Source organism: Paramormyrops kingsleyae, chromosome 17 (genome assembly GCF_048594095.1).
Source record: "Paramormyrops kingsleyae isolate MSU_618 chromosome 17, PKINGS_0.4, whole genome shotgun sequence".
NCBI classification, from domain to species: Eukaryota; Metazoa; Chordata; class Actinopteri; order Osteoglossiformes; family Mormyridae; genus Paramormyrops; species Paramormyrops kingsleyae.
Genome location: NC_132813.1, coordinates 24,097,318 through 24,217,440, shown reverse-complemented (window position 1 = coordinate 24,217,440; position 120,123 = coordinate 24,097,318). Strand labels below are relative to the sequence as shown.

The 120,123-nt window shown below is 41.1% G+C and overlaps 3 protein-coding genes and 2 long non-coding RNA genes across 9 annotated transcripts; 2 read left to right on the top strand and 3 right to left on the bottom strand.

Annotated features, from left to right (window-relative positions):
• Positions 1 to 3,428: 3,428 nt before the first annotated feature.
• LOC140579090 (uncharacterized) lies at positions 3,429 to 38,388 on the bottom strand. Its single transcript, XR_011983302.1, has 3 exons — positions 38,251 to 38,388; positions 12,993 to 13,084; positions 3,429 to 3,764 (listed from the first exon to the last, which is right to left on the bottom strand). It is a non-coding gene; the product is annotated as an uncharacterized lncRNA (long non-coding RNA).
• On the top strand, positions 38,088 to 51,707 carry LOC111859705 (zinc finger and BTB domain-containing protein 21-like). Its single transcript, XM_072701430.1, has 2 exons — positions 38,088 to 38,362; positions 48,559 to 51,707. The coding sequence occupies exons 1-2, from the start codon at positions 38,263 to 38,265 to the stop codon at positions 51,171 to 51,173; spliced, it is 2,715 nt and encodes a 904-aa protein (XP_072557531.1). The 5' UTR covers positions 38,088 to 38,262; the 3' UTR covers positions 51,174 to 51,707.
• Positions 51,708 to 59,819: 8,112 nt separating this feature from the next.
• On the bottom strand, positions 59,820 to 74,441 carry LOC111859718 (histone H4 transcription factor). Of its 4 annotated transcripts, none has more exons than XM_023842675.2 (10): positions 74,332 to 74,441; positions 73,729 to 73,944; positions 71,894 to 72,120; positions 71,642 to 71,753; positions 70,716 to 70,868; positions 68,724 to 68,798; positions 68,303 to 68,423; positions 68,024 to 68,162; positions 66,897 to 67,021; positions 59,820 to 60,749 (listed from the first exon to the last, which is right to left on the bottom strand). In XM_023842675.2, the coding sequence occupies exons 2-10, from the start codon at positions 73,877 to 73,879 to the stop codon at positions 60,353 to 60,355; spliced, it is 1,500 nt and encodes a 499-aa protein (XP_023698443.1). In that variant the 5' UTR covers positions 73,880 to 73,944; positions 74,332 to 74,441; the 3' UTR covers positions 59,820 to 60,352. The 4 variants fall into 4 exon arrangements, with proteins under 4 accessions (XP_023698443.1, XP_023698444.1, XP_023698445.1 ...); XM_023842676.2 differs by having other exon boundaries at positions 74,257 to 74,381; XM_023842677.2 differs by having other exon boundaries at positions 74,296 to 74,371.
• Positions 74,442 to 74,992: 551 nt separating this feature from the next.
• Positions 74,993 to 77,089, bottom strand: LOC111859711 (uncharacterized). Its single transcript, XR_011983347.1, has 2 exons — positions 76,406 to 77,089; positions 74,993 to 76,108 (listed from the first exon to the last, which is right to left on the bottom strand). It is a non-coding gene; the product is annotated as an uncharacterized lncRNA (long non-coding RNA).
• A 74-nt stretch (positions 77,090 to 77,163) lies between these two features.
• Positions 77,164 to 94,807, top strand: tubd1 (tubulin, delta 1). Of its 2 annotated transcripts, XM_023842673.2 has the most exons (9): positions 77,164 to 77,311; positions 77,622 to 77,808; positions 81,908 to 82,055; positions 82,663 to 82,879; positions 89,992 to 90,223; positions 90,318 to 90,482; positions 92,153 to 92,290; positions 92,443 to 92,626; positions 93,895 to 94,807. In XM_023842673.2, exons 2-9 carry the CDS (start codon positions 77,637 to 77,639, stop codon positions 93,995 to 93,997), a joined length of 1,359 nt encoding a protein of 452 aa, XP_023698441.1. In that variant the 5' UTR covers positions 77,164 to 77,311; positions 77,622 to 77,636; the 3' UTR covers positions 93,998 to 94,807. The 2 variants fall into 2 exon arrangements, with proteins under 2 accessions (XP_023698441.1, XP_023698442.1); XM_023842674.2 differs by lacking the exons at positions 77,164 to 77,311; positions 77,622 to 77,808 and having other exon boundaries at positions 81,993 to 82,055; positions 82,663 to 82,737.
• Positions 94,808 to 120,123: the final 25,316 nt, after the last annotated feature.

The following is a 120,123-nucleotide window of genomic DNA, read 5'->3' as shown; positions in this document are numbered from 1 at the left end:
TTAAGACGATACCTCTATTAGCTTAAAAACGCTGGAAAGGACCAAGGACAAAGGAGGACTAGATCTGCCTAACTTTCACCACTACCTCTTAGCCAACAGGCTTCAAAACATCTCAGGGTGGCTAAAACATACCCTCCTAGATGAACCTTGGCTAGACGTAGAACAGGCACTATGCAATAACATAGACATTTCGGATCTACCATTCATTAGCTCAAACATTAAACGACACGAATGCTTCAAAAGCATCAATATCAGCTCTTCTCTGACAGCATGGTGGGAGTTTCTAAAAACGACTGAGTCTTCATTAATCCCATGCAAACGTACTCCCATCTGGAACAACCCTGACATACTACTAAACAATAATATGATATATTTCCCGGATTGGAGTTGTAAAGGTATTAAATACTTGGAACATATATTCGAAGAAATAGACTTTATCCCCTTTGACTTACTAGTTAAAAGACATGGGATTAACAAGAATACATTTTTAGAATATCAACAAGTTAAATCTATAGTAAAAAGGAAATTCAAGTCTAATCAAATCAAATTACAAATACCACCAAGTGTGGCAGAATTCCTTAATCTCAAAACCCTCAAATTACTGTCTAAAATATACAGGACACTTTCGAAAATGGATGAATCAATATCCCTTCCTATTGCAAAATGGGAGGCAGATTTATCAATCAGCTGGGACCACAATTTCTGGTCTAAGACATATTTAAAAACCTTTGAACTGATTAGAAGTCCCAATTTACAATTAATACAATACAAAATCCTGCATAGAGTGCACTATAAAGGGCATCGGATGTTCAGGAAAAATAAAAATAACCTTAATATCAACCAATATAGAGAGAGTTTGCTGGACCATATTAGTCTTGATACAGCTTCTGCCGCCACATTAGACCAATCTCTCTGGGCTCCTTTGATCAGCTCCATCACCTAGTGGCGGTGGGGGGTCGCAGGTTTGTCCCGCTTCGGTCTTTGTTGTTGGTGTGGGGGGGGGCATATGAGCTTGGGGCGTCTGGGGGTTCCCTGGGGGGGGGGGTTTCTGGGGGGGTTCGGCACTGGGACTGCGGTCCTGGCCTGGATGGGGCTTTGGTGGCTCTTGGGTGGCGCCTTTCTGGCAGCTGCATGCAGTGCTGCTGGGGTAGCCTGTGCCGGCGGACGTAGCTTACCGGCCTGGCGGCCGTGCTGCTCCTGGGTGGGTCCGGGGCAGGCTTGGGGTTCTGGGGGTGCTCTGCCTCCAGGCTGGGGTTCCGGCTGGGCCGGAGGGGCTTGGGTGCTGGTGGGTGTGTCGCCGGGATGTGGGTTGGCGCGGGGGCCTTCGGCGCGTCGGTGGGGCTGGGGGCCTCTTTAGCTGGCGGGGAGGTTGTTACCATCTGTCCGCAGGTGGTCCCTGCCTTAGGGGTATCCACTCTGTGGGGGGGGGGGGGATCCAATAAAGGAGGAAAATGGACTCAACTTTGGTATCTATTGTCTTATGTAGTCTGGGAGTTGACTGAATGGTGGGGTGGGTGTAGCTTTTCCTCTGTGGTGGGGTCTGGTTGGCCGCCCCGGGCTCTGTGGTGCCCGGTGGTGCCGCTGCTCTGGGCCCCGGTCTGGATGGGCCTGGGCCCCCCACCCTGGGTGGATTTCGGGGAACGGGGGTGCTTATGGGGGTCAGCGGGGGAGCTGGCTCCAGAGGGGGGGTACTTTGCCCCTCCCCCCCCGATCCTTTCCTCCCCATCCATAAATACTTCCCTCCATCACACCAACATGCATGTAGGGCTTTGAGGTGCAGGTGCATCACTGGGATGCAGGGGAGGTATTCCTCCTCTGTCTCCTCGTGACCACCTGTGTCTCAATCATACATCACAACTTAGACACTCTCATTACTTACTCTCTCATGACACATACATTTAGGGCCTTGGGGGTGGGCACACAAAATGGCATCCGGAGGGCGGTCTGTTTACTCAGCCTTACCTCTGTTGCCAGTGCCCACTTCTCAATTTTAAGTCGCACATAGCCATTGAGGGTTCTGGGTAGGGGTCGAGCTGACACCAGCTGCTGATTGGCAGAGGGTGGTTAGCGCCATGCCCTTCCCCTGTTTTAAAGCACTTTAGAACAACACGCACAAACAGCACATCTGAGCGGGCGAAGGGAAGAATGGGGTCTTTTCACACCCCCGTTCTCTGTTTGCCATCTGGAGCCGGAGGCTGAGAAGAAGAGCTGGCTGCCCGGTCGGATTGCTCCTCTGGGGGTGGTGGTGCCTGGATCTCGGAGTATAGAGTATATATGGGGAGTGTGAGTGTGTGTACGGCGTTCATTTCTGTGTGTTTCCAGGTTGGGTGAATGGGTCAATCGCCGCCCCCTGGGGCTCCTGCGATGTGGCTGCCGGATGGCCACCCTCCGGAGCGCTCCTCTGCCCTTTTCTGGGTGGGGGCTGCAATTGTCCCTGCAGTGGTCCTCCTGGGGTTCCCGTGCCCTGGGGGGCCTCTGGATGTCTGGGGCCCGGGTCTCCTCCATGTCAGCTTCATGTCCTGGGGGGGCGGGGCTGAGGCTCCCCACACACACTACTAGACATTTACATGGAGAAACCTTATGAACACCAGCGCGCTCACACACACAGGTGTGGGGACAGGTGCTCACGGACACACACTGTCTTGATCGGCTGTAGCTTCTGGGCATGTGTTGTAATGCTTGGTTGTGTGTGCTGTTCAACAACATTTAACGTTTGATGTTCGTTGTGATTCATACAGATGTTGGTTGTTGTTTTCTCTCTTCAGCAGACATTGAAGCAGATTATCTGTTTTTTTTTTCTCTCTCTCCCCCTCTCTCTCTATCCCCCTTCTCCTTTTTCCTCCCTCTCTCTCCCTCTCCTTCTCTTGAGGAAGTCAAATAAAAATAAATTAATAAATAAATGAATAAAAATAAAGCAGTCCTCCGCAGAGGGGGGTGGTGGAGGGAATATATATATAAAAAAATTAAAAATAGTACTGTCGAGATTTGCTATAGATGCATGGTGAAAAGTTAGCGGTGGAAAGGCACTGACAAAGTTATTTTTGCGACTGGCCATATTGCATATGCATTTGTAGGAGTTCCCTTTCAAAGCAGGAGAGTATTTTAATGAATTATACAGCATGATTAACTATGGTTTGTGGTAGGCAGTTTACTTCAAATTGCACCATTATTTAACATGGAAAAAAGCATGTCATTTTGTGCTTGACATGGCTAAAAAAGTTACCACTAGGAGGAGGTGCCACTGAGGGTACATGAGCATATGTTCACCCATACCATGGCAGCAACATTTATACCAAAAAAATACATTTCCGGATGTTTTTAACAAAATTTGTTTTTATTACTTATTATAAAAATCGCTTACATATACCTATGTAGAATAACCAACATGTATTATTAGATCATGAATGAATAATCAGCTCAATAGCTACATGTTTTATTGACTATAACCAAGTAGTTAACTCAATTCAATTCAATTCAATTTTATTTATATGGCGCTTTTAACAACAGTCATTGTCACAAAGCACTTTACATATAACCAGCCCGAACCCCCACCAAGCAAGCCAGAGGCGACAGTGGCAAAGGAAAAACTCCCTCTAGCAGGAAGAAACCTTGAGAGGACCCCATCCTCCTCTGAGTGACCGGAGAGCATGAAATTGTATTGACCCTGACATTAATTCCAGTCCATATAGTTTTAGAAGTTCCAGTTGGTTCCATGTAATTATCTCCAAGGAGTCCAGGTGAGGGTTCAAGTAGTGTAGTATCAGCTTGGAAAAGAGAAGATGGAGAAGAGAGTTATTTCCCAACACCTAACCTAACCTCCGGCGATACTAAAGTAACTATGGCAGCCTGGCTAAAAGAGAGACCTGGAAGGAAGCACAGACATGAGGGTTTCCAGGGGTTTTGGCATATAGCCAAACTACTGTCAACAACTTAAGTGATCGGTGAGAGTAGCAGGGCAACAGCACCAACCCCCCCTTCCATCTTTAATTTCAAATGACCATGAACCTCCAGATCTCCCATTCACCTTAGAAAAGGAGATTTTAATATCCAAAAGACTGACTAAAGATGATTAGATAGATAGATAGATTAGATAGATAGATAGATAGATAGATAGATGGATGGATGATATATACATACATACATACATACTTTATTTATCCTCAAGGGGGAAATTTGGATATTCAGTAGCTCCTTTAAAAAAAGAAGTAAAGTCTTAAGCCTTGACTTAAAAGCAGAGATTGTTTCTGAGTTCCAAACACTAATAGGAAGTGTTCTATAGCTTTATAAGTTAAGAGTAGTATTTTGTAGTCAACATGAAATCTAACTGGCAGCCAGTGGAGTGAAGGTAAAATTGGGGTAATATGATAATATTTTTTTAGTTTTGTTAGGGACTCTTGCTGCTGCATTCTGGACTAGCTGGAGTTTATTTACTGACCTATTTGGACAACCAGAGATTAAGACATTACAGTAATCAAGCCTGGAGGTAATAAACGTATGAACCAATTTCTCTGCATCTTGAAAGAATAGCATGTTTCTTAATTTGGCAATATTATGCAGGTGAAGGAAGGCAGTACGGCTAATGTTAGAAGCATGTACATCAATCGAAAGATCTGAATCTAGAATAACACCAAGGTGTCAGGGTCAGCTCCTGTTGTCCCACTCTGTCCCTTCCCCGTTTGGCCAGCAGGCATTGCTGGTCATCCAGTCTCTCGTGTTGTCAGTCTTTGTGTTTTCCCCTGCTCCCTATTGGCCGCCTAGCTCAACTTGTTGAGCATGTGGTTGCCTGGGATCCTTGTGCTGTGTTCAAATCCTGCCTCCTCTGTAGTTTGCTGCCTAGAGTTTTATTTGAGTTTTTCTAGTTCTTGTGTCTGGTGATTTTGTATTTCGCTTTGGTTTCGTTCCTTGTGCCCCTGCTTGTGTTTTTACCTGTCTGTAATGCCCCAGTGTTAGATTCTGTTTCCCTGTTTCTTGTTTAGTTCTTAGTTTCCCAGTTTTAGTTCCTTTTGAGTTAACTAAGAACATAAGAACATAAGAACTATACAAACGAGAGGAGGCCATTCGGCCCATCGAGCTCGCTTGGGGAGAACTTAACTAATAGCTCAGAGTTGTTAAAATCTTATCTAGCTCTGATTTAAAGGAACCCAAGGATTCAGCTTGCACTACGTTATCAGGAAGACTATTCCATACTCTGACTACACGCTGTGTAAAGAAGTGCTTCCTTAAATCCAGTTTGAAATGTTCTCCCGCTAATTTCCACCTATGGCCACGAGTTCTTGTATTTGAACTAATGCTGAAGTAACTATTCGGTTGAACAGCATCCAAACCTGTTAGAATCTTATAGACCTGGATCATGTCCCCCCTCAGTCTCCTTTGCTTGAGGCTGAACAGATTTAGCTCAATTAACCTTTCCTCGTAGGACATTCCTCTAAGACCAGGAATCATTCTTGTGGCCCTACGCTGCACCTTTTCTAAGGCCACTATGTCCTTTTTAAGATATGGTGACCAAACCTGTACACAATATTCTAGGTGAGGTCTCACCAAGGAATTGTATAATCTTAGCATTACCTCCCTTGACTTAAACTCCACACACCTGGAGATATACCCCAACATCCTATTGGCCTTTTTTATTGCTTCCCCGCACTGGCGAGAATGAGACATGGAAGCATCAACATACACACCAAGGTCTTTCTCATAATCAGCTACCTTTAATTCAGTAGCTCCCATAAAATACCTGTACTTTATATTTCTGCTCCCTACATGGAGTACCTTAGATTTGTCTATGTTAAATTTCATCTGCCAGGTTTCATCTGCTAGTTTCATCTGTGCCCTGTCTTTGTTAATTAGCCTCACCTGCCTAGTGTTAGTCTTGTTACCCCTTAGTATTTTAGTCCCTGCTTCTGTTCAGTTCCCCAGTGGTTCATTGTTTGAGATGATTGTGAATGTTCTGTTTGATGTTTGAGATAGTTTGAGATAGTTGGAGATAGATAGTTGGATGTAGTGTAGTTTTGGATATTCTGTTTGTTGCATCCTGCCTAATTGCCTGATCCCCTTTGTGCATTAGTCTTTGTTTATCCCCTTTAGTTTTTAACCCCTCGTGGTCCTTTTGGTTTTGTTGTGTTCATAGTGTTTTCTGTTCTGTTAAATAAACCCCTTTTAAGTAAGCTGCAAGTGGGTCGTCCAAATTTCTGCCTGCACTATGCCTCGTCCCCGCACCAAACCTGCCCGAGTCCTTGACAAAAGGGTTTTAACAACAGTTCTTGGTGCAATAGATAGTCCATCCAGATTGATTATGATGTCAGTGTACTTCTGGTGGCTTAAGTGCCAGTAAGAAGAACCTCAGTCTTATCTAGATTTAACTGGAGGAAGTTGTCTGACATCCACTTTTTGATGTAAATTAACCCTCTGGGGTCTATGGGTAGGGAACACTTTCACTGACTGGGGCATGGTCACAAATTTCATTCAATATCATAAACTTAATTCATGGCAAATAAATTATTTGTTTTGGCATTAAACTCATCTTAATCTTAATTTACTTTGTAAATATGTCAGATTTATGTGAAGTTAGTAATTTAACATCAAAGTATAGACATTCCAAAATGCAGTTTGGAACACTTATAGAAACTTTATAAAAGTACATACTAAGCGATGGTGGAAGTTTGTTTTGATCCCAGATATCTGATCACCAAAGTCTTGGCTACATGAAGATGACTAAATGGTGTAGTTGCAACAGTGGAGATTTCTTTAAGACTGCAAGGGAAGCTCAGCTTCCCCTATAATGTCACAAAATTAATGGTCAAATTATGTACTATTGTATTAACATTTTATTGACTAAAAATTTTCTTCTCATACATTCCCGTAGCGTCACAGTGCATTTCCCCGTTGAAGCCCAGCGTCCATTGACTTCAATGCGGCTGCTTTGAACGTTTTTTTTCAGTGCTTTGAAACTAGACGGTCATTGGATAAACGCTGCGATTATGTCCCGCCCACGGACGCTCAGCGTCTCTGGGGGTGAATGATGCTACGTTCATGCTACGTTCACACTGCGAGCGGCGAGAGCGTCAAAGCGACCGGAAGTCATTCATTCTCTATGGGAGGGAGCGTCGGGAGGCGTCGAGGAGCAGCGCGGCGCGGCGCGTCGCGATCTGGGCGGCGGGAGCGTCAGACAGAAGTTGAATCCCAGTCAACTTTATGGTAATGAGCTGTGACGCGGTTGGGCGGCAACCAATGGGAATGTAGAGATGCTCCGCTAAAGAGAGCGCCGCAGAACATAAGCGTGTAAACTTTTGTTCCGACCCAACCGTTCCTAGGCACAATGAAGGAGAGACTTATTATTGCTGTGGCCGGGTACCCAGTTATATATGATGTGTCTCTGTTTGCATACAGGGACATAAATAAAAAAAATGAGGCATGGACCAGAGTGTCCGAAACAATCGGTGTTCCAGGTGAGATGGTGAAGTGCATAATATATTTTTTTGTAGTAATTTTGGCGCCATAGCAGAGAAAACAGTGCAAATTGTCGGTAATGTTAAACCTATTTATAGCATTAGTGTTTGTCAAAACATAATTATGTGTTTTAGTAGAACTGTCGTGAAACATTTTAAGTACTATTTATGTTAACTAAAGAAACATAAAGCACAAGCAACTACTTGGCGATCATCCATTGTGATCCAAGGTAAATTTGAAAAGAAGCGCTACACTATTTATAGGTAACATTTTCCCACCAGAACGCTTGATTTTAAGTGGGAATGCAAATAACTGGCTCACAACAATATTTATTTGACAAATTATGTCCTATCAGGAGTCGGTGCAAAGATATAAGCTACACGTTTGTTTGTTTTGCGACCCCTTTAAAAAGTTCTCAGAGCCTGGCATTCTGAGCGGCCTTGTCCCCGCCCACTCTATGACGTCAGAGAGCGTCTCCGGCGCTGGCTAGCGTCGCCTTCAGGGCGGCGGGAGCGACGGCTGGCGTCTTTGACGCTCGCGGTGTGAACGTAGCATAACGGGCTGACCCTCCTCTTCAATACCCTGACATAGACCTTCCCCGGCCGTGCGCCTGTACGAACATGCAGAAAAAGCATTGGATATAGCGGACTCACATATAACAGAATTTCGCTTATAACAGACAAACAATTTGGTCCCCAGGGCTGCTTTTGGCTGTAGTTTTGTTCAGCTATAACGGACATGCAGCTCCGCCTACAAGGCGTGTGGCGTGCCGGTGATATCCAGCGCAGATACGTAGTCGGGATTATTAATAGTCACGCATCTGGTCAGGTAAAGTTGTATTACTACATGTACAATATAATAATCTATACCACAAGTGCGTCTGGTGGGGTGTGGCATGAGTAAATGGTGTCCTGTAGTTGTGTTCTGGGCATACAGCAACTCTGGATATAATGGACTTTGGATATAACGGACTGTTTTGCCAGGTCCCTTGAAGTCTGTTAACAGGATTTTACTGTACTGTGTTAGTATCATTGTGCACCACACTGAACATGGGCCAGAGGAAGCAAAGGAGAGAGCTGTCTGAGGAGCTCAGAAAGAAGATTATAGATAACCATGTTTAAGGTAAAGGGTATTAGAGCATCCAAGCAGCTTAATGTTCCTGCGACCACAGGTGCCAATATTATTAAAAACTATAAGGTTCAAGGGACTGTAGCCAACCTCCCAGGACATGGACACAAGTGGAAATGCAACCCCAGGTTGATCAAAAGGGTATTGCGGATGGTAGAAAAAGAGTCAAGAAAACCATCCAAAACCAGTGTGTGGTTCAGTGGGCTGTGCTTGTAATCACAAGGTCACTGGTTCAAACCCAACCTCAGCATGTCTGTGGGTCCTTGAGCAAGGTCCTTAACCCCTGGGTGCCACTAAGGGTGGCTGTCCTTCGTGGACAGCTTGCTTCAAAAAAGCAAGTTGGGGGAGGCATAAAGACAATTTCCCAATGTGGATTAATAAAGTGATGACTATTATTATTCAAGATGAGCTCCAAGGTCAAGGTACGTCACTTTCGTATTGCACCATCCATCGCATTTTGAACAATAATGGGCTCCATGGAAAAAGACCCAGGAGGGCTCCACTATTGACAGAAAAACATAAAAAAGAGCCAGACTGGAATTCACCAAAATGCATGTTGACAAGACCCAAAGTTTCTGAGAGAATGTCATTTGTACTGATGAGACTAAACTGGAGCTCTTTAGCCAGTCATTTCAGCTCTATGTCTATAGATGGGAAAATCTAGTTTTAAAAGAAAAGAACACCATACCTACTGTGAAACATGGAGGGGGCTCAGTTTTGTTTTGGGGCTGCTTTGCTGCATCAGGCATGGGGAAACTGTGCAGGGCACAATGAGGTCTCAACATAAGAACATAAGAACATAAGAAATTTACAAACGAGAGGAGGCCATTCGGCCCATCAAGCTTGTTTGGGGAGAACTTAACTAATAGCTCAGAGTTGTTAAAATCTTATCTAGCTCTGATTTAAAGGAACCCAGGGTTTTAGCTTCCACTACACTAGCAGGAAGACTATTCCATACTCTAACTACACGCTGTGTAAAGAAGTGCTTCCTCAAATTTGTTTTAAAATGTTCTCCCGCTAATTTCCACTTATGGCCACGATTTCTAGTATTTAGACTAATATTGAAATAGTGTTTTGGCTGAACAGCATCCAGACCCGTTAGAATCTTATAGACCTGAATCATATCCCCCCTTAGTCTCCTTTGCTCAAGGCTAAACAGATTCAGTTCCGCTAACCTCTCCTCATAAGACATTCCTCTAAGACCAGGAATCATTCTCGTAGCTCTTCGTTGCACCTTTTCCAAGGCAGCAATGTCCTTCTTGAGGTATGGTGACCAAACCTGCACACAGTATTCTAGGTGGGGTCTTACCAAGGAATTATATAAGTGTAACATCACCTCCCTTGACTTAAACTCCACACATCTAGAGATATAACCCAACATTCTGTTCGCCTTTTTTTATTGCTTCCCCACACTGGCGAGAGGGGGACATGGAAGCATCAACATACATACCGAGATCTTTCTCGTAATCAGCTACCTTTATTTCAGTGGAACCCATAAAATATCTGTACTTTATATTTCTGCTCCCTGCATGGATTACCTTGCATTTATCTGTGTTAAATTTCATCTGCCATGTATCAGCCCATTCGCTAATTAAATCCAGACCCCGTTGAAGCCTCTCTGCTGCTAGATTAGTATCTGCTACCCCGCCCACCTTGGTGTCGTCTGCAAATTTAACCAGTTTACTGTATGTATTTGTGTCAATATCATTAATGTAAATTAGGAACAATAGAGGTCCTAAAATTGAGACTACCAAGGCATCCTGGAGCGAAACATACTGCCCAGTGTCAGAAAGCTCAGCCTCAGTCTTCAAAAAGGATAATGGCCCAAAACATACAGCTAAAAGCACTCAAGAATGGCTGAGAAAAAAACATGGACTATTCTTAAATTGCCCTCCTGGAGCCCAGACCTTAATCCTAAATCCTATTGAATATACAGTATATGGAAAAATCTGAAAATTGCAGTGTGAAGATGCCACCCTTTAAACCTGAGAAAGTTTGAGCAGTTTTCTCAGGAGGAATGGGCCAAACTACCCGTTGGCAAATACCAATGTCTCACTGTGAAGTACAGAGATCACTTGTTGGTAGTGATTGCTGCAAATCTTTTTTGTCCGTACCATTTTCATGTGTTTAATTATATAAAATACAGTGGTACCTCAGTTCTCAAACTCATTAGAACTCGAATTTCTTAGAAGTCGAACCAACCAGTTCGGAAAAAAATTACCTAGTACTTGATCTGAATCTCAGAAGTCAAACCGTGAACGCCGACCTAAGATAACTTGTACGCGCGGGGAAATGAGTCACGCGGCACGTCTCTCAGCGGAAACAAAGGGTAAAGCTTCAGTCTCAGCCTCGCATTTGCTGTGAGAGCACCGTACATGTTTACACTGGCTGAATACATATATTTAGACAGTAAAAATACATTTAGACAATGATAGACAGTAACAGTAATGTAACAGTAATTATTATTATATAATAAAATACATTTAAAAATAAAGATTTCTTATTAATTATTTTAATATTAATAATAAACCATTAATACATTTAATTACAATAATATTGTCGTGCCAAGCAGGGACGTAACGGAGACAAAGGCGCAGACGTCAGGGTATCGGGGAATACGGGGTTTAATTACAGGTAAGGCAGGCAAAACGCAGACGGACAATACAATGACCGGACTGGGGAAACAAACTGAAACGCGGACGAAATACAGAGGACTCATGACAACAACTAGAAACAGCTGATCACATTGGGATTCCACACGAGGTTAACGAGGGGGCGAGGCACACGGAAGGAGCGGACGATCGAGGCAGGACACATCGTTTATTTTTTTAATTTACACATTATTTGGATACATTTATTTTCTTACTTTACAAATTACTGTTTTGATAAATGTGCTTAGATGTGTTTAGTACAGTATATGCTCTTCTTGTTTTATCCGGTTCATTTTGTGTTTAAATGCTAAAAAAAAACATATTTAGGTGTAATTTTTTGGGGCCGGGAACCAATTCATTGGTTTTCCATTATTTCTTATAGGGAAAATTCGATCAGAACCCGAACTTTTCAGGATTCGAGTTCTGAACGGATTAAGTTCGAGTTTTGAGGTACCACTGTATTCAACTGAATCAATAATCAAAAGTAAAGTCTGATTTGTGTTAAATATGGAGTAAACAATAAGGGATGTCATAAAATTTTTGTCAGTTTAAAATTATTTCAGATATAGTTGTGTTTTTTGTTTTTTGTGGATGGGTACTAACAAATTTACCATTTCTGTAGCTGCTTCAGGACTGCCACAAGCTAACAAAGCTTGGAAGGCCTCCTTTTTCAGCCTGACAGGTCCCTTTACCGTTGGTGTTCACTACTGGGTTTGGGGATTGCCACCATGACAACAACCTTACGGCCGTACCTCCGCACCGCTGCCTCAGCAATGGAGTCCCAGAACATCAGCCATTCAGGCTCCATGTCCCATGACTCCCACAGGATGCAAGAGAAGTTCCGCCAGAGGTACGAGATGAAGATCTCTCGGACAAGGGCCTCTGTCAGACATTCCCAGCAAACCCTCACTATGCATTTGGTACTACCAGGTCTACCTGACATCTTCCCCCGCCATCGGATCCAGCTCATTACCAGGTGGTGATCAGATGACAGGTCAGCTCCTCTCTTCACCTAAGCGTCCAAAATCTGCCAGTGCAGATCTGATGATATGATTAAAAAATCGATCAATCAAACCACGGCCTACAATGCTCTGGTGCCAGGTGCTCTTATGAACACCCTTATGTTCAGTATCTCTCTGTCTCCCACACCAGCTCAGGCTCCATTCCTACCAGAGAGGTTACATTCCATGTACTAAGAGCCAGTTTCAGTAGCCAATGATTGATCTGTCATAAGCGTGCCTGGAAGGAGCCAGTCTGTCACTCAGACAGATATGCTATGATTCTTTATACTCAGCTCTTTATACTCTTGGTCTGGATTTTTACTTTCTGGACCTGAATTATTGTCTCCTTGGATTGCCACATTGTCATGGTGGAAAGGTTTATATGCCTCAGTGACCCTGGGGGCTATGTTGTCGGGGCCATTAGCGCCTGGTAGGGTAAGTTCCCAAATAAGGAGCCAGATGAAGAGCAATCTGAAAAAAACCCTGATGAAAAATAACCACAGCAAGGTCTCGTTTCCCTCACCCTGGACTAGGGCCCAGCCCGAAAGAGGTACGCAGGACCATCCCCAGGAGGGCCCACCTCCCACAAGGGGAATGTTAGGGGTCCAGTGCTATGTGGATCGGGTGGCAGCCAAGGGAGGCCCTGGCGGACTGATCCCCAGCTGACAAAACTGGCTTTTGGGACATGAAATGTTACCTCTCTTTTGGGGAAGGAGCCTGAGCTTGTGCGTGAGGTTGATAGATACCAGCTAGATATAGTCGGGCTTACCTCAACACATAGCGTTGGTTCTGGAACCAATCTCCGGGAGAGGCGCTGGATGCTCTTTTCTTCTGGAGTTGCGGCAGGTGAGCGGCGCTGGGCTGGGGTGGGAAAATATACCGCATAGTGAGGGTACGCTGGGAACATCTGGCAGAGGCTCCTGTTCACCAGATCTTCAACTTGCACCTCTGGCAGAACTCCAACTGCATACTGGGGGAGGTTGGGGACATTGAGTCTGAATGGACACTGTTCCAGACCACCACTGTGGAAGCGGCCGTACAGAGTTGTGGCTGCAGGGTGGTCGGTGCCAGTCGTGGCGGAGGCCTACCGGGAATTATTAGTCTGGGGGTCTCCCGAGGCAGCTAACGGGTACCGGCAGGCCAGGGGAAATGCGGCTCAGGTGGTTGCGGAAGCAAAAACCCAGGCATGGGAGGAGTTTGGTGAGGCCATGGAAAGTGACTTTCGGTCGGCCTCAAAAAGGTTCTGGCAAACCATCCAGAATATCAGGAGGGGGAAGCAGCTCCTGGTTCCTACTATTTATAGTGGGGAGAGGGTGCTGTTGACCTCACCTGGTGACATCACCCAGAGGTGGAAGGAATACTTTGAGGACCTCCTCAACCCTGCCTCAGATACATCTGTGCGCACTGCCTTTGAGACATCTGAGGGCACGGGGCCCAAGGGGGCTGGGGTGGACTTGCCCATCACCAGGTGACCAGGGTAGTTAAAGAGCTGTGTAGTGGCCGGACCCCGGAGGTGGACGACATCCACCCGGAGTACCTAAAGACTCTGGATGTTGTGGGGCTGTCATGGCTGACACGCCTTCTCAACAGCGTGAGGAGGTCAGGGGCAGTACCGCTGGATTGGCAGACCGAGGTGGTGGTCCCCTTATTTAAGAAAGGGGACTGGAGGGTGTGTTCCAACTATAGGGGGATCACACTTCTCAGCCTTCCTGGGAAAGTCTATTCCAGGGTACTGGAGAGGAGGGTGAGATCGATAGTCGAATCTCGGATTCAGGAGGAACAATGCAGTTTTCGTCCTGGCCGTGGAACACTGGACCAGCTTTACACCCTTGCGAGGGTACTGGAGGGGGCCTGAGAGTTTGCCTATCCAGTCTACATGTGTTTTGAGGACTTAGAAAAGGCTTACGACCGGGTTCCCCGAGGTGCCCTGTGGGGGGTGCTTTAGGAGTATGGGGTTTGGGGTCCACTATTGTGGCCGATTCGGTCCCTGTATGAACGGAGCAGAAGCTTGGTCTGCATTGTCGGTAATAAGTCGGACATAAGAACATAAGAACTATACAAACGAGAGGAGGCCATTCGGCCCATCGAGCTCGCTTGGGGAGAACTTAACTAATAGCTCAGAGTTGTTAAAATCTTATCTAGCTCTGATTTAAAGGAACCCAAGGATTCAGCTTGCACTACGTTATCAGGAAGACTATTCCATACTCTGACTACACGCTGTGTAAAGAAGTGCTTCCTTAAATCCAGTTTGAAATGTTCTCCCGCTAATTTCCACCTATGGCCACGAGTTCTTGTATTGGAACTAATGCTGAAGCCACATGTTCCCAGTGCGGGTTGGGCTCCACCAGGGCTGCCCTTTGTCATCAGTCTTGTTTATAATATTTATGGACAAGATTTCTAGGCACAGCCAGGGTGTTGAGGGTGTCCAATTTGCTGGCCTCAGGATTGCCTTGCTGCTTTTTGCGGACGATGTCGTCCTGTTGGCTTCATCTGCTGGGGACCTCCAGCGTGCTCTGGGGCGGTTTGCAGCTGAGTGCGAAGCGGCGCGGATGAGGATTAGCTCCTCCAGCTGGAAACGGGTGGATTACCCTCTTCAGGTCAAGGAGGAGGTACTGACTCAAGTGGAGTTCAAGTATCTCGGGGTCTCGTTCACGAGTGAGGGTAGGCAAGATCGAGAGCTGGACAGACGAATCGGAGCGGCATCTGCAGTTTTGCAGGCGCTTAACTGGTTCGTCGTGGCTAAGAAAGAACTGAGCCAAAAAGCAAAGCTTTCGATCTATTGGTCCATCTTCGTCCCTACCCTCACCTATGGTCATGAGCTATGGGTAATGACCGAAAGAATGAGATCACGAATACAGGCAGCCGAAATGAGGTTTCTCCGGAAGGGTGTCTGGGCTCTCCCTTAGGGATAGGGTGAGAAGTTTGGATATCCAGGAGAGTCTCACAGTAGAACCGCTGCTTCTCCATGTCGAAAGGAGCCAGTTGAGGTGGTTTGGACACCTGGCGCGGATGCCTCCTGGCCAGCTACCAGGAGAGGTTTTCCGTGCATGTCCTACAGGGAGGAGGCCCCGGGACAGACCCAGAACATGCTGGAGGGATTATATCTCTCGGTTGGCCTGGAAACACCTCGGCATCCCCCCTGAAGACCTGGTAGAGGTAGCTGGGGAGAGGGAGGTCTGGGTATCTCTCCTGAAGCTGCTACCCCCGCAACCCGAACCCTGGACAAGCGGAAGGTAATGGATGGATGGATAATGTAATAACCTCCTGTTAATGTAATAACTTATTACATTATTGGTTAAGGTTTCGTATTACATTAATGGAAAGTTATGCTATTATCAGGTTTTATAACAATTTGATGTAGTTATGTGGAGTTGTTCCATCATCAGGAAATTATTACATTATTGGGTTCTACACACGCGAACACGCCCCCCAGCTAGCACTAGGCTTGGGTGGTATCTCATTTTGATTCTGTCATACTGTCAGACATTATATTCAATTCAATTGTATTTGTATAGCACATTTTCATATTCTCATAACATTACCTTATCTCAAAGCAATTTGCATCATACAGTACACAGTATTTTGATGCCATTTCAAAATTTACTGCTCTTTTCTATAGATATAGATCTTTAAAATAAACCTAATTACTGATAATTACTGATAATTCGACACAAACTGTTGAATTTGGTGAAGGCCAGATTGCTTGTAGCTTCTGCTTTCTCAGCATATTCATCAGCTGATTTCTCAAGGGCACAATTATCAGCATCCACCCTAGCCATCTTCTTTTTCAATTCTTGCAGCTCATCTGTGAAGGTCTTCCACTTCAACTCAACATCTTGCTGTTCTTTCTTCTTTTCTTTTCTCCTCATCCAGGTAGGCATACTCAGGGACGGATTACGGACCGGGCCAGCGGGGCCGCTGCCCAGGGTTTCTTGAACATGACAATGAGTTCACTGTACTAAAATGGCCCCTACAGTCACAAGAAATCAACCCAATAGAGCATCTTTGGGATGTGGTGGAACGGGAGCTTCGTGCCCTGGATGTGCATCCCACAAATCTCCATGAACTGCAAGATGCTATCCTATCAATATGGGCCAACACTTCTAAAGAATGCTTTCAGTACCTTGTTGAATCAATGCCACGTAGAATTAAGGCAGTTCTGAAGGCGAAAGGGGGTCAAACACCGTATTAGTATGGTGTTCCTAATAATCCTTTAGGTGAGTGTATTTTCGTTTGTCTATTTTAGAGGGCCTACATTCTTTGATCCTCTGCCTACAAGGGCCCCTGACCCTATAGGGCCTCTGATGGAAACATGGAGGGAGGGCGTTTGGCTGCCAAGGGCCCTTGAATTGTGGTGGTGGTGGTGGTGGTGGTGGGGGGGGTCGGTGCTTTCAGGGGGCCCCCGGCCCTGCTATAGGAACTTTAAAGGGAAATGGGTGCATGGGAGCCTACTTTTAGAAGGCCCTCTTAGGTCCTCCTATTATGGTCCTGGCTTCTGGCTACCAGGGGGTCCTAGGGAGGATGGGGGCTTTGGGGGCTTTTAGAGGGCCCTCTGATTATGAGGGCCCTACTAGGAGGCCCTAGGGAGGAGGGTGTAGTGTACCTTTAGAGGGCCATCTGATTACAAGGGCCCCTACCATGGGGCCCCTGGCTTCTGGGGGGAGGGCGTGTTAACAGCCTTACAGAAGGCCCTCTGACTAGGGAGCGGTAGCATGGTGGGATGGAGGCGGTTAACCTGCCCGCTGAGTGGCCCCCAGACCAGTGTAGCAGTGTAAGAGTTTGACCAGTGTAATCACTCCCAGGGCTGTAGTGGAGGCTAAACGCAAGTAAACACGGTTTACCCACCTCTGAAATTTCAGAATTAGAGTTTACCCACTTCTCAATTGATCTAAATGCACATCATAGTATAGTTTATGCACAAAATGTGATCACAGAATTCGTAGTTCACCCACCTCTTATTTTACCACTACACCCCTGATCACTCCGTTCTGTAAGGGATATGGTACACAGCCTAATTTGAGATCCAACTTACTGTATCAACTTAAGCCACCTTCTTTTCACTTTTTCCGAGGTAAAAAGCGGCAAAAGATAGTTTTGTCAACATCATTCTGCTTTTACAACACGGTACGCCGCACTAGTTTGGACCCACAAGTGGCATGATGACGTAGCAACTAGCCATCCCAGACAATGCTGGCGGTTTTTTTTTTTGGTTTTTTTTTTGAGGGGGGGGGGGGCCCTCGCGAACGTTTTGCCCAGGGGCCCACACAACCCATAATCCGTCCCTGGGCATACTACTTCTGCTTGGCTCCTGCAGCTGAAAGGAGTAGCTCTTTTGTGATCTCCTCCTTGGTTATGCCCCCAACAGGCCTGACATGGTCAACAATGAGCCTCTGAGCCACCAGAGACCTCTCCTTTTGATTCACCTCAATCAATTCTTTGTTAAAGGAAAACCTTCTCTCCATGCTAGCCTGTCCATGAGATAAGGCTAGTAGAATCTTTACCAAATTCCACACTCTGGAAAATGATGGCTTTATCCCCATTTTCTCATGTAGCAGGGTGTCCATTTGATCTGTTTTGTTGTAAAATTTAGCCTGAATAGCAGCCGAATCACAAAACTCCCTAAACTTTCTGAGGACATCATCACACATTGCCTCATCTATACTGTTAGCTCCAAGAAGTATGTGCAGCATTTTTTTCATTTGACTTGCACACCGCTCCTTAAAACTTCATACTTCTCACTAATGTGTGATGCATTGGAGCCCTTTTCAGCAACTTCTCAGTGAATGTAATCAAAAGCATCTTGCAGTCCATCTTAATCTCAGTCCATTTCACTCAGAAATGTTTTTGGAACGTCAGCAGTGATGCGGGCGCGGTCTGTCGTGGTGAAGGAGCTGAGAAAAAAGGCAAAGCTCTCGATTTACGAGTAGATCTACGTTCCTACCCTCACCTATGGTCACAAGCTGTGGGTAGTGACTGAAAGAACGAGATCGCGAGTGCAAACGGCCAAAATGAGTTTTCTCCGCAGCGTGGCTGGGCTCTCCCTTAGAGATGGGGTGAGAAGTTCGGTCATTCGGGAGGGACTCAGAGTAGAGCCGCTGCTCCTCCGCATTGAGAGGAGCCAGATGAGGTGGCTCGGGCATCTGCTTAGGATGCCTCCTGGACGCCTCCCTGGTGAGGTGTTCCGGGCATGTCCCACTGGGAGGAGGCCCCGGGGAAGACCCAGGACACGCTGGAGGGACTATGTCTCTCGGCTGGCCTGGGAACGCCTCGGGATTCCCCCAGAGGAGCTGGAAGAAGTGGCAGGGGAGAGGGAAGTCTGCGTTTCCCTGCTGAGACTGCTGCCCCCGCGACCCGACCTCGGATAATGGACTAAGCCAGGGGTCGGCAATTAAGTTTGGCCTCGGGCCAGATTTTTTCCAAGCCATTACATGGCGGGCCACAACCAAAACAATGGCTAATTTGTTTGATGTCTGGCCTGTTTGAAAGAAGTGTTTTAATTTTCACAATAATATGACGCCTATGTCCGTTGTTTGAGTGACAACTTGTGTTTTAGAGACTATTGGAATTTCAGCACCAGACGCTGTCCGCTGACGTCATTTGTTTTTGCATGTTGAGCGTTCGCTCTGCACCTCGCTGATGCGCTTATTCACCCTCGTATCCAGATATAACAAATAAGAATTTAGATCGATTGAAATATTTCTGTTCTGAAAAATGAGGTTTCCAAATAAAGAGCTTTTTTGAGACTGTCAGTCTGATTTTTAAAAAATATCATTTATTTATTTTCATTCTCTAGTTCAAACAATCTCACGGGCCAGATGTTTTTGCTTGCGGGCCACATGTGGCCCGGGGGCCGCTAATTGCCGACCTGTGGACTAAGCTAATGGATGGATGGATGGATGTTTTTGGAAGACCTGAGTTGTTTCAGTGTGGCTTCTGCTGCAAATCCAATGGAATCCAAAATTGTCCTCACAACATCAAAATGATGGATTTTTTCACATTTTGGTCCCCACAATGTAATATACAGATGCACGTATGGACAGACACACACACACATATGCATCTTTGTGGGGACCGTCCATTCACTTCTATGGGAAAAACCCTAATCCCAAAAATGACATTGACCTCTACCCAGCCCTAACCTTAACCATAAACAACCAAAGAACAAGACTTTTGATCTTTTTAGTTTTTTGATTGCAGTCACAAATCACAGATTTGTATAACATTGAGTTTCCCCTTGGGGGACTGAAAAAATGGTCCCCACAATGTATTATATAAATAATATGCATGTACATTTCATGCAGGTAAATTCAGTTAACTGGTGTCATTGCATGGGGGTATGCATGAATGGAGCCACTGACATGACAGGCATGCATTGTAGAGTCCTTGCATTAATAAAGACCAAAACTCCGGATGCTGTGGATACACACTGCATCCTTCACAGAGAAGCACTTGTCACTAAAAGACTGGAGGACACATTGAAACGTGTTCTTCAAAATGTTGCAAGTTGTTAGCATGTCACCTTAAACAGAATGTTTGGCAAACTATGTAATGACAGGCATGGGTGCCAATTTGAAAATCTTCTGCTACATTCTGGGGTCCAGTGGCTGTCTAGTTTCTCAATGAGTGTTTGAACTCCACAAAGAGCTGTGTGACTGCCTCTCATGTGAGCACTCAATTTGCCTTGTGTTCTAGGAACCAGCCATGAGTTCTAAAGCTTCCTTACTTGTCAAACAAATTTCAGCTGTTAAATAACCTGAATAAAAGCATGCAGGGCCACAATCACAACATACTTAATTTATGCATTCATACAGAAAATCAGACTGTGTGGGAGGAAGCTTAATGAATTTAGAACATTCAGTGTCACTGCAGACAGTGTCCAGCCTATAATATTGTCACATCTTATCCACCTGAAGGAATACATAAGCAGCCATCATTTTTACAGGAAACGAAAACCTTTCAAATAAAGAACTGATAATGAGAGTCTTGATTAGAGGTCACAAGAGCAATTAATTGAAATTGCTAATGCTGGAAGTTTGAAAATGCAATTCTGTGCTGCTCCCCTGGCAGAATTTTGGAGTAATCGGAGAAATGAATACCCAGTTTCATGTGAAAAAGACACCCAATACCTATTTGTCATGTTTCTGGACGGCACGGGAACAGGAACGAGGCATGGTGCACAAATAAGGGGCGGACGATCCACTTGCGGCTCCAGCAAACAAAACAGGGTTTATTAAACAAAGACAACAAAACACAAGAAAACCAAAAAGACCACGAGGGGTCAAAACTAAAACAGGGAGGAATTAACTATACTAAATAACACACAAGGAAAACTAACTAGCACGACACTAAAGTAAACTACAATCAAGGGAAAACCAGAGACAAGGCTAGACAAGGGCATAGACGACTGAGACACGACGCAATGAACCAGCGGGGAACAGAACAAAGGCAGGAACTAATATACTACAGGGGTAATGACTAACACAGGGCAGGTGAGGCTGATTAACAAAGACTAGGGAAACAGGACACAGGTGAAACCAATTAACTCAAAGACACTAACAATCAGGGAAACTAAGAATTAATCAAGGAAACAGAAACCAACACTAGGGAATAAAACAGGTAAAGACACAAGCAGGGGCACAAGGGACAAAACCAACTACAAAATCAGACACAAGAACTAAAGAAACTCAAATGAAACACTAGGGAGCAAAATACAAAAACAGAGGAGGCGGGATTCGAACTCACAACAAGAGGGAACTCAGGACCGAGGGGCAAACAAACAGCACATGCTTAATACATTGAGCCACGAGACCGGGGAGAAACAAGGACTGACGTATGGACGGGATGACCAGCACCACCTGCTGGTCAAACGGGGAAGGGGCACGGAAGGACCACAGCAGGGGCTGACCCTGACACTATTGCCTTTGAAACAACATACCTGTGTGAGGCACTTTTGTATATATTAAAAGTACTAAAAACAAAAAACAAAGCATGTCTAAACGTGGAGAAAGAATTTAGATTGTTCCTAAGACGGCTGCAACCCGGAGTGGACAAACTATGCAAGAATAGCCAAGCCCAAAAGTCTCATTAGTTTTATTTGTTTGTTTGTTTGATTGATTGTTTTGGTTATGAGCAGTCTATATTTCGGTCAGCATGAAATTGTCTCTTTGATTTGTGTATAATGTGTCTTGTTCTATATAGTTTTATGCTCCTAACATGTAATATAGTATATGTAGCATATAGTATATATAGTAGTCTACAAATAGGCACGTTATATGCGGTGTATGTGTATTTTTTTTTTGGATAGGCAGCCTGAGACAAGTGTCTTAGGGGATCTTGGCATGAAAAAGTCTGGAAACCCCTGATACAGAAATGATTAAAGTGGAAGATACAGCAACAAAACCCCTCCAGCAAAACACAGCTGAAAATAATCATCTGTGAAGAACAGCAGAACATCTCTCCACAGATTTGTACAACACTGGTATCATCAATGGCCAGGGCCCAGTTGTTCAAAAGTAATCCAATTGGATTTCAGATAACGGATTGGATTGAATCTTGAAAACAGGTTGTTCAAAGGGAAAAGAGGGATTCTGAAATCAGATCAGATCACCTAATCCAATCTCGGTTTTAATCTGGAGCAAACCTTCACTTTGTGTTGTTCAAAAGTTTGTGTTTGAATTGAGATACATTTGATCCAAAAAATCAGGATAATCCTGATCCCAACACAAGGGTGGATTTCTGGCACAAAATTTTAAATGATTAAAAAAATTGATCACAAAAGCAATGTTTGCTGATGATATATACACTTATTTATATTTTGTACAATTGTTGAACGAGGACAGTGGCAGTGAAAATTAAGTAGGAAATAAGACATGAAGCTTTTCGGCATAGTCAAGGGAAAAAAAAGATATCTGTACTCAAACAAAATCTCAAAGCTCAAAACAAAAAGCTCTACTGTCCATTGTATTTTAATGAAAATGACAATACAGTGGTACCTCAGTACTCAAACTCATTAGAACTCGAATTTCTTAAAAGTCGAACCAACCAGTTTAAAAAAAATGTAAAATAACTAGAACTCGATCTGAATCTCGGAAGTCGAACCATGAACAACGACCTAAGATAACTTGTGCGTGCAGGTAAATGAGTCACGCGGCACATCTCTCAGCAGAAACAAAGGGTAATGCTTCGGTCTCAGCCTCGCATTTGCTGTGAGAGCATCCTGCATGTTTACACTAGCTCAGGGGTCGGCAACCTGTGGCTCGCGAGCCATGTGCGGCTCTTTTATCACGTGGCTGCCGCTCTTCTCATAACGATAGACGAATTTACATTTTCATGTCTTAACATATCATGATAATATTTTCGTAAAATTAAATAATTTATTTATGGGTTCATATTATTATTTTTCGTTTAGATATTTCTTTAGCTATGTGTGAATGAGGCAGTCTGCTTCTGTTACATCTTAACTGCATAATTTATATCTTCCTCAAAGTCATTCGCTAAAACGAGATTACGTCTCTGGTCAAATGATGTGCTTTCCGGAGTTTTCTTAAGCACCTGAGATTGGATGTACACTTCAACGTTTATTGGGATTCCTAATTCTTTCATATCCTTTTTAAGAACATAAGAACTATACAAACGAGAGGAGGCCATTCGGCCCATCGAGCTCGCTTGGGGAGAACTTAACTAATAGCTCAGAGTTGTTAAAATCTTATCTAGCTCTGATTTAAAGGAACCCAAGGATTCAGCTTGCACTACGTTATCAGGAAGACTATTCCATACTCTGACTACACGCTGTGTAAAGAAGTGCTTCCTTAAATCCAGTTTGAAATGTTCTCCCGCTAATTTCCACCTATGGCCACGAGTTCTTGTATTTGAACTAATGCTGAAGTAACTATTCAGTTGAACAGCATCCAAACCTGTTAGAATCTTATAGACCTGGATCATGTCCCCCCTCAGTCTCCTTTGCTTGAGGCTGAACAGATTTAGCTCAAATAACCTTTCCTCGTATGACATTCCTCTAAGACCAGGAATCATTCTTGTGGCCCTACGCTGCACCTTTTCTAAGGCCGCTATGTCCTTTTTAAGATATGGTGACCAAACCTGTACACAATATTCTAGGTGAGGTCTCACCAAGGAATTGTATAATCTTAGCATTACCTCCCTTGACTTAAACTCCACACACCTGGAGATGTACCCCAACATCCTATTGGCCTTTTTTATTGCTTCCCCACACTGTAGTAAATCGTCACCACACCTTCCCAGGTCTTCGTAAAAAGGATTATATAATCTCCGATTTACATATTATAGCCAGCTGAGTTCGGAATGGTGAGTACATTTTGCGCTGCTCGGTCAGCAGGGTTACAGTACTGAAGTGGAGAGCGAAGACCAGGGCCCAGTTTTTCAAAAAATTTAATCTGGATCAAATTGGTCCGGATTTGGAAATCCCATGTTTTGCTATCCAGGATTAACTGATCTATCTTACTTTTATGACAGTTTTTTAAAGGAACATTGGGTTGGATCATTGTTGTCACGCCCACGGAGGCGGGACGCAACAGGTGTAGCCCATCCACAAAGGACTGACTACCTTTATAAGCAGAACGGGACCGGCTATGCTTCGCGAAGTATTGCGCTAATGATTTGCAGCCATACCGAGCGTTTCTCTCATCTCTCGTCTGCCCGCTTCTCCCATCCTTACCTGTTATCCTGTTGTGCGATCCTCACCCTCTTGCCTTCCCTCCTCAGACCCGTTCCCGTACCTGACCTGCCTTTCCCGCTGAACCCAGCATCTCCTGTTCCCCCCTCCTCGTGTGTCCTGGTCTCGTGCTTACCTGTCGGACGGATCTCCCGGATAACGAACCCACCTTATGGACAACGACACCGATTCCTGCTCGCCCCTTCGGTCCCGTGCCATCGGCTCTCTGACGGAGAGATCGCTCCCTCGCCTACAGCGCTTTCCCCCTGCGCTTCGGCAGAGGAGGCTGCGCTCCTCCGCGACAAGAAGCCTATCTCCTCCTGTCCCCGCCTTCCGGTGCTACTATTAAAGCTCCTTTACCCCTGCATTCCTGGATCTCCTTCTCCCTTCTTGTTCGAGGCTGACAGAATACTTCGCCTAATGATGGATCCAGCAGGGGCACTAGAGAACCGCATGGCCGCCCTGGAGCAACTGGTCGCTTCACAAGCCGCCCGAGTACCCCTTCCTGACTCTCCCCCACGGCCCACAGCCCCTGTGCCGATTGCCATGCCGGAGCGATACGACGGGAATCCAGACCAATGCCGGGGATTCCTCATGCAGTGTGGATTCTATGTGGAGGAACACCCCGAGATGTTCCACAGCCCGGGAGCAGAGGTACGGTTTACTATCTCCCTGTTTACGGGCCGTGCTCGTGAGTGGGCAACGGCATTGTGGGCGGACAGCAGTCCCCTCCTAGACTCCGGGAGGGAATTCCATCGCGTGCTGATGGAGGTTTTTGACCATTCGGCTGTGGGGAGAAGACCCGGATTGGATTACTTTTCGCCAAGGGAAGCGTTCGGCCGCTGAGTTTTCCTTGGAATTCAGGACCATCGCCGTGAATCTCAGATGGCCTGATGACTGCCTGCAGACTATTTTGTTACGAGCCCTGAATCCGGAGCTACAGGACGAGTTGTCACACAAGGGAGAGGCTCCTTCCTTTGATGACCTAGTCCGACAGGCGGTTCGGCTGGATAACACCGTGCGAGACAGGAGGCGCCGACGCCATCAGCCTGAAGCCTCTCAAGGGTCCCCGCTCCTCGCGATCGAGGCTCCTGAGCCTATGCAAGTGGGCCGGTCCCCCCTTACCTCAGGAGAGTGACGGAGACGTGTTCAAGGCGGTCTATGTCTGTATTGTGGAGGAGCCGGACACGCCATCTCCGCCTGCCCTGTTCGGCCCGATCACGAAGAAACCTCTCTTCCGGTAGGTGTGTCTTTCTTACCTCCGGTGTCAGTTTCTCAAATCACGGTGCCGGTGTTCTTGGAAGGGGGAAACAAACAACGCAAGGTGAACGCATTGATCGATAGTGGGGCCGCGGGCAATTTCATAAATGTTGATCTCGCTAACCTAATGGGTCTGCCCCTGCTTACTACCTTACTTCCCCTATTGTGGTACACGGAGTCACGGGGGAGCGGATGGTGGGGGGAACGATCCATCAACGTACTGGCCCTATGGTGATACAGGTGGGGGCTCTACATAGGGAGGAAATTAAGGTCTTTGTCCTCCCTCAAGCGAAGGATCAGCTGATCCTTGGGCTTCCTTGGTTGAGAAAGCATAATCCCCACTTGGATTGGCGGACCGGGGAGATAGTAGCATGGTCTGAACAATGCCGACATAACTGTATGTCTCTCCCCTTGAAAGCTACCGGGATAGAAAGCCCTGAACCAGAGAACCTTGAAATTATCCCGCGGGAATATCAAGACTTCAAGGATGTCTTCAGTAAGGAGAGGGCTTTTAATCTCCCCCCTCACCGGGAGTGCGATTGTGCCATTGAACTCATAGAGGGCGCTAACTTACCCCGTGGCAGGTTGTACCCTGTTTCCTTACAGGAAGAGGAGTTCCTGGAGAGCTACATCCGTGAGGGACTAAAACAGGGGATTATTCAGCCGTCCACCTCACCCGTGACGGCCGGGTTTTTCTTCATCAAGAAGAAGGATGGAGGACTCCGACCGGTCGTGGACTACCGAGCCCTGAATGCCGTCACAGTGAAGAGGAGAGAACCACTGCCGCTGATTCCATCCGCCTTGGAACAGATGCGAGAGGCCGTGATTTTCACTAAGCTGGACTTGCGCAGCGCTTACAATCTGGTGAGAATTCGAGCTGGCGATGAATGGAAGACCTCGTTCATCACCAGTAGGGGGCAATACGAATACCTCGTGATGCCCTACGGGTTGGCTAATAGTCCCTCCATTTTTCAGTCGTTCATGAATAGAGTGTTCCAGGACATGCTATACAAGTGCGTGGTGGTTTACATTGACGACATTCTGATTTACTCGCCTTCTAAGCAGGATCACGTGCGTCACGTGAGGCAAGTGTTGCAGCAGTTGAGAGAACATCATCTGTACGTGAAAGGGGAGAAATGCGAGTTTCACCAAACCTCTGTGAAGTTCCTCGGGTATGTCATTCGACCAGGAGCTGTGGCGATGGATGACAAAAAGATATCAGCAATACAAGCGTGGCCCCAGCCCAAAACTATCAAGGACCTGCAGCGTTTTCTCGGGTTTGCCAACTTCTATCGAAGGTTTATTCGTGATTATAGCAAAATTGCCGCCCCTCTCACCTCACTCACCCGGGGAAAACCAACTCGGCTCCGCTGGACTCCTGAGGCCGACCAAGCTTTTGCCCGGTTGAAGCAAGTCTTCTGTTTGGCTCCTGTGTTAAAACAACCCAAACCGGAGCTCCCTTTTGAGGTCGAAGTGGATGCTTCTGAGGCTGGTGTGGGAGCCGTCCTGATACAACGGGAACCAGAAACCGGTCGACGACATCCGTGTGCGTATTATTCAAAAAAGCTAACCTCCACGGAACGAAATTATGAGGTAGGGGATCGGGAGCTTCTCGCCATCAAGTTAGCCTTAGAAAAGTGGTGCCACTGGCTGGAGGGAGCTCGACACCCATTTGTGGTATTAACAGACCATCGTAACTTAGAATATCTGCACTAAGCTAAACGACTTACCTCCCGTCAGGCTCGCTGGGCGCTGTGGTTTGCTCGATTTACGTTTCGGGTCAGTTATCTGCCTGGTAGTAAAAATGTGAAAGCTGACGCTCTGTCCAGGCAGTTCGACCCTCCGGAAAGCACAGAAAGCTCTTACCCAATTCTTCCTCCCTCATGCTTTGTTTCTTCTATCACTTGGGGTTTAAAAGACACCATTAAGATAGAGAACGAAAATCGGGCGCCCCCGGCGAACTGTCCACCTGGTTTGTTGTATGTGTCTTCAGCTCATCACCAGGATCTGCTACGCTGGATTCACGCTCAACCAGGGACCGGGCACCCCGGGGTGCCCGCCACCCAGACGTTGGTTGCCCGACGGTATTGGTGGCCTGGTTGGCGCCAGCAGGTACAATCCTTTGTGGACAGCTGTCCTGATTGCGCAAGGTGTAAGTCGCCTACCCTAAGTCCCGCTGGTCTTCTCCAGCCTCTGCCGGTTCCCTCTCGACCTTGGTCGCACGTGGCCATGGATTTCATCACAGATCTACCCCGATCTTCGGGTAAAACCACAATCCTCACTATTGTCGATAGATTTTCTAAGATGTGTCGTTTGGTTGCCCTCCCGAAACTGCCTTCTGCCTCCGAGTTGGCTGAGGTCTTAGTTAACGAGCTCTTCCGTTTCACAGGTATCCCGGAGGATCTCGTTCACCTCCAGAGTATTTCGGGAGTTCTGTTCCAAACTGCGGGTTTCTCTCAGTCTCACTTCTGCTTACCATCCCCAGGCCAACGGATTAGCCGAACGCACTAATCAAGAGGTATCAAAAGCGAGCTGGGCCTCCCATCTAATATGGGTCGAGTATTCCCTTAACTCCCGAGTGAGTCTGGTCACTAAACTGACTCCTTTCCAATGTGTTTTAGGCTTCCAACCACCCTTGTTCCCCTGGGATTCCCCTCCGGGAACCGTGCCCCGAGTGGAGACCTGGTACCAAGACAGCAAGCGAGCCTGGCGTCAAATTCAAGCCGCTCTTCGTAACCAAGCAGATCGACATAAGGTCCAGGCAGATCGTCGTCGCAGTGCTGGCTTCCCATACAGAGTGGGGCAACAAGTGTGGCTGTCAACCAAGAATTTACGGATTCCCGGGTGTAAGAAGCTCTCAGCTCATTTTATCGGCCCTTTCCGGATCCTCAAACGAGTGGGACCTGTGACGGTAAAGTTGCAACTTCCCCACATATACAAGATCTGTCCTACATTCCACATATCTCTTCTCAAACCTGTTAAGTACAGTCCGCTACAACCGGCTCCCGACAACCCTGAGGAGGACCTACCTCCGGTGGCGGACGAAGGACCCTCGGTCCGGATTCAAGCCCTCCTGGATTCCCGCAGACGCTTGGGGAAGCTCCAATACCTGGTGGACTGGGAGGGGGACGGTCCGGATGAACGAAGCTGGGTGCCTGCTGCCACGGTGTCGGACCTGGAGATGAAGCTGGCTTTCCATCGAGCCCATCCTGATAAGCCGGGTCCCCGTACTGTCACGCCCACGGAGGAGGGACGCGACAGGTGTAGCCCATCCACAAAGGACTGACTACCTTTATAAGCAGAACGGGACCGGCTATGCTTCGCGAAGTATTGAGCTAATGATTTGCAGCCATACCGAGCGTTTCTCTCGTCTGCCCGCTTCTCCCATCCTTACCTGTTATCCTGTTGTGCGATCCTCACCCTCTTGCCTTCCCTCCTCAGACCCGTTCCCGTACCTGACCTGCCTTTCCCGCTGAGCCCAGCATCTCCTGTTCCCCCCTCCTCGTGTGTCCCGGTCTCGTGCTTACTTGTCGGACGGATCTCCCGGATAACGAACCCAGCTTACGGACAACGACACCGATTCCTGCTCGCCCCTTCGGTCCCGTGCCATCGGCTCTCTGACGGAGAGATCGCTCCCTCGCCTACAGCGCTTTCCCCCTGCGCTTCGGCAGAGGAGGCTGCGCTCCTCCGTGGCAAGAAGCCTATCTCCTCCTGTCCCCGCCTTCCGGTGCTACTATTAAAGCTCCTTTACCCCTGCATTCCTGGATCTCCTTCTCCCTTCTTGTTCGAGGCTGACAATTGTGATCCAAATATCAAATTTCAGGATTACCAAATCCTGTTTACCATAGCCTTAAATGGAACCAACAGTGTAGCCTACTGGCTTAGCAAAAAAACAACAGGTAGGCAAAATACCAGTGGCCACAAATAGCCATTGTTTGTTTTAATTGTAAGAAACGTAAACACTGCAAAAAAAAAAAAAACCTTTTACATTTTTTTAGTTTCTTCTAATGTTAAATAACAAAACAAAAACAATACTGTCAAAAAGTCAAAAATCATTTACAGGACAGACACCAATGTTCTTACATAATGAGGACACTCTGGACATGCAATTAGACATGCAATTGTGAGAAATTACTTTTCCTATTAAATGACTAAATGAGTATATCTGTTGTGGTCATTGTCATTAATATACTGTGGAATTATAGAGCTATGAGCAACAGTGACATTTATTTGACATCTGATAGCTTTGATATTAAGAACTATAGAACATAAGAACATAAGAACTATTATTAATTTGTTGTTGTTGTTTACCATATCTCAATATCATTATATGTGACATACTTCATATAGGCTTCAAATATGAAGGAATTTATATATCATCAGTAACCATTAAGTTTGTGATCATTCACTTAAAAAAAATTATATATATATTTTATTTGGTTTATTTGGGTCAAAAAATCACAACTGAATCCACCCTTCTGATGGGATCAGAATAATCCTGTTTTTTTGGATCAAATAGATCCCAATCTGAGTCCAAAGTTTTGAATAACCCAAAGGGCAGGTTTGATCCAAATCAAATATAAGATTGGATTACGTGGTCTGATCTTAATTCAGGATCCCTCTTTTACTTTTGAAAAACCCATTTCCAAGATTTGATCCAATCCGTGATCCAAAATCCCACTGGATTACTTTTGAATAACTGGGCCCAGACGACTACAGCGCCAAACGAAAGGAGGGATGAGGGTGAAGACTATCGCTACAGAACTATCAGTGTTGTACTGTTAGTCACCTTTGCGCTGTTACGCTGTTGTGTCTGAGTGATTTACACCAGAGATGCCCCCCCCCCCCCCAGAATAGTTTTTCTATAATAGTTTTTGTAAGTACTTGTATTTTTATTTTTGCGTTAAATGTAAATATACACTTCACATTAAAAAATCGTATCTCGATCCCCTTTCTTTACCCATTGTGGCTCTTTGTAAATCTTGGGTCAGACATTTAGAGAAAATGGCTCTTTGCTTTAAAAAGGTTGCTGACCTCTGCACTAGCTGAATACATATATTTAGACAGTAAAAATACATTTAGACAATAATCCACAGTAACAGTAATTATTATTATAAAATAAAATACATTAAAAATAAATATTTATTAATTATTTTAATATTGATAATAAACCATTAATACATTTAATTATAATGATATTGTCGTACCAAGCGGGAACGGAACGGAGACAAAGGCGCAGACGTCAGGGTGTCTTGGAATACGGGGTTTAATTACTGGTAAGGCAGACAAAACAAAGACGGACAATACAATGACCGGGCTGGGGAAACAAACTGAAACGTGGGCTAAATACAGAAGACTAATGACAACAACCAAAAACAGCTGATCACGCGGGGATTCCACACGGGGTTAAGGAGGGTGCGTGGCACACGGAAGGAGCGGACAATCCGGGTGTCACGCCCGGCTCATACGATCCTCGTGTGTGCCACGCCCACCTCGCTACATCGTGTTACTTCCTGATTGTAATCACCTGTTGCTTGTTAAGTTCAGCCTGTCTTGTGTATTTAGTCCGCGTCTAAGTCAGTATCCCCCAGATCTGTCATTGTTTAATGTCATGTGCAGTGGTGATGTTTACTGTTCGTTGCTGTCTGCCCTGAATAAACCCCGTGTTATTGTATTCACGGCTCTCTCGCCTGATTCTCCGCTCGCCCGACGCGGAGTGTGACAGCAGGCAGGACACATTGTTTTTTTTTACTTTACACATTGTTTGGATACATTTATTTTCTTACTTTACAAATTACTGTTTTGATAAATGTGCTTAGATGTGTTTAGTACAGTATATGCTCTTCTTGTTTTATCCTGTTCATTTTGTGTTTAAATGCTAAAAAAAAAAAAAAAATTAGATGTCATTCTTTGGGGCCGAGAACCAATTTATTTCTTTTCCATTATTTCTTATGGGGAAAATTCGATCAGAGCTCAAACTTTTTAGGATTCGATCCGGAGTTCTGAACGGATTAAGTTCGAGTTCTTAGGTACCACTGTAATTACTATTATTAATTACTATTATTCAATTCACCAGTCAGAAGTAATGTCTTACAATTGCATCCCTGACCACATGTCCAGTCTGTCCCTCATTCTGAGAGAACATTGGAGGTTGCTCTGGTTTATTGTGGTGTTTTCTGTTTGTTCAAATTAAAACACATAATGTTTATTTGTGGCCACTGGTATTTTAGGTCTACCTGTTGTTCTTGACATAGCCAGTAGGCTACACTGTTGGTTCCATTTAATGCACTAGTAAACCGATTTGGTAAATTCTGTAATTCTGAAAATTCTGTATTTGGATAACAGTGATCCAATCCAGTGTTGCTTTGAAAAACAGGCATAAAAGTAAAATGGATTACCAAATCCTGGATAGCAAAACAAGGGATTTTAAAATCTTGCGGATTACTTTGATCTGGATTAAATTGTTTGAACAACTGGGCCCAGGGGATTCAAATAAAAAAATGAATGGATTGTCACTAATGAAGGGTGTATGGACTTATATTGCAGTTTGAACTTAGATATGGACTCTTCATTATTGTTTAATTATTCTGACATATGTTTTTCAAATTAATTGGCTTCATTCTTCTTGGAATATGGCTACAAGAAAAAAATGTATTAAATGGAGAGAATTTGTCAATACTTAACATATTAGTGAATTGACAAGGGGTGTACTCAGTTTTGTTATATACCGTATATGTTGGCTAATAGGAATGCGTACACTTTACTATGTCTACCTATGAACAGAGGGAAAGGGACACAGTGGGAATATGTGTACGCACCATGGGCATGTGTGTGAGTGGGCATCTACCTGCAGCTAACACCTGCCGTGAGTAGTTCATGATGACTGACAATTTGATGAGTTCAAACATTCAGATATTCAATCTCATTTAGGGATGCTACTTATTTTTTTTTCCTCAAATGTGGGGTGGGGGAGTGTTGTGCTACAGTGGATAGCACTGTTGCTCATACTGTACCTCTGGGACTGAGGCTGGAGTCTCCACCCTGGCCCCAAGTGTGGCATATATTCAGTTGTCAGTATATTCTCCCTGTATCATCAAGCGGTTTCCACTGGGTACACCGGTTTACCCACCACAGTCCAAAAAGATGCTGAGGTGAATTGGAGTTAAATTGTCTGTAGGTGTGTGCGTGAGCCCTGTGATAGGTTGGCACTGCCTTGTGCCCATAGCTTCCATGATAGGCTCTGGATTCCCAGACAAGCAGGTGCAGAAAATTGATGGATACATGCATGCATGGAATTTTGGGGAGGGGCAGATAAGGATCCCAATATAACTGGGGGGATGTTAGCCAAGGCGACTGATGAATCTTCCAGTTCACATCTTCCAACCAATGGTGATGTTCTTCAACTTATGATGAATTTCGACATTGACAAAAAGGACACTTTGAAAGAGGCAGCTCAACTGGCTGTGTTGGTGCAGGAAATTTGACAGCGTGAAAGAATACCACATCAGCAAACAGACTCTGGGATTCACATATTAATGAAGCTTTATGATGCATATGCAAAGATAACCGGACTATTTTCAGCTGTAAATAAGAAAGTATGTATTTTAACTTCTTGTCATGTGCATTTGTTCACAGTTCAAAGTTTGTTGATAAATTAATTTTAATTCCGTATTTTCATTTCATGTATTAAATTAGCAATATTTTACCGACCTCTAAATGTTCACCAAAAGGCTTACAATTTGGCACAATTAACAGTGGCCAGAACAAAATTAGACTTATGGAGGTATCATGAAATTAATTTTTCTGGACCAAAAGTCCCCCCTGCCATCTGCACCCCGGTGTATATGTAACTTTAGCATCAATTTGCTAGCCAGCGTTTGGTTGGTGGTACAAGGTTTCCTCCCAACTGGTTATGCACATCTGCAATTACAAAAAAAGCAGACCGAAGACCTGGCTGGTTTCCAGGACAAAATCAGCCTGTCAATCAGTATGTGCAGGAGTGCTGCAAGGCTCACAGGTAGCCTGGAGAGCTGAGAGGACCAGGCCTAAAAAAGGGCAGAGTTCTTTTAAAGGTAGTATTACTTCTGTTGTTGCATCAAAGTGTTGTGTGAGGGAGAGAGTGTGTAAGGAACACTGCATAAACTGCAATGCACTAATAATTATTTCTGTACAGTGTAGATAGTACTTTGCATTGTGATTGATGATGTATCTCTTATTAGGTGTCATACAGGTGCCATCATAATACTCTTAACCTCAATGCCTTTGCTGAAGGACCTGAACACCAGTTGCTCAGCCAAGATTAGCATAATTGTGGTGCAAATTACATAGAAATATGGCAACCACTATTAAAAAAAAAAAAAAAAGTGTGTAATGTACTCAACAGTCATGAACTTATTACAGTATACAACCGTACATTATAAAGCTTGTTTGTACAGTGGTACCTCAGAACTCGAATTTAATCCGTTCAGAACTCCGGATCGAATCCTAAAAAGTTTGAGTTCTGATCGAATTTTCCCCATAAGAAATAATGGAAAACCAATGAATTGGTTCCCGGCCCCAAAAAAATTACACCTAAATATGTTTTTTTTTAGCATTTAAACACAAAATGAACCGGATAAAACAAGAGTAGCATATACTGTACTAAACACATCTAAGCACATTTATCAAAACAGTAATTTGTAAAGTAAAAAAATAAATGTATCCAAACAATGTGTCCTGACCCGATCATCCGCTCCTTCCGTGTGCCATGCCCCCTCGTTAACCCCGTGTGGAATCCCAGTGTGATCAGCTGTTTCTGGGTGTTGTCATTAGTCCTCTGTATTTCGTCCGTGTTTCAGTTTGTTTCCCCAGTCCGGTCATTGTATTGTCTGTCTGCGTTATGCCTGCCTTACCTGTAATTAAACACCGTATTCCCCGATACCCTGACGTCTGCGCCTTTGTCTCCATTCTGCCCCGTTCGGCACAACAATATTATTATAATTAAACGTATTAATGGTTTATTATTGATATTAAAATAATGAATAAGAACTCTTTATTTTAAAATTTATTTTATTATATAATAATAATTACTGTTACTGTCTATCATTGTCTAAATGTATTTTTACTGTCTAAATATATGTATTCAGTTAGTGTAAACATGCATGGCGCTATCACAGCTAATGCAAGGCTGAGACTGAAGCTTTACCCTTTGTTTCCGCTGAGAGACGTGCCGCGTGACTCATTTCCCTGCATGTACAAGTTATCTTAGGTCGGCGTTCACGGTTTGATTTCTGAGATTCAGATCGAGCTCTACGTAATTTTTTTTCGAACTGGTTGGTTCGACTTTTAAGAAATTCGAGTTCTAATGAGTTTGAGAATTGAGGTACCACTGTATATTTGTACAGTGCTGATCTAATCATTGACATGACATTAGAGATGCACCGATACCGATATTCGGATCGGTATCGGCGCCGATCCAGACCTATTTGACGGATCGGGAATCGGCCATGCGTGACCGATCCACGTCCTATACTTACTTATTTAGTTTTTGGCAATCAATCGCACGACAGCTCTTTCCCATTTTACATGTGTGTTTTTGCGGAATTCAAATCGAACGCTATCACTGCCCCTAAGTCTTTTTTGCTACTCAGTGGGTGTGAGTACAGTGACTTCCGCCTGCTGTGAGGTCATGCGCATACCCTTCGCAGTACGAGGAGCGTAAGATAAGACGTGACGATCTGGGAGTATTTTAGGCTTTTAACAGAAACCGGAAGCACAGCGTTTTGCAATCTATGTAAAATAAGGTTTTGAGGTGGGAATAGCGTTTAATGGAAAATCCCAACTGTGAGACAAAACAAAGCAATGGATAATTTGGAGTCGCTAACTTAATTGGACTGTTTTGCGAACTCGTTGCTTGAGATACAAGAGGGGCTGCCATCGCAACAAAAGTGTAACTGCGCTGATGCCAATGGGAGAAAAACTGTTAAAATTTTAAGCATTCGCCACTTGTGTATATTTGCTTTGAAGATATTCATATTGAACTGCAAATGCCTCAAAAACGCTTAAAACAAATGAGGTGGAACAGTACGTTATGTATGTTTGTAGTAGCCTAATTAAATATTTTTTGTCATACATTTTTTCCTTCTGTATTTACTAGCTTAAAAAAAATAATATGTAAAGTATAACAAAGTAAAAAGAGCTCTTGTATCGGAATCGGTATCGGCAGTTGTGTATCGAAATCGGATCGGAACTGAAAAAACGTGGATCGCCCATCTCTACATGACATTGTGGATAGATGGTATGCTAGCAGCACATAACAATTATTTCATTTTCCAGCTTCTGAAGACAGGGAAAAATTGGATATTCTGTTTTCAGCCATGATCTATAATCAGGAGGTGTATGGAGGCACATCAGCCTTCAGGAAATCCTTAGATAAACTGAAAGAAAACCCCTCAAAGCTGGTGTTGGCTATCCACACGTTTGCTGTTTTGATGCTACTAACCTGGCATGGAAACAGGCACAGGCTCTTTGATGGGCTCACAATATCTGTAGCTTGTCAGAATTTTTTTATTGGAGGAAGGTGGCAACTACCAGCTGTCAGATCCAGAAAAACACAGGCTGTACAAAGTTACAATCCCAATTACCCCCCCCCCACCTTACAGGGAGACGAGATGCTAGGCTTCACATTCACCTTCAATGAGGTGGTTTGCAGCTATTGCTTATAGTTGCTTTTAAAAATAATTGACTTAACCTAAAATAAATGCGATTACTTATCTTGAATTTTAACAATATAATTTTCAGGCATTTTTAAATAAGTAAGTAAATAATTGTGAAGTTGTCTGTGAAGCTGTTACAATGTATCTGCTACATACAGTGGATGATCTGAGTTGGTCGCACAAGAGACTTAACAGTTGTTTGCCATCAATTTGTGATTCTTGACATTTGTGTGCTTGGGTAAACGTTTGTATTGCATTATTTTTCCATTTATATTTGCATACCCATTTCTTTTCTTTTCTTTTTTTCTTTTTCTTTACAAACGAGAGGAGGCCATTCGGCCCATCGAGCTCGCTTGGGGAGAACTTAACTAATAGCTCAGAGTTGTTAAAATCTTATCTAGCTCTGATTTAAAGGAACCCAAGGATTCAGCTTGCACTACGTTATCAGGAAGACTATTCCATACTCTGACTACACGCTGTGTAAAGAAGTGCTTCCTTAAATCCAGTTTGAAATGTTCTCCCGCTAATTTCCACCTATGGCCACGAGTTCTTGTATTTGAACTAATGCTGAAGTAACTATTCGGTTGAACAGCATCCAAACCTGTTAGAATCTTATAGACCTGGATCATGTCCCCCCTCAGTCTCCTTTGCTTGAGGCTGAACAGATTTAGCTCAAATAACCTTTCCTCGTATGACATTCCTCTAAGACCAGGAATCATTCTTGTGGCCCTACGCTGCACCTTTTCTAAGGCCGCTATGTCCTTTTTAAGATATGGTGACCAAACCTGTACACAATATTCTAGGTGAGGTCTCACCAAGGAATTGTATAATCTTAGCATTACCTCCCTTGACTTAAACTCCACACACCTGGAGATGTACCCCAACATCCTATTGGCCTTTTTTATTGCTTCCCCACACTGGCGAGAATGAGACATGGAAGCATCAACATACACACCAAGGTCTTTCTCATAATCAGCTACCTTTATTTCAGTAGGTCCCATAAAATACCTGTACTTTATATTTCTGCTCCCTACATGGAGTACCTTACATTTGTCTATGTTAAATTTCATCTGCCAGGTGTCAGCCCAGTCACTAATTAAATTAAGATCCCGCTGTAGCTGCTGAGCCGCTAGTTCAGTATCTGCTACACCACCCACCTTGGTGTCATCTGCAAATTTCACCAGTTTACTGTATATATTGGTGTCTATATCATTTATGTAAATTAGGAACAAAAGTGGTCCTAAAATTGAACCCTGCGGTACCCCACTATGAACGCAGGCCCACTGTGACATCGAGCCTCTTATAACTACTCGCTGCTTCCTATCCGTTAACCAGTTATCAATCCAAGTCGCTACAGTTCCTAAAATACCTGTCGCTTTGAGTTTAAGTGAGAGCCTCTTGTGGGGAACAACATCAAAAGCCTTTTGGAAATCTAAATAGATGACATCATAGGCCTTCTTATCATCAACTTCCTGAGTAGCTTCCTCAAAAAACTCCAACAGATTTGTTAAACAGGATCTACCTCTCCTAAATCCATGCTGGCTATCCCTCAAAATGTTATTTGAGTCCATTGATTGATGCAATTCATGTTCTGCAGCAAAGAGTTCTTTGTTCCAGCTAATTTTCATGCATGTATTCATGCAAGCTGCATGCATGCCAAAATACCGTTTACAATATTACTTTATAAAAACATAAAAATTTACAAATGAGAGGAGGCCATTTGGTCCATCAAGCTTGTTTGGGAAGAACTCAATTAATAGCTCAGAGTTGTTAAAATCTTATCTAGCTCTGATTTAAAGGAAGCCAAGGTTTTTGCTTGCACTACACTAACAGGAAGATTATTCCATACAACTACACGCTGTGTAAAGAAGTGCTTTCTCAAATCCAGCTTAAAATGTTCTCCTGCTAATTTCCACCTATGGCCATGAGTTCTTTTATACTGTTCATAAAACTTTACCCATTTCACTAAACTGCTTGTATTCTGTTTGCTGCAATACATATGCCCTCTCCAGGGGGTATTCCACAAATCAATGTTTTTTAGCCATATAATTTAGGCAAAATGAGAGGATTGTCCAACAGGAATGTCATTTACCTCTCTTGCTTTTTGACTGTTTTCACGTTTGGCTTACGTTAGCCAGGGAAATTCTGCTTTGTGGAATACCCCCTGGTCTGCTAGAAAATCATTGTTGTAGGCATGCGCCAACCCCGACCATCTGAGTTCACGGACAAATGTAATAAGCACATAAGAGTTCGCAAGCACTAAAAAGTGGTCTTAACCGCGCGCGAAAAAGTAGCATATGAACTAAGCTTTAGTTACACCTCAACATGTATGAAACCTACGAGGACAAGGTGCACGTGACAAGCGTTTTTCCTCATTACTTCACCTTTGGTGTCTGATGACGTCAAATTCAAGATGGATGAAATCTCCGCCGCTACACATTCGGTGGAAATCTGAACTGCTGTTGAAACTAGCAGGAAAATCCCTGCAGTGTCAAGGTGAGATAAATAACTTTGGTCGTGAGCAGTTGTCTTTGTCATAATCGTTGCTGTTGATGAGAGGCATCCTGTCTTGACGTAACTGTCCGCTTTTCTTTATTTATGTCGGGGCTGAGTATGCGCACAGAATGAACTGTATGATGATAGTACGCATGCGCGCTGCCTACATGTTTTCACACAAGTACTGTATTTATGTTACTAAAAGTAAGCGTTTGACTTGACGGGGGCTAGTTACTACCGGCTGTTGCGTCGATTTTGGGAGGTTTTTCGAGATGTGCTTTTCCGTCAAAATGTGTCGACCTCAATTGAATCTGGTATTTAATGAGAAGGTTCGCGGTTTGAGCACAACTTGCATGAGAGTACTTCGTTTCGTGAAGCTTCTGTGTAATAGAATACAGTACTCGGGCATTAACGATTTTAATTAAATTTAATTTTGTTCGCACATTAATATGTCTGTGAACAACTTTTTTAGTTATGTGTTATATTTGATTACTTACATTTATTACGTTGATTTCATGTATGTATGAGGTATGAGCAATAATTGGGGCAAAAAAAACAAATAACCTACAGTAAGCGTGTTGTTTTTTTGTTTTTTTTTTTTTTTAGAGAAAACGAGTACACCAACTTAAACTGATTGTTTTATGAACAAACAAATTTATTAGTGTATTGCATATTACATAATTCTTTCAACCTAAACGATTGGCTATTTCTCACATACTGAAATTAAGGTGAAGTCGAACTTCAGGCAGTGTGAATGGGCACCTTCCTGAATATATTTAGCTTGTAATTTTACTACTACTGAAATTTGCTTCTAAAGTACACACATTTTTACTAGGTAATTTATTCATTGCTATTCACTGCCCAGGTGCAGCAAAACCGCAGCTGCAGTAGATGTACATATTTCTGTGGATTTCACATATTCTGAGTGTTTTAGATGCCTTATTGACAAAGCACACAGATGGTAGTAGCCCATTGCACTGAAAAAAATAATTAGCTGATTTTACTCCAAAATATAGTGCACCATTTTTGCACCCTTGTTTTTAAGTATACTCCACTTTAGGTAACTTTTACTTAAAAAAAACTTAAACTGACATTACCAAAGAATATGAATTCAATTTAATATCTTTACTTAAAAATATATATTTCTCCAGCCAATGAAATTAAGCAGGTTCATTTAGATTTTCTTAATATTCAAAGACAAATTTGAGTAATATTCTGAGTTACTATCATCACCATGACCACTACATAATTACTACTGAAAGTAGCAGGTGGATGTTAGCATGTAAAATAATTTTAAACATCACAACACGAATAAAAGTCTTCAACTTCAAATCTGTATTATTTATTTTCTGAAAATACAAAATGGCATACAGCCTTTCCTTTAACAGCCAATGAAAATAAATGGTGAAAAAAACACAAACACCATTTTTCTCAACAAATAAATGTTGCCTTTCTGGTACATAAGTTTGTTTGCAACTCAAACACAAACTTGCAATGTAGTAAAATCCCCTTAACCGCTGCCCACTGAAAACCTCTTAAGTTTTAACTGAAAGGCATAAAAGTATGCTACATTATCTGATAATAAACATCCTCACTGCCATAAACTGTTATTTCCCACTTTTGAGTTCCAGTAGAAGTTTTCGGTAGAAAACTAACAGGTCATAAACATACAGGTCATGCACAATACACACACACGCACACACCTTTAGCGAATATCAAACAACTTAAGTTAATATAAACATGACCACACTGAAATTTGTCACATGGAATGTACGTGGAATTGGTTCCAGGGAAAAGAGGATAAAAATTGCAAATCGGTTAAGAGATCTGCAGGCAGACATTGTCCTCCTTCAGGAGACTCATATGGCCAAAACATCTGAACATATACATACCTTCCCACAGTACCCTCACATGTACTCAGCCTGCTACAATTCAAAACAAAGAGGCGTAACCCTATTGATTAATAAAAGTATAAACTTCACTGTTAACAATACTATAACAGATACAGAAGGTAGATTTATTATACTTAATTTATCTATTCAAAATATGGATTTCTGCATTGCTAGTGTTTATGGACCAAATGTTGATGACCCCTCCTTTTTTCATGCTTTCTTCACTTCACTTTCTGTTCATTCGGACTCCACACTTATAATAGGAGGAGACTTCAACTTGGTATTGAATCCAGAAATTGACAGGCTCAACACGGCCATGAGTCAACGGAACTGGCAGTCTTCAGATACTCTTAGACAATACATGAATGATTTTGGTCTTTGCGATGCCTGACGTTCACATCACCCCACTTCCAGGGATTACACCTTCTTCTCACCAGTACACCACTCACACTCTCGCTTAGATTACTTCCTAATTAGCAGCTCAATGATGAGGAACATCACAGAAACCCAGATACACTCCATCGTTATCAGTGATCACGCACCAGTGTCTCTCTTGCTAGCAAAGGAAAGAGTCACACCACCAAGTAGGAACTGGAGATTCAACACATCCTTACTTAAAGAACAAGATTTTATTAATTATTTCAAAAATGAGTGGGCAACATATTTGGATAACAATGACCTACCAGAAGTCTCACCATGTATTCTCTGGGAAGAAGGAAAGGCAGTAATGAGAGGAAAAATAATATCTTACTGTACACATAGAAAAAATAAAGAAAAAACATATGTAGCAGAATTAGAACAGAAGATTAAATCGCTAGAAACAGCGTATGCTTCCTCGCCGCAAGAGCATATACTTAGCAACCTGAGAAAAATCATTAAATTCTAATTTTAGTTAAATGATAAGAAGACACAATTTCTGGTAAACAGATTGCGTTTGGAAAACTTTGAACAAGGCAATAAATCTGGGAAATTCCTTGCTAATCAGTTAAAACTCAATAAAGAAAGAACAACAATCGCTTCTATTAAAGACTCGACCGGGAATGTAACTCATGATCCCGAACAAATTAATAAATCTTTTAAAGAATGTTATAAAGCTTTATACTCATCACAGAATAATCCATCTGATGATGAAATCAACAATTTTCTTAGCAATATAAATCTGCCAAAACTAAATGATGAACAAATTAGGGTTCTAGACGCTACTCTATCAATATCTGAATTCAATGAAGCCATACAATTTCTACCAAATAATAAAGCTCCAGGTCCAGATGGTTTCCCAGCAGAATTCTACAAGGTATTTTGGCCAGCGCTAGCACCCGTTTTTATCAGAATGGTTACTCAAATTCAGAACGATCGGTCGCTATCCTCAAACATGAACTCTGCCAACATCAGCCTGCTTCTAAAGCCTGGTAAAGACCCAACACTAACATCCAGCTACCGCCCAATCTCACTGATAAACGTAGATCTTAAAATAATTTGCAAAGCTCTTGCCAAAAGATTAGAAAAAGTTACGCCATTCCTTATACATCCCGACCAAACAGGTTTTATCAAGGGTAGACACTCAGCCAATAATACACGTAGATTAATAAATGTTATAGACTACTGCTCCATTAACAAATTAGAAACCACAGTTATCTCTCTAGATGCGGAGAAAGCATTTGACAGAGTCAAATTGAAATTTCTATTTGCAGTTCTACACAAATTTGGATTTGGGTCATCCTTCATAAGCTGGATTAAAACACTATACTGCTCCCCAAATGCATGTGTTAGGACAAACGAATTTATTTCCCAAAGCTTCCGTTTGCAGAGGGGCACCAGGCAGGGCTGCCCACTCTCTCCCTCGCTTTTTGTTATCTTCATTGAGCCACTAGCAGCAGCAATTAGACAAAATGTAGATATTAAAGGAATTCAAACAGAAAAAACAGACCATAAGATAAGCCTTTATGCAGATGACGTTTTACTTTTTCTTAGGAATTCATCAACCTCTCTTCTGAAGACAGTATCACTTATAGATCAGTTCTCATCTATATCAGACTACTCCGTCAACTGGAGCAAATCAACAGTTTTGCCTTTTAATTGCAGTTTCCAAAACACAACTACTACTCCTTTACAGTCAGGCAACCTTAGATACTTAGGCATAACTTTTTCCACCAGGCTTTCAGATCTAGTACAGATTAATCATATTCCTTTGTTAAAAAAGGTGGAAGAGGATCTTGTGCGGTGGAAATCTCTACCTATATCTCTTATTGGAAGAGTTGCCACCATTAAAATGATGGTCCTGCCAAAAATCAATTACTTGTTCTCAATGATCCCTAATAAACCCACTATGGCTTGGTTTAAATCACTAGACTCAAGCATCTCGTCATTTTTATGGAAGAACAAACAGTCACGAATAAGCTTAAAAACTCTGCAAAAAGCCATAGGTAATGGTGGTCTAGAACTACCAAGTTTCTATCACTACTTCTTAGCCAACAGACTGCAGTATATATCAAATTGGATCAAATCAAGCCCGGTAGATAGTCCATGGCTGGACCTAGAACAAGCAATCTGTGGAGAAGTAAAATTGTCTGATTTGCCTTTTATAAGCCCTACCATTAAGCGTTGTAAAGGTTTAAAAGCCTTAGTATTAGCACCTCATTAATAACCTGGTGGGAATTTTTAAAAATTACAAGGTCTCCACTTATCCCTTGTGAATTGACACCCATTTGGAACAATCCAGATATTTGCCGAAAAAAGATAACATTGAACTTTCCCTTATGGCATGACAAAGGGATTAGAAATCTTGAACATGTTATTCAAAACAGGAAATTTATTTCGTTTGACGAACTAGTCTCAAAATACGGAATTAGCAACAGTAAATTTCTTGAGTACCAGCAGCTGAAGTCCATTATTCAGGCTAGGTTCAATCTTAAAAAGTTTAACTTGGAAATACCTCCATGTGTGCTAGAATTTTTAAATCTTTCTAGCCCCAAATTACTGTCAAAAATGTATGTTATTGTCAAAAATGGATGACTCAATTTCCCTTCCAATCTCAAATTGGGAGCAAGATCTATCCATTGATTCAGATCAAAACTTTTGGAAAAAAATATGTTTAAACACCTTCAAAATGACTAAAAACCCGAACTTACAGCTTATACAATACAAAACTCTGCATAGAACTCATTATACAGGACAAAGGATGTTCCAAATGGGCCTTATCCACTCAAACCTATGCACCCACTGCTCAGGTGACTTTGTAGAGAACTACATGCATGCCATATGGTACTGCACCCCAGTTCAGAAGTTCTGGCAAAGGATTTGTGAGGATCTATCAATTTGGTTTAATTGCTATATCCCAACCTCACCTACATTGTGCATTTTAGGTGATGCAAGTATATTAGATATGGAAGAAAATAAAGCGCACATGATCCTTACTGCCTTAGGCATTGCAAAGAAAACTATCTTCATGAACTGGAAATCAAAAAATAATTTATGTATTACTCAGTATATAAATTTAATTCTAGACCACATAAGTCTGGAGAGAATGTCTAATTCCCTCCAAAAAAATCAATTGGGCAGATTGGATCCTCTCTGGTCCATTCTGGCCAATTCCATTACGTAGGGGGGGTGGTCGGCTGTGGTCTCGTCCCCTCGGGGTTCTGACGGGTGGCGGGGTTGGGCCCCCGGGCTGTGGGCGACTAGTGGCCTCTTGGAGCTGGGGGGGGCTGTGGCTGCCGTCCTGTGATGTCTGGGTGTCTGCCCTGGCTGGTGGTGGTGGGGTGGGCCTTGGGCGGGTGCTGCCTGGCGGTCATGGGGCGTGGGGTCTAGGGTGCCGGTGGTGTTGGGGGCTGGCCCTGGGATGGGTGGTTGGCCTCTTCGGTGCGGGCTTGGGTGGGGGTCTGGGGCTCTGGTGCCCGGGGCCTGGCCGTTTCCTCGTTGGGCGCCTTCCTGCGCGGGGGTGGCCTGCACTCCCTCTGGGGCGCCGCCGGGGGGGGTGGGACGGTCCATGTCTGGGGGGCCGGCCTGCGCTGTTTGGGGGGTGGCATGTCTCGAGCCCGGGCTAGTCTGCCACTTTTTGTCGTCGAATGAGTGGGTGACTGAGTGCGGGCTGTCCTTCGGGGTGGGGGGGGGGTGGGGGCTAGCTCTTGGCGTCGGCACTGCTCCGGGGTGTTGTCGCCGGGGGCCCCCCGGGTCCGCTCCATCCCGTGCCGCGGTGGGGAGCTGGGGTGCCTAATGAGCCAGCTTGGTTAGCTGGCTCTCTTCTGCCAGGGGGTAGTGATCTCCCACCTGGTATCATGAATCCCAGCCCCTCTCCCCCCTCACTCACATAACATGCCACGCACACATGTAGGATCTCGGGGTGGGAATGTGCTGCGCACGCTGCAGTGAGGGGGGCCATGCATATGGCCTTACTCGCTGTGCTGTGCGGCCCTCTGCCTGCCCTTGTTTTAATTGCACTTTAGTCATCACATATCAGTATACACACAGGGCCTTGGGGGGTGGGGGCACTACCTAGAGGTTGGTGGGTGGGGCCGCTGAGGTGGTCTCACTCACCTCTTCACTGCTGCCCGCCCCTCAATTTTACTTACACCGTATACATTGAGGGTTTTGGTGGGGGGGTGATGAGGAGGAGAGTTGTTTGCAAGCAGTTCTCCTCCACGCTTCCCCCGTCAATTTTAACTCCATCTTAAGTTTCTCAACAGTCATACTCACTCACTCCTTACACCACATACACTCACCAACACATGCATCCAACACTCCACCTCTCACACAGGTGCGTGGGGGAGGAGAGTGGGCGGGTCTTCCTACACCCCCGCTCCCTGCCCGCGATGGTGGGGGGGCACTCGGGCGGTCGTCCGGCTGGCGGTGCCCTGGGGTTGCGGCTGGCGCTGGGGGGTGGCGTCCGTTCCCCCGCATGGCGGAGGGCAGTCCGGAGTGGATGGGCTTATGTCTTTTTGTCTCTGTGTATGTGTCTGTTGTGTGAGTGGGTGTATGGTCTATGTGTATGGCTGAGAGGTGTGTCTGCGAGGTGTCTGTGTGGGCAGTGTGGGCCTGGGTGAGGGGCTAGCTGCTCCTTCCTGGGTGCGGCTGCCTCCTTGGCATGGTTGCTGGCCCTCCTCCCCGGGTGGTGGCCTGGGGAGGGCTCGGGCCTCTCCGGCGTGGGTGGGGCTCTCTACTGGGGGCCGGTCGGCTCCCGGCCGCCTGGGGTCCTGGGGCCCTGGCTCTGGCTCTGGCCCGTGCGGGAGCGGCCGTCCATCTCGCGGGGTCGGCTGCCTGTTGCCTCTGGTTCTCTGGGGCTCGTGCCCTTTTGGCTGCGGGGGGCTGCGCCTGGGGTCTCCCCCCTCCTCCTCCTGCTGGGGTGGGGACGCGGCTGTCGTGGGAACGTGGGGCCTTGGCTCTTCTGTGCTCTTGGGGGGCTGTGGACGCCTTGGGTCTCCTGGGCCTGTCTCCGCTGGCCTCTGGCTCTTGTGGGGTGGGGTTGCGGCCCCCCGCCCTTGCTATCAAGTACATTCCATGGAGAAATTCACACGCACCCAACACACGTATACGTGTTCACACACATCCCCCACACAGAACACCACACATGCAAACCCACTTCCACACTCCCTTCCAAGCACATGCAACAATTTTGGATTTTCTTTAATTCTGGTTGTGTCTTTGTATTTGTCCATTTTTGGTTGTATTTCAAATGCTGTTTTTTTTTTTTCCTTGATATGTGCTTTTTACGTTACTCTTGTCTTTCTTAGCCTCTCTCCCACTGTTGTCTCCCCCTTTGTTCGTGTTTTTTTTTTTTTCTCCTCTCTCACCTCCTTTTTAATCTCTCTCCCTACCCCTTTTCTTCACTATCACTCCCTTCCGGACAGCTCGGCAACTGGAATATTTTACATGTGTTAAAAATAAAATACAATAAATATACAAATAAAAAGAAATTGACCAACATGAAGGGCCTATACAGAGTCTATAGAGCCCCTCATGGCAAAGCAAATATGTCTGACACAGCAGTGCATTCAGACCATTATTCTGCTTGCTAAAGCTGCCGGACAGGACACATTTAAAAAAAAAAAAAAAGAAAACTATATATCACATGTATCAAGCCAAGAAGGATGACACATGCATTTGGGACACTTTGTAATCCTGCAATCATCTGTGTGCCCCCCACCTCTAACAGCCATCTGCAGAGCCCCCTTTGATTACAATCTTCAGTGTGTGGTGTTTCAGGTCATTGGGGTTCAGTTTGCCAACACTACAGAACACTACAGGATTTGAAGTGAAAGTCCATGTTAAAAAAAACTTAGTGGAAAAATATTGTGATAGCAGTAACTACAGAGTTATTCCATATCAAATCAACCAATTTTCCATAAATCTTACATACTTCAGTCTCACAAATTCAGAATAAATTCCATGTGCATCCATGCAGCCAATTCAGTGATGGGAGAGGGGTGTCAGGGTGAGTTTTTGATAAACTTCTGAAAATCATTTATCAATAACTAAACCACCTAGCAGGCTCCAATTTTGCATACTGGTACCTTTATAGTTATTCTATTTAACAAAATCAAAATGTTTTATAGAGATGACCACTTGGTGAAAGCAGACCTTAAAATGGAAAAAACAATTCCATCTATAATGATATAGACACCAATATATACAGTAAACTGGTGAAACTTGCAGATGACACCAAGGTGGGTGATGTAGCAGATACTGAACTAGCGGCTCAGCAGCTACAGCGGGATCTTGATTTAATTAGTGACTGGGCCGATACCTGGCAGATGAAATTTAACATAGACAAATGTAAGGTACTCCATGTAGGGAGCAGAAATATAAAGTACAGGTATTTTATGGGTCCTACTGAAATAAAGGTAGCTGATTATGAGAAAGACCTTGGTGTGTATGTTGATGCTTCCATGTCCCATTCTCGCCAGTGTGGGGAAGCAATAAAAAAAGGCCAATAGGATGTTGGGGTATATCTCCAGGTGTGTGGAGTTTAAGTCAAGGGAGGTAATGCTAAGATTATACAATTCCTTGGTGAGACCTCACCTAGAATATTGTGTGCAGGTTTGGTCACCATATCTTAAAAAGGACATTGCGGCCTTAGAAAAGGTGCAGCGTAGGGCCACAAGAATTCCTGGTCTTAGAGGAATGTCATACAAGGAAAGGTTAGTTGAGCTAAATCTGTTCAGCTTCAAGCAAAGGAGACTGAGGGGGGACATGATCCAGGTCTATAAGATTCTAACAGGTTTGGATGCTGTTCAACCAAATAGTTACTTCAGCATTAGTTCAAATAAAAGAACTCGTGGCCATAGGTGGAAATTAGCGGGAGAACATTTCAAACTGGATTTAAGGAAGCACTTCTTTATACAGCGTGTAGTCAGAGTATGGAATAGTCTTCCTGATAATATAGTGCAAGCTGAATCCTTGGGTCCCTTTAAATCAGAGCTAGATAAGATTTTAACAACTCTGAGCTATTAGTTAAGTTCTCCCCAAGTGAGCTTGATGGGCCGAATGGCCTCCTCTCGTTTGTATAGTTCTTATGTTCTTATGTTCTTATCTTTGGTTTTGCCAGCTTCAAAACAATGTGCTTTGTGATTTATATATTTCTGTCAAAAATTACTGATTGAAAGGTCAAATATCTGCTTCTGATGGCTAAACATTGCTAAGCCAAAAATCTAATTAAATTTTGGCAATTTTAAGGGTATACTTTGACCATGCAGGGTCATCTGGACCAAATGTGTTAATTAAATAATGTACCAGTTTGCAAAGTCTGAGCCTGCTTTGTAGTTTAGTTCTTGAACTACGGACTTGTGAAATTTGTTGAGGCCAAATAAAATCACATCTGTAGTGGTAACAGAGGCACTTCAGGATGCAGCTGTACAGGGAAAAGGTGTGGCAGATGTACACTGTACTACACTAACCTGGTAATGTGTAATGAGGTGCTCAACATTTTCAGAGAAGTGTACCATCAAGCCACAAATCACTACATCTCTACGGTTGTCCACACCAGCATCCTTAATGGAACACAAACAGATCGCATGAATGACATATGAATCTAATAAGTGAAGTAGTCATATGTCTCACAAAATCATTTTATCATATGGATCAATAATTTTTTTAGTTATGTAATTATGAAAATGTGATAAACAGTGCTAGTTCAATATGAATAACACATTTCTGTATTTTAAAATGATTATATTGTTCTTACATTATTTAATAACATTTTGTGGCTCAATGCACTAAAAACTTTGGATAGGAGTCTAAATTGATGCTTGCTTATGGCTTGTTGTTGTCTTTGTCTGAAATCTGAAAGTGTCTCTCTTCATTTCCCAACAGGCAAAATGGACAGTCTGGTTCACTACATTAATCCGGTGCATATCTCCTCCTTATTAAGTCTGCTCAATGAACAGCGATTGAATGGTCAGCTCTGTGATGTGATAATAATTGTGGGTGACCACAAATTTCAGGCTCACAGGAGTGTTCTTGCTGCAAGCAGTGAGTACTTTCAGACCATCTTTAACAGTGGAAACACTCAAGGACAGTCAGTTGTCCAGCTCGATTTTTGTGACCCAGAAGTCTTTGAGAATGTGTTAAATTACATCTATTCCTCTTCACTGTTTGTGAACAAAGGATATCTGGCTGCAGTTCAAGAGCTGGGCTGTAGTTTGGGAATCCAATTCTTGAATAATATAATGGAAAAGAAGCCTCAGGTTTCTTACATTGTGTCTAAGAAGAAGATGTTTTCCGAGGGCAATGAGTGTAACTTTACTTCAAGAAATGTCATTGCTGGCCAGAATCATAGTGACAATCCTGGAAATATTTTTTCTCATATTGAGGCTATACATCTACATGGGAAAACTCCATCAGAACACGCAATAAGAAAGCAGACTGTTCTACCTATTGGAGAATCCAAACAGTTATCTGTAACCTCTTCTGTATCTTTAATTGATTTGCAAATACAGCATAGACAGTTACCCTCAGATACTACAAGCCTCAGTGACAATCCACAGCTGACTGACTGCAAAGAAGCATATCCAGGCAACAGAAACCAAAAGTTTAGGCAGACTGACAGAGTTGGTTTTCTTTTCAAAACTCCTTTGGCCAAATCATTATCAATAGATAATCCTGTATGTACTACTGTATTTCATCTTGATAAAAGAAAAAAAAGAGAATCACCAGTGAAATCCCCTAATATAGAAGCAACCGATCAACTGGGAGATCTTTCTGATGTAATACAGGTCACTGTTGGGGATGATTTGCCTGTTGATGTTAGAAACTCAACAGTGAGCTTTGATGAGCCAAAAGAAATTCCTATGAATGAGGAAGACGAACAAAGAAAGGCAAGATTATGCAGTGAAAGTAGCTCGTTAAAAAAACCAAATGGTGTTAATGAACACAGCTTTTCATCAGAAGGCGCTAGGCCTAGCATCACAGCCGACAAAGCAAACAATGACATGCAGAGGGAGCTAAAACGGAACAGAATTTTCAAATGTCGGAATTGTTTAAAGGTGTTCCGGTCCAGCACTGGACTATGCCGGCACATAAACATGTTTCACAATCTAGAAAAGCCGTATGCGTGTGACATCTGTAATAAACGATTTCACACCAACTTCAAAGTATGGACACATTGCCAGACGCAGCATGGGGTATTGCAAGATCCAGCTCCTACTACTAGCTCCTACATAGGCATGGATGACAGATTGTACAGGAAGTCTGGTAGTTTGGTGCAAGAAAGAGAATTAAAGAAAAGGCCGTGGGGCCTTAAGTCTGGAAGTCTGCAGTCTCAAATAAATCATAAATATCATCTTAGGTCAAGGTCTGTAATCAACACCTGCCCTCAGTGTGGAAATACATACAGGTTATTGTCTCAGTTCAAACGTCATTTAATGTTGCACCATTGTGTGAAATCTGAAATCCTGAATAATGTGAAGGAAGAGTTACCCCAGGCAAATGACCATGGTCTTCATTCTCAGAAGGACAAAAACCAAGATGTGAGTTCTTGTAGTGTCTGCAGTGAGAAATTCTGTGCTAAGTATGAGCAGGGAGAGCATGGGCAAAGATGTCAACCATCAAAGTGTCCACATTGTGGCCCTTTTGACTCCTTCAAAAAGAATCAAACTGAGACCCACTGTGAGTACAAGAACTTGGCCTGCCATGAATGTAAGCGAACTTTCCAGTCCACCTTCAGCTTATGGCAGCACCAAGTAGAGGTTCACAGTCAAAACCTTGAGACCGGAAAGGAACCAGTGTCTGTTTATCATCAGGATCACAACAATGATGCAGCCAGTGGCATGAAAGGTTGTGGTTCTGGAGAAAATGTTGACTTTGATTCTTCTAAGCCAGTGATATTTCATCCTGAGAGCAGTTCCATCAGTTTGCTCTCACTCCAGGAAGAAATAAAGGTGGAGGAGGAGCCATCTAAGGAAAACATTGACAACAGCTGCAACCATGGACCAAAGACCCTTGAGTCTAGCCAGTGGTCATGTGAAAAATGTGGTAGGCATTTCAGTGGCTGTAAGCAACTGGAGCGCCACCAAGAGCTGCTGTGCTACATCAAACCTTTCATTTGTCATATATGCCAGAAATCTTTCAGAACCAATTTCCGTCTCTGGAGCCACATTCAGTCGCACACACCAAATTCTGAGTCAGCATCCAAAAAGAGAAGAAAAGATTTTTCCTCCCATTCCCCATCTCTGCCTCTCCCATCAGAAATTACAGAAAGTGTGTCTGTTGCTATGGGCAGGAAGACGGAGGAAAATGCAGCAGGTGAACTCCTACACAGTGGCATCTTGTGTGACACTCTGAGCCCTTCTAAGCAGTCCGATCAAGTGTGTAACCATCCTCCAGCACCCTCATCCTCTAAGAGGCAGCACATTTGTAAACTCTGTCGTCGCAATTTCAAGACTGCTTTTAGTCTTTGGAGCCATGAGCAAAGTCATTCCAATCATTGAATGTAGTGCATAGCTTTTTGATACATCCTGGATATAACAACGGGCTACCAAATATTTTATTTATTTATTTTCAGTGCTGTTGAATACAGTAAAACATTTTGGAATCCAGTGTTGTCAGTGAGAAGAAAGTCATTCTCATTTTGTAGTGCTTGTTTTCAACCTTATTTTTGGACTCTGACCAAAGTAAACTCATATGTGTTTCTTTACATTGTGTGTAGTATTTGAATTTTGAGTTGTAACGTAAAACAGATTTACCATGAAACTGGCCACACTGATTTAATGCAGTTGTTCAATGAGTTGTTCACAAAAATGTTCATAATTTATGGTACGGTAGAGCCCTTTCTGAATATGCAATTACTGCACTTTGATATTTAAAACATTAAAAATGTCCACTGCTTTTGCACTTGTTTCCCTTAAATAATTCATTCACTAATGTAACATCATTTTCTGAAATGCAGTTAAAGTGGTATTTGATGTTTTTGTTATTTGTGCCTCGTTTATTAATTACGGAAAATAAAGTGCTTTGGACTGAAACTGGTGTGCATGCCCTATCAATTCAAATGGTTTCTGCCGAGGCTAAAGACACAGGGTGTAAAGCAGGGGAACAGCTTGGAAAAGATGCCACTCCACCACAGGCTACATGTGTACAGGGTTGCCATGGGTCACGGAAATCAGAATCATTTTTATTCGCCAAGTACAGAGAAGTACAAGGAATTTCTTTTGGTGCGGGTGGTATCATGACACAAACAAAACACACATACAAATAAACATCTAAAAGTAAAGATACAAGGATTTTTATTTTTTATTTTTACAGGAGATGTGCAATGCTGAGTCAAGCATGTGGACAATATAAATAAAGATTTAAATAAACAGATAATGGATGGATGGATGATTTGTGGAATATCATGGACTTTTAAAAAGTCTATATTCCAGACATGGAAAGTCAGGTGAGTGGATCATTTTTTGGGCCAGGGAATTTTGTTTCTTATTATTTTGTTTGTTTTGTTTGTTTCTTATTATTATGAATTATTTTTCTTAATTAGGTTATTTCCCACGTTTCCAATATTGCATAAGTGGCTGTTATTGGTTACTTGATTTTTTGATGCCCATTTATTCCCTCCCCACCCATTAACAATTGGCAGTTACTTCAGTCAAGATATGCAGTGTCCTGTATCTGCTAACAATAGCAAACATTCCCAGAAAATGTACATTTCAAGAGCTTTGGCTACAAAGTGTTGAGAATATGACAGATAGGCTAAATGTAAAGTTCATAAAACTACTGTTGATCTATTAAATATGAGAGTACAAACAGTAATTGATAGGTCTGCTCAGCACAAAGGTAGCCTGTTTCATTATAGGTCATGGAAATTCAGCTATTTAGTCAGGAAAAGACTTTTTAGTCTATTGAAAGTCACAGAAAAGTCAGGCAATTTGACATTAAGCCGTTTTCACACATGAACTCCAAACATTGTCTAGAGAATCAGGTCTGGACCTTTTCCGGAGTTGCCCTTTCACACACGTGGCATGCAACTAGAGATTTTCTGTATCCGATACATTCATACCAACTAAAAATACTCCCATTTGGTTTGACGAGTGGCGCTTGGGTAGAGCATACAGGAGGTAGGGCATAATGCCAAAAGTACACTTCAGAAATCACATTGTTTTGTTTACAGCACTGCTGACAGAACTTCCTGTCATCTCTCCAGTTATTGATGTCCATTGGAGTCTTCTTTGTTTCTTCTTCACTGTCTTTTTCTTCCCTTGTTCAACCTTGGCTGATTGTATTGTTCCATTTTCATGCCAGTAACATGATGGAATCATATGGGCACCAATATACCCACTCACTTGCAGTGAATTCTCTGGCCAGTTTCCTGCTCCATTCGCACAAAGGGGTCAATCAGCAATTACCTGGAGAGCTAGCAAGGTAAAGTCCGTTTACTGTCCAGTATGACTGATTTTGTAGCAGGTTCTTAGCCAGTCAGATTTCTCAGAGCAAATCTGCTTTTATTCTGAAGGATTGTTTTTCTTCCTGCCAGAGTTTTAGCTAGGCTACATGTGTCTTGGTGGTAACCGGATATTGTTTTTCCTTCTTTTGAGAGTAATAAAGGGTTTGAAGAAATTGCTTCTTGGCTTGCATCTTACCACAATTTGGACATTTGCAGTTTAGAAAAACCAGGGGCAGTATGGAGAAAACCTCTCAGAGTAATGTTTCACTCTTAAGTGTATCAAAATTGTAAGATTGATGTGATTTTGCTCTTACTGTCAGAATTAAGAATAAATGGCATACATAAAGGTTTTTAAGTGTTAAGACTAGGTCTAATAATTTAAGAAAGTTGGATAAGTATCCTAAACCAGTTAGGAGTTGGAAGATGGCAGCATTACACACACCGTGACAGAAACCACACACTTTCCAGCAAAGAAAGGATGTCCTGCAATTATATGATGATAATGAATTGTTGAAAAGATATAGGCATTATTTTTGTCAGTCTCTTGACCTAATAAGAGGTGCAATACAACCTACTTCACGTAACAATGCACTAACTGCAGAAATGAAGGTGATAATGACCCTTCATTTTTTGGCAACCAGGAAAATGCAGCAGTGCTTCACTGATGACTGTGGTCCATCACAGTCCACAGTGAGTAAATAAATACTACTCTGGTGGCCCTGATGGCACCGAATATAGTGAGGCAGTTCATCGATTTTCCAATGGACATCTAAACCCTACAGCAGTAGCATGCTGCTGTTATGAGAATTGCAGGCTTCCCTGGTGGGTGTGGTTGGAGTCATCGATAGCACGCGTGTGCATAATAGCTCCATCTGTACATGAAGACAAATACGGAAACAGAAAAAGATACCACAGTATCAATGTTCAAGTTGTGTTTATTACTAATTATACAATTTTGGACCTTGTGCCAAAATGGCCAGGGACCATGCATGATGCCCACATTCTTTCTGAAAGTGGCCTCACTGCCTTATTTGATCAAAATATTGTACTTCCTGGGTGTTATCTCCTGGGTGACTCAGGATACCCATTAAAGTGCTGGTTTCTCACTCCTTAGAAGAGCACAGGGGGAACAACAAAATTATAACTGGTAAGTATAGAAATACATGCAATAAATGTCTATTTAATCACTATTGCAAATGTAGTTCACACAAGGCTGCAAAACCTGTGGCAATTCCTGTTCTTCACAGAAAAATTAGACATTCCCCTCTTTGTGCAGGTCGCATCACTACAGCTTGTAGTATATTGTAGAACATTTGCAAATTTTGCAATCTTCCACTGCTGGGTGATGATGACAGTGATGATGACAGCGACAATGATTCTGATGAGATTAATGATACCACCAATGACATGCAGATTGTTTCAGACAGAGCATCAATAAGAGACTGCTTTGCCAACATTCATTTTGGTTATGTAAAGCTGGCTGTAAATGATGCACCATGCAAATCATTTACACATTCTGTTATTTAGAGCAACACAGCACATGTATTTAGACTGTGTTCTTTAATATTGTGAGTTTTTCTAACAAGCTTTTTTCTAATTTAAGTTTTTTTCTTTGTAGGAACTCAATGTCATCCTCAGGGTCACTTCCTGTGCTCTGCACTAACCCTCTGTCATGTGAGGGAGAAGGTTCGACTGGAGGGCAGGAGAAGGCGTCTTGGCACATTTGAGGAGATGACACATCGAATGAACCGGCATCAACATCACCTGCACTACACTGATATGAGGAATAAATAAACCTTACAAATGGAATAAAAGTGTCAAGTCCATTTAATACACATGTTGATTAAAAGTTGCTACTGTTCTTTTATAACATGAGTCATCCCATTGTGTTTATTACATACCATTTTTGAAACTCCTACAGTTTCAGCAGTGCAGGATCTTGGGCACCTGCAATGCAACAAATGAATTCATTTGTTGAGCCCAAGATCTCTACTATTTCTGCCATTTCAGAGAGGTTTACATGGAGGACCCCCCGCCTGTGTGTTAACAAGAGAAACATTAGGGAAACATTAAACTAACAATCATTATAACAAAGGTGATGTGAGGTATATAAATAATGAAAGAAACCTCTGGCTTGCGTGCTTTCTTTGTAAGCTGCTCTTTCCTTAGGCGAGGTAGATAAAACATGCCACCTACCTCAGCCGAACGCCTAGTATGAGGAAACCCAGCATTTATGGAGCTTGCAATGGCTTGGCAAGCATTTTTTTTGTATTTGCTTGTAACAGTTGGGCCAAATTTTCCTCGCACTACCTTCTTCTATTTAAGCACCAACTGTCCCAAGAGGACCGTTTCATTCTTTGCCTAGTTTGGATTCCTTTTAGAATCCATTTTTTGAGATTACTTCAGTCTTTGACTGTCAGGGTCAGCACCCGTCTGCCCCAACCTTTTGTGTCTGTGTTGCTGGCCACCCTGTCCTCCCTGTGTCTTTCAAGTCCTTAGTGTGTTACTGCTGCTCCACAGATTGCTGTGTGGTCTTATGGGCTGAGCGTGCGGCTGTTAGTTGTGTGTTCAAGCCCAGTCACCTCTGTTTTTGTGTTTAGTAGATTTTGTTCCCTAGCATTTCCTTTGTATCCTAGTTCCTGAGTTTATGGTTGCATTCAGTTTTTGGTGTTTGCTTTGTGTCCTTGGTTGTGTTTTACCTGTCCTTCTTGTTTTCCCAGTGTTAGATTCTGTTCCCCAGTTTCTCTCAACTCACTCGAGAAGAAAGCAAGGCAGGCACATATGGTGCGTTTGATTATCTCTCCGAAGTCGTAAATTCTGAGGTGCATGATGTCACGTCTCACCAATCTTCCATTTGAGTTCCACATCTTGGAACAAACATGGCTGCCTCCACAAACATGTTGTTGTTGTGTGTTGTTGCTTATATTTTAGCAGATTTGGAGATCAGTAGAACATGCATTAATTAGTCAGCAATTTCATTTTGTGGGGGAGGGCTTGTTTTGAAATTCTTCTATTTGTTGGCTTTCATTAAATACCACAACAAAAATACTTTTGTCACAATTGCAATCATTACATCCACATCCCCTTGCCTCTCCATTTCTAATTGCACTGGAAGATCAATGCACCCCTCCAGGCTAGTTATGTTAGTGTCTACGTGACCAAGCAAGCTGTGCACCACAGGGGCTGTAGGTGATAGTGCCTTTGGTGCTGATCTTCCCCCTTAACAAAAGCATGAACATTTTCAGCAATCACTGATCACTGCCAATAGAGCATAATATTTCTAATAAAACTTATATGTATGTATGTATGTTTATCCATTTTGTTTATATATGAAACTATGTACATGACAACAACGAAGACAGGTTTGACAATTGCCTTTGAAATCCATCAAGCCATGTAATAGATGTACCTGTAGCAGAACTTGCTCATTTGAAGGCTGCGATTTTTGCTCGCGACTGCGACTGTAGTGCGTACCAGTGCTTCTTGCAGTCATCAGCTGTCCTGTGCATGAGTGGGTCTGCTGCATTTATATGAAAGCTCATTTCTTCCCAAGCTTTGCTTTGGAGGTTATGACAGGTCCGAATTTGCCTTTGATTATGTACTTCCCTTCCAACACCAACTGGGCAAGGAGGAGCAGCTGGTCTTGTGCTCAGTTAGGTTTTCTTTAGCATTTGGGGCTGGTGTCCATCATGGATCCATCTTCATTGCTAGACATCCATGTAATGCCATTTTGTTTATTATTCTATAACAGGCATGTTGTCTAATAGCCTGTCAGTTAGGTTCAGTTCAAGGTTCAAGGTACTTTATTATCATTCACAGCTGTGTATACTGTATGTACATAGTGAGATGAGACAATGTTTCTCCATGGAACACGATGCAATATACAACATATAACAAGATATAACACAATGTGCACAAGAACTAAAACAGCACTAAACAGTGCAATGATATAGGGCTTTCTGTACACATATTTTAAATAAAACAAGCATAATGAACAGCATGTTGGATTTAAATTATTGCACAAAAGGAAATTTTAGCAGCCTTTGTTGAGTGTTATAGGTAAAGGGCATATGGCATTGAGACTGTAATGGAATTATTGGGAACCATTTCAATTATTGGGAGGATTGGGAGAGGAGGGGAGGAGGGGGTAGCATATGACAAATTAGCGTTTTTTTTTCATCGAATGAACTGGATGTATGTTTTTATTGTAACATAAAACATAATCATTCAAACTGCACTTCTTTTGAAAATAGCACCTAATCTGTTATTTCATTTGCATGTCATATTCCATCCTATATTTATTCATTTATTTGTGTTTGTGGGATGTTGCGCATACAATTACACCAGCACATACTGGCCCCTCATCAACCAATCCCCGTGGTTATTGCAGGTAAGCTCGTGCATGAGAACTGACATGAGCCATAGTGACGGAGCCTTTCGCTTAGCTTTTCCATAGTAAAAGTTGGTCTTAGCAGCCTTGTGAATAGGATTTAGTTAGGAACTTTTAGTGTGACTTAGGAGTGTTCTTAGTGGTAAGATAAAATATTTTGTGAATATGGGCCCAGTTCACTGGAGTACCTATATTAATTTATTTTGTAGGCCTTGTATATTTCAGCAAGACAATGTCAAACCGCATTCTGTGTTACAACAGCATGGCTCCGTAATAAAATAGTCCAGATACTAGACTGGCCTGCCTACAGTCCAGACCTGTCACCCACTGAAAACATTTGGCACATCATGAATCAAAAAATATGACAAAGGAGACCCCAAGACTGTTGAGCAGTAGAAATTCTACACTAGAGGTCAAAATTTTGGAAACACTTCCAATTTTTAGTGATTGCAGAACTTTATTAATGTTACTCCAGTTACTTATTCAATCATCCAGAGTATGATATTTGTAAAAATTCTATGATTGTTCATAAACTTTACCACCAATATTTGTGTAGCAATTTTCAAAGCACTATGCCAAAAATGTTAGGTGTTTCCACAATTTTGGCCACTAGTGTATATCAGGCAAGAATGGGACAACATTTCACTTTCAAAACTTCAGCAACTGGTCTCCTCAGTTCCCAATCATTGATAAGGTGTTGATAAAAGAAGGGTTGATGCAACACAGTGGTAAACATGCCCCTGTCCCAACTTTCAAATTCAAATTGAGCATATACACTGCCCGGCCAAAAAAAAAAGTCACCGTTTGAATTTATATCAGCAAATACTTAAGAACCAATGACTACATCATTAATACAGCTCAGCAACATTATGCAGCAATAAAGTAAAGTCAGTTGAGTACCTGAATCTACTGAATGGCCAAGTTACACCTCCATCCATCATAAATGGATTTTTTTTCTTCCCTGTTGGCATGGGCATATTCCAGGACAAGAATGCCAAGATTCAATGGGTTCAAATTGTCAAAGAGTGGTTCAGGGGGCATGAGGAATCATTTTCATGCATGACTTGGTCACCACAGAGTTGTGACCTTAACCTCATTGAAGGTCTTTGGGATGTGCTGAAGGAGGCTTTACGGAGTGGTTCAACTCACTTGTCAATACAGGATCTTGGTGAGAAATTAATGCAAATATGGATTAAAATAAAGAGTGAGATGTTGCTTAAGCCTGTGGAAACAATGCCATGACAAATGTGCACCATAATCAAAGCTAAAGGCGGTCCAATGAAAAATTCAAATGGTGACTTTTTTTTTTTGGCTGGGCAGTGTATTTGCCAGAAAGTAATATAACTTAGTTTCAACATTTTATATGTTGTCTTTGCCCTGTTTTCAAATATGGGTTTCTTTGATTTGTAAATCATTGCCTTGTTTTTATTTATATTTTACACAGGAAAGGGGTTGCGTGTGCGTGTGTATATATACACACACACACAGCATATATATATATATATATATATATATATATACAGTATGTGTGTGTGACTATAATATGAATTTTATTCTGTTATGGAAATATTTTAAAAAGTAATATGCAAATTTTGTAATTCATTTGTCAACCATTTCAAACTAACTGGTAACTTTATATCACTGATGGCTAGTGAGTGGTTCAGCAGGTTAAGTCTCTGTGTGCCTGTAATCAGAAGATTGCCGATTTGAGCCTTTGCAAGAGAGACAAATGTTCATAGGCCTTCAGCAAGGAAATGAAGGATTTAACCTTAATTTGAGTTTTGCTCTATGTGCACTTAATTACTTTAGTTAAGCTATTATTGGGGCTTTAAATTCACCTATTACTGAATGAGTGGATGTATTGCAGAAAACTGTACCAACAGCCCACCATGGAAGCTGATTCACTGTCACAACCATGCCAGATTAGCAGCAGGGCGATATAACATGCGCAATTACTCAAAATGACACTCATTTGAGTAATTAGCACCCTTTACGAAATTCACAGTAAACCTAAATCTAATCAAGTCACTGAATACTTGGTTATAAGCCCAAAAAGAAGTAGTATTAAGAAAAAAGAAGAATGTATTGGTTCAACATTATAATGATATTAATCTAATATGAATATAATAATTATATTACATATTATATTAATATAACAATTGATATGTATAATACAATAATATAATACAATATCTTTAAATTACTATAATATATATTAATATAATATTGGTTCATAGACAGTTAAATGTCATCAGATTGCTTTTTTTGATTTGTATGGTTGATTGTCATGATGAGGAAAAGATGAGAATATTATGGAAACATTAAAACTATTTATTTATAAAATAAGTATAGGAATTAACCAAAGGGAAAATACATGACAGCTTGATAACTGGTACATGACAGTGACCCAAACAAAGCTGATGAAGTCCACCTCTATTGATCATTTTAAAGAGAATTCCTACATTACAGCAAAATCAACGACATTTAATATACTAGCCTTACATTAGAGTGAATGTAACAAAAGCCTTTTGACAGGGCTAAATGAAATGTATGACAGTCACGTTTCAAACAAAACCTATCCGATCATCTTGTTGGAGCAATTTAAACTTCATGGCAAACAACTCAAAGATTAAAGTAAAACTGGAATTAGGGCATGGCCATTGTAGATGACCCTATTAATGGAATGTGCTTTGTATATTTACATGAGAGGTGTAAATTCATGTCAGCGGAAATCCAATATAAGCTAATGCATAGTTCTTTTCTGCAAAGACGTACTAGGACACTGCTGTATGACAACCCTAAGAAAATGCAGCTCACTGTCCAGCGAAGGCTGAAGCCTTGAGCTACACTACATCCATGCCCAGCCCACGAGCCACTTCAGTTAGGGCCTTTACGGCCCCAAAGGGGGCAGCAGACCGAGCCACATCCTTACTGCTGTCATGGTCACTGACCAAATCTGTGACTGTAGTCAGAGGACAGTACTCTGACTGGCTGAAGTCCCGGGGGCTCTGGGAAGCAGGCAGCTCTGAGGAGGGGGCAATGGGACTGGAGGATGAGGAAGGAGACATGCTGTGGGAGCTCCCTCCTGGGAGGGCAGGGCGCCTGGTCTGGCTGCTGGAACCAGAGGCCTTCCGGGGAGTCCGTTTCTTGGCCATATTCTTCATGATCTCCTCCGTTACCTCTACAGTCTCGTAGCGCACCATATTCAGCCGTAAATACCCATCCTCATCTTCTTTGTATCTGAGGGGAGGACAAATTAAAATGATAAAACTGCAGGTTTTATTCTCAAAGTATACTTCAGAACATTATTAGTACAGTAATGGCATATGTAAACACAGTATATAGTCACCTAAAGACAAAATTGGTGGTTAACACTGATTCTGATTGTGACTGACTGTAAATAGAGTTATGAGAAAGTGAATGGGGAATTTTTATATAATTTACAGAAAAATGTATTCATATATGTGCATAAAGAAATAAATGCTGATGATGAAAGAAAGGTAACGGCCACATTCTAGTACAGTGATCACCAGCTGGTGGACTCAAGTTCGCATCTGAAACACAACAGAATCCGGACCGGACCCAGCTGACATTTTTTTCCGAAATGCAGAGGACCTTGGCTTTGTGTTGCTGATGGAATTTGGCCCTCCTTGAAAAATAGTTGGTGACCCCTACTCTAGTGCATTCAATATGCACTTTATGTGTGACCTAGTTGTTAAGGCATATAGCCTGCTACTCCAAAAAGTGAATCATGCAGCTGCAAATGAATGTACAGAGCTTTCAGACAGGGTCAACAGGTCCAGTTACTGGAGTATTACAATGGCTTCGACATGTGAACTAAGCGATTTTAAACATGGAATGATTGTTGCAAGAGTCACACTCCACTGCACTTACACATACTGCAACTGAGAGAGAATGACGTGTGATAAGTGAAAACACCCAAACTATGAAATTTCTGTTGCAAAAAGCACATTGTTAATGAAAGTGGTCAGAGGAAAACAGACTCCAAAAAAGCTAACAGCAAATACAAAAAAAACTAAATACAGCTCAGCACGATAGTGGTATTCAGAAAGGCATCTCATTGGACAAACCACATCAACTTTTGAGGTGGATAGGGAGACCATAGGGGGTCATAAAAGGCACCGCATATTAGCATCTATAAAAGTGGCCACTAAATAGAGATGAAGAGATGCAGTGTACTATCTCTTACCACTAAAATGTATATGTATTACTACTGTATAACAAAAACCAGATGTACATAAGGTAAGTTTGGATTCCTATGAAATGCTGAAGTAGCTTTAACCTTAAACCCTTTCTTTCAAAGGTTAATTTTATCTGCAAAGAATATTTTAATAGCCTTGTGTAACATACATTTTTATGACTAGGGATGCACGATTACATTTTCCTTGACTGATCCCGACTGCCATTTTTTTAAAGCCTGACCTGCCAATACCCACCATGGGGTGCGTTTCCCAAACGACGACGGAAGTTAGCATTAACGATGCATCGTACTATGGTAGTTCAAACTAACCAACATCTGAAGTACGACTGTTTCCCAAAACCGTCGTACCACAGTAGTTTGAATCACGTTAGTTAGTTGGGACTACTGTAGTTCGAACTACAATGGTTCCAGCTCTGATTGGTCTGACTCACGGTGAGTCGTGCGCAACAACTAACAAACTTTATATGAATGGTCTAACGTTCACAGCCGGTTGTGAACAAAAATTCGCACAACTGTGTAATATCATATAAATATATAATAATCATATATATATATATATATAATCAATTTATTGTGTCAGTCACATAACACCAATAATATGGAAAAAATAGCAATAGCGACAAAATAATGAGACGCTTATTTGAGTGGTAAACAGACTAATTTTTAGCTATGACATTGCATTTTGTGAAAGACGCGCCATCTGTTGTTGCTAACAGAATGTTAGTGGCTGACTGGAATAGACAGGTGCATGTAATATCCATGTTCTTATGTTCTTATCACAGATGTCATTTCCAGAGTACAAAGGCATGGATTCTTATCTGACCGCTGTAGTGTCATTCTACTCTGCCAATATGGCAATGACACCTGTCAGTGAATAAGGAGTACTTCATCAAAGTGCTGTAGTCTTTTCTAAGGCGACTGTTGTCCCTCTGATATTATGTGTGTAATGAAGAAACTGCACAACAGCCAATGGTCTGCATAGGGCTACAAATACACACATGTACACATACAAGGGACAATGATTTATTATTATTATTTTTGGGTTTTATTCTTTTCTTTTTATTTTAGTAATGTTTTTTTATTCTCTATTTTTTTTACTATATGTGGCGAAGTGTACCATATGGCACAATGACCACAGGGTACACAATATCCTTTACCAAGCAATACACACGAACTGCATATGCTACTACAGGGGTGGGCAATCTTATCCAGAAAGGGCCGGTGTGTTTGCAGGTTTTTTTGGGATAACCGTTCGATCAGTTGCTCAAACCCAGTTGTGCGAACTCTTCAGTCTATCAGCCCTCTACGTACTACTCTAAGCACGGAGCTGCAGCGAAAAGTTGCGTGCCTAACGGGCCTTTCTGGATAAAATTAGCCACCCCTGTGCTAATACAATACTTTGCAGTCTGAGAATTGTCCCCATTGCTCACTACATACAGTTACCGTACTTATGACCAGAGACCCATACAACAATTACATTTCAAACTACATTTTCAGACAACTTCACATTATATGTGATCATACAGCTAAATTATTATTTATTAGGTATTAATGATTATTACATTTCTTACTTACACGGTGACTATACCCTTATTAGACTGCATTTTCCACCATCGCCGACATATTTACCCGGAACTAAGCTTCTAACTACAGCTCGAGAACTGTAGTTCGAACTACGCAACTTAACGACAGTGTTTACAAACGTTCGTTCGAACTATGGTTTTGGGAAACACCTGCGTCGTACTTACATAGTTTGAACCACGCAAGTTGCTAACATAGTTAGCAACTATGGTTTTGGGAAACGCACCCCTGGCCAGTTACAATTTTCTTAAGTTTAATAATAATTAGCAGACTAAATATTTTTTTAACAGTTCTTTACTGAACTTAGCTTTAAAATATTTTAAATAACCTTTTTAAATAAAAATAGCTCTGTAAGTGTTGAATGAAACAGGTCGTTCCAAATGTTTTTGGGATAGTTCTTTGACATCTTTTTGTTCATGCTTTACATACTGAATTTAATACAAGTCTTTCATTACAAGAAATACTGTTTGCAGCATAGTAACTAGCAAGTCTTTCATTACAAAAAACACAATGTGTAGCATAATAATAAAAGGAATGTCGAAAGGAAGATCGCATTGGAGGCTAAGGATGACGTTAAAAGTTTCTTCCAGTATTTTAACTCTAAAAGAGCTCTAAAAGCTGAAATTACTAATCTGCAGGATAGTAAGGGTCTTATAATTGAAAACGACATTGACATAGTAAATGAGTTCAATGATAGTTTTGCACGGGTATTCACTGTTGAGGACACTAGTAACTTACCAGTTCTTATTACTAATCCAACATCGTCTATAACTAATATATATATAACTGAAGCTGATGTTTTGCAAAGCCTAGCTTACTCAAAATAAATAAATCACAGGGCCCTGATGGCATCTTACCTATAGTGTTAAAAGAGATGAGGGATATTATTTGCCGACCCTTAACATTACTGTTTCAAAAATCCTTATCTGAAGGTGTGGTACCTTCTGATTGGAAGCATGCCAACATAACGCCCATTTTCAAAAAAGGGGATAGAAGTAATTTGTCAAACTATAGGCCAATCAGTCTAAGTTGTATAACTGGTAAAGTTATGGAGGCTATAATCAAGAGAAAATGGTAGATTACCTGGACTCAAATAACATTTTGAGGGATAGCCAGCATGGATTTAGGAGAGGTAGATCCTGTTTAACAAATCTGTTGGGAGTTTTTTGAGGAAGCTACTCAGGAAGTTGATAATAAGAAGGCCTATGATGTCATCTACTTAGATTTCCAAAAGGCTTTTGATGTTGTTCCCCACAAGAGGCTCTCACTTAAACTCAAAGCGACAGGTATTTTAGGAACTGTAGCGACCTGGATTGATAACTGGTTAACGGATAGGAAGCAGCGAGTAGTTATAAGAGGCTCAATGTCACAGTGGGCCTGCGTTCATAGTGGGGTACCGCAGGGTTCGATTTTAGGACCACTTTTGTTCCTAATTTACATAAATGATATAGACACCAATATATACAGTAAACTGGTGAAATTTGCAGATGACACCAAGGTGGGTGGTGTAGCAGATACTGAACTAGCGGCTCAGCAGCTACAGCGGGACCTTAATTTAATTAGTGACTGGGCTGACACCTGGCAGATGAAATTTAACATAGACAAATGTAAGGTACTCCATGTAGGGAGCAGAAATATAAAGTACAGGTATTTTATGGGACCTACTGAAATAAAAGTAGCTGATTATGAGAAAGACCTTGGTGTGTATGTTGATGCTTCCATGTCTCATTCTCGCCAGTGCGGGGAAGCAATAAAAAAGGCCAATAGGATGTTGGGGTATATCTCCAGGTGTGTGGAGTTTAAGTCAAGGGAGGTAATGCTAAGATTATACAATTCCTTGGTGAGACCTCACCTAGAATATTGTGTACAGGTTTGGTCACCATATCTTAAAAAGGACATAGCGGCCTTAGAAAAGGTGCAGCGTAGGGCCACAAGAATGATTCCTGGTCTTAGAGGAATGTCATACGAGGAAAGGTTATTTGAGCTAAATCTGTTCAGCCTCAAGCAAAGGAGACTGAGGGGGGACATGATCCAGGTCTATAAGATTCTAACAGGTTTGGATGCTGTTCAACCGAATAGTTACTTCAGCATTAGTTCCAATACAAGAACTCGTGGCCATAGGTGGAAATTAGCGGGAGAACATTTCAAACTGGATTTAAGGAAGCACTTCTTTACACAGCGTGTAGTCAGAGTATGGAATAGTCTTCCTGATAACGTAGTGCAAGCTGAATCCTTGGGTTCCTTTAAATCAGAGCTAGATAAGATTTTAACAACTCTGAGCTATTAGTTAAGTTCTCCCCAAGCGAGCTCGATGGGCCGAATGGCCTCCTCTCGTTTGTATAGTTCTTATGTTCTTAATAATAACAACAATAATATTATTTATTAAGGGATGTAAAATAATATACATATAAAAAAAACTAATAATAGAAAAAAGTGCTTTTTATTATTTTTTTCCCTTTTTAATTGAACATTTATCACTTTGATCATTAACCGGACACTTCCTTTATAACAAATACAAACAAATGATGGCTAAATTAAATAAAAATTAAATAATCAAAGTAAGAATTTAAATATTGGGTCAGTAAGAAGTGCATGCTTCTGTTTGGTTACTTAAGAACGTATGGAAGATAATGTCGCTGAGAATGACCTGCTCACCCATATAAGCATAGCCAGACATTCCATGTGATTGGTTGTGGGTGCTAATGTTCCAGGTGGTTAAAAAGATTGGTTGTGTTGCCACCTGCTGTATGAACAGTATCTTTACAAGTCTTGCAAATTACAATAGACTGGTCCACATCAAATTTTGCAAATACACACAATCAAAATCAAACCTTTTTTGGAACCAATTCTTCCTCATCAGCCATGCTGCACAGCATAGCTATGGACCATTTGCTGTTTACCGTATGACACAAATACAACATTTTTAACAGTCCAATGGTATATAAAGTCTGTTTTTTTCACCAAGTTATCCAACTAGTTAAAAAAGATCATTTAAATGTTAGATCCAGATCTAGCCACTAAATTAAGCTTGATTGAAATAGATAATTGACAAAGAAGTGAGATATACAGACAGCGCTGAGAAGTTATGCAGGCTGAAACTGGTTTGTTTCTCATTGGTCTGTTTTTGTTGTAGTGCTTCTGCCTAGTCATGTATGTTTGTAATGTAGGCTGATCATATTTTGCTATGGAAAGTCATAGACTTTCATAGTCAAGACAGTGAGGGCAGGATGCAAAGAGGCATCAAAGCACCGCAAATATGCACACAGAAAGTATTCGGACTGCAGAACGCAAATGTCAACATGAAGCCAAGTGAAACCACAAACATTTCAGGCATTTTTAGGTCCCGAAAAAAAGAGGAAAATTCCAGGGAAAAAAGCGAATATGGTCACTATTATAATGTGCTAATTGGCTTACTTGTACGCCACTTTAGATTAAAAAATCAGCTCTTAAAATTGGCCATATTTATTTGCCTGATTGCTGGTAAGCACTGATCAAGGCAAAAATCACCAATTTCTAGTCACTAGCCGAACAGTCAGTGCATCCTTAGTTATAACAAAGTCAAATGTCACTCACAGATCACCCACCTGAAGCGGGAGTGTCCAGAGGGCCACTTGAGGTCATGCTTCTTCCGCAGGTGTAGGGTCAGTGTATAGCACCAGGAAAAGCTCTTGTCACACAGATGGCATTTGTACTTAGACACCATATCACCCTGTGGAGAATATCACAACTCTTTAAATTATCAGCCTAGATTGCTAAGGCTCATTTCTATTGGAAACGGAGTTTTCAAGTGGAAACACTGGCATCCACACTGCTAAATTAGTCCAACATCAATCTGAAGAGTTATTGTCCTCAGGCACTATAAAAATACAGGAATTTAGGAATTAGTCATTCAATACTGTTGTAATATTTGTATTACAGCTATCATGATTACTCATTTAACTTCGGTTAAAATTTTCCTTCTCGATTACTTGGCAATAAGGCGGAAGGAAGACAGCCTCAGTTGTGTGGAAGCACTTCATATTAAAAGTGCAGGAAAATGCAGTTGTCTGAAGTTTTGCAATGCAGAAAGATATAACCACAGCACAACTGCCATGTAAATACATCTTAAAACACTGTCCAAATATCTGCAACTTAAGTGAACCGGAGTGCCTAAACTGACTGTATGTGTGACTGATTGTGCACCCTACAGTGGCTGGTTCCTACCTCGTGCAATTGCAATGTGCAATATACATATATTTTTATTAGAAACATTTACTTGATGGGGCGACACGGTGGTGCAGTGGTTAGCACTACTGCCTCACACCTCTGGGACCAGGGTTTGAGTCTCCGCCATGGCTCCGTGTGTGGAGTTTGCCTGTTGTCCCTGTGTCATTGTGAGGGTTCCTCTGGGAACTCCAGTTCCCCCCCCCACAGTACAAAAACATACTGAGATTAATTGGCGTTACCAAATTTCCCCTAGGTGTGAATGGGGTGTGAGTGTGCCCTGCAATGGGTTGGAGACTGGCACCCCACCCTGGGTTGTTCCCTGCCTTGCACCCATAGACTCTGGACCCCCCCCCGTGACCCTGAATAGGACAATTGGTTACAAAAAATGGATAGATGGATGATTGCTTGATGTATTGTCAGATTAAAATCGGTAGATTCTTGATGAATCAATAGTGACAGCCATAATTTATGTATGTGGGTTTTGCGGAGCACCATGCAGGCTAACCTCGTGGACCCTCTTGTAGTGTTGGTTCATAGTATGGGCCATACGAGAGGAGTAGCCACACCCTGCTACACTGCAGTGAAAAGCAGCTCCCTCATTGTGAGTTTCCATGTGCTTCCTCAGGTCATGCTGATTCTTGAAGCTGGAGAGGAATAGCAAAAAATATTATTCACACAGGAGAAGGTAGTGGCACTGATTTGTACATATCTTCATTTGCAAAAATAATGCTGGCCAGTTGAACACACAGGTACAGATACTGGTAGATGACCTGAACTCAATCACCTGCTCTCACAGAAGTCACAGGAAAATGGACGCTCATCACAGTGCCGAAACTTGATGTGAGTCTTCAAGGATGCCAGAGAAGTACAGGTCATGTCACACAGAGGACACTTAATGTGGTTCACTATACAACAGTAGGGAAAAAAGTCACAATTTCTTAGCATTTTCCCTCAACATGTAACAGCTACTGTGAAGCACTACAGTTCTGTCCCATGTCCCAATCACAACAAAACTGACACAATAGGTTTTACAAATTTTGTTTCATTTCTGTGTTTCACAACCCCTAGCCGCCTACAACACATGCCAAAAGGTTTACAGACATATAGCTAAATGCAACTCTTCTTGACTGAATAATATCTCTTACTTGAGATATTAGTCATTATGTTTATAGTGGTATAAGAGAATAGTGCAGTGTTTCTCTCACCATGCTGACGAACATGGTCTCTCAGAAGCCTCTCATTGGCAAAGCGTTTGCCACAGTGCTCACACACAAAGGATTCTGCAAAGGCCAGAAGATTCAACTAAATATCGTTAAAAAATATATGTTAAGTTTAATACCTCTGCTAAAAATCAAGTCTCATTAAAGCCTGGTAAACCTATTAAGAATATGCTGTTCTCTCATTAGCCTGTGACTTAAGATTTCAACTTTCGAAAAACACTAGTCTGATGCCCGTTCAACAACTTAAATCACAGGCTACAGTAGCCCCACAGTGCACTATAAACCATTACACACATACATATTACCTACATTTCCAGTTGATCCATCCACTAGAAACTGCAGAGGTTGGGGAGGGCAGGAGGAGTATGCATTAATAATATAATACTGTATTACTAAATTAGAAAGGGGGATGTCAGAAGGATGACAACGTATTCACCGGACAGCCCCATCACCTACTCAGCCCATTTAAAGGCAGTTTTCTTCTGCACCAGGTACTGAACTTTTGGTATTTCAAAACAGTAGAAAGGTCAATGGTACATCTTGTGTTTTCCACTGGCATGAAAAACTGGTACTTGCACAGGACGATAATCACAATGCAAGGCGGGGTTTCTTGTAATGAATTCAAAACCGACTATAGGGCTGTGCGATATTAATATCATCACTAAATGTTACACACATGCAATTCTCACATTGCAATGACCACGATAGTTGGGTTGAGATCAGGCTTTCATACCTTCATACTGTGTGGACATTATAGCATGGTGGGTTTAAGTTTTGCTAAAACAATTTCACTCTGTCATAAGAGACAAAAATGACTAAGATTTGCAATTCTAATGGCTGGTTGTTTTCAAGGGTTTGTAGTATATTTAAAAAAATAATAATTTTCCTTCCTGTTGTGAGAAATTTATTTTGAACTCCTTTTTAACTTTATAAATATCCCAAAATTTATTGCAATAAAAACAAACATTGTAATATTTTTTATTTTTCCAATATCATGCAGCCCTAGCAAATATTTTATTTCTTGTGACGCTATCCAGGTGGATGTTCCACGAAGCAGGATTTCTCAGTTAGCTGGGTTTAACTTAGCTAGAACTCATGATTACCCAATAAGAGTTTAGGTAAGGAGCATTTCTACTGGACAATCATGACTTCCAGCTAAATTAAACCCAGCTAACTGAATAATTCTGCTTTGTGGAACACCCCCCTGATCTCATTGAATCTGTTCTTCTAATCAGATTGCAATTAAAGCTTGGGTCAACAACAACAATAATAATAACATAATAATAATAAGTTTTATTTATAGAACACCTTTCTCACAATCAAGGATACTTAAAAATACATGTATAATAGCAAGTATAATAAATTATTTTTTATTGCAGTAGCATAATCTCACACTAAAAGAATTAGAAAAATCTAACCTTTAACTTAAGTAATTTTTTTTTCCAAAAATCCATCATTAAGGAATTATTATTTTTAACAAAATCACCGGTGCCACAATTACTAAAAAAACTCACTCTTAGTCTCATCTGACCAAAGCACACGGTTCCAGTTTAAGTCCCAGTACCGTTTTATCTCCCTTACCATCCTCCTCACTGTGTGTGGTGACAAGATAAACTTTAGTCCTCGTCCAGCCTTTGTCAGAGTTCCATCTGTTTTAAACTTTTTAATTATTGCTCTAACTGTAGATATGGGCAAGTTTAGGCAAGTAGCTATTTTCTTGTACCCATTTCCTGACTTACGAAGATCAGCACACATCTGCCTTAATAATAATAATAATAATAATAATTGATACTTTAATCGATATATTAAATGGCATGTTCTCCGGTCTTTCCAATTTTGAAGACTGAGTAAAGGGAAATGGGTCTCTGTGTCAAGGTCCGTGGCATTTCTTCCTTTGCTGCTAGTGTAATATCTTCACCCCCAGTCCCAGCTTTAAACACAGGCAAAGCTGAACTAGTGGAACAGAGGGCCCATTACCTTCTGGTTCTGCTTGCCGGTGGATGTGGTCAAAAAACTTGGTGTTACTGGAAAACATGCAGCCACACGTGGGGCACGCAACCAGCCTCTCCTGCGTGTGACTGCGCAGGTGCTCCCGCAGACGGTACTTAATCTTGAAGAAGGCATCACAACCTATGGAAAATGAGAAAGGTGTTAGGGTTACCCTAACTGTGCCCTGCACGTGGATGCGCAGGTGCTACCGCATGGAGTCCTTGCATTGCAGGATATGGAAAAACAGAAAAGGCCACCTCTACTCCACGTTTTCTTTTTCAGTTTTCAAAATTCAAATCAAGCCACGGCAGCATAAAACCCACTGGCTTCACCAATAACTAAAAACCAATAACAAAAAAAACCATTTGTGCCTTGAAAAAGTATCAAATCCTTTTTTTCATTACCCGTTTTGTGAAACCAAAAAATAATGCAGTTAAACAAATAAATGTAATATATTTAAAAAGTGTGATTATCAAAACGATTTAAGGCCACTAACTATTTTGTGCTTATTCACTTTAGAAAAGCTTAGTCATACAATCCTTCTGCATTATTTAATTCTGTGTTCTTGATTTTAAGTGTCATGACCAGGGGCGGATTAACGCACAGGCTAGATATGGCTTAAGCCTAGGGGCCCCACGTGTGCCAGCCTGCAAGGGGGCCCCCATTGGCGCGGAGGGGGGTGGGTTTGGGGGGCCCACAGACTACTGTAGCCTAGGGGCCTCTGTACACCTTAATCCGCCCCTGGTCATGACCCTTAACATTCCTTATGGAATATAAAATTATCAATGGATCTCAATACTTTTTCAAAGCACCAATGAAGTAAGGTATTCAAATATCCTGAGCATCCTGAGGAAAAAGAAAGTATGTTTTTAAAACAAACAGCACTATTTGTTCTGCCGCTACTGATCATTTACCTTTCCAACTGCAGAACAGTGCCTGTTGCTGGTCAGCAAGAGGCTGCATCTCAGTGCAGTGTGCATGCATGTCCACATGACGGTAGAACCACTCAGGATTGTTAAAATTGCTCTGTGAAAGACAATATCTCTGTTTTAGGCTGAAAACCGGCTGGAATTATCATATTCATTGTATTCCATATGTGGAAGACCCCATATCATTTGTGCACTTAGAATACAGGCCGCAATATTAAATGAAGCCAACATACTCACATCACAGTGTTCCCACTGGCACAGAAATCTTTCTGACAGTTCTGGGATCAGGTTGTTGTTGTGCAGATCCTGGCTGCAGCTAGGTAACTCTGGGTGGGACTGTAGCAGCTGAGCTCCAATAAACTTGAGCTTTGCATGGAAGATATGGAAGTGTGCGTGCACAACCAGTTCACTAGGACTCCCCATGGCTAGAAACTGACAGCCATCCCACAGACATGCAAAGTCATCTAAAGGAAGCATTAGAAAACAGCAGTGAAATACTGTGATTATTAAAATGGGGACACACAAGTTAGCATATAAACCATAACACTCAGAGAACTGAAGGCTATCACTGTATTTATTTAAAGACACTTTTATAAAACAACTCTGAAGCAACTTCTGTTTGGATAACAATATATTTATTCAATGTTTACAAAAAAAAAACCAGATTCTTACAAATCTGTTTTACACGTGAAGCAAGTTTTAAATATACTCTCTCTCTCTCACACACACACACAGGTATGCGATTTGACAATATTGGATCATGAGCGATTAAAATGCCTCCACGATCTGCATTTACAGAGAGATCGTTAATATCATTCTACAGTGCACATTCTAGCAGTTGCAGTTCTTTGGCTCATACACCCATCATATGTTGTTTTGTCAGCCATATCCATTTTGACAAACCAATAAACCAGTAACAGCAAACAGTAGGTAGTGTCTTGGATTTCTTCTCCTCTCCTTTTTGCTCACTTGTCCCAACATGCAGCACATTTAATATTTGGCAATGTAGCAGTATGGATGTCATGGAGGAACTGCTCCCTAAAAAGAGTTTAACGTTGGTATTTTGGAACTTATTTGGATATTCCAGAACCAGCACGGAGCAAACAACAGTTATTTGAAAAATATGCACATTGGATGACAACATGACAAACCATTTTCACTACCATAAAAGAAAATGCCCAAAAGAGTACTCTGCCAGTCAAACAGCGAGGGGAAGGCACGTGAGTGCATCAGCTGCTAAACCATGCAGTAATTTGAAAATAGTCTTAAAAATGAACATGAGAAAGAATCGTGGTAAGATTGTGGATCAGGGTCCTGCCTGAAAAAAAATCATCCGTGACTGATTTTTGTCATATCGCCTACCCGTAATACATATGACCGTATAGCCACACAGCTCCAACACCATCATGAAATGGTATATCTGATCTCCAGCCAGGATGAGATGGCATATCTGGATGAGGCAGAAGAGCTGTCTCTCTGGTGGCTAACAATTTGAACCCGAACATCTCTACCAAGGAGTTGGCCATGGACTTCAGGAGGGAGCAGCGGAGGAAGTACAACTCAAGATTTTTGGGACTCAGTGGAGAGAGTTAGCAGCTATAGGTACTTCATAGTAAACTTCTCTGAGGACCTGACATGGACAACCCACATATGCACCCTGATGCAGCAAACTAAGGAGTTACTATCACCTGAGGCAGCTGAGGAAATTCAACATCTCTGCACTGCAAAAAACCTTGTACAGTGTTACTGTTGGATCTGTGCTTTGTGGGAGAATCTCTGCCTGCTATGGCAGCTGGAGCTCTGAGGACCACAGGGCCCTGCAGAGGCTGACACTGTGCACAAAGTGAATCACCAGGACAAAATTGCCTGCCCTGCAGGACATCTACATTCAGTGATGTAGGTCCAGGGCATTAAATATAATCGGAGACACTCACTACCCTTGCTGTAAACTGTTCCAATGGCTGCGCTCAGGGAAACACCTCCAGAGCCTTATGGTCAAGACCGAAACGCTAAGAACACACATACACATACAGACATGCACACACACATTTTGCAGTTTTTTTTCCACCCACCTAGCTCTTCCATGGCATCCCCATCTCCCAGGTGCTCCTTTAAATGAAGTGACATGTGGTCACAGAGCTCCTCCATGGTTCGACCTTTGAAGGTGCAAGCGGCCCATTCACACGCCACCACCAGATCGGATAGGTTTCTTTTCTTTGCCATGGTGATTCAAACCACAAGGGCCATAGAGTCATATTAGACTGCTTTCGGCATGTTTAGTTTTTCGACTATGAAACACAAGAAACATACAATAAAACTTAAACACGAATGCATCCAAGACTTCAAAGGCATAAGCATTTTAAACATATTATTAAAATATATGGTTCCATCGCTTAGAATGAGCAATTTACAAACTAAAACCAGAAATTTACGCGGCTTAAGCAATCTAGAGGAATACAACGGAGTACCTATCATGCACTCATGATCGTTTAATCGTACGACACAGCGTGTTCATTTAACTAAGCAACAAACTGACGATTCAGGTAAAACGCCGTTTAATGACGTCCAATTGTAATGTAACGTATACTTAAATATTTAACCATTTTCTTCATTGGCGAACGGGTTTTTATAGAGTATACTTCGCATGGTGAGGGCTCTTCGCTTGATATACGTACGGTGTAAACATTTCGAAGACGACTTTCCCGTCATTTTCATTTACTTCCTGTTTCCTCCATTGGAGATTCGCGGGTCGGTGCCCGATCCATACCCGGAAGCACGATCCGTTCTACACATGCGCAAAAACACTGAGCTATGTCAGAAAAAAATGACCATATTATTTCAGTGTTCTGATAAGGGTGACACAATTATCAGCATTCAAGAGTAACTATCTTAAATTTGAGTGTGTTAACAGTAGTGTTGGAGTGAATAGTGGACCCCACAACAGTAAAGTCCGGCCCGAAGGAAGTCGGGTGTGCCAGGCGGAAGGCCTTTGGAGACTGTGATACCAGAAGGTTTGTGCTGTGGAGAGACTCAGACTACAGCCACCATGGTACATTCACCACAGGTAAAGGCAGGTAGCCTGAACGGCAGTGTGTGATATGACATGGACAAAAAAAAAAAAAAGTTTTCAGTGGCCTTGACATCACATTCCTTTATGTATTGATCACTGCATCAGTTTTAGTAAAACATCTTTTCACAATCATTGTAATTAAAACAAGAGCAGTTGTGCTACCTTATCTGTGCGTTTTATGTTGGCTATCAGCCACGTCACAAAAAGCAAGGGGTAATGTGTAGACATTATCCAAGTGGTTTCAAATCGTCAATAACAAGCATTAATAAGTCTTTAAACAGACTCTCGCTTTTTTTATTATTAAACAACAACATATTTATAACAAACCAACACACATGTTAGGGGGTACAAAATACAGTTGTAAAGAAATATTTTGAAGAAAATATATGTTTTTAAAGTTGTAATTGCTTTTTTATTCACAGAGCGCCTAAGTGAAATATATAAATGTTCCATTTCTTTCTAGAATGAAAACAAGATGTCCTATGGAGAAATTTACACATGAGAATATGAAACAATGAAAATGACGAGATTTATCAGATATATATATATGACATCAAAACATTTGATTTTCAATAAGCACAAATAATGTGTCTCCACAAGAAAATTAAATCATCCACAATATTCATAGAGGTAAAATCACGTACATTTTGCCATTTAAGAAAAAAAAATAATAATTAAAAAAAGCCATTCTTGCAGTGAACTGCTTGTTCTTTTTGTTTAGGTAAACTCGGTGGCGGTTGTCAATTGAAGTTTGTCAACTGTGACATGTATCCAATGGCAAAAGATTCTTGAAACTGTTGACTGATTAATCCCAAAGAGGTGGCCTAAAAATTCCTCAGACAGATTGAGGCGCAGTTTCATCAGTGTAAGGAGAAGTTCCTGAGTAGGCTTGAGGGACTGTTCTGCACTAGCAGAAAGAACTGATGACACATTGCTGAACAATAACATGAAAGCCTGTAAATTGGGTAATCCTGTGAACAATTTCATCTTTCTGTCATCAAATTGTGAAGGGTCAAGAGTATGACGCTTCAACTCACTTTCTAATTTGTGAACCTTCTCCCTCAGTGATTGGCATTCAGTATTTAAAGATTTAATCTGTTCATGTAAGGAGCTGATGTCATTGTGCGTCTCCTCTGTCTGGACTTCAGTGTCTTGGACTTCTACAGCCTGTGCCCCTGCTTGTGATGCAGGACTTTGATGCAGGTTCAGAAGAGCTGTGGCAGCTAGTTCTCTACTTCTGCTGACATGTCTTTTCTTACAAACTTCTTGAGATCGTAGATATTTTTCCAGGTTGTTGACAGCCAGGTTTTGATCAGCGGTGGAGGTGAAACTAAATATACTTGGCACATAGTCAGGGTGTAGAGGATCATCACTCTTTTTTCCTGAAACAAAAAGTTTTACTAGTCATATAATATTAATTTATTTACATGGTTTCATTACTTACAATATTTGACTTGCGTATTCCACGAAGTAGGATTACAAAGGACGAAGCTAACACTAACCACCCCCCACTTTGTTTGCATAACACGCGGCAAACCATCGTGGATGTTTTTTAATAAATGCTCATAAAATCTTTACAGTTACACAGAATAGAAATGAATGATGATAAACATTTCATTGATGAGTAGTCAATACAGAATATAACCTAAGGTATGATTTTACCCAAAAATTCAGCATACCTGACACGAAATGAAAACCGCAAATCCACGTTTCCGAGCCTGGATTCCAGTTGTTTCTGCGCATCGCAGTGATCCATTTGATTCTCCTTTCTTTATTTTTCGGCAGTCTGTAAAAAGATAGCTCCGATTTCTTGCTATATCGATTTGTACAATCAGTCGCACAGCAGCTCTTCACCATTTCAAGCGCGTTTTCGTAGCATTCAAGTTGAACACCAATGCTGCCACTCAGTCTTTCTGCCACCCAGCAGGTATTACCGCAGTGACTTCCGCCTACGGTGGTGTCATGTGCATACCCTCCACACCGAAAATCCAGCAGGAATATGCTGTTATTTTTATCATTTACTTGCCAAATTTCATTTTAACGTCGCAACAGAAAAGCTTTTTTGCAGTTCAGTTTTTTTTTTAAATGAACATGGACTGTAACTATTAAACTGTCATCAAACTCTAAAGCTAAAGTAAAAGTTAAAATTGTGACGATCGATAAACTATAAAATTTGCAACAGTGCCTCTTTCCCTGTTGTAGCTGTTCTCTTTTCTTTTTTGTTTATTTGTTGTCATTTGTCAATGGTGTTTTCGTCATACTATTTTTTACATTGCAATAAAGAAGTACAAAACAATGAATACGTTGTTGTGTTTTCGAGTGCGGAAACACGCCGCATGATTATGTGCCACCTGTCCGTCTTCTGGTTCCGGTTCATATATAGTATATATGCGCATGCGGGTCTGGCGATCTTCATATGCGCCTGCGCACCTTTACACACGAGCATGCGCAGTAAGGGTATCCTTGAAGCGCGTTTTGTTTTAGACATTTTAAAAGCAGTTACGTGCTGGTGGCTATTATTCATCCTTAGTGTATTACAGCAAGTGTCGTGACCGTATGAAAACACATCGAATACATGAAAACAGGCCAGTCCAATTAAGTTTCTATTTTCAGCTGTAAAGTTGATATTCATCCTCATAAACTTCATTTTAGAATTCTGTTGTATTACGGAACATCAGCTAGTAGCTAAACACTGCTTTCTTGAATTAAACTTGTTGGATAATAATGCTTCATGACGCCATACATTTTTTTTTATTTAAATAACATACTAATTTAAACGTCAGAAGGTTTTTGTTAATTATTGGTTTCGAAAATCTGGAGGAATTATAATCGGGACAGGTTTGTAACTGTTGTACCTTACCTAATGAAAAAGGAACCTCTCTCTTATATTCATAGAATTCAGCTGTGGAGATGTCTGTTGTGACATTAAATCTCGGGCAGTGTGGAAACCAGGTTGGCCAGGAGCTGCTGAACGTCGTAAGCAACGATGCCTTTAATGCTCAGAAAAACTGCCCGGGAGTACAGGGGAAGACCTATTATGCTTGCGCCCTGGACCGATTCTTCCGGGAGGAACAGACCGGAGGTATTTTTTTTAGCAGGCACAGATTTGTTAAAAAGAAAATTAATTAATAATAAAATTATGAACAACTATCCAATCAATCGAAGCCAAATGTTTTAATCTTTTTAATACATTTTTACCCGAGAAGGGTTATATAGTGGCAGCATGCGAAACACATCTGACCCCATCTCCCTTACAGAGGCCATAAACTAGCTCATTCTGATGAAACCCGACACATTTCTAAGGCAAGTGGGAGGTGTAGTCTCTCTAGCATATCCTGTGTCTGTAAGTGGGACATGCCCAGAATGGCTTCCTTGGCAGCTGAGTAGGTGGCATCATCAGAAACTGAAGTAGCAATGAAGAAATGAACAGGGCCCCGTTTCTCGATAATGGTGACTCATACCGTCTTACCAAGACTCTAAAGATATATTTTTCGAAAGGTACAGTAGTATGCAAAAGTTTGGGCACCCCTCAATAAATAACATATTTTGGTCATTTTTTAATGGAAAAGATGTAAACACAGTCTCTCTAGGAAATGGGAAAAATGCACAATATTTTCACCAAACATTGATGCATAGTTATATGATGCATATGTCATAAATTGAACAAAGATAAAACATAAAAACATTATTATGGCACTCTGCAAAAGTTTGGGCACCCTAAGAGTTCCAAAGTCTCAGATTCTTTTTACAAGGTTTCAGACCTTAATCAGCTCATTAGATCTGATGCATGGCAACAGCTGTCATTAGTAAATGTCAGCTCGTGCCAATTTCAAAGCTTTTACACTGACTCTTCAAACCTTGTGCACACACTTGTGGACATTCAACAACCATGGGTTCCTCTAAGCAGCTGTGTAAGACTCTGAAAATGAAAGTTATTGATGCCCACAATGGAGGAGAAGGTTACAAGAAGATAGCAAAGTGTTGTCAGCTTGCAGTTTCCACAGTGAGAAGTGTAATTAAGAGATGGCAGTTCAGGGGAACTGTGGAGGTCAAGATGAGATCTGGAAGAGCAAGACAACTCTTGGAGAGAACTGTTTATATGCTGGTCAGAAAGACAAATCAAAACCCCCATTTGACTGCAAAAAAACTGCAGGAACATTTAGCAGACTCAGGAGTGGTGGTCCACCGTTCCACAAGACCTTCATGAAAGAGTCAGCAGAAGAAAACCTTACCTGCGTCCCTATCATAAAATCCAACGTCAGAAGTATGCAACAGAACATCTACAGAAGCCTGATGCGTTTTGGAAACAAGTGCTGTGGACTGATTAAGTTAAAATAGAACTCTTTGGCCATAATCAGCAACGGCATGTTTGGAGAAAAAAAGGAGCAGCATTTCATGAAAAGAACACCTTGCCAACTATTAAGCATGGGGGTGGATCTATCATGCTTTGGGGTTGTGTTGCAGCCAGTGGCACAGGAAACATTGCATGGGTGGAGGGAAGAATGGATTCCACTAAATACCAGCAAATTCTGGAAGTAAACATCACACCATCTGTAAAAAAGCTGAAGCTGAAAAGAGGATGGCTTCTACAACAGGACAACGACCCTAAACATACCTCGAAATCCACCATGGACTACCTCAAGAGACACAAGCTGAAGGTTTTGGAATGGCCATCACAGTCCCCTGATTTAAACATCATTGAAAATTTGTGGGTATACCTTAGAGCTGTGCATGCAAGAAGACCAAAGAATATTACAGAACTAGAAGCCTTTTGCAAGGAAGAATGGGAGAAAATCCCAAGTACAAGAATTGAAAGACTTTTAGCTGGCTATAAAAAGCATTTGCGAGCTGTTATATCTGCCAGAGGAGGTGTTACTAAGTACTGATTATGTAGGGTGCCCAAACTTTTGCAGAGTGCCACAATAATGTTTTTATTTTTTATCTTTGTTCAATTTATGACATAAAAAGTAACTATGCATCAATGTTTGGTGTAAATATTGTGCATTTTTTCCATTTCCTACAGAGACTGTGTTTACATCTTTTCCATTAAAAAATGACCAAAATATGTTATATGCCCAAACTTTTGCATACTACTGTACTGTATTTACTTTCCTACGTGTGTTTCCCGAACAATCTCTTAAGAGATTGCTTAAAGGAGAGCTTCTTAACTGCGACCTTAATAGGCGCCAGAACACCTGATTGGTTGACATCGATGGCTTAAGAATTGATTATTCTTTCCATGCAGCATGCTTGACTGCCATATGAGTGAAAGTGGTGTTCTTTATAAGTATAACACTGCAGGAATTCTTCAAAATAATCTCATTAATCAGAACTGGGGAGAAACTAAAATTAAAATACAGAATTAACAAATTGAATCATCTAACCATAAATGTGATTTTTGCAGATTGGGTGCACAAACCTGCCTCCCCAGATTGTAGTATCACCAGTTTATTTGTATTTATTTTGTAAAACACATGCGTGCACCAATATGTGTGTATGTCATTCAAAGTGGGACAAGCAGTGGCACAACAGCTGAATGAATATGCTTTACTGTCTTAACTTAAGAGAATGTTCTGTATGCTTCAGTACTGATACTAAAGACTATTCTAGGGTGCTTTTTTTGGGAAAATGTATTAGATAAATATGTAAATGAACCTGCAGTGTTGACTCTTATCAACCGCATGAATGAAAGTTTTGATATGCTGTGACTTTGGGACATTTAGAAAGGTGTGTACATTAAAGGGGCATCGGAAATACGGGGAACACGTCAACCCCAATATTGACAGAACCCCCCCTCTTCCAAATTAATAAATAAATACATAATCAACAGCATATTCCTTATCTTTCATTATGAATGTGTGCATTACAGAGGACAATAGCGCATTCAGAGTGCAAGGCCGAAACCTAATGATGATTGTAGTCGTGTATCAGACAAAATCATTTTATCATATGGCTCAGTTATTTATAGTTAATTGATGTTTGGTTATGAAACTGTACCCCTTAACAATGTTACTTATTTTAAATGAGCAGTATGAGCCAACAACAACAATAAGAGACAGCTAAGAGAGGCTTAGACCAACCTTAAGAAAGAAAATCTTACGGAAGATATACTTAACTATGAATTTTTCGGGGAAACAAATTGGAGCATTAAGAGACAACTTAAGGTAGAACTTATGAATGACGTAGCGTTAAGAAGGTTTTGGGAAACTGGGCTCAGCTTAACAGCCACAACATCTTTTAAAAGAGGAGATATTGTGGATAAGCAAGGTAGAAAGATGTTGGTGATATGGTGGTACTTTTTGCAGTTTAGAGTCCAACACATTTATTAAACATAATGATATGCCAAATTTATGTACAGATTACTTACTTTTGGCATCACAATACGCCTGTCATTAATATTGTAGGCATGTTATTAATCTGCTTACCAAATTGTGAGCATTAGTAAAAGCCTGTATTGTACTGAAAAGCTGGCACCCAGATAAATGTTTATGCCCTTCACCTAATGCCCTGGTGATGACTGTGTGCACCATGTAATTATGATGTGATATCGTGCAGCCCTAGAACAGATTGACCAGTGAACTGTGAGTTTCATCCAGTGTAGCTTAAGCCTCATCGTCATAGAGTTGTTAATTGTCTTCAAGACTGTAGACCCCAATCTGATCCATTTGTTGGTCTTAGTCTCTCAAGGCTTAGTTTAACAGTGGTGTTACCTCTAGCCTTCCATAGGAGATGCTCTTCCATCCATGTAATTCCCTGTCCATGCAAGTCACTAACAGGTTTGGGGACAAGACACACCATAACTGGAGGTCAGCACTCACCCTAAATGACTTTGTGTGCCCTGCCCAGAAGAGAATTACCTTGATTCACCCCTCCAACTAAGTCTGAGTGTAGTGTTTCCTGGTGAACACTTGGAGGGCCATCCATGTAACCTGGCTGGAGTAAATCCGAAATGGCAACGTAGAGCTATTATGTGGGCTCACTACTACCAAAATGAAAGGTAGAGTTCAGGTGCAGTGCCATATGAGCAAAAAGGACTTGGATGAACCAAAGCCACATGGACAACACAGCTCAGACTGGTGATCTAGGTGATATATGTCAATGAGTGTGTATAAACTGATTCTTTCATTCTGCTGGTTCATACTCAGTAACACAATTAATGTGTGTTTTATTTTTTGACACAGAACTTGCTGCACGGGCAGTCCTTATTGACATGGAACCCAAAGTTATTAATCATGCCATTGCAACAGCAGCAAAATCTGACATGTGGAAGTATGGTGATGGGTCTTACTTCTGTGAAAAACAAGGCTCGGGAAACAACTGGGCCAAAGGGTAAGGATGTCATCAGGTAGTTATTCATCCATTGATCATCCATACCTGTTATCAAGGAAAGGATTGTGCTGAGCCTGGAGTCAATCTCAGGAAGCACAGGATCTTAGATGGGGCACTCAAGACTGGATGCCAAACTCACAAAATTACATAGTAAGGGCAATTTAGAGACACCATTTCACCTAAAGGCATGTTTTTAGACTGCGGGAAGAACCCCGAGTTCCCAGAAATCTACATAAACATGGTAAGAAAATGCAAATTCAGAGCACACACAGCTGGTAATGGGCATAATTGCCACAGCCTTTAAGGTATGAGGCCATAGTCAAACCAGTGAGCTATATCATGACACCTTGGCTTCGTTATTTATATTCTAAATCAACAGGTATTTCAGTTACATAGGAGAGTATCACATGTACTGTTTCTGATGGTGTTCTGTAATCTACTGACCTGCTGTGGTCATAGTATACTTCATCCTACTACTGTTGGCCAGTTAAATATTTTCTTCTATAGCCAGTCTTAAGAACTTTGAAGTGTATACATTTCCTCCATAAAAGAGCAGTAAACATTGGCATTGTATTTTTATATTGCACATTGGCACTGTTTCTTACAGGTTCTGTGTTCATGGGCCCCAGCATGAGGAGGCTGTGGTTGAGCTGGTCCGGAGAGAGGTGGAGCGCTGTGACAGGTTGGCAGGCATTCTGACCATGATGAGCGTAGCTGGAGGCACTGGCTCTGGCATGGGCACTTATATCACCCAATGTCTCCGAGACATGTACCCACATTCCTTTATCCTCAATCACCTGACCTGGCCCTATAGTACTGGTGAGGTAAGGAGCAATAGGCTATTAGAAGGCCCATTCAGTATAAAAACATGCAGTACTCATAATGTGACATTAGAGAAATAGGAACTCCAGACTGAATTAAGAAAAATTAGTGTGTGTGTGTGTGTGTAAATAGCGCTGCAGAACAAATGAAGAGACCACTATATTTTTAAACAAATCTGCATTTTTAAATCCTGGTTTCATGGTGGTTCTGCTGGCAGAAGGCTATGCTGAGCAGCAGGTTGCTTCCAGGTTCAAAATTTCTAAGACAGCAGTACACAAGAATAAGGTGAAGCAGGAGACACTGGGAATGACCAAAACCCAGCAAGCTAGAGGGTGGGAGCGACATTCTAATGCCAGAGATGACCATTAGTTTATTCTCATTAATTGTAGGATGACATCAAGTGACCTTCAAAAGGAATAGGAAACATTAAGTGGAGGTGTGAGGTGCACTGCTAGGACAGTTCGTATCAGGCTCCTAGATGCAGGACTGAAACCTTATAAAGCAGGGAAGAAGCATTTCATTAATTAGAAACAGAGAAACAAGCTGCAGTTTGCAAAAAAAAAACATATTATTCACAGAAGCACACCCAGAAGTTGAGAAGTGAAACAAAAAATTGTCCTGTGGTCTGTTAATTTTTTTCAATGGCTGTGTGTATATATTCAGCAGGCAAAACAAATAGTTTTGAAATTTATTATTGAATATGCAAACACAAAGACAGTTAAGAACATCTAAACCAAGGGCAATGCATCTGTAGACGTGTGTACTACAAAACTTAACAGATGCTTATTGGCATGTTGTCAACATATATATGTAGGGGAGCTTTTCCACCACTCCAAGTACCATACTACTACTTTCGGTACTTTCCCTTTTTCATTGACTTGAGCCCGTGATCCTTCCCAGTTGCCACCCATAAATAACCATAAATAATCAATGCCAATGAACTGCATGCTCATATAATACGCAAATAGAGCCTTTCTGGTTGCAAAGGCAGATGATAGCAGCTGTAAATAAAAGCCAAAAAAGAGGAATTTTAAAGTGTGTGGTAGGACCACAACAAAATGTTATATTTCTGGGTCCAATCACATTTATCTCAAACAAGAAAATGTTTAGAAGTACATTTTCTAACGATTTCTAACGATATATATGTATATATTGCACAGCTGTTTTTTAGAACTTTTGCACTATTTAGCCTTTCAGATTACATACCAAACTGCATTTCATACCTTGACCTTTATTATCATTGCATAATCTTAAAAAATGTGTTGAATGGCAATACATAGCTGCAGTACTACAACAAATTCCGTCACCTCTACAAAAACGCCCCACTCAAAAAACTGATCTGAATATAGAGAGAAAGACTCGCTGCGCTCAGGGCCAGTGTGACTGTAGCTGTCAGAGACAAACCCACATCTTCGCCCTCAGACTTAAACATAAAGGATTGCACTGTTATGCGGTGTTGTGCTAGAGCAGTTGGGAGATACTGATGTGATATGTGAAAGTCAAAATGAAAAAATCATGTCAATGTCATGTCGGTATCACAGATGACTTATTTATTAATAAAATGAAATGGCTTTCGGTTTACAAAAGTAGTTTAATTAGCACTCATTTCATTGTCTACATCTACTGCTATACACTATACTGTTCGTAGCCCAAGAAACCTTCAATCTGATTTGGCGCTGAGAAAGGCGCTCTTTCCCTAGAATAAAAATTTTACCTTTCACACTTTCACTCAGTTTTAATGCCATGTTTCACACTTTCACAGTGTTACTTAATAAGCAGTGTTCTGCAGAAATTAATTTAAGATGCATTCATATTTATAATCGGTAAACAATGGCTACAAGTATGATTTATGATTTACTTGAACAAGCCTCTGACGTGTAGACTAAATCTACCTGAATGTCACCTGAATGTGTGTTTTAATGGAAGGAATCAAACCATTGTTTAAAGGAGTTAACTTGGTCAGTCCTACAAATTTGCTTAAATTGCCGACCTAGAAATAGTGCAGAATTTTAAATATTTCTTCATTCTGCTGCATGCCATAACTTGTTTATACATGGTTCTGATTATTTCCAGGTTTACAGTAAAGTATTTTTGATATGGTGTCAGGCTTTTGAACCCCACTGTGTATTTGAGCTGTCATGATTACTTAATGGAACTCTATTGCTCAATTTTTAAAAAAACATTGATGAAAATTTGCTTTCTCAATTATTTAGCAATATGGTAGGAGGAATATGGAGCTAGCAGATGAGGGCCTAAATAATGAGTGAAAGCCTCAGTTCAGTAGAAAAACTTCACATTAAAAGTAAAAGAGAAAGAAGGTATTATCATGATTAATCACAGCCTATTATTGTGATTTACTGGATCAATTCTTTTAATTGATTGACACCACTGATTTTTCAAAATGTGTAGTTCACAAGTGTCAGACTCCAGTCCTGGGGGGGCGGAGCCCTGCACATTTTTGGGTTTCCCCTCGTTTAACACACCTGATTCAACTTCTTGTGCTAATTACCACATAGCTGTTGAGCTGAATCATTTGTGGTGGAACAGGGAAAGAACTAAGCTACACAGGGCTGTGGCCCTCCAGGACTGCAGTTTGACACCCCTGGTGTAGTATATTTAGGACTTGGCATCTTTCAACATTTTTCCATAACAATTCCCAAAGGATACTTTGATTATGATATTGGTTCCCAAACAATTCTTTTTTCAATACCAATATGTTTTTAAATCAATTTCAACCACAACAAAAATACAAGTTCAGATGATCTTGCTTACACACACGTGCATACACATACACACCTGGGTGTCTCTCTGGGTGTTTCATGTGATATACGATGATTTGGTCAGCCACTATATGAGAAGCATATTTGCAAATCGCACTGGTGCACCTAGTTGTAATAGTTGCACTTTCCTCAAAAATGGTCACAAAATGCAACTAAATGATCGCAGTCTGGAACTGTCTAGAGCCACACTTTTGGTTTCTTACAATACTTGATTTCTTAGATTTTTTTTTTTTTTACACTACACGGATGAACAAAAACAACATCACACACGTGAACCAGTTCACAAATTTGTCTCTGGGCAAATGTTTTTCATTCTATCCTTTATAACGTGTTTGTGAAATGTTATGTTAGACAGCCAGCCAGCAGCAACTTTTGATCTTTACACAAGTATGATGCGTGCTTATCAGCTCACAGACGCTGAAATACACTGGGTATCAAAACTTGGCATCGAAAGGTAATTTTTTTCTATCCTCAATAGGATCGGAGCATTTTGGTCATTACCACAAAATTACCAAAGTTCGGTACCCAGCCCTAGGCATATTGTGTGAGTGACAAACTGGAATTGATTAAATTTTAAAACAGATCTCCACAAAATTGAGGGCAGCAACACGTATTAATTAAAAAGGTACCATCTTGTGAACACAGCCATCTGTCATCTAAACTTATTCCGTGGATCTTTTTGCAAACTTCTCAGGAAAATTGTATAGGTCACTGATTCTAAAAGTGTGGGGCATGAGGTGATTTTCTGAATACATATATATCTACAATTCTGTCTGTGGTAGTCTCGTAGCTAGTCTATGAAATGTATCATAAGGATTTTGGTGAAATTCTAGGAAAATTTTATGTGTAGGGTTTTTTTTTTTTGAAAAGGTGTGGAGAGTGCATAAGATATGCTTGTAATAATATTTTCTTTACACTGCAATATTTTTATTCTGCTAAATTTATCACGCAAACTGCTTCAAAGTCACCGGATAAATGTTTTTATGCACTCAAACCAGAAACTTTGCTCTCAAGTGTGTATATGTATGTCTGTGTGTCTTAGTATGAGTGAAAAGTAGTGTGATCAGCCACATTTATTCATACAGAATGTGAGTGCAGCCATCAGGCAAGATAAAGTCACTTGTTCACTAGTATTCCTTGTTGTTTTGTGGGTGGACAAAGTATTGCTATTTACTTGTGGCACTTAGCCATAGTCGAAATCAGTGGTGACATATGGAAGAACAGGTGGTTATTCTCACGAAATCTTGGTATCAAAGACTTCAAACATGAAGTTTTAAAAAATACTTGCATCAACAAATTTTGTTTTTAGCCATTAATAACAAGGTCTGAAGTGTTTGTAAAGGTAAACTTAAAATCATTTACACATAATGTAACACATTTTTTAACATACAGACGCTCCTCTACATACGAACTTTCAACTTACGAACTTTCACACATACGAAAGAAGAGGACAGTAAGTCCAAATTGTGTTCATTGGGCTCCCGTTTCCTGTCCACAACATAATTTTTTTTTCTGTGCACCAATTCCGCCTAGTACAACTTCTGGCGGCTACTCTTGATGCACAGCAGCGTAGCGCGTATACTCCCAGCATCCCAGTTCTTAGTACTTGCGTATACCCTTAAAATGATGTTGAATGACGACTTGCAAACATTTCAAGTTGAGAATAGACGTTCGGAACGTATCTCGCTTGTAAGTAGAGGAGCGTCTGAATTTCATAAAACAAGTCCTTAAAAATCTCATTGCAACAGTCTGAAAACTTCAAGACCATCAAGAAAGCCAATGCATTTTTTCACAATTGCTTATTAACAGCCTTGCTTAGTTACTTGAAACTCTGAAATAAAATTTCATTGAAACGTGATACATTTCTTAAATAATGTGGCAAACCTGAAGGAGCATAAAATATAGATTCCTCTCATGCATTTAAAAGCAAACTACTATTTTTTTATTTAAGTTCAATCAAGTTTATTTTGTTTCAAAACTACATAACATACCTTGGCTAAAACAGAGAACATACAAAAAACATCATCATAGTTTTGTCCTGTCACCACCACAACACTTCCTGCTACCCTCGCTATGCAGCTTCTATTTCCAGTGTTTTACACACGTTTGATTGTGTCCAGATCTACTCACAAGGATAGTAAGATCTGACACTTGGAACTGTCTGTTTGTTATTTCCTTATGGAAAAAAATATCAAGATGTATATCATATATTGCCATTCAGCTAAAAAAATATCGAGATATAATTTTTGGTCCATAATCACCCAGCCCTAGGTTTTGGTTTAGGCATAGCATTAGCAGCATTAGTAATTGTCAAAGGAAGGTCCTCACAAGGATAGTAAGATGAACATTTGCGCGTGCGCTTCCTATAGTAGGGACTGAATGGCTTACAGACTGTGTGGTCATCACAGTACAAACTAAATTACTTATGATTGCATATGTGAATGTGTGGTTTTGTGGTAGATGCATGTACACTTTCTAACACTGTTATTTATTTCCTATGTATTTGCTAATTACTCTTACTGTAGACTGTCCGGTCCCTAACCTCTTTCTTTCCGTCCTTTTGTAGTCGTCCCAGCAGTTCTGACTGTATGTAAACTTTCTGAATTTTGTCATCCTAGCCTTCACTAAAGCTTTTTTTTAAATGTCTGCAATGAAAGTCATAAAGCAAAATATCAGCAACTAATTAATAACAGCAAAATTAATAATTGATAAGAATTTTGTACATTCCTATAGAAGTATTTCAGTATATAGTGTGAATGACTAAATTCTCATTACTGAAACAAAAGTTCTCTCTACCGCAACTGGCCTTGTAGTGGTAAGATAGAATGGTGTTGAGGAGGATGAGGAACCTTAGCATGTCTTGCTAACAATAGAGAAAAGTCAGGATGACTAAACAAATTTTTATTCAGTGTGCATAATTAGACATTAATGACATTAGACGTTAACCTAAAGTTTTTCTAAATGTGGAAAACTACCTGTATTGGTAATGATAATCAATACTGTCGTGTACACAGTCTGACAAGATAGTGTCTAACTTTTAATTGAAGAAATACAGAGACAACTGCTTACCTGGTAGCCAACTTGAAGGTACTGGCAGTTGAGCTGCTTCTTTCACAATGAAACATCATTTAAAATTTTGTCTCTGTGTGTAAACAATCTTTTAAAAGTTGCAGAGGATGAGAACATGCAATGGACACTTCATTTTCTCTCAATATTTTTATTATTACAATTAATTTATGTACTTTTAATATTTTTTTCTGTCATTTTAAAACCGCTGTTAGAACATCCATAGATTTTTTTTTGGAACATTGTTATTTTACCCTGTGTAAATTATAACACAACATACCTTCAGACAGAGCTTTGTGGTAATGAGAATTTTAGCAGAAAATGCAATAAAATATAAAAATATGTGTTTATTTCTTTAAACGAGAGTGATTAATGTTTAACCATTCAGTTCTGCTATCAGGCAAGATAAAGTTACTTGTTTGCCACTATTTCTGGTTGTGTTGGTTTTCCACTGGTGTAAAAGCTGGTACCAGTGCCAAATGACATCACAATGTGAAGCGGGGTATTTTATACTGAATTTGGAAAATGGCTGTAGTGTATTATAGGGCTAGACGATGTGTGATATTAATACCAACATATCGTGTTATGCAAGTCTTACATCGCAAGTCAGTTAGATTAAGATCTAGCTTTTTCTTCCATTCAATTTGACATGGATATTGTAGAACAGAAAGTTTAAGTCTCGCTAAAACTACTGTGCTGTCTATTTATTATTATACAAGTTTATTATACAAAATACTTTATTTCTTGATATGCTATCCTGATCTTGTTGCATCTGTTCTTCCGACCAGATCACAAGTAAAACTTGTGTCACTTCATTTGTCCATGCATCCATTATTATTAATTTGGTTAATTTTTACATCTCTGATGTAATAGGTCAACCCGTAAAAGCCATAGGAGCCATATCGCTATCTATCGTAGCGGTGACAAACATACTTTGGTCAATAAATCGATTCCCCTCCCATGCATGTATACTGGGACAAGGACAGCAGTCCGAATAAATCGTGTAGTCCAGCTATAACCGTAGCTCAACTTAGCTGTGCATGTAAACGTACTGACTGTTTGGTTTTATCTAGCTATCTGGTGCTAAACCAATTCAAGTTATGTGAACATTTATAATATACAATATTAATTGTATATTAAAAAAATATAACAATAATATATCATGTAGCACTTTAGAAGTTATGACACCTTGAAGTGTTTGTTGCAAAAGCAATTCCAGCAATTGATTTTGAGCAGGAAAGTTATATTTGCATTCTTTTGTATCCTAGGTGATTGTCCAGAACTATAACTCTGTTCTCACGCTATCCCATCTGTACCAGTTATCTGATGGCATGTTGGTCCACGAGAATGACACAGTGCACAAGATCTGTGCTCAGCTCATGAACATTAAGCACATTTCCTTCAGCGATATCAACAAGATCATTGCTCACCAACTGGGTAGTGTGCTTCAGCCGGCAGATGTGGGAGGAACACAGAGTGATTACAGCCGAAACCCAGTGGGTGAGCATACCTTTCATTATTTCAGTCACAAGCACACCAGTGTGCACATATTTTATATAGCCACGATACAGTAATGTGTGTTCCTTGTGCTCAGGTGATCTCATGAGCAGCCTGGCGTGTCATGCTGAGTACAAACTTCTCAGCATGAGTGCCATCCCCCACATGTCCAGCTCCTCCTTGGCCTACAGCTCCTTCACCTGGCCTGGCCTGCTCAAGCACCTGCGGCAGATGCTCATTGCTAACGCCAGAATGGAGGAAGGCAAGGACCACCTCATAGTGCCACAATTGCATCTTGCTGGAAAAAAATACTACTATTATACTTGGCAAAGTAGTAGCTTATTGGTAGGACTGTTGCCTCATACCTTTTTCTATAACCCCTTCAGGGTCAGGCCGGGTTATTAAAAAGTATTAACTCAAATTAGGCAAAATTTTTAAAGGTATTAAAATATTAAATGTTATTTCCTGAGACATTATTTTTATTAGGTAAATCATTATACCTAATATTCATTAGCATGAATTTACTCCTTTTGTAAAGCACCTGGGAACCACTGCACTTTACCTGAATGAAGCATATTTTGTGTGACATAAGTTGTTGGTGCGTTGTCAGTGTATGACTTGCAAGAAGGCTATTAGTAGGTTGGAAAATGGAAAAGTGTTATTTTTTTCTGAGAAAGATTGAAAGATTTTGAGTCTTGATTGAAACCTGTTGCTGGTAATGACAGAGTCATTACACATTAATTTATTGTACATTTCACTTATATGCCAATCTGTACATTCTTTCCCAACCAGTTAGGTGGTTCATGGCTTAAAATGTTCTTGTATTCCCTGGACTTACATATGTTGTAATACCCAGGAATACATGTGGTTTTCTTCTGGTCCATCACTGTTGCTTTGGTTTGTAAGGCGATAACTGAAAAAGTGTTTGGGTGTGGAACGGGAACAGATTACATTTTGAGACAGATCACCCAAAAATTGAGGCAGCACCACATAGTGATAGAAAAAAGGCACTTTAGACACTACATCTCATTAAGATAAGTCAAAAAGTTTTTGATAAATATTAAGCAAGTGACTGAGTTGTCTGGGGAGTACAATAGGCGGCTTTCCACCAAAGTTTAGGAACATAGTTCCTGGCCTGTCTACAAATGTTCCTGGGCTGTCTTGACCAGGAACTTTTGTAGTTCCTGGCCAGTGTTTTTTTTACACAATAGGAACTATGACCTTTATGTTAAATAAGCTTGGGAGACACAGAGAGCTTGTAGGTTAAACGTTACACATTAATTTCATATGATTCTACACTGCCACCCCAAAGCATTGGAAGTTGAATGTGTCATTTTGTTAGTTATTTGGGGGATCAGTTGTGCGGTCTGAAAATATGGAACAAATTGTGTCCCATTTTGGGTAAACTGGAACACATTTATATTTATTTATGCAGCCCGTGACATGTTTATAATAAATAAATAAATCTGGCCAACAGAGCAATTAGTATTCTACAAAATAAGAAACGATATAACGTTATTCTGCTAATAAGTGCTGGCAACTGTCACCGCCAACAGCAGCGATATTAGACAATCATCCTTTTTATTGGTTATTGATCAAATTTTCCAGTGCTGTAATTTGAAGACACAAGCAAAATAGGTATTTATCAATGCATTTAATGTAATGAAGATACAACAATAATTCCATCAGCTAAATTTTTGCTCCACTACCTCTGTCTCTTTGTTAGCACTGGTGCTTTTGACCAACCAGTCAGCAAAGTTTATCTCCATAAGCCCCACCCAGTAGTTCTTGGTCGAGCAAAAAATGTACCAACTCTGGAGTTGGAACTGAAAAAAACTTCAGGAACTACCACCCAGGCGAAGTTCCTGCTTTCCAACATCCCCCCTTCCTAGTTGCCCACTGTTATGTATCCCAAATTGTTTTCCTTCATAGGAATTGATTGGCAGGTGTGTGTTCCCCCTGTGAGACAGGGAGCAGAACGAACAAGAGAAATCAAGCAACTGCAATTTAACACTTCTCTTGCTAATCTGCTGATATTGCGAGGGAAGGATGTCTCCTGTGCTGACTCAGGTAAGAAAGCTTTCACCCAGTGAGGATCTTTATGCCCTGATGAAACACCAAACCTTTAGTCAGTGTTTGTGGCAATATTAATATAACTTCATGCATCGCTCCTTCTGAGATCGCAATTAGCATTATTTATGCTATGTCTTTCTTTGGCTTAGGGGCCTTTCTGCACCCCGGCCTGTATTCCTCCTGGCTACCACCAGAGGCTGCTTTTAGAACATGGAGTTCCCTCATGCCTTTTAATGGATATGAGAAATCTGCCACTCTGATCAGCAACAGTCAGTCTCTCCTGCAACCCTTGAACAAGATGGTGGGAAAAGCATGGAACATGTTTGCCTCCAGGTAAGGATGTTTTTATGGCGATGCAACACAACTGAGCTGCATATATGATTAAACACAACATTGTATGAGACACTTATAATCACTGTGTACACACAAAGAAGTAATACATGTCTACTGGAGTAACTGAACAAAAGAGAAAGGTTGTCTTTACTGTATTTGGAAGATACCCTTGTCCAAACTACATCCTTTTCTCCTACATATAAGTACTATATATATATGTATATATATATATATATTAGTGCTGTCAAACGATTAAAATTTTTAATCAGATTAATCACAGGGTTGCTGTGGATTAATTCCGATTAATCACGATGAAATATCATTCATTTTTAATCTATATTAATCACATTTAATTTAGCATGAGCAGACAGACTCAAGAAAAAGGGGAATATACGTATATGCACATAACATGTTTATTGAACATCTTAAACATGAGTCGGATGCATTCCATCTGCCACAGAAGTGCAATACCATGGACCCATATCAAAAAGCAAGAATTTTTTTGCTTAGCCGGACAACTTCTCAGATTTAAGAAACCTCAGTTTAAATGGTCTTTATCCTCGTTCACTTACAATTAGCCCGAACTACCGTAAATCTGACAAATAATCCGACTAATCATGAAAATCCAACTCTAGCCCGTTTAATTGCCATTGTTAACAATATCAGTTGATAACACATTACGCGCGGTGCTTTACATATAAAACTCTGTAGCAACACGTCCACAGACGGTACAGTGTGTGCGCCCGATTTAATGAGCCACAAATGAGAAGTAGTGCTTAAACAATATAAAACTACAACTTTCCCTTCTGTTGATAAAAGGCGCAGCCATCGGGATCCTCTGTGCTGCTCCGAGATATTTCTCGGATCGCCGAGAAACGGGAGCGCGCATGCTGTCACTTCCAGCTTCAAAACTCGGAATCACACTCGGAATACGAGTTCCCAGGACAAATGGAACGCACCAAAACTGCCCGAAATAGGTTGACAGAGACATTTCAGGGATTTTGAGTCATTCTGCGCTGCAGATGGGTTAATTGCGTTAAAATTTTTATTCAGATTAATCATGATGATAGATTAATCCGCGTTAACCCGTTAATTTTGACAGCCCTAATATATATATATATATACACACACACACACAAACTCGAATTAAGGTACCACTGTATATATAGAGTTTAGCTCCCACTGGACTTGCTGCTTGTAAATAGCTTGTTTGGTAATTCACGGCGAGTGACATGCATAATGTAAGCTGTTTATCTCTGGTCCTGCAGAGCCTATATTCATCAATACACTAGGTTTGGAATCTCAGAGGAGGACTTTCTGGACAGCTTCACAGCCCTGGAGCAGGTCATCTCTAGCTACACATGCCTGTAGTCACAAATCATTCCATCTCCAAGTTTCTGTGACTGAGGCAGCCATACTTGATACTGGTCAAACTGGTGGTGTAGTTTGGGGTAACCTAGCTGAGGGAGGCCCCTGATGATTTCCAGATATTAGAGTGTCCTTGACATGCCTACTTCTTCAACTGTTGTTTTGTGAAAAATGTCTTCTGATATAACTGGGCTTGATCACATCTCACAAGGTTGCTGTTATAAGTGACAGTTAAAATTAAGATGAACAAAAGCAGTGAATACACATTTCAAATAAAACTGGTTCACTGAACTTAAAATATTTTAACTAAATATTGCTTTAAATTGGGGGCAGCATGGTGGTGTAGTTGTTAGCACTGTTACATCACATCTCTGGGCCTGGGATTTAAGTGTCTGCCCTGGAGCCATGTGTTCGGGGTTTGCGTTTTCTCTCTGTGTTGTTATGGGGTTTCTTCTGGGTTCTCTGGTCCCCCCACCACTGTCTAAAAACATGGTAAGGTTAGAGTTGCCAAATTCCCCATAGGTATGAATGTGTGGGTGCATGGTGTATATGCCCTGCGATGGGTTGGCACCTCATCCTCGGTAATTCCCGCTGCACTCACTGTTGGATAGGCTCCAAACCCCTGCAACTCTGCATAGGACAGATGTTATAGAAAATGGACTGCTTTAAATTAAAGTAGTACTTTGTCTGTGCGTGTTTTTAGAGGTGTACTTAAATCTGAGTTTCATGATTGTTTTCTCTTGACCACATGTGATTATGCGATTATTTTGTATTTTCAGATAAAAGAATAGCACTTGGTTGTGTGTTCATTAACATTAAGTGTGTTGGATTCTTTTTAACTGTTAACTGTACAATGCCAGAAATGCAATCAAATTGAAATGGTTCCTGAAGCAATACATCCCACTTAAATTGGGTCATTCCATGTCAAATCATTACACTTTCGGACCTCATCGTCACGGATTTTAACATAACTTGGCATGCTGATTTGTTCACATGAGTAACTCGTGAAACCGAAATTGGGTGTATCTAGGATCAATATTGAGGGAGATTTAAGCAAACAAAGTTTTAACTTATTGGGGGGGAGGGGTATGAATTTGACTGGCTATATTTACCTTAATGTAAGCTGCACAGAAGTGGTCCATATATTGTTTTAAAGCTATTGTCCAGCTCTATAGATTGAACAAATAATATTCCATCCCCATATAAATAATTACTATGTAATACCCGATTAATTATTAAAAATTCAATAACAAAAAAACCTATATTTCAAAATTGATCAGTTTTTTTACTAAACCTAGATCATAATGTCATGAACATCTCCAGAAAATTTGGTCTTTGGTTTTTAAGGTGTTTTAAGGTGAGATATCTTGACGTAAGGGTAGCGTCACATGGTTTCATATCACTAATGGGCCTTTTTAATGGCAGCCAAACTGACATGAAATAGTATAACAAGCACAGGTATAATTAATAACATTAATTAAGATTACAAATATACTACCGTGAAATTTAATGGGAGCTTCATTAATGTCATTGCAGACACCTGTACTTGCCTTACTATTGAAAAGGCACACATGGCTAGTAAATATGGCTAATAAATGTCCTGCATTCATCAGAGGTGAGGTGTAAGTGCACACAGTGGCTGCATATGATAATTGGTGGCTAAGATGTGTTGAAGAAACTATGCCCAGCACTGGACAGTTGACACTATAGAACTGGACAATAGCTTTAAAATAATATAAGGACCACTTCTGTGCAGCTTACATTATGGTAAATATAGCCAGTCAAAATCATACCGATGAGCACACTCCCACCGGCGGACAGAAAGCGCGCGTTGGAAAATATGTCGCGTCAACCACCTGAAAATATCTGCGTTTTTTAAAGTCCAGAAACATACAATGCAGTGACAAAAGCTGCACACTTTGTGGATAATTGCCATAAAAAGAAATATTCTGATGTTTAGGTCAGTTGTTATATTGACTGCTGTCATTAAAAGAAACACATGAAAACCATGAATCTTGTCGACCTAGGGGAAGTCCCATTAATAATAAAAATAGTACTCAATCCCTGTCCTGGGCTCCAGTGGGGTTCCTGATATTACAAAAAATGCATCTGTACTAGGATGATAATAGGTGTCAACGGTCGTGTCTTTACATGAATTCAGTATCTAAGCAGATAATGTGAACATTGTGGATTGTTCTGTCATTGTTAGTCACCACCAAATTTTTTAATTATGTTATTGGTTATGACTTTATCCTCAGAAGTTGCTCTCTTGGAAAGGCTGATGTCAATTAGTTTCTGCCAAGTAAAGGAGCCATACAACCTTCTCATACCCACAGATTTCTAACCATGCATAATTGTATTCCCTAGACCAGGGGATCCCAAACTTTTCAGCTCATGACCCCCAAAGTAACCGTGCCAGTGACTCGTGACCCCCACTATCCTCGGAAGTGGTTAAAATATACAAATGTTGCGCGCACGGTTCACATGCGCCAATAGGCCTATCCAAACATGAGCATGACAACACAAAAGAACACAATGGTCTAACAACCATATAATTTTTTTTAATAGTAATTTACTAATTTGTTTCATTTCAACAAAATATCCTATCAAAAGAAGAGCATGACAACACAAAAGAACACAATGCTCTAACAACCATATAACTTTTTTAAAAATTGTTATTTACTCATTCGTTTCATTTCAACAAAAATAATATCCTAAGCATAAAGCGATGAAAATTACCTACACGTTACGTGCACATGTCGGAATGTTTAACATGGTGCTGTAAATTCTGCTGCAACTGACGCTATTGATGTGTCGTTAATCTGTCGTAATCACCTCAGGGGTCGCGATCAAACGGAAAGAAATTTGAAAGCCTAATGGCTTTTGAATTTGCATGTTTTTTTTAATTGTAACTATTAACTACTAGTTTTTATCTTTTGTTAGTTATGGATAAAATGTTAATATAAAATGTTAAAATGTTGATAAAATGTTATTTCTAATAGTTAAAATTTTTTTTTTGATTTCTTGGAAATCATCTTGCGACCCCCCCCCCCTCAATGTCTTACGACCCCCCAGAGGGTTGCGACCCCTACTTTGGGAACCTCTGCCCTGGAAATTATTAAATTTTGGGCCAGATGAAGCAGTGCGACAAAACTGAAGCAGCGCCGCATAGTGAATAGAAAGAGAAGGGTGGTTTTGACATTTGGTGCTGTTAGTTCGGTAACTCAAAAATTATTTGAAGGAACTTTGCAAACATATTGTATGCGTGAACAACTGCAACTGGTAAAACTATGAGACAGATCTCCCCAAAACTGAATCAACGCCACTTAGTGGCAGCAAAGTCAGGGGTGATTGCAGACATTTGACCTTGTGAATGTGATGTTAAAAAGTATTTGTTGGATCTTATTACTGCTTCATAAAAACAAATGTATGGCTTTCTTTTATAAGCAAATTTCCTTAAAAAGGAAGCAGCAGCACCACGTAGCAGCAAATGTGAGAGGCTCAGCAGGCTAAGCCTTTGTGCCTGTGATCAGAATATCGCCAGTTTAAGCCTTGGCAGAGCAGTCACATGTCTGTGGGCCCACAACCCTTAACCCACAGCTCCACACTGGCTGACACTTAGCTGTCACCCCCAAATTTGCTCTTACCTGCATACAGTGAATACACACCCCTGTTAAAATGGCGAGTTTTGGTGATGTAAAAAAAAAAATGAGACCACGTTAAATCATTTCAGAACTTTTCCCAGGTCATAGGTCGCATTCGCTGTGAGAGCATCGTGCATGTTTACACTAGCTGAATACATGTATTTAGACAGTAAAAATACATTTAGACAATGATCGAGAGTAACAGTAATTATTATTATATAATAAAATACATTTAAAAATAAAGATTTATTAATTATTTTAATATTGATAATAAACCATGAATACATTTAATTATAATGATATTGTCGTGCCAAGCGGGGACAGAATGGAGACAAAGGCGCAGACATCAGGGTGTCGGGGAATACGGGGTTTAATTACAGGCAAGGCAGGCAAAACGCAGATGGACAATACAATGACCAGACTGGGGAAACAAGCTGAAATGTGGGCTAAATACAGAGGACTAATGACAACAACCAAAGACAGCTGATCACAAGGGGATTCCACATGGGGTTAACGAGGGGGCGTGGCACACGGAAGGAGCAGACGATTCAGGCGGGACACATTGTTTTTTTTTTTACTTTACACATTGTTTGGATACATTTATTTTCTTACTTTACAAATTACTGTTTTGATAAATGTGCTTAGATGTGTTTAGTACAGTATATGCTCTTCTTGTTTTATCCTGTTCATTTTGTGTTTAAATGCTAAAAAAAACATATTTAGATGTAATTTTTTGGGGCTGGGAACCAATTTATTGGTTTTCCATTATTTCTTATGGGGAAAATTCGATCAGAACTCAAACTTTTTAGGATTCGATCCGGAGTTCTGAACGGATTAAGTTCGAGTTCTGAGGTACCACTGTATAAGAGAATATATATATATTGTTGTTCTGTGGTCTCAATTTTTTCCATGGCTGTATGTTTCCATTGTTCTTAGTGTGTCATCGCTCTTAAGCACTGCTCGGGTTACTTGTTTTTTCATAAAGCATCAAAAGATTAATCATCTTTTGCTATTTTTCTTGTACAAAATTGACCAGATGTCTGATACTGTGGAAAATCACACTTTAAAAATTAAACAAATACTATTTTTTATTTGTTGAGGAAAACAACATTTAAAAATTATTACTTTGGGAAAATAATGGGAAATTAATTTGGTCTTTGGTGTGGAACTGAGGTGATCACATGTAATGTTTGTTTTCTCATCCATCCATCCATTTTAAATGCCCACTTAATTTAATGTAAATATAATAAAAACATGAAGGATTTCAATTCCTGTTGGAATAATTGTTTTTAGTTATTGATCTTCTTATTATTAAATTTGTAAATTCAATAATTAATGTGTCCTTTTTTCCCCCTTGTTAGTTCCTGAGTATAGTCCTCTAATAATGGTACTGTATAAATATAGTCCTGTGTGGCCTACAGCATGCCAGGACCTGATCAATGCTGCATTAAAATCATATTAACATAGTAACTATTTTGTTGCTACTTCAACCAATGTCTGAAACTATTGAAGTAAAATAAACATATAAATGTTAATGAGGTAGTACATTATCCCATTAACCCATCCCTGGTGTGAGTCCTTTAATAATAAAAAGAATATTTCCCAAAAGGTTCCATAACTTTATTTTTAAAATTTTTTGAAAAAAAAAAAAGTTTATTAAAAAGTACACACATACATAGACACAGTCAAATGTTGCACATAACTGAACCCCTTAGCAACACTCTTCCAAAAACACTGTATAAGAAGGTATTGCTAAGTCAGGTCTGTCAGATCCTCTTAGAATGTCTCCTAAGATTGCTCTACACAAACAGCTATGCTATAATTTTAGTACCCAGTAAGTGGGGTCCTCCTGGGAGTTTACAAGAGATGAAAAAGGTGAATGAGATCCATTTTAGACAACAAGGAAGACGTTTTACTTTGATTCCCCCAACAGTACATCACATAGGGCTAGTGATGCATAAGAAGAGGACCCTAGTTCACTGTCTCGGAGTGTATGGCAAAGTAAAAGTACCAAACAGAAAACGGATCACATTCCCATTGAATCTGAGACCATATTCCTCATTAAACTGTATTTCACAACTCGATTTCACAGAACATTGTGAAGAGGAACTTGTATTAGGCTGAAACAGTGAAAATGGGAATTGATGACAATGATTTTTAAAAAAGGGAAGGTTGCTCCTTATGCTGATCTGCCCAGCGTGTCAAGCAGCCTACAGACTGTTGTTGCCAAGGGATATTACCAGCCAACACTAGTCTGATAAGCTACCCAACAGGGTGGAAAAACTCAAATGGACCTCTGAATAAAGTTATAAATATCAATAATATAAAAAACAAATGAAGCAATCAATTGAACACTTTCCTTCAATTACTTCAAAAGACACATTACCACCTTTATTATTTGCTGTGAGGCTTGCGATTATGATGCTAGATGTTTTAGAGATTAACTTTACTATTCCAGGCCCTCCATGTCTGCACCTCTTTCTGAATGAAAGATGTACCTGTAAAAGTATGGTCCTGGTCTCCCCACAGCTCCACAATAGAGACCAACTACCCAAGAAGCATGGCACCCATTGCTAAACATTCAGCTCAGTGCTCACTACCCATCAGAGAGCATACTTACATATTTGGTTAAAACCACCAAAATGTTTTTTAAAAAAACTGGAAATAATACTGACTGTCTATATGCTTCCCAAACTGAGCTTAAAAAATCTTACCCTACTGAGATGGTGGCCTCTATTCTTCCTTCATCTTACAGCTCCACAGAAGTGATGTTCCAAATGCTGGTGTGCCTAGAGAACAAAGAAAACAGAAGTCCTGCAGTATCGTGATTAAGAGGTTTTTAAAAGCAATTGACTTAGATTAAACACTTTGTGTGGTATTTATTCACCAACAATACTGACTACTTTGTATCCAACCCTTCTGGCTTCCCCTGTGACACTGCTGCATTCTGTCAGGAAAAAGCTTCAGAGACTGCTGAGAACGCTCCCATTTAACAGCTGCAGTTCCTGTACAAACTGGTTTCAACCAATTGATGAGGAAATGAGTGATGCTTGTGTCATCACTGAGTTAGAAAGAGGTAGCTGGACTCTGAAAAAAAGCTTATGCTTGAAAAGCAAATTCCTTATTAGGTAACATTAAGCATCACCCCCTACTCCAAAGATAATTATTGACCCTATCCTTCCCAGGAAAATTATGTGTATACCCTGTATAAAGTTATGAATAATTGTATTCCTTAGACTTCAGGAAATACATATCGTTTTAGCACCAGTTCGCCGCCACCGCAGATGCTTTGGTAGGTACAGTGATACCTCAAAAACTGTTTGATGGATTTTTTTCAAACTTTGCCAAGTCATTTTATGAGTGGGGAACAAAAACTAAATTTAGAGAGAGATTGTCCTAAAATTTATTACTATTAGCACAATAACTTTACCCTTACAACAGGCAGACCTGTTGTAAGGGTGAAGATCTGGACCTGATCAAATTTTGAGACAAATTGCATCAAAACTGAAGCAGTCCCATATAATGATATCAAAGTTCTGACACTTGATATTGTCAGCATGATAGCCCGAAAACTATTTGTCCAGTCTTTTCCAAACTTTGCAACCATTTTGTATGGCTGAACATTTGGATCTTTTCAAATTTTGAGACAAATTCCCCCAAAAATGAAGCAATGGTGCTTAGTGACAGCAAAGACTTGATTAGAGGCTTGTCCATGTCAACAGGATCACTTTGAGGTATATTTGCTCTATTCGATCTTTTGATTTTGCCTCTAGCTTGCTCACTGGGGGCTTTGGGCAGGGATAATGTAAAGCACTTTGAGACATTGTAATTTTGTGAAAATATGCTACACAAATAAAGTTGAATTGAATTGCCCTATAGAAGGCAGCCAAGTGCAAAAATAGAGGCTGCAGCCACCACCTTGTGAACACAGCCATCTGCCATTGAAATATATTCCATGGATCTTTTTGCAAATTTTGTTGTAGCATTGATTCTTAAACTACAAGGCACAAGATCATTTTCCAAAAATTTCATATTTTCATTGTTATCCTCGTTGCTGGCTCCTTCTTGTATGGCTTCAGTTGTGCTGGTAGCACCAACCCAGGCAGGCATTCTGGAAGGCATCCTTCAGAGATGTCTGAACCACCTCAACTGGCTTGTTCTGATGCAGAGTAGCAGCGTTTCTACTTTTTGATTCGCTACCTGATGTCCAACTCCTCACCCTATTTCTAAGGCTGAGCCCAGACACCCTGCAGAGGAAGCTAATTTCCATCTCTGGTATCTGTGATCCCAAACTTTCACTCACTACCCCGAGCTTGTGACTGTAAGTGAAGGTAGGAACATAGATTGACTGGTAATTCTATAGGTTCACCTTCAGCTCAGCTCTCTCTTCACCACAACAGACCATTATGTCCACATATATCCACATCAGTTCTGCTCCATTTTTTCCTTACTCCTAAACAATACCCCAAGATACTTGAATTGCTCCACTTGGGGCTGTAAAAGCCAATCTATACTTAGGGTGACCAGATAATCCATGTCAGGGAGGACACTCTGAGCTAGGACAGGAATTGTAAATTACCATTTCAAATAAAAGGACCTGGATTTCACTTGAGCACGGAGTTCTTGCTGTGTGCTGATTGGTCAGTCTCCTATAATCATGCATGTGTCACTAATGCTAATGTGAAACAGCTGGATGCGTCTTTCAGTCAAGAAAACAAACCAGTCAAAGCACAAGAAGAGCCGAACTATTTAGCTGAGCACAGGAGCCTTTCAGTTTGAAAGTAGTTTGTAAAACCCGAAGTAGCTCAAAGTGTCCTCCCTGCCATGGATTATCTGGTCACCCTATCTATACTTCACTGTTCCACATGCGCTTTCAGTTGTGGACAATGGGACGTGATATAAATTTCGGCATCAGGGGTTGGCTGCAGACGGTGTGTGTGCAACATAGACTTTTATGTCTAGCGGAAACCTTGTGTATCAGTGTTCATTGACTGCACAGGTGCGTGATAATTAATTAGATTCCCAGTAGGTGGCTGCATGGACTTTCACAGATCAGCAGTTAATGACAAAAGAGCAGAGGAAGAATAGTTATTGTTGTTGTAGTAGTTATGGTGAGCACCAAATGGGTAAGGGGGGTTGCAGTCCTGACTAATTTTGTTGTAATGGTGTGGTGTGCCTAATTACCACAATACCACCCAAGCATTGACTAATAACTTTAAAACTGCTCATAAAAGTTTACCTGTTTCACTACACTGCTTTTATTTGTGTTTTTTGCAATACATCTGCCCTCACCTGATGGAATATCACTGCTGTGTGTATGCACTCACTATGAACATGCGCATCCGCAGCCAAACGTAGCATGAACACAAGTTGCCACACGCATGACTGCTTGCAGCCCAAAAGGACATGAAAGCCCACGTGGAAAAATATGAACTAGGCTTAACTCATCAACCACCAAAAGAGTGCAATACACCCTTTTCCAGCTGAGAACAATGGCCTCAGACTTGGAGGTGCTGATCCTTATCCTGGCCCCTTCACACATGGCTGCAAACTGCCCCATGCACACTGGAGGTAACAGGTTGATGAAGCCAACAGGTCCACTTCATCTGCAACAGGCAAAGATGTGATCCTGAGGTCACCAAACTGGACACCCTCCACCGTTGGTTGCACCTAGAACTTCTGTTACATAAAAAATATGAACAGAATTGATGATGCAAGTCCTGGGAGAATCCAGCACCCACTGGGAATAAGCCTGACTTACTGCCAGCAATGCAAACCAAACTCTTGCTTAAGTTACACAAGGACCTGATGAGCCGCATCAGCAGTTGTGGCACACCCCATAGAACCCCTGGGGGAAATGGTTGTATGCCTTTTTCAAGTCCACAAAACACATGTAGACTGGTAGGGCAAACTCTGTTAAGCCATCCAGTATCCCTATGAGAGTAAACCACCAGGCAATGTTGAAGAGGCATGTCAGCAAAGAATGCTCAATCACATCAAGAGCCTTCAGGAACTCAGAGCAAATCTCATCCACCCCTGGAGCCATACTACTGAAGAGTTTTTTGACTACTTCAGTGACCTCAGCCTAAGTGATGGGCAAGTCCTCCTCTGAGTCATGAGACTGTATTTTCTCCAAGGAAGGCATGTCAGTGTGATTTAGGAGGTCCTCAAAGTAATTCCACCACTCGGAATGTCCACACTAATGTCCCTATTTGAAGTCAACAGCACTCAATCCCTGCTGTAAACATAAGAACATAAGAACTATACAAACGAGAGGAGGCCATTCGGCCCATCAAGCTCGCTTGGGGAGAACTTAAATAATAGCTCAGAGTTGTTAAAATCTTATCTAGCTCTGATTTAAAGGAACCCAAGGATTCAGCTTGCACTATGTTATCAGGAAGACTATTCCATACTCTGACTACACGCTGTGTAAAGAAGTGCTTCCTTAAATCCAGTTTGAAATGTTCTCCCGCTAATTTCCACCTATGGCCACGAGTTCTTGTATTTGAACTAATGCTGAAGTAACTATTTGGTTAAACAGCATCCAAACCTGTTAGAATCTTATAGACCTGGATCATGTCCCCCCTCAGTCTCCTTTGCTTGAGGCTGAAGAGATTTAGCTCAACTAACCTTTCCTCGTATGACATTCCTCTATGACCAGGAATCATTCTTGTGGCCCTACGCTGCACCTTTTCTAAGGCCGCAATGTCCTTTTTAAGATATGGTGACCAAACCTGCACACAATATTCTAGGTGAGGTCTCACCAAGGAATTGTATAATCTTAGCATTACCTCCCTTGACTTAAACTCCACACACATGGAGATATACCCCAATTGGCCTTTTTTATTGCTTCCCCGCACTGGCGAGAATGAGACATGGAAGCATCAACATACACACCAAGGTCTTTCTCATAATCAGCTACCTTTATTTCAGTAGGTCCCATAAAATACCTGTACTTTATATTTCTGCTCCCTACATGGAGTACCTTACATTTGTCTATGTTAAATTTCATCTGTCAGGTATCGGCCCAGTCACTAATTAAATTAAGATCCCGCTGTAGCTGCTGAGCCGCTAGTTCAGTATCTGCTACACCACCCACCTTGGTGTCATCTGCAAATTTCACCAGTGTACTGTATATATTGGTGTCTATATCATTTATGTAAATTAGGAGCAATAGTGGTCCTAAAATTGAACCCTGCGGTACCCCACTATGAATGCAGGCCCACTATGACATTGTGCCTCTTATAACTACTCGCTGCTTCCTATCTGTTAACCAGTTATCAATCCAGGTCGCTACAGTTCCTAAAATACCTGTCGCTTTGAGTTTAAGTAAGAGCCTCTTGTGGAGGACAACATCAAATGCCTTTTGGAAATCTAAGTTCTAAACAGCATGGTTAAAGTCCTGCTGCCCCCTCCTGAGTTGCCTGATGGTTTTCCACAGCGGCCAAAGCTGCATTCCAGTTAGCCTGTCGGTATCTGCCAGCTCCTTTCAGAGTCCCACAGGCTAACCAAGCTCAGATCTTGGTTATCTTGTTTTTTATGCTCATAAACTTTATAGTAGCTGATTTGATATTTTCAATTCTTTTGAAGAAAGTATGATATGTTGAAATAGCTTTATCTAGTAGGTTAATGTTCATACTATAAAAAAGTTTAGCACATGTTGTTCCTGTGTTTCCTCAGAGGGGGCACCATCCAGCACCCCATCCAAGATCTCCAAGAATGCCTGATACTCTAAATCAGGGGTGGCCAATCTTATCCACAAAGGGCCGGTGTGTATGCGGGTTTTCGCTGCAACTCCCTAATTAGATTACTAAGAACATAAGAACATAAGAACTATACAAACGAGAGGAGGCCATTCGGCCCATCGAGCTCGCTTGGGGAGAACTTAACTAATAGCTCAGAGTTGTTAAAATCTTATCTAGCTCTGATTTAAAGGAACCCAAGGATTCAGCTTGCACTACGTTATCAGGAAGACTATTCCATACTCTGACTACACGCTGTGTAAAGAAGTGCTTCCTTAAATCCAGTTTGAAATGTTCTCCCGCTAATTTCCACCTATGGCCACGAGTTCTTGTATTTGAACTAATGCTGAAGTAACTATTCGGTTGAACAGCATCCAAACCTGTTAGAATCTTATAGACCTGGATCATGTCCCCCCTCAGTCTCCTTTGCTTGAGGCTGAACAGATTTAGCTCAAATAACCTTTCCTCGTATGACATTCCTCTAAGACCAGGAATCATTCTTGTGGCCCTACGCTGCACCTTTTCTAAGGCCGCTATGTCCTTTTTAAGATATGGTGACCAAACCTGTACACAATATTCTAGGTGAGGTCTCACCAAGGAATTGTATAATCTTAGCATTACCTCCCTTGACTTAAACTCCACACACCTGGAGATGTACCCCAACATCCTATTGGCCTTTTTTATTGCTTCCCCACACTGGCGAGAATGAGACATGGAAGCATCAACATACACACCAAGGTCTTTCTCATAATCAGCTACCTTTATTTCAGTAGGTCCCATAAAATACCTGTACTTTATATTTCTGCTCCCTACATGGAGTACCTTACATTTGTCTATGTTAAATTTCATCTGTCAGGTATCGGCCCAGTCACTAATTAAATTAAGATCCCGCTGTAGCTGCTGAGCCGCTAGTTCAGTATCTGCTACACCACCCACCTTGGTGTCATCTGCAAATTTCACCAGTGTACTGTATATATTGGTGTCTATATCATTTATGTAAATTAGGAGCAATAGTGGTCCTAAAATTGAACCCTGCGGTACCCCACTATGAATGCAGGCCCACTATGACATTGTGCCTCTTATAACTACTCGCTGCTTCCTATCTGTTAACCAGTTATCAATCCAGGTCGCTACAGTTCCTAAAATACCTGTCGCTTTGAGTTTAAGTAAGAGCCTCTTGTGGAGGACAACATCAAATGCCTTTTGGAAATCTAAGTTCTAAACAGCATGGTTAAAGTCCTGCTGCCCCCTCCTGAGTTGCCTGATGGTTTTCCACAGCGGCCAAAGCTGCATTCCAGTTAGCCTGTCGGTATCTGCCAGCTCCTTTCAGAGTCCCACAGGCTAACCAAGCTCAGATCTTGGTTATCTTGTTTTTTATGCTCATAAACTTTATAGTAGCTGATTTGATATTTTCAATTCTTTTGAAGAAAGTATGATATGTTGAAATAGCTTTATCTAGTAGGTTAATGTTCATACTATAAAAAAGTTTAGCACATGTTGTTCCTGTGTTTCCTCAGAGGGGGCACCATCCAGCACCCCATCCAAGATCTCCAAGAATGCCTGATACTCTAAATCAGGGGTGGCCAATCTTATCCACAAAGGGCCGGTGTGTATGCGGGTTTTCGCTGCAACTCCCTAATTAGATTACTAAGAACATAAGAACATAAGAACTATACAAACGAGAGGAGGCCATTCGGCCCATCGAGCTCGCTTGGGGAGAACTTAACTAATAGCTCAGAGTTGTTAAAATCTTATCTAGCTCTGATTTAAAGGAACCCAAGGATTCAGCTTGCACTACGTTATCAGGAAGACTATTCCATACTCTGACTACACGCTGTGTAAAGAAGTGCTTCCTTAAATCCAGTTTGAAATGTTCTCCCGCTAATTTCCACCTATGGCCACGAGTTCTTGTATTTGAACTAATGCTGAAGTAACTATTCGGTTGAACAGCATCCAAACCTGTTAGAATCTTATAGACCTGGATCATGTCCCCCCTCAGTCTCCTTTGCTTGAGGCTGAACAGATTTAGCTCAAATAACCTTTCCTCGTATGACATTCCTCTAAGACCAGGAATCATTCTTGTGGCCCTACGCTGCACCTTTTCTAAGGCCGCTATGTCCTTTTTAAGATATGGTGACCAAACCTGTACACAATATTCTAGGTGAGGTCTCACCAAGGAATTGTATAATCTTAGCATTACCTCCCTTGACTTAAACTCCACACACCTGGAGATGTACCCCAACATCCTATTGGCCTTTTTTATTGCTTCCCCACACTGGCGAGAATGAGACATGGAAGCATCAACATACACACCAAGGTCTTTCTCATAATCAGCTACCTTTATTTCAGTAGGTCCCATAAAATACCTGTACTTTATATTTCTGCTCCCTACATGGAGTACCTTACATTTGTCTATGTTAAATTTCATCTGCCAGGTGTCAGCCCAGTCACTAATTAAATTAAGATCCCGCTGTAGCTGCTGAGCCGCTAGTTCAGTATCTGCTACACCACCCACCTTGGTGTCATCTGCAAATTTCACCAGTTTACTGTATATATTGGTGTCTATATCATTTATGTAAATTAGGAACAAAAGTGGTCCTAAAATTGAACCCTGCGGTACCCCACTATGAACGCAGGCCCACTGTGACATCGAGCCTCTTATAACTACTCGCTGCTTCCTATCCGTTAACCAGTTATCAATCCAAGTCGCTACAGTTCCTAAAATACCTGTCGCTTTGAGTTTAAGTGAGAGCCTCTTGTGGGGAACAACATCAAAAGCCTTTTGGAAATCTAAATAGATGACATCATAGGCCTTCTTATCATCAACTTCCTGAGTAGCTTCCTCAAAAAACTCCAACAGATTTGTTAAACAGGATCTACCTCTCCTAAATCCATGCTGGCTATCCCTCAAAATGTTATTTGAGTCCAGGTAATCTACCATTTTCTCTTTGATTATAGCCTCCATAACTTTACCAGTTATACAAGTTAGACTGATTGGCCTATAGTTTGACAAATTACTTCTATCCCCTTTTTTGAAAATGGGCGTTATGTTGGCATGCTTCCAATCAGAAGGTACCACACCTTCAGATAAGGATTTTTGAAACAGTAATGTTAAGGGTCGGCAAATAATATCCCTCATCTCTTTTAACACTATAGTTAAGATGCCATCAGGGCCCTGTGATTTATTTATTTTGAGCTTAGCTAGGCTTTGCAAAACATCAGCTTCAGTTATATATATATTAGTTATAGACGATGTTGAATTAGTAATAAGAACTGGTAAGTTACTAGTGTCCTCGACAGTGAATACCCGTGCAAAACTATCATTGAACTCATTTACTATGTCAATGTCGTTTTCAATTATAAGACCCTTACTATCCTGCAGATTAGTAATTTCAGCTTTTAGAGCTCTTTTAGAGTTAAAATACTGGAAGAAACTTTTAACGTCATCCTTAGCCTCCAATGCGATCTTCCTTTCGACATTCCTTTTAGCTCGTCTAATGTCATTTTTTAATTCAGCCTGTAGATTTAGATACTCTTGCTTTATTATGTCATCATCAGTTATTTTCCATCTCTGGAACAAAGCCCTTTTCCTCCTTACTTTATACTTTATGTCCCTATTAAACCACCTAGGTTGCAATTTCCTAGATTTATTCTTGCTAGAAACAGGTATGAAGTCCTCTTGTACTTGCAATAATGTGCTTTTAAAAAATTCCCATGCCTCTTCAACAGTTTTGTTATTTAACTCCATCCAGTTCACGGTTTCTAGTTTTAATCTCATACAATTGAAGTTAGCCTTCCTAACATTATATATTTTTGAATTGGACTTTGCTCTTCGGGCACTAAACTTAACCTCAAATTTAACCATGTTATGATCGCTACTGTCAAGTGGTTCTAAAACATCTAATTTACCAATCCTGTCCTGGTTATTAGACAAAACAAGATCAAGAATGGCATCTCCCCTGGTAGGGGTGTTAACAAACTGAGTAAAAAAACAATCCTGTACTAATTCCACCATCTCAAGTTCATTTTCAGAAGAGCCAGCAACAATGTCCCACTGTATCCCCGGTAGATTAAAATCACCCATAACTACCACATCATTTTTATTGCTCATAATCCTAATATCACTGTATAACAATCTGCTTTCCTCAGCAGCTACATTGGGTGCTCTGTAACAAACACCGACAATTAGGCTATTTGAGTTTTTAGCATCTAATTTTACCCATATAGCTTCCGTACTTTTACTTATATCAGTAAGCTCCCTTGCCTGCAAGATTTCCTTTACATATACTGCAACACCACCTCCCTTCTTACCTATACGGTCTTTACGGAACAATGTGTAACCATCCATATTATATTCTTGTCCATCCTTATCACTCAACCACGTTTCAGTTATTGCTATAATATCATAAGAGTCCAATGAGATAAGAGCCTCTAAATCATGAATTTTATTCCTAATACTCCTGGCGTTTAAATACAGACAACAAAGGGTAGGCTTATTACAGTGCCTACTTATAATATGATTTTTTTGGGCTTTCCGTTTCCCCCCAGTTACATACTTAACTAACCTCCCTGCCCCCCCAGTCCCTAGTTTAAACATTCCTCAACTACTCTACAAATACGCCTTCCCAGTACACTGGTTCCCCTCCGGTTCAGATGCAACCCATCCGGCTTGAACAGGTCCCACCTGTTCCAGAAGGTCCTCCAGTGCCCCATAAACCTAAACCCCTCTTTCCTACACCATCCTTTTAGCCACGCATTTAATCTCCTTATCTCAGCTAACTTAGCCTCACTTGCGCGTGGCACGGGGAGTATTTCGGAAAATACCACCATGGACGTTCTGCTTCTAAGCTTATTGGCGACTTCTATAAATTTATCCTGCAGAACAGCCCTTCTACCCTTGCCTATGTCGTTGGTGCCAACATGCACCACGACAACTGGATCCACCCCAGCTGGGGCCAAAAGCTTGTCCACACGATCTGGAAGGTCTCCTACCTGGGCACCAGGCAGGCAAGACACCGTACGGGACCCTCTATCACGCGTGCACACATAACTGTCTACTCCCCTAATAATTGAATCCCCCACTACCACAACCTCCCTCTTTCTGGGGGGAGGGGGCTCCTCAGTGCCCAAGGGCCCACCTGCTTCCCCAGTCCCTTCCGGCTCTAAAGCTGGAAGCACCTGAAACCTGTTAGACACAGACACCTCAGGTGATGCCGCCTCTGTAACGTGTGTACGCCTTTTCCTGCGTCTACGACCTACGGTCACCCAGCTCTCTCGACCTCTCTGCTCTTCATTCTCCCTCCCCCCCGTTAGTGGCGTACACACCGTCTCCCTAAACGGCGTATCAACTAGCTCATCTAACTCACTGTTGCATTGGATGCGAGCCAGTTGCTCCTCAAGGTCGCGAACCTTGACCATGAGTGAGTCCACTAGCTTACATCGCTCGCAGATGAAGTCCGACTGGACACTAACGTCCAGAAGGGCAAACATCTTGCAAACGCAACACTGAGCTGGCCCCATAATTAACTAACTCACTATGACCCCGTACTCCCAGCCCAGTAAATTTATATAGTGTATTTAACTATAAAGATTAATTTGCGTAACAATAAATGCAGTAACGTGCGGAGTACACTAAAATAAGTTATTACTTGTGTTAAAACGGAACTTAATTATTATTTTATTAAAAATTTTAAACCTGATAAACTTACTACTACTTACCAGAAGAACTTCTGCCTGAACCAAGTATGAACTAAAAACAAGGCGAAATCGAAGTTGCTCTTGGGAGGTCGAAAAACCACAAAAACCCCCTCACAGCAGGCTACTGCCGGAGCGGGAAAAAAGTGGAAAATGTCCTCCCGGCCCCGACTGGCGACCGAGCAAAGCTCAGGAGCAACTGTCCTTTTCCGACGCTTGGTAGCGATACCGACGTTAGATGTTGTTAGTTATAATCGCCCCGCGGGTGTTCGTTACGGAGTTTAAACGCGGACAGAAAAACGCCGCGCACGCGACACCCGCAGCTCTCCGTCGGTAATAATCGCGCTGTTGATTAACAGACAGGACAGACAAGCACTCACGCTGACCGAAATAAGAACAATAAATAGAAATAAACAGCCACCCACGTAAACAGGTAAAGCACACAAACACTCAAAACACTCCAAAAAAACAATCCCAAACAATCGCTGCAGCTCAACACCACTCTCTCGCAGCAATCCCAGCAATCCTCGCAGCAATCCCAGCAATCCCTGCCTAATTAGAGGACTGATTGGCTGAAGAGTCCTCACACCTGGGTTTGAACAGCTGACCTACAGGTTATCCGAAAAACCTGCATACACACCGGCCCTTTGCGGATAAGATTGGCCACCCCTGCTCTAAATTGATGGTTGGTATAGTCAGAGCCCATCCTCTGACTTGATTTTGAAGGGAGGTCATTAGCTGGTGTGAACTCCAGCGTACAAGTGCCAAACTAGTGGGGTATGAGGAAACCCCACACCTGCCCGACGCCGCTCAACTCCAGTGTGGAAGAGTCCAGCCCCTCTCCAGCAGTTTGGTTCCAGAGCCCATGCTGTGCATTGAGCTAAGGAGTATATCTAGACAGTATATCTCTACCTCCCACACTAGCTCAGGCTCCTTTCCCACCAGAGAGGTTACATTTCCATGTCTCTGGCTCGTGTTGGTAGGAAGATGGCACGGTAGAGTCCAGATGCCATCCTGGTCACTCTGTTCAAACTTTTTGTTAAACTTCTGTTTTTTCTTCTTATTCTTGCATTCTTTGCCCAGAGGCTACAGGGACAAGGCAGGGAACAACCCAGAATGGGGCACCAACCCATCACAGAGAACACTCACACTTACAGGAAATTTGGTAACTCCAATTAACCTCAGCATGTTTTTGTACTATGGGGGGACAAACTCCACGCACATGGAACCCCAGAGGAGACGTGAACCCAGGTCCCAGATGAAGAAGGTGACAGTGCTAACTACTGCACCACCATGCTATATCTGTATGCAATCAATTATATATTTTTCAAAGCAATGGTGAGATGTGACTGAGATCAGCTAGTTGGCCTGACAAAGCTGGATATTCCTGTTTTATTTATCTGGATAAGTAATTCACACATTTTTGACAAAAGTGACAAAACGTGTATTTTTTCCAGAGTATTTCCCTGGATTTACATTTTATCTTTAGTAAGAAATTATGCAACATTTTTCTGTATTTAAAAAATAAGCAACCCCTTAGACATTATCCTGATCAAGCAGGATTTCTCAGTTAGCTGGGTTTACTTAAGCTAGAAGTCATGATTGTCAAATAAGAGTTTAGGTAAAGAGCACTCCTATTGCAGAATCATGACTTCTAGCTTAAGTAAACCCAGCTAACTGAGAAATCCTGCTACATGGAACACCCCCCACCCCTAGCCAATTGACCAGATTGATGCTATCAGTTTGCCTAGTATTCAGGTGAGGTGCAATGGGATTTGACTGGGAGTGGCTGAATAGACACTCTAATTGACAGGATACACATATGCTTAGGTGCTTTATTCACCATCTGTAGAAGTACAAATGCTTCTTTTCACTCATCCCATCTTGCTCTCCATTGATATATGTACACACCCACAGGTGACAGTGAAGCCAGGGTGAAGGGTTCAATGGACATATGACTATTCTGTCAAGGACCGGATTTGAACCAGTAATGACATGGTCACAAGCACAGAAGCGTAACCCACCAAAACACATATTGGTTATGGAGCCCATAAAAGTTTTTTTTGTTTTTCAACCATTTGTTTAAAATGTGAAAAAAATTCAAATAAACAAAACATATTGATTTGATAAAATTTGTATCTGTGTGATATCCATTTAAAAAGTCCTGCAGCATTAACAAAAAAAAAGTCATGGGATAGAATATAATCTGAGGGCCACACATAATTTCCTAGACAGAGTCATGTCTCACTCAGTATTACTCACATTATCTAGACCTATATCTGTTCCATTGTGTGTCTACAGAAAGTTGATATAACAAATCCTAGTTTTGTGGGGAAGAGCAGTGAAAAGAAAACAGTAAAATACACAGACAAAGTCGATGAGACACTGCAGTCATGAGGTATGACTATTCAGACCATGTGTGAGAAACACAAATGAGCTTAGGGAGGCAGACACAAACACTGAGGTCATCAGCTCCCAGCAGGGGGTTTCGGGAGGGTGACACAAACCCCATTACACATTTCCTTTATTGCATAAAACCAAAAAAAAAAACCCTGCTCTTGTTGGTTTTGAGTGATGATGTGTAAGGTTAAATCAAATCACAGGCTATAATGTGCTACTCTTATACACTGACAAAGCTAAGTACTGTGTTCAAAGATACACTGCAGACAGTCAGAGACTGTGTAAGTCATTGTATCACACAAGGCGAATCATGAAAGAGAGAAAGAGAGGTTATGTCAGTGGTTCTCAAACTGTGGGAACCAAGATGATTTTCCAGTAGGTAGTCGGCAAAATTTATCGCTGGTGAATTTTATGACGTGACATAGTCATATTCCTAATCAGTGAAAAATGAGCCTGATCACATTGTCAAGTCACACAAAGTTGGGTCTTTAATAAAGTTTTTTTTGGAGAGGTATGGAGAGTGTGTAGGACAGGGGTCTCCAACTCCGGTCCTGGAGAGCTACTATCCAGTAGGTTTTCTGTCCCACTTGGCTTCTGATGAGCCACACCTGTTCCTGGTATTTACCTGAGAACAGGTGTGGCTCATCAGAAGCCGGGTATGATAGAAAACCTACTGGACGGTAGCTCTCCAGGACCGGAGTTGGAGATCCCTGGTGTAGGGTACTACAGGAATATTTATGTTTACTGGTGGATTTTTATTTGGTGAAGTTTATCATAGGTGAATCCCCCCTATCCCCCCATTCAGGGAATACATTGTTATTTTTTGTCAGCTTTTTTGTCATTTGTGTACATGCTCATAGTTAGTCTAGTATTATAATAAATAAATATTTCTTACCAAAATTATAATGCTAATATAACACATTTATAACATTTGATTTCAGAAGAAAATCACAATCTAAGTCCTGGTCCTGGAGATCTAAATCCAGTCCTGGAGAGCTACTATCCAGTTGGTTTTCTATCATACCCGGCTTCTGATGAACCACACCTGTTCTCAGGTAAATACCAGGAACAGGTGTGGCTCATCAGAAGCCAAGTAGGATAGAAAACCTACTGGATAGTAGCTCTCCAGGACCGGAGTTGGAGACCCCTGGTCTATGACATTATAGGGTAGCTAGTGTGTGTTATGTGACAGAACATGTTGGTCATAGCACAAATGAGAAAGTGATAAATAGGATATAAATATTTAGACTATAAATAATGACATTTTAAGACATGGACATTAAAAGATACAAAAGAATACAGTTAATCGCCTAACTGGTGGGAGATGATTGTGGAAATTTGCGGGTAAGTGGAACATGCAATAAATGAATAGGTGTAGTTTCAGAATTATGTGTCACAACTACGACTCAGAGCCTTTTTGCAAAAACACATTTATTGTAGAGGTTGGCGTGTGTGGGATGAGTAAGGATTAGATGGGGGAAGGGGGTTATATGGCTGTCCTGGGAATACAGTGCTGTTGTTCCAACAGAATATTTTCTAGGTACTTGTATGATGTTCATGCAATAAGTAATTTTTACAGAACTAAAATGCTGAAAATTAGGACATAATTACAAAATTATAAAATGTATACAAACTATGTAGCAATGACAATGCGTTTTGTTTCAAAGTTGGAAGCATCTCATGTTTGCAATCAAGACTATAAACATAGATAATAACAGATACTTGAATTGGCTAGATTGCTGTCCTAAATTAGAATCTCTAATGGGATCCATCCATGCATCCATCCATCCATCCATCTTCTGTACCCACTTGTCCTATTCAGAGTCGCTGAGGTCCGGAGCCTGTCCCAGAAGCTACAGGCACAAGGCAGGGAATAATCCAGGATGGGACACCAATCACAGCAAATAGGATTCATTGTCAGTTAAAATAAATGTTTATTAATGCAGTGGCATGTGATCCATTATTCTATGTTTTAAATAAGAAGGAAACCTAAATAACCAACCAATTAATAAACAAAGTCTCTGATGTATATTTACTTATCACATCACATTTAAATTCTGATAATCATTTGATTAATATTTAAGGAACACTGGGAATGGTTGTGATTACAAAGATTTGCCCTTTCTTGAGTTTCAGTTATAATCATGAAAGATGAGCATAGATTTAGTGTTAACTCCTAAAACAAGGGGATTTCAGCCAGGATTCCGTGGTCCCCAGGGGGTCCACAGTGACTCATTGTAAAGTGATGAAATGTGAAAATATTCAGTTCAAAGCAAAAAATATTCAAAGGGAGGCCCACAGAAGAAAGAGACATTCTTATTTGTGTAATCACACTCTAAAGATTTTGGGTCGTAAGCAGTGGTTTGAACTTAAGCCAACTGGAGTAGTTCAATAAAAATGTAGTGAACTACTAAAAATGTAGTTCAACATGTATTTTTTTCTTTACTAGCTAGCCAGTGGGCTATGGTTCAGTTTCTTCTTCATAAATCACTGTATTATTATTAGGGCTGGAACTTTAACGCGTTCATTTACATTAATTAATTATGGAATAAATAACTAATTTTAAAAAATTAACACATTTAACTCGCACTTTAATTTGCACCACAGAACGTTTCTCAGTGCACGAGTTCCAGGCATACACATTATATCAACACACAATGTGATGAGCATGATGCGGAAGACAGATAAGACTACACTGGTGGATGGGAAATTAAAATACAAAGTATGGAATGGAAGTACAAACAAAAATGTTATTTGCACTTTATGCAGGAAGGAGTTTGCTTATCACATGAGCACTTCCACCCTTCGTTACCTCCTCAACGCAAAACATGTTGTGGCTAGTGCACAGATCGGTAACGTAGCACTTTATCTTGAACTGTTGGTCTGTTTATTTTTGGCCAGGGATACTTGAGTGAGTTTTTGACTAAAATAATATTGTTTGGTTTTTTTGGTTTTTCATACTCGATGTTTGAAAAATAGGAGCAGTTGAAATCAATCAGGACTTTGGCATTTTTGGTCAAAATTTCCAGTGTTCTGAAAACTGTTTTCTCTGTGTTTTCTGCACTCATCTATTGGTCTGTATAGTAGACTGATCGGAAAATAAACAAGATTTTGAAGTTTAAGCTTATTTATATTGATGCACTCGTCAACCAAACTTAAATTTCTTATTTCTCGTGTCAAATATTGAAATGCGATTTGAAACGTGATTTCGATTAATTACAAAGCTTCTCATTGCATTAATTTTTTTAATCAAGTCCCACCCCTAATTATTATATATTCATCCACACATACATAGTCTCTTTATACACACACACGCACACGTCTTCAAATGATCTTCTAAACATGACTTTAGACACAAACTGCATATGACTAATACAGGATTTCAAGATTTCTAAAATATTTATTTAACCATTACGTAACAATGATTAAAGCTGATTCCAGTCATCACTTCAGACATCACAAAGGGTTTACTGGAACTACCTTAAATGCTTTGAGGGGACAGCTTGTTTCAGAGAAGTCACGTGAGCAGCCTGACCTAATCTCAATAATCTAAGAATCTCAGTCACAATGGACAAGAATCAAGCAACCAGTACCCAGTGTTTTCGACAAATGAATATCTTTCTCTAGTCATAGTAATAATAATAATAAAAATTATAATAATAATAATAATATTCACTTACTTATACATAACATTAAATAACTGTAACTAGTTAACTGATGAATCAACTGCTCACAAATGGATGACAGAAACATGTTTCTAACCACTAGTTTAACCGAATTTCCTCTTTAAATGACCCAGCTTCTCCAATGAGGCCTTGCTAAAAACAATACTTTGTGGTTACATTATCCACTCTGTTAGCTGGTATTTGTCAAATCTTATGTCTTGTAGTCATGTCTTTACGGGGACATTCTATTAATTTCTATGGGCATAATTCCCAACTATGACAACTTTAAAATGCTATTGTTGACAAAGGAGACTGAATGGACATAGAATCAATGATCACTGTAACACTAAGCCCCAGTACACTGAGCTGATGGCAGTCACCTGAGGTACTGTATCATTTTTGTATGAACCCACAAATACTGAATACCTCATGCAAATTATCAGTAAGGACTACTATATATATTATTCACTTATCGTGGTAACAAAAAAATCACCCCCGACATTGGATATTTTTTTTAGGGGGACGTCTTTATATTCTGAATCATAAACTATTAAACAAAAGCAGAATTCAGTTTTTATGGGTTGTGGGCCAGATGCCTGCCACAGTGTTGGATAGAAATGTAGTTTTGGAGCAGTGTTAAACCAAAAATCAAGCATTTTATTATAAAAAATTGTGATAATGTGGTTTAATTGGGTTCTGGAACAACCTATTTAAAATCCTCACACAATACTGAACACTTTAATGGAAGCATATCTCACCTTTTCCAACCTGCCTAAAGCCACAAAATTCACCAATTTAAACCTCAACAAAGCCGGAAGTCTAAACAGAGTCAACTGTATGATCGTGCCTAAAGAACATTTTGGCCTTGTGCTGGTGCTGAAATGATATGCTGACATGACTAGGATAGTTAATGCAGCCCCTTTCAATTACTTTGCCTCCCTCTGGCTCACCTAGGAGGGTTTCAAAAGCATGTCTTGTACCCATCGGCTACCAGTTTGACCTAATCAATGGATTTGGTCTTTTATTTCTGATTTTTCCTTCTCCCTAGGCTTTATATAGCATCTACATACATGTGGGCTCAGGGTTGATGCCCACCCCAAAAGCCACCGACCAAGGACACATCTAATTTTTTGATAAATGTGTTCACCCGGCACCACTTAGTTCAGGTTTGTTCTGACACCAGCACTGTGTGGATTGTCACATAATTTTGAAAGAATGATTAGATGAGATGCATGAAGATTAAGTTTAGTAAGTATGAAGTACAATAAGTAAACTGAAGACAAAATTGATACAAAAAGCGTACTCTGTTGAATGTTTATTGTGTGTTTAGGTGCATTACTGCCATCTAGTGGATTGTCTGCCCTGTAACTGTGTTGTAGTTTCCTGGCACACACTTTCTTTAGTCCTAAATAATATGCATTTAGATCAACAAGCCAGTTATAGAATGTACACTGTTACATGTATCCACACTAAATTTACAGGATATATAGTGAACTCCTAGCCACAGTCTGTTAATATTACAACCCATACCCCAAATGTAAAGCCCATTCAAACCACCCACCGCCCATAGACTTCATATACTTATACATTTACGTAACTATTACGTATTTACGTAATAGTTCTTATGTTCTTATGTTCTTATTTCAATATTTATTTTGAAATTACATTCAGGTAACAATTGAAGAATAATTTAAATACAGTGGTACCTCAGAACTCGAATTTAATCCGTTCAGAACTCCGGATCGAATTTTCCCCATAAGAAATAATGGAAAACCAATTAATTGGTTCCCGGCCCCAAAAAATTATACCTAAATGTTTTTTTTTAGCATTTAAACACAAAAATGAACCGGATAAAACAAGAACAGCAGATACTGTACTAAAAACATCTAAGCACATTTATCAAAACAATAATTTGTAAAGTAAGAAAATAAATGTATCCAAACAATGTGTCCTGCCCTGATCATCTGCTCCTTCCGTGTGCCACGCCCCCACGTTAACCCCATGTGGAATCCCCTTGTGATCAGCTGTTTCTGGGTGTTGCCATTACTCCGCTGTATTTCGTCCGCGTTTCAGTATGTTTCCCCAGTCCGGTCATTGTATTGTCCATCTGTGTTTTGCCTGCCTTACCTGTAATTAAACCCCATATTCCCAAATACCCTGACGTCTGCGCCTTTGTCTCCGTTCCGTCCCGCTCGGCACGATAATATTATTATAATTAAATGTATTAATGGTTATTATTAATATTAAATTAATTAATAAGAAATCTTTATTTTTAAATGTATTTTATTATATAATAAAAATACTGTTACTGTCTATCATTGTCTAAATGTATTTTTACTGTCTAAATATATGTATTCAGTTAGTGTAAACATGCACGGTGCTATCACAGCGAATGCAAGGCTGAGACTGAAGCGTTAGCCTTCGTTTCCGCTGAGAGACGTGCCGCGTGACTCATTTCCCCGCACGTACAAGTTATCTTAGGTTGGCGTTCACGGTTTGACTTCTGAGATTCAGATCGAGCTCTAGGTATTTTTTTTTCGAACCGGCTGGTTCGACTTTTAAGAAATTCAAGTTCTAATGAGTTCGAGAACTGAGGTACCACTGTATATGCATCTCTTTGTTTTCTGACATGGTTAATCCTGGCCACAGTAGCTATGAACAAGGCACAAGTCTGGCCCTGACCAGAATATCAGCCCATTTCTGGGTAGATACATTGTCACACTGATTAGGCAATTTAAGCCCCTTTCAGACATGCACTGCTACCCAGAACTTTTTAGACTACCCAGAGGGGTTGTATGTGTGAAGGTAAATATCCAAATCAGTCGTATTGGACATTAAATGGACTCTACTCTGCTAGCTACATAGTACAAATTTCAGGTAAGTTCTGATTGACCCCCATGTGTGAATGGAGCAGGAAACTGTCTGGAGAACAACAGGAGCAAAGTCTCATTTATACAAAGAAGACCCAAAGGAACATTGTTAAC

Excerpts from the sequence above, each read along its gene's own strand:
- LOC111859705 (XM_072701430.1), top strand. The coding sequence starts at position 38,263 with ATGACGTCAAATTCAAGATGGATGAAATCTCCGCCGCTACACATTCGG. Across the intron at positions 38,363-48,558 it reads AAAATCCCTGCAGTGTCAAG|GCAAAATGGACAGTCTGGTT; the intron begins GTGAGATAAATA and ends ATTTCCCAACAG.
- LOC111859718 (XM_023842675.2), bottom strand. The coding sequence starts at position 73,879 with ATGGCAAAGAAAAGAAACCTATCCGATCTGGTGGTGGCGTGTGAATGG. Across the intron at positions 68,799-70,715 it reads CCGGCAAGCAGAACCAGAAG|AATCCTTTGTGTGTGAGCAC; the intron begins GTAATGGGCCCT and ends TGGCCTTTGCAG. Across the intron at positions 60,750-66,896 it reads TCTGGACACTCCCGCTTCAG|ATACAAAGAAGATGAGGATG; the intron begins GTGGGTGATCTG and ends TCCTCCCCTCAG.
- tubd1 (XM_023842673.2), top strand. The coding sequence starts at position 77,637 with ATGTCTGTTGTGACATTAAATCTCGGGCAGTGTGGAAACCAGGTTGGC. Across the intron at positions 82,880-89,991 it reads GGCCCTATAGTACTGGTGAG|GTGATTGTCCAGAACTATAA; the intron begins GTAAGGAGCAAT and ends TTTGTATCCTAG. Across the intron at positions 92,627-93,894 it reads TGGAACATGTTTGCCTCCAG|AGCCTATATTCATCAATACA; the intron begins GTAAGGATGTTT and ends CTGGTCCTGCAG.